The 121,106-nt window shown below is 40.3% G+C and overlaps 6 protein-coding genes, 1 long non-coding RNA gene and 2 pseudogenes across 13 annotated transcripts; 3 read left to right on the forward strand and 6 right to left on the reverse strand.

Moving 5' to 3' along the window:
* The first annotated feature begins 937 nt into the window (after positions 1-937).
* On the forward strand, positions 938-39,935 carry uggt2 (UDP-glucose glycoprotein glucosyltransferase 2). 2 transcript variants are annotated; one of them, XM_078261964.1, is made up of 40 exons: positions 938-1,041; positions 1,650-1,798; positions 2,673-2,755; positions 2,861-2,991; positions 5,870-5,982; positions 6,179-6,356; positions 8,019-8,115; positions 8,197-8,269; positions 8,420-8,520; positions 8,787-8,886; positions 9,314-9,374; positions 9,674-9,765; positions 9,888-10,038; positions 11,953-12,072; positions 12,419-12,504; positions 12,635-12,770; positions 13,047-13,178; positions 13,308-13,472; positions 14,028-14,151; positions 14,239-14,337; positions 14,916-15,010; positions 15,903-16,109; positions 18,004-18,135; positions 18,754-18,884; positions 19,287-19,382; positions 19,596-19,698; positions 20,401-20,480; positions 22,108-22,297; positions 22,427-22,585; positions 22,779-22,864; positions 25,410-25,494; positions 25,674-25,756; positions 32,298-32,402; positions 32,486-32,570; positions 34,815-34,997; positions 35,180-35,340; positions 36,646-36,760; positions 36,850-36,966; positions 38,024-38,189; positions 38,342-39,935. In XM_078261964.1, the coding sequence occupies exons 1-40, from the start codon at positions 1,015-1,017 to the stop codon at positions 38,365-38,367; spliced, it is 4,623 nt and encodes a 1,540-aa protein (XP_078118090.1). In that variant the 5' UTR covers positions 938-1,014; the 3' UTR covers positions 38,368-39,935. The 2 variants fall into 2 exon arrangements, with proteins under 2 accessions (XP_078118090.1, XP_078118091.1); XM_078261965.1 differs by having other exon boundaries at positions 38,345-39,935.
* A 294-nt stretch (positions 39,936-40,229) lies between these two features.
* On the reverse strand, positions 40,230-53,144 carry dnajc3a (DnaJ (Hsp40) homolog, subfamily C, member 3a). The gene is made up of 12 exons (XM_078261966.1): positions 52,938-53,144; positions 51,042-51,152; positions 50,809-50,933; positions 50,463-50,537; positions 48,823-48,975; positions 48,500-48,681; positions 47,377-47,496; positions 47,167-47,272; positions 46,954-47,074; positions 42,334-42,466; positions 41,750-41,898; positions 40,230-40,805 (listed from the first exon to the last, which is right to left on the reverse strand). The coding sequence occupies exons 1-12, from the start codon at positions 53,017-53,019 to the stop codon at positions 40,648-40,650; spliced, it is 1,515 nt and encodes a 504-aa protein (XP_078118092.1). The 5' UTR covers positions 53,020-53,144; the 3' UTR covers positions 40,230-40,647.
* A 911-nt stretch (positions 53,145-54,055) lies between these two features.
* On the reverse strand, positions 54,056-55,581 carry LOC144525285 (claudin-10-like; annotated as a pseudogene). The gene is made up of 4 exons (XR_013502673.1): positions 55,310-55,581; positions 55,041-55,202; positions 54,864-54,945; positions 54,056-54,749 (listed from the first exon to the last, which is right to left on the reverse strand). The product of XR_013502673.1 is annotated as a claudin-10-like (transcript).
* A 7,023-nt stretch (positions 55,582-62,604) lies between these two features.
* Positions 62,605-64,072, forward strand: LOC144525290 (uncharacterized). The gene is made up of 2 exons (XR_013502675.1): positions 62,605-62,714; positions 62,856-64,072. It is a non-coding gene; the product is annotated as an uncharacterized LOC144525290 (long non-coding RNA).
* LOC144525287 (claudin-10-like) lies at positions 63,116-65,283 on the reverse strand (annotated as a pseudogene). The gene is made up of 4 exons (XR_013502674.1): positions 64,930-65,283; positions 64,661-64,822; positions 64,262-64,565; positions 63,116-64,140 (listed from the first exon to the last, which is right to left on the reverse strand). The product of XR_013502674.1 is annotated as a claudin-10-like (transcript).
* A 1,244-nt stretch (positions 65,284-66,527) lies between these two features.
* LOC144525286 (claudin-10-like) lies at positions 66,528-70,168 on the reverse strand. 4 transcript variants are annotated; one of them, XM_078261970.1, is made up of 6 exons: positions 69,007-70,168; positions 68,738-68,836; positions 68,561-68,642; positions 68,339-68,446; positions 68,031-68,217; positions 66,528-66,703 (listed from the first exon to the last, which is right to left on the reverse strand). In XM_078261970.1, the coding sequence occupies exons 1-6, from the start codon at positions 69,236-69,238 to the stop codon at positions 66,614-66,616; spliced, it is 798 nt and encodes a 265-aa protein (XP_078118096.1). In that variant the 5' UTR covers positions 69,239-70,168; the 3' UTR covers positions 66,528-66,613. The 4 variants fall into 4 exon arrangements, with proteins under 4 accessions (XP_078118096.1, XP_078118094.1, XP_078118093.1 ...); XM_078261968.1 differs by having other exon boundaries at positions 68,738-68,899; XM_078261967.1 differs by having other exon boundaries at positions 66,615-66,703; positions 68,012-68,217; positions 68,738-68,899; positions 69,007-69,264.
* Positions 70,169-70,272: 104 nt separating this feature from the next.
* On the reverse strand, positions 70,273-73,631 carry LOC144525288 (claudin-10-like). The gene is made up of 5 exons (XM_078261972.1): positions 73,256-73,631; positions 72,545-72,706; positions 72,366-72,453; positions 72,115-72,222; positions 70,273-72,025 (listed from the first exon to the last, which is right to left on the reverse strand). Exons 1-5 carry the CDS (start codon positions 73,485-73,487, stop codon positions 71,830-71,832), a joined length of 786 nt encoding a protein of 261 aa, XP_078118098.1. The 5' UTR covers positions 73,488-73,631; the 3' UTR covers positions 70,273-71,829.
* Positions 73,632-74,705: 1,074 nt separating this feature from the next.
* LOC144525289 (claudin-10-like) lies at positions 74,706-76,373 on the reverse strand. The gene is made up of 5 exons (XM_078261973.1): positions 76,154-76,373; positions 75,344-75,505; positions 75,178-75,259; positions 74,980-75,084; positions 74,706-74,862 (listed from the first exon to the last, which is right to left on the reverse strand). Exons 1-5 carry the CDS (start codon positions 76,371-76,373, stop codon positions 74,706-74,708), a joined length of 726 nt encoding a protein of 241 aa, XP_078118099.1.
* Positions 76,374-79,796: 3,423 nt separating this feature from the next.
* LOC144525291 (ATP-binding cassette sub-family C member 4-like) lies at positions 79,797-120,553 on the forward strand. Its single transcript, XM_078261974.1, has 31 exons — positions 79,797-79,999; positions 80,686-80,796; positions 83,877-83,997; positions 84,080-84,304; positions 84,382-84,471; positions 84,590-84,753; positions 84,870-84,995; positions 85,190-85,439; positions 85,526-85,633; positions 85,808-85,897; positions 86,647-86,838; positions 86,976-87,070; positions 87,151-87,237; positions 87,374-87,470; positions 88,845-89,087; positions 89,303-89,434; positions 89,576-89,613; positions 89,912-90,006; positions 90,393-90,539; positions 96,132-96,211; positions 101,996-102,146; positions 102,844-102,963; positions 103,115-103,225; positions 103,348-103,448; positions 104,308-104,499; positions 110,166-110,321; positions 113,174-113,263; positions 113,723-113,895; positions 116,208-116,313; positions 118,717-118,851; positions 120,194-120,553. The coding sequence occupies exons 1-31, from the start codon at positions 79,926-79,928 to the stop codon at positions 120,269-120,271; spliced, it is 3,978 nt and encodes a 1,325-aa protein (XP_078118100.1). The 5' UTR covers positions 79,797-79,925; the 3' UTR covers positions 120,272-120,553.
* Positions 120,554-121,106: the final 553 nt, after the last annotated feature.

Here is a 121,106-nt window from a genome sequence, read left to right on the forward strand (position 1 = left end):
TAGAAATTAAGTTGCATATTAAACTTGGCCTAACATGTAGGACGGCCTTCACCTTTTTTTGCATAGAATACTAAGCTATTAAAATAGCCTAATAATTGTTGGCATGATTTTATAAATCATGTTTTAACGTTAAACATACATGTGGCACATTAAATCCTTATCTGTGGATGGATATCTTAGTGACTACCTTACCTAGGCTACAGGCCAGTAAGCCTATCATCAGTGGGGATTTTTATTTGCAAATAGTATGTTTGATTGATGTTAAATAAAAAAATAAAATAAAAATGTGGACGCCCCCCTGCATTGACTCTGAGGACCCCCTAAGGGTCCCTGACCCCCTGTTGAAGATCCCTGGTTTACTGGTCATGGGAAGCACTCATTTTTGTCCCGCTATCTCTCACAAATAGCCTATACCAACTTTATGGAAGTCGGGCAATAAAATGCTACACAACACCTTTAATATTCTGTTGACTGACTGATAGATTGACATAGCCTACACATTTTTTATCAATAACTATGATTCATGTTGCATATTGTTATAAAATAACTCATCATAAACATAATGCAACATTGTAATTATTAAATATTTCTTTGATACTCGTGTAGCCTCCCATACAGCTGCAACTGTTTGGCTACACTGTTTCACACACACATAAGGTTACTCACTCAGTACCATCAGTACACAGTGCTGTAGCTACAACATGCTCCAGTGTTTGATAGGAAAAGTGTTTGAGCGTCAGCCTCTGCCTTTTTAGCTGTCTAGCGCTGTGCCAGATTAAATTACAACTTTACCACCAGGTTTGTTTAAACCTTACACTCACTGTCACTAATTGTGTCCATGCGAACACGTTGACAAATTGTGCCCAAAATTATAATACGCCATGATTTATTTTTCATTTAACGGTTGTTTCAGACACGGATAACGGTCAGCGCCAGTCATCACAATACGCGGCTACCCCGGCAACTTGCTGTTAGCTGCCCGAAATACCTACCCGAAGAAACCCTTTGCTTTGTATGGAAGCGGTCAGCATCACTAACGGGGTGAGGGATATAATATTGGCAACACAGTGACCAATGTAACGTTATTCATAATGTAACGCTACACTGTTAGCTAGCTACATGTTTGTAGCAAGCGACCTTTGTAGACTTCGTTCGTTAAATCAAGCTAGTGTACCGTTTTCATTCTGGGCTGTTTACTTTTATGCTACAGCTAAGTTAACTTCAGTCTGACCCGTTTAAACGTTAGTTATTGTGTCCCTAACGTTAGGCACCATGTGCAATAACTAGTACTTTTAGTGTGTATATTTCTTTCTATTTATGATTGTATTGTTTTATTATTTATTTCTTGTCTTTTTAGATTCATGTTTACTGGGTGAACTTCTGCTAAGAATTTCGTTGTTCATTTTTGTAAAATGACAATAAATCTTCTAATTCTGATTCTGAGGTCTAGCTGACAAACTTCATGTAACGTTAGCTATAGCATCTCCTGCAACGGTGTAACGTTACTCTGAATTTCTGAGGGTTGCACCGGTGTTGTGGTTTAGTAACTTAGCGTTAGAGTAACTAGCTAGCTAACTACGTGGCACTGACTGGCACTTCTCAATAGGCAAATGTACAGTACTGACGGTGTTTGCTCTCTGCCACTGTAGGTTCATGTTACGTCTCGCCGGATAATGAGGAACGTTATTGTGCTGTCACTGCTGCTGCTGAACATACATCATGTCATATCGGCACCCAAAGGCGTCACTGCCAGTCTGAAAGCAAAGTGGAGCATGACGCCTTTCCTCCTTGAGACAAGGTAACCTACTCACCCCCTGGATTTTAATGTTGAGGTCATGAGTCTAAGCCCCCCAAATTCACCCTTGCCACTTGCCACTAAACAGGAAATAGCCTATTCTTTCTTTCTTTTTTTCTTTCTTTCTTTCTTTGTCTTAGAAGTAGTCTAACAACCAAGTGTATGTTTTAATGTTCCCCCGATGTTGTTGTTGTCGATGTTTAAATTCCCACTTAAAATACAGAAAACATGTCCTTATTGTCCTCGATGGTAGCTATGGCCTGGTCAATACAGACATTGTTCAGAGTGTTTGAACATAATAGTTTCTTGTTAGTTGCCTCAAATTGTAGTGGCTGGGAACAACTGAAGACTGTAAAAATGTATATCCATTGGAGGAAAATTATTCTTAAATTGACAGATTTCATCCTTAAGTCATAACAATTCTGTAAATAAGTGCCCTTTAGTGGATCATAACTTTAGTAATCATACATAATGGACTCCATCCATCCATCTTCATCCGCTTATCCGGGGTCGGGTCGCGGGGGTAGCAGCTCCAGCAGGGGACCCCAAACTTCCCTTTCCCGGGCCACATTAACCAGCTCCGACTGGGGGGGATCCCGAGGCGTTCCCAGGCCAGGTTAGAGATATAATCCCTCCACCTAGTCCTGGGTCTCCCCCGAGACCTCCTCCCAGCTGGACGTGCCTGGAACACCTCCCTAGGGAGGCGCCCAGGGGGCATCCTTACTAGATGCCCGAACCACCTCAACTGGACTCATGGATGTTATTACCAGAAAATATAAAATTATTTACTTTAACTGTTGGGCAGTAAGAAAAAGGTTGCTTGGGTCCTGTGGTTACTGACTAATGCTGACTAATACTTTCATTTTCTCTTGTGCAGTGAGTTTATTGGAGAAGATGGGAATGAGAAATTCTGGCAGTTTGTTGACACTGTGAAAGAGCTCACTGTATACAAGCAAGGAGGTATGTTGTTTGAATCCAAAATACATTTGAAATACTTTTACACCTCAACAGGTGTGCTTCTCTTCTAAGAAACCTCATTATTACTAATGTTGATATGTCTCACAGAGTCTGTGCGCTCGTACTACAACTTGATCCTGAAGAAGGCTGGCCAGTTCCTCACAGATCTTCAAGTTAATCTCCTCAAATTTGCTCTGGCCCTACGCTCGTACTCACCAGCTGTTCATGCATCCCAGCAGGTATGTTGTGATCAAAATAGTATAACTATTTCAAAACCCTCTCAAGAGCAACATGGGAATATTACGATATGCAAGAGAGCCAGTCCATTTCCTATTAGAGGTTGTTGTTCACCCTATTCTTGACTCAAGTTGCTCTGCAGTCCTTTCTTACAGTTTTTCTCAATTTCTTTAGGGCAATCTTTAAATGACAGTCATTATTCTCAAACTGTAAAATACTACACAATCAATAAAAACAATTTTCACAACAGTATTTTTATATCTCCGTGGTTTCTCACAGAATTTAAATGTATAAGGTTAATGATCTGTAATTGATCTAGTGACATTGGCTAGTGAGTTGGCGTTGGTTATCAAAATCGATAAGACTGCTTTTTGTACTGTATAACTGATGCATTTATCAACATGCACATTGTGCATATTCTTATATGGAAAATATTGCATATGCTGTCTAAACTTTCAGACATAAATGTTTAATACATGTCAAATCTGGCCCATAATTAACAACAGATCAATCTTTCGAACCATTATGTTCATTCTGATATTTTAGTTCAGCCTATCACATGTTGTCAAATGTAGATTCATTATTATTATTATCAGAATTAAGTGAAACATTTTACATGTATGCCTTCCTTTGCTTGATACAAGCAAAGTGAGTTTAACTTGTTAAGATTTTCCAGGCCAGGATGTCTAGCTACCAGGAGCTTTAAAATAAGATCAAAAGGCTCACTTCAAGGAATTCTTAGTGTGAATTCTTATGATTATTATTATTAGTATTATTATTATTATTATTATTATTATTATTATTAAGGCAAAACCTTGGTACAGATATTTGTAGTCCTCCCCAGAGGGTGAATCCCAATGACTGGCGATCTCCTGACCTTTTCACTAGCATCATTCTCCCAAACTGAGATGGTAAACATTAGGGGTGTGCAAAAAATCGATTCATATTCGAATCGCGATTCAAGCTCTACCGATTCAAAATCGATTCATAGAATTCCAAAAATCGATTTTTATATATATATATATATATATATATATATATATATATATATATATATATATATATATATATATATATATATATGTATATGTGTATATATATATATATATATATATGTGTATATATATGTGTATATGTGTATATATATATATATATATGTATGTATATATATATATATATATATATATATATATATATATGTATATATGTATGTGTAATTTTGTTTAATTGTATGTCTACTACAATCACATGGGAAAAACTAACAACATTTACATACTGTGAATCATTTTTTGAATCAAAACCCGATTTTGAATTGAATCGTGAGCCTAAAAATCTAAATCGAATCGTGACATTTTTCTGAATCGTGCACCCCTAGTAAACATGGCACTGTACACATTACCTGCTAAACATCAGCATTGTCACTGTGAGCATGTTAGCAGGCTAACATTAGCACTTAGCTTAAGGGAACACTGTGCTAATGTACGTACATGGATCCGCAAGCATGGCTGTAGCCTTATAGTCTTGTTTATTAACAACGGGCATTGTGAAAATATCTGTAATCATTGCTGTAGATGTACAATAGCATGCACTTTTCTGTTTTATATTATTTTCAACAACAGTGTGGGGGTGTTAGGTCTTATTTTTGAGACTATAGTTGTGTTAGTTGCATAACTGAATAACATGACATGTCCCTTATAAACATAACCCCAAACAAGATAAAATTGCCAATCAAGACAAAGCAAGTGACATTTATTTGAATTAAGTCAAACTGCCTTGCATAGCCAGCACTAGATAATCCAATCTGTACTCAAAATAAAGATTTACATTTTTTATTTGTACAATGGTTCCTAATTTCTGTGACTTTATGATAGTGAGATTTTCTCTTCACTGTACAATGCAATAACAGTTCAAGTTGTTATTTAACTTTTATATTACAGTTAAGTGCTTACTGTAAGTAGGGGGGATACACTGGTTATATATACTGAGAAGTCTAAATCGACGATGTTTCATTTCCGGGACGGTGCCGCCAGAAATTCTGCCAGATGTCCGTCACCTTGCACTTTCTTTGTGTTGGCATTCTAAACTCCGGTTGATTTATGAGGACTACCGCTCCTCAGATCTCTGCAGGGTAAATTGAGACACCTAGCTCTGTCCTGAGTTTTCTGTTGCACGACTAAAACAACTTTTGAACGTACACGTTCCACCAAGACAAGTTCTTTCCCGAGGTTATTTTGCAGCGGCGCCATTGCTCTGTCCGGAGCTTAGCACCACCCATGACAATTGTGTTTGGTTTAAAGAAATGCCAATACACCAGAGCATGTTTTTCTCCCATCCCGGAATGCTGTGTGGACTAGCCAGACCCTCCTTCGCAGCGCTGTGGAGGAAGGTCTGGCAATGCGAGACTGTCAACTGAGAGACATATAACCCCAGTTTGAATAACATTTTTTTCACATGAAATAAATTCTAAATGGATACTACAGTTAGCTTTGGATTAAATTTGACTTTATTACTGTGCAATGTCAGTGCACTCTGTGTACACAAATCTTTCCAGTTGTTGTGGTTTCAGCAATGATAAGGAGGAATTTCATTTTGGTGACAGTGATACACCGTTGATGAAGTTCTCTAATTTTAAAATGTGTTAAACATTACAATGAATAATGGCCTTTTGCAGCTGAAATGAAGTGTTTTGCTGCACAGTATGACTTGTTGTGGTGATTGCTGCAGAACACTGAGAATAAATCAATCACGTAACTGATTTATCTATAATTAATTTAGTCCCATGTTAAAAAGTGAGGGTTCTTCACTAGATCCTGGCAGTGATAGCGTCATGTTGTGGCCAGTCTTATAGAACATTCCTGCACTCCTCCATGCATTTAACAGATAGCCAGTGATGAGCCTCCGCCTGAGGCTTGCCCTGCCTTTGTCTCCATCCATGGTCAACGGAGCTGCAGTACCAAGGACATCAAGAAGCTCCTGAAGGCAGCTGCAGGCAGGTAACACAGAATAGCACCATCTTGTGTGAATAAACTCAATCTGTAGAGCAGAACGAGATGATAGTTTTACAGTATTTTTTTCATTAAAATGTTGCTTTCGCTGACTGCATTTTGCCTGTAATCAACATAGAAATGTTTTTGATACAAATCATTGTATTTCAGAAATCTCTTTAATAACATATCCAACTGTTTGCAGGCCAAACCCATATTTATTCAAGAATGATCACACATATCCAGGGGTCAATAAAACAGATGTGCCAGTTGTGATCCTCTATGCTGAGATTGGAACCAAGAAGTTCACCTCGTTTCATAAGGTGCTTTCAGAGAAGGCTGGAGAGGGCACACTTATATATGTGCTGCGGCATTTTGTAGCGGTGAGTAGCAATGCTCTTGCAGCCATTTTAAAGTGATGTTCCACTGATTAAATGTTTTAATGAATAACGTGGTTTCCTGTTAGTCTCAGTGAAAAGTTATCACATAATCTAACTTGTGCTTTTATCTTTTGGTTTTTACACCGAAGAACTGTGTTAGGTTTTAGATAAGGCTTGTTGTGATATTCTATATTTTTCTTATTCAACAAATCCCATAAAAAGATCAGAACCAACATTAATCTGTCCTACTGACAAGTATTGCCTGCCAGCTTATTCCTCTGAGCCATGGACCTCCATTGCTTCATCTTTACTTTAGATGATGGCACTATTGCATTGATAAAACCGTGACATATTATTCATTTTAGTAGACTCTAACTGAAAACTCCAAAACTAACCGAGATACAGATGTATTTCATGGAGCAAAAGGTGATTTTCTTTAAGATGTGTGTTGAAGAAAATACGAGTGTGGGTATGAAGGACTTCTGATTGTGCCTGTGAAAGCACGAGGCAGTGCTTTGAATCTGACATGAGTGTCAAGGTTGAATGTCAGTGAATGTGCTGCCATATGTGGCGGCCCATGTGCTTCTTCTTCCCTCTGGTAAAATGTGTAATAGATTATAACTTTCACTGACTGTCTAGTATTGAAAAATCCCTTCTTGTAAACAGGGGATGTACACATTGAACACAGTTTGATGAAATGGTGTAAAGAATGTGGACATCTGAACATTACAGCCACATGTAATGCACTGGGCAGTGAAGTTGGCTGAAAATGTCTGATATGCAAACAACATTCTGACTCAACGAAAAGGTGTTTGATGGGGTTCAGGTCAGGGCTTTCTGCAAGTCAGTCAAGTGTTAACACTTTTCTCAACTGGAAGGAACCTAGCCCAAACAATGAAAAGCAAGCCCGGACCACTCCTCTCCACCAAGTTGTGCAGGTGGTATTGTTCAGACCAACACATTTCCTTCGCTCCAGAGTCCAAAAGTGTGTGTGTTTAACACCACTCTAGCCGACTCTTGGCTTTGCACATGGTGATGTTAGGCATGTGTGCTGTTTGCTGTTCAGCCACGGAGACCCATATCATGAAGTTCCAAAAAAACAGATAATGTGCTGACGTCGCTTCCCGAGGAATTTTGGTACTCAGTAGTGACTGCTGCAACTTGCAAGTGAAGACAATTTCCCAGGCGTCAGCTTTCAGCCTACTGCTGTGCAGCTAAGCTGTTGTTGCTCCCAGGCGGTTCCGTTTCACAATAACAGCACTTACAGCATACTGTGGCAATATCTAGCAGACCAGAAATCTGATTCATTTATTGGAAATATATAACTATCACAGTGCCTTGTTCAACCTCTCTTGTCACCCACTCTACTCCCAATGTCTGTGAATGGAGATTACAATAGAATGTTTGCATGCTTGATTGTATTTGCCTGCTAGCAATAAGTGTTGCTAAGGCAGCTAAACCCACTAATTTCAATGCATGTCCACCCTAATTGGCCAAGTGGCCATATATTGTATATAGGTATTGGCAGCCAGAAAGCATCTCCCATGGGATGGATCTGCAGTCTTGATGATTATTATCACAGTGCTGTTGACAGAAATGTACATGTAAACACAACTCTACACTGTTTTCCATTTAAGCCATTACTCTGCTTCTGACTGCTTGCAGAATCCAAAGCCTCAAAAGATGCTTTTATCTGGCTATGGTGTTGAGCTGGCTATCAAAAGCACAGAATACAAAGCTGTGGATGACACCAAAGTAAAAGGTCAGTTTGTGACTTATTAAACATTCTGTGCTGGACTTTGCTGTGTCCACGGCAATAAAACACAAATCTTGTGCTTTGTAGATTCAAAGGCCGTTATAAACGCTGAGGATGATAATAATGATGAAGTCCAAGGGTTCATTTTTGGAACATTAAAGTAAGTAGATTAAATGTAACGTGTCATTTTTTTTCCATCTATTGTATTTTTTGTTATTGCTGCTGGGCATCCTAGGCATTGTGTGACTTGATAAGTCCTTGGATTGTATTTGTATTTGTATCTTTCTCTTTTTCTTTTACCTCTCTTAAGGAAATTGCACCCTGAACTCCAAGAGCAACTCGTCGAGCTTCGCAAGCATCTCCTGGAGAGTACCGATGACATGGTCCCTCTCAAAGTGTGGGAAATGCAAGGTATTGCTGTTCTATTTCAGCTCATTTCAGAAATTTTTATTTCACTTCAGTTGTTCACTGATTATTAGAAAAGAAAATCAATACAGGAATGTACAATTACTGCAATGTGGATTTTTGTTGTTTTAGCTTTCAAGTAATATACCATTTGTGGAGATGCTGTTATTTTGTATTGTTGTCTTTGACTAACAGTTCATAATCTCCTGTGATTGCCTTACATGTATTTAATTTGTCTAGATAGATAAATGTTGACGATTTGATCTCCACAGATCTTAGTGTCCAGGCAGCTGCCAGAATCATGTCCGTGCCAAAGTTTGATGCCTTGAAGCTCCTGCAAGACCTCAGTCAGAACTTTCCTAGCAAAGCCAGGTCAGAATATTATTTATTATTGTTATTTTCATTTTCTGACTGACTGGCTAACACATTTGAGACCATTTCAAAATCCATATTTTTAGGAGCCCTACTCTGTGTGGCAATGTGTAAATCCAGGCAACAAATGTTAATAAAGTGCAGATGAAATGTCTTTTATAAACCCATTAGTTTGAGCATATTATCCACAATAAATACAACTTTAATACAGAGATCTAATCAGCTTTTTGACGTTTGCTTATTTTGGCTCAGGCAGCTTGTAATATCACCAGAAAGTGCTGAGTAAGAGTCTGTGTTTATAGGGAATTGACTGAATTTACCATCTTGAAAGCCCACAGGTTTTTGGAGATTAAAACTGGCATTTTACTGCCAGCTTGGGATGTGTTAAAAGCTGGTGGTGACTGTACATGTTTTACTGTTCCCACAGATCACTGACAAGAGTGGCCGTAAAGCAGGAAATGAGAAAAGAAATTGTGGAGAACCAAAAGGTGATATAATAAGCAGTGTTTCCACATGATAGTGCAGGAGGCTTTCTTTGATAACATACTTCATTGCACAGGTTTTATTTTAGACAATGAGTTTCTAATCTGTATTTGAAATATGTTCCATAACAACATCAAATGTGACATTTTATTTTCTTCTAGTCTCTGTGCACTCTTTATCCTTTCTACTTAATATTGTAGGCTCTGTTCACATCTTTTCTTGTCGAAAGATCAGACCTTTAAAGGTAGAATCGCTCATTTAGGGGTTTTGGCATTCGGCTAACACTTTGAGCTCGTTCTTTCAGCGTCTCAGTGAGACCATTGGTGTTCACCCAGGAGACGGGGAGCTCTTCATCAACGGACTGCACATTGATCTGGACATTCACAACCCTTTCAGGTACGAGCAGGAAGGAGCAGTGGTCTACCAGTGGCTCTCCACAGGAAGTTTGGTGCACCGCAAACCCACTGCCAAACAGCTAATATGTATGGAAAAACTAGCCTGTGATTTTGTATTTACAGCATTTTAGAAATCCTCAGAGGAGAGGCCAGGGTCTTGGAGGGGCTTCATAACCTAGACATAAAAGGAGAACATCAGGGGAAGCTGCTGAGGTTGCCTGTGAACGCTGTGGATGACAGCTATGCCTTAGATATCAGACATCCAGCAATAATGGTGAGTCCTGTCCAAAAGCATTATTATTCTGGCCCAGATCAACACTGCAGGTGTTTTTCTTCTTTGTGTACCAGGGTTTGAATTAGTGAATCAGTCATCAGGCGATTGCAACAGTTTTGAGCCTGCCAGAATATTCAGGCAATAATTGGGAATTCAGCCAACAAAAGCTATCAAATTAAAAAAAGTTTTCATTTTGGCCCCTTGGGCCATTTTAATATTCTAGGTTCTATAAAAGTGCCAAAGAAATGAAGAATTTAAGCCTTTTCACATTCAACAAGAGGTCTGTCATTTCAGCTTGCCTCTCCCCTCTAGATACAGAATGTATGTGTAGTATGTGTCACACACACACACACACACACACACAGACACACACACAGAGAGAGAGAGATAATTATATTGTGGCAGCAAAGGGGAATGTTTGCACTGTGGGGAGGCTTGTACCGTGAGTTACAAAGAGAAAGACCACTGTTGGTGCCAGACTGGCCAGCAATGATGGATCGTTTTGCAACAATGATTATGGTCATTTATCATAAAAACGTAATATCTAATAGCTTACTGATGATGGGCAGTTGAGCTTTATAACAAGTGTACATATTACATGTTGTGTAGATCAGATCCAGCATGTTTCTGTACACAGAAGTGTGTCATGTTAATGTTCCGTGCAACAGCTTTATTCTTTTACATGCATGTAATTATGTGTTTATTGATTAGGTTACTCTAGTTAAAGCAATACCTTAGTGCTCTTGACAAATAACAAGATACACTTATCACCACACTCATTCATGTCAAGTACAAGGTGTAGTTGCTGTTGGAAATTCAGTGATTCTAGCATTGGATACCCAACATTTGTAAATGAAAGTTTGTAAATTGGAATTGTGGGAGAGGTTGCTGGTGGAGGTTACAGAATGTAAAAGAGTAAGGTATTTATAGTCCCTACTAACACATTTGAGTTCAGATTAAGCAATGTTGAGTGACTTAATATCTACCTTCCCCAGGGCTGCTGTTCTGTTAATTGTACTTAAAGCAACAGTATGTAACTTTTCCCTCTTCGGTCCCCCTACAGGTTGTCTCAACCTAACGTAGAAACCAGCGCAGATATGACGACAGATTTACGACAGGCTTCACGTGTGATTCATGAAACGTTCGTATCACACCAATCAGAGCGTAAGAATGGTCGTACATTGATAAATGCAGCGGCTGGAAACGATCGTAATTTAAATATCACGCCCCAATATATTCTCGGTTTTGAGGCCTCGCCCCTACTTTGAGGCCTCGCCTCGTCCCTATTTACGACATGGAGACACGTAATCCGGCTGAGAAGCGGCACTTTTCAGAGGTGGAGATTGAAACCCTGATATCTCAGGTTCATTTGCACTTATGTTTGTAGATTTGGCAGCCTGAAAACTGTTATTAAAGGCTGTAGAAAGAATGGGGAATGGAAAGAGATCACTGATGCAGTCAACAGTGTTGCCGTGGTAAATGTGTACCAGGCGAATAGAGGTCTTTTAAAAGAGCCAGATCTGCCATTGCTGATAAGTGATCAACTGATGACTTCTTCTTCTCCTGTTAAACTTTTTATATGCTGCACCACAAGTCCACACTGACTCGAAAACTTGCGTACACGAGTTCAGACCAGACGTGAGATTTTATCGCAGCCTACGCTCACGTTCAAATTGATAAATCCCTTGGGCGTAAATCCCTAGGCGTAGGAATCGGCGTATGCCCGTCCTACGCCTGTTTTTGGTCGTACGCACGTTTCATAAATGAGGGCCATTGGAACTACAGCTTGCACGGCTGTAGCTCCAATGAGTCAACCTGTAGGGGGACAGAAGAGGGAAAAGTTACATAGTGTTGCTTTAACTCATGAATATCATAATTTTCACACAAGCCATCTTTTTGTAATGCACTTTACAGTGGATAAATGACATAGAGAATGACCCAGTGTACCGCAGCTGGCCAACAGGTGTACAGGAGCTCCTCAGAGCCACTTTTCCTGGAGTCATCCGGCAGATCCGACGCAATTTCTTCAACCTGGTGAGTCTCCTGAAGGCCAGAAATGATGCAGGGTAGTGGTGATAAAGAGAATGGAATTGAGGAAGGTCGCCATTTCAGTGAAACTCTGAAACTTTGAACTCTCTTTTCTGCTGGACTAGATTAAATAGTTTTGTGTCAGACTGTGGGCTGTTTGCAATCAGAGCGTTTCAGTTAGTACAGTCAGACACACTCTTACAAAAGAGAGCCTCGGTGATCATCAGAATAGCCTGGGACTGGGTGTATTGTTGTATCTGCTAAACTCTGATATAGCCATGATCCGAGTCAGATGATGTGTATTTGTAAATGTATTATGATTCAGATTTGATGATGATGCCTTTGTTGTTAGGTGCTGATCCTAGATCCAATACAGGAAGAAAGTGTTGAGCTGGTGAAACTAGCAGAGCTTTTCTACAAGCACAAGATCCCCCTGAGGTTGGTGCTGTTATTTCTCACGCCTCCACAGCTGTTTATATGGCCCACTCTTGGCATTTATAATCTTAACCAGGTAGTGATTCTCATTTCACTTGCAAATTTAATACTTGTTTTTGCCCCCTTTCTTTAGAATTGGATTTGTGTTTGTTGTCAACACAAAGGATGAGATTGATGGCTTCTCAGATGCAGGGGTTGGATTTTACAGACTGCTGAATTACATTGCAGACGAGTACGATTTATCCCAGGCTCTGATGTCCGTGGTCTCAGTAAGTATGTCACATGTATAAATCTCTGTTGTTTTAGCAAGCACTTCTTGAAGAATAATTAAAGCACACTTCTCGCCAGCTCATCTCTTCATGCCTCTGAAGTCAGTTGTTTTATTGTGCCGTATGTTCCCATGGTTTGAGACATTATTGGACTAGATAAGTCAGTGGGATTTTGCCTCTGGTATTAGCTCTTTCAAATATAGTTGGGAATTATTGACAGTTGCAGAGATCTGAAGACAGTTATCAAATCTGATCTGACTTGCCACTCTCTTGCAGTTGTACAACAAAGTAGATGCCGGGAAGACGCTGTCTGCTGATACAATTTCTGCTTACCTGAAGAGAAAATTCCCTAAAGCCAATGCTGAAAGGATTCTTGGTATAGAATCCGAGTATGACGACAAAAGAAAGGTAAGGAGATAAAATAACTCTCTCCTGTTTCTTTCCGTTTATTGGAAGTAAGAATAATAAATATGCAGTATAAATAAATAAATTAATTAATTAGGAGCAAGGATTCAATCCATGTCTTGTTTGCTCCAGCACGGTGCCCTCTTCTACAAAAAGAGTGGCCTGGGTGCCCTACCACTGGCTTTATTTAATGGAGTCCCTCTGAGCCCTGATGAGATGGACCCAGACGAGCTGGAAACCATCATCCTGCAGCGCATAATGGACACCACCACCGCCTTCCAGAGAGCTGTCTTTATGGTACGACATGTCTGTACTCACACTTCATATTCAACATGCCAAACCTACCTCTTTTTTGGGCCAGGAGTAGAACGTTTAGATTAATATACATATACACATTTATGAGTGAATTGACGTAAAGAAACCCTAGAAAATTGCACCAAAGGCAGTTCATCCATGCTTATAGTATGCATACAAGTTATATTTCGCATACTAACCTGGGGTTACAAAAAGCTTGATATTAGATAGTGGTTTATTATAGCAGCAGAGTATATGAATAAAACAGAGCCAAAACTGTGTGCGTTTCACACAATGGGGTAAATCATTAGAAGCATTATAGCTAATTGATCAATAGCAGCAACATTTTTGCTAGATAGCGGGACATTGCAGTTTGCGGTTTTACAGTTTATAGTGTATGGATATTCCTCCCTGGCCCTCCACATTATTGTATTTTTTAGACACGTTTACACTTCACTGTTATCAGTTCAGAAATATGGCATACGAAAGATCCAGTATTTCCTTATGAATTGGTGTTCTCAGGGACTCACTGTCATCTGTTTTGTCCTATGCCTACAGGGTCAGGTGACTGATGGCTTAGATGTGGTGGACTATCTAATGGAGCAGGCCAGTGTGGTTCCCAGGATGAACCCTCTTATTCTAAGCACTGACCGGAAGTACCTCGATTTCACTGCTCACCCAGGTGACCTGTGCTACTCATCTTAAACTATCCATTATTGATTCACTGTCTATATTCCTCTCTCTTTACTTTTTCTTTCTTGCTTTGCAGTTGTAGATGACTGGGAGGATGCAACTATGTTTTCATACTATGACTCCAGAGACAAAACGGCTGTGATGGCTAAGAGAATGAAGTACTTTACAAATAGTGGTAAGAAGTCACTTATTATTGTATGCCTTGGTTTCCTAATTAACCCAATTTCAGATGAATACACACCATTTCGTTTTCAGCAACACAATGATTTGCAATAGAAATCCCTTATTCAAGCATCCCAATCTTGTGGAACAACTGCATTTACTTCTGTAAAATGAGCAGTATTGGAAAAAAATATGAATCCTGCACTGCTTTACTGATCTATGAAAGTGTGAAATTGACCTTTGTTAAAGCAGACAGGCTGAGCCTCAAGCAAGATAATTGCTGGGTCTGCTGACTGGCTTTCGGCCAACAGTCTAAATGGTCGTCAGAGCTGCATTTCACTGCTCAGGCCTGGAGTGTAGCTGTCTCAGTGAGGCTGAGGAGGCTGATTGCCATCCTCCCTCTGTGGACTAGCTGACCGGCTGACTGCCTGCTTTTCTGACTGACTGAGTGACTAACTATATACCAGTTTATCGTACAAACATCAGGAAATTGCAGTGGATGGCAGGGCAAACTGGTCAGAATGTATTTTAAAATAATGCTTACATTGAAATGCCATGTGATACAGTGTGTATGTTGCTCTTCTACCTTAGATGAGGATGGGATGAGTGCTGTGACCGTGTGGATAGCTGGAGATTTTGAGAAGGTCTCAGGAAGAAAACTGTTGTTCAATGCTCTGAAACATATGGTGCGTATCATCTACTCTCTGTCCTGTTCACTTCTCTTCATTCTTTCAACCCATCATTTACTTTCTATATGGGAAGACTTTGAAAAGAATGATCTACAAATGTATTGATATGTGTCATGTGTTTGTGTGTTGTTGTTGTTTATTATGCGTTAAAAGCATAAATACTGATCTTATTGTAGTAAAATTAATCGAGAATCCCAACACCAGTAGCAATTTTTTTTAATGTATTCTTGACAATATATCACAAGCCTTAAATTCTTAGAAGTAATGAATGTTGACTCAATCAGTAACGTTTTTTCACATTGACCTGTCTTTGACACTAATCCTGCAGCTGTAGCTACAAAACTGTAAATCTATACCTCATTATAAAGCAGAAGAGATGAAGTACATTGAGATACCTTTTTACTGATTATTAGGGCAGGTCCATAGACTAACAATAAGGGCAGGCCTGCATGACCTTAAATTAAGTAAGTTTATTCTGAAAATATAAATGAATTTGCATCTGCTTGTGTGCCCTCCTAAAAATCATCAGTACAGATGCCTCTAAAATGAAATAGTCACTGTTGATGCACTACAGATGAGTAGAGTGTAATACAGCAAGCAGGCATTTTGTATATGAAAAAAAGATTCCTTGCTGGTATAATAAGCAGGATAGGACAAACCTGTTACTTTCAAGCAATCAACACTCTCTTCTCCCAGTGCTCTCTGTCAGTGACACCTGCGGTCTGTGGAAATATGTGAATGTGGGATATTTGTGTGAATTATACCAGTTGTGTGTGTGTGTGTGTGTGTGTGTGTGTGTGCGTGCGTGTGTGTGTGTGTGTGTGCGTGTGTGTGTGTGTGCGTGCGTGTGTGTGTGTGTGTGTGCGTGCGCGTGTGTGTGCGTGTGCAGAAGGCCAGCCCTGGAGTGCGTGTGGGGGTGATAGATAACCCCAGTGGAAAGCCCAGTGAAGATAACACTGTGCTGTACAGGGCTATCTGGGCCTCTCTCCTCACCCAGAAGAATAAGGCTGCAGCAGAGTTTGTGCAAAAACTCCTGAAAGAGGAGAGCAGCCAGCTCCTCCAACAAGGGACCAAGATGAAGGACTTACTAATTCAGGTAAAGAAGGGGATGCAGTTCTGTTTTTCATTTTGTCAGATCAGAGATAATCAGATTCCAAACAATTGATTTACATTTTTTACATTGCCATCACAGTTATTTATAAATGTTAGGGGTGGGTGATATGGATAAAAACTTCTTTCATGGTATGTGACATTCTTTATTACGATATTGATATATATGGTGGTGTAGTTAATTTTCTGTAAATTCGATCAATAAACTATTTAGACATAAAATAACCAGATGGAAATGTCTGTTTTAGGCTAAACCAGTGTAAGATGTACAATACCTGAGGTACTTCATCACATTGCTGCACAATCCTATAAATCCAATGCTGCCATAAAACTGTCCTGCTCATTGATTTGCAACACTGCCTCCCATGGACTAATACAACCAGAGGTATTAAAGGGATAGTTACCTAAATCTAAACAGTATCATAAAATCTCTAATTGCTGATAAATTTATATTGTGTCATGATATAGTGTCATATCATCCAACCCTAAAAGATATGCAGGACTACAGTGCGAGTGTTACTGTGTTAAAAGTAGGAATTTAAGTAGTTTGGGTTTGAATGTTTGATTTGGGGATTTTAGGTTGCTCTCCTTGATTGTGTCAGTGAAGGGTGTATCTGTGAAAAATGGGAGGGATGTTATTTAACATTACACGATGTGATCTAATTGATAACGTTTTTTGGCAAATTTGATGAGCATAATGGCAAAAATGAGAAAAACAAAGGTCGGATACAATCACTTATAAAGATTTGTCTGCTACTGATTCAAGTGCACAGTCAAGGAAAACGGTGATTGATGAGCCCATCTTCTCCTTCCCCTCCTGAACACCAGCTAACAAAATACATTTAGAGCAGGCATGGTGCTCCACAGCCTGTGGATGCCAAGGCAAGCAGTCTAATCACTGTCAGTTCCACTTGATCTGTCACAGGGGCTAGCACAAGGCGGGACCCACACCCTGAATCTTTTAGCTTTAAAATGCTAGTGGATACCTGGTCTCCAGGGCCTGATGAATAGCCCAGCTCGTGCTCACTGTTCACGGTTGTGTGAGCCACATGTGTTCAGCCAAGCCTTACAATCACTCTGCTGCTGTAAGCAGTCTTCAGCCACTAGTGTTCTCCATGCTGTAGTGTGCACAGTATCCACCCACACAGCATTGCACACAAGAAAACAAATTCTCAGGCACTTATCAACAAATCAGCTGACAGGAGAGCTCCCACCAGGAATAACTCATACGGCACAGGTTACATTTGGGACCAATCATAACAAACTGCCCTTCAATTATACCAGTCTTAAACAATGGGGAGAGGATGGGCTGTAAATTGCAATGGAAAGATGGGTAGGAAGTGGCTGTGTGAGTTGAGACCCAGAGTCAAGGGATATAAGTTTATTATTGGCTGCCAGACAGACTTGCTGACTGGATTGTGCTGACATTATTGGTATTTCACCTGTTCTCCTGTGGAGAGATGTCGGAGAAACTAATAACCTGACTCCACAAACCCTCCACACTCCCACATCTAATGTGTTACAGACAGAAATTGCAGAGACTTAATTAAGAGTTTGTTATATTAATTACAAATTGATTAATCTCATTTTCACACATGGATTTCTGACAGCTCGGTCCTCTGGCTGAAATATTTCATGTTTGAAAACTGTAGTGATTGCGCTGATGCAAGGCATCAATGCTGTTGTGAATAATCTTTTTGAATTTGCCTCATTCCTCACGCCAATGAATCACTCAGGTTTTGTTTCGGACAGGCTGTAAAGGGAAAAAGGTCCTTACGCTAGTCTATTGGATCTTGCGGTACATTGCAAATTCAAATGTGAGCCAACAATGCAATCAATTTATCTAACATACTGAACTAACATTTGTTATTCTGCTCTAGGGCATGGACAGAGATTCCTTTGAGAAAAAGTTCAACACACTGGAAGTGGATTTTATTCGTAGTCAGCAGCTGTTTTGTCAAGACGTCCTGAAACTGAGCCCTGGACATCAGGCAGTGATCAGCAACGGCAGAGTGAGTGGACTTCAACCCCAGCTCAGTTAGCATCTTCTCAGTTATTTCAGAATATTAACAACAATTTCTGCATAAAAAGTTGAATAGACCACATTAGTTGTCAGTAAGCTAAAACATTTGTTAAATGTTGCTGCTATTATTTGGTAACAGTGGAGTAGGATCCTCTAAGCCGCTGCACTTGGGAGGATTCTCCCTCTTGTGTTTTCAGAGTGCTTCCTAAGTACTGTCAAATCAGCATGGATGGTTCTCAATGGTCACAGGTGGCACAAACTGCGCTGTGCATGTGTGTGTCTGTGTGAGTGTCTGTATGTGCTGACTGTTTGTATATACGGAGCTGATGATTGATGTCTCAGCAGCAGTGATGCTGACAGCCACGGATGAAGAGGCCGATGAGATGGCAGTAACAATTAATATCATTTCACATCCTTCTGCTGCAGTGGCAAGACTCCCAAAATAGAAAGGAGGAAAACACAGGCGCCGTCAGTCACTGAATACCATGACTTCACATTGCACAAATCACATTACATTTAACAGCCCCTTGGTTCGTAGTAAATAATAACATGCTGAGATAAGAATTGGAAAAGTTGTGTTCTGACTGCATTACTGTCTTCATGTTAGATCCTCGGTCCATTTGATGAGCAGGAAGAATTCACTGTGGAGGATTTCCACTTGCTGGAGAAGATTACACTGAGCAGTTCTGCAGAGAAAGTCAAAGCCAAAGTTAAACTGATGGGGATGAAGCCAAAGCAGTACGTTTTATACTTTTCTGTCTTGGTTTGTGAGAGAAACTGCATCTTTATTTAACTTTGATAAACATTTGAGCCATCCCATCATTAGAGGATAATGGAAATAGTTGTTATAATGTGAAATACCGTTAGCACTTTTCTCTTTGTGCCACTTTAGTCTTGTCTAAAAGGTTCTATAAAGAAACCGTCCTCATATTTCCCTCTGAAAAAATCTTTAATCTTCAGCTATAATAAGTGTTCTGGAATGCATGTTTTCTCACTCTGAAGGTACAGTAGGCTTAATTGATTTATGAGGCTACTTGTTAACGCCTTGACATCACATTATTTGAGCTCTGTTTGACATCTCTCCTAAAACATAGCATTAATAAATGATGGACTGACCCTGCTACACCTCCTTTTCCTTAGCGCCAGTGACTTAGTCATGAAAGTTGATGCCCTCTTAACTGCAGCCCCCAAAGGAGAAGTCAGGAGGGATGTCCATTTTATCAAAGACAGCCACAGGTAGGCAACGTTTTTCCTCTGTTTACTGTCTTATTGCACTGCAGTCTCACAGAAAAGTGTTTGCTCTCCTTTTGTTATAATGGACCTGAAAATTGCAACACCGTCATTTCAAGCAGTGCAGAAAGGCACATGTTTTGATTTCAGTTCTGCTGAATAAGGGTTGTATAACCTTGTGTTGCTGAATCCGCTTTGGTGTGTTGTTCTCCTCCACAGTGTGCTCCATCTCTCCCCACGTGAAAATGAGGTGTTCTATGATGTTGTGGCCATCGTTGACCCCCTCACTAGGGAGGCACAGAAGATGTCCCCTCTACTGATTGTAAGCTGTATTCTTCTTTTGGATTCTTCTTCTCTCGTCTCCATCGATTCTTAATATAGCAGGGACACGTTAAAATCCCTCTCACTGAAAGCAAGGGTCCAGAAACACAAGGCTTGCCGAGGTGCAACATTTCAGATATAGTTTTTCTTTCTTCTATCCTCTATTTTTTTTTAAAAGTCCCATTCTTTATGAGCTAAAATAAGTATGCTTATCTGTATAAGATTGTTTAGAAACAGTTTCCTTAGGGGGCTTAGTTTCACTGAAGCCTGTTAGCTGTCTGCTGCATCTTGCCGGAGGCTCGCTGTGGTGAAAGATTTCTTGGTGAATGGGTGAATATGAAAATATGACTCACCATGCCGTCACAGACAGCCAGTCAGACAGCCACCTTCAGTAGCTGTTGTTTGCAGTATACACCTTTCAGTAGTGCACTGCAGTATGCAGTAGAATTTATGATGCCAGTATTTCAGAATCTTAGCTGACTTTAATGAATAACCACTATTTTTTGGACCACTAGTATATCAAGAAATATCTTATTTAAGGATATATGTGCTTTGACATTTGAGAACCGCTTAAAAAATGAGTGTAGTAAGAGTAGTGGCCTTCAGCCCTTTTGTTCTGCGAAGTGTGTCTTGTACCTCTCTGCTGGGCTGGGCTCTACTTTGCTCCTGTTTTCTATAACTGGGTCTTCTGTGACTCCTGCAGGTGCTCAGTCAAGTGGTCAATGTGAGACTGCAGGTGTTTATGAATTGCAGGGCCAAGTTGTCCGAAATGCCCCTCAAGAGGTAAGCTCCAGCTCCAACAGTAATTACATTTTCCTGTTTGACGTGTTTGTGTATCCTCTGACCACTGCAGATTTAGCATCTCTGCCTCGCTCCTTCCCTTTGTAAGATTACACTGCACAGATGCAATCTGCTTAATAACACCACCTTATTGCTTTGGGCCTCCCCTTGCATCTCTGGGCAAATTGCTTACAGCTTGAATTGTTGCAGTTCAAGATATGCAGTAAAAACAAAAACAAAAACAATTGAAAGGTTTAAATTGCCCACATTAACATTCACACTGCTGAGTGAATGTTAGTCATTATGTAATCTGGGGTGTTTTCTTTTTTAATTTGTTCCATAATGGGTTGAGTAATTTGTAGAGGTAGTATACTGAAATAGCTCTGTCTGTTTTTTTTAAATACCAAATTAAAGAACATTTCCCGTTTACCCGAGGGACAGTTTACTGTGTGACCTTTATTGACTTCTGTCAGAGACCACACAATTCACTCACAAGTCCCCCCCCCCCATCACACTTCCTGTCCTCCTGAGTGACAATTGCCTGTAATTGTCACAAATAGCTGCATAATAATATATTCACATGAGTGATAGATGGGCTGGATGACTGCTGTCAAGCTGTTACTAGCTGCTCCACTTGTCCAGTATATCACAATGCAGAAACATTTAATGTTACTTGTAACATAAATGTTTTGTGTTGCTGTTTCCTTTCTTAAAGTACCGTCCTCGCATTCAACCACTGAAATGTCAGTACCTGGGCAGAGGATAGACTCTTAAAAGCTAAAATTGTGAACAACTGGCAATATAGTAAGTCACTAATGTTGATTAAGATTATAAACTCTAAAAGCCTTCCTCCTTGGGGAATTGATGACCTTTTTAAATGACAAAAATGTAATGTAATGAAATGTACTGCGAGGGTTACTTTGTTAAAATATTGCAGGGGGGTATAAAATAGCAAATTTCTTACCAGTGCTGATGCGTGTTTTGGGCGTTTTGTGATTCATTTGGCAGAATTAATAATCCTATCAATTTCAATAGGGCCTTCACCAACCGAAAAAAAAACATTGGGAAAAATGGGACAATGCAGCTTTGTTCTATTTTTTTGTATCCCATCTCACCCTGGAGTCAGGAGCCCCCCTGTAACTGCTCTGTCCTGGTCCACAGAAACAAGGCTGCTGTGGCGGCAGTTAACTTTTTAACAAATCTCCCTGTAAATAACAAATGTGATGGTCTACTTTTGAAAATAATTTTTGAATGACATTCAAAATAAAATAAATTAGCATTGGTAGTGTTTATCATCTGCCATCTTATCTTCACTCACTGATTCTGACTCCTGCACATATTACTGTTATTGGCAGAGCAGGGACACTGGCAGAAATAGTATTAGATTCCCAGCTGTCACAACAGAGCCCACCTCCCCCGTCCTAGAAAGGAGGCTATTGCACAACATGTCATAATTTTAGTGCTTGCTAAAGAGGACAGTGCGTTTGTTGGATAGAATTGTTGACTCAGTCCGGTGGTAAAACGTCCTGCATGATATCCACCATTTTAGGGCTTTCAATTTTCTACTATATTGTTAGATATGATGTTAATTTCAGTTTTTTTGATCATCTCTGTTTGTCTGTCTTTACAGCTTTTACCGCTTTGTCTTGGAGTCTGATGTGAATTTCTTGGCCAACGACACAGTGTCTCCAGGACCAGTTGCCCGCTTTATGGAGCTCCCAGAATCTCCCCTTCTCACCCTTAATATGATCACACCAGAGAGCTGGATGGTGCAGGCTGTCCGCAGCCCACATGACTTGGATAACATCCACCTGCAGGAGGTATCCTGCTCCTTAGTCATTGCTACCAGCAATCATGCTGACCTCTTTCCCAAATAGAGCCATGGTGCATTTTATTAATCATTCCCCCATTGTTTTTTTTGTCTTCTGTATTGTGTGGTTTCACTCCAGGTGAGCGGGGTTGTGACAGCAGAGTATGAGCTGGAGCACCTCTTGCTGGAGGGCCACTGCTTTGACCTGTCAACCGGCCAGCCTCCCCGTGGACTGCAGTTTACCCTGGGCATGAGTCGGGACCCGCTGATGTATGACACTATTGTCATGGCTAACCTGGTCAGTCGCCTTCTCTACTCAACCCTACCAGAGTTACTAAGACAGTTTTCTTGCACTGTGTTAGATATATAGTATGACATGGATATCATAGTAGTAAACTACTGTAGTAAGTTTGGAACAGAAACTGTGATAACAAGTGTGAATTTAATGCTTACAATAAATACTCAGACTTCTGCTGCTTCAACCACAACAGGGATATTTCCAGCTGAAAGCCAATCCTGGTGCCTGGATCCTGAGGTTACGTAAAGGGAGATCAGAGGATATCTATCAGATTCTCACGTGAGTATTCACCAGTGTCTTCAGGGTATTTTTATTACCATTGTTGTTTTTCCCATGTCATTCCTTACAGACATTAATGTATTTTGAAAAAAAAAAAAAGTTAGGTAATGATGCTAATTAGGCGGCTTCATCAGTAGCTCAGCATGAAGGTTGTTTTCAGCTACCTCTCAATTTCATACCGGTAGCTATGAAACCTATCACTATGGTAACATAGAGAGCTGCTGACACCGTAGCAGCTCAAGGTTTTGATGAGTGCAGGGAATTCTGCTCACTACAGAGGGAAGAGAGACAAGTAGGAGGAGAGGGGTGCTATTAAAGAGAAGACAGAGTGGAGGGATGATTCAGCTGGTCACCTGCCATGCCATCTACCTCAGACAGCAAAATATCCACAGCAGAATGTGTTTTAGTTAGGACGGCGTAGATGTCAAAGGCTGAATATACTAGACAGAGTGCGTTGGCGTTGTCTAATTTCCTCGGACAAATAGAACAGTATTGTGCTTTGGTTGCTTTGATGCATTTTTGAACAAAATACAGTTTTTCTTTTTTCATTCTGCACTTTTACTTTAATTAAAATATACTGTTTTACTTTATTTATTATATTCCTCCTTTGATGTAAAACAAATCAAATTCTCCTTTTTCAAAGGAATTCTTAGCTCATCATATCATTTCTCTGTAACATAACAAATACATCCCAACCATGTATGTGAGTCTGCACGGTCAGCTGTAGTGCATTACACTAGATGTCCCTACAATCACAGATATTGTCCTCTCTGGCTATCCTCACATAATATTTAGGACACATACAGCCCTTGGTTCCTCTGGAATCATATCAGACAACCAAGATTTATTTCCCAATCCTCCAGGTGACGCTAAGGGGTGATGTCATTTTTCACCTTGGCAGTGTCATTATTCTTGTGGTTAGCAGCACTCTGCTCTGGTTAGGTGGCCGATCAGAGTCTAGTGGGAGTGTCTGCGCTCTCCATTCCCAGAGCCTGCGTTTTCCTCTTCCACCCTGTCCTGCCACTGCGTCTCGCCCTGACAGCGATGAATGAGATGGCCAGCTCTCCTCTCCTCAGAGCAGGGATACAGATTGATCTCTGGTGCTTTCTAACACAAGCCCTACAGGCTGAGTTGCATCAGTGACAGCAGAGGGGGCAAAACACAAGCAGCACTTTGGGCCCAATGAGGAGGGAGCATTTATCATAGTGAAAGGGTTAGTTTTTTTTTTAACTTTAGTAAGCACTGGGGTCATAATGGCTTGCTGTGCATCATAGCCTATTGCTCATCTCTTTCTGAAGATTGTTTTCTCTGGGGTTTCACCATGAAACCCTGCAGATCCTGCCTGCCAAAACACATTGTCCACTGGGCAAATCAGTCCTAAAACAATCACAGTGAAAGGCCAGTGTTACGCAATCAATACCGTACAGACTTTCTCATTAAGTCTACCAGTATACATACAGCATGGCTGGGAAGTAGTGGTGGATAAAATAATGGGACGGTGATTCTTAATGATGATGGAGGGTAATGAATATGATCAGAGTGTGACCCTGGCAGCTCTCTCAGAATCCGCTTTTAAGTGGATGCTCTTAATGTCTGTCAGTGGTCTGTCCATTAGCTGCAGTTGTCTCCTTCATGAGAGGAGCCTTTACTGTACATGTTACACTTGCAGTGTTGCCATGGCTAAAACATTTGAACCAACCTCAGTCACTGACACAACAAATGTGTTTCACTCAAGTACACCATTGATCTAAGACCGACTGATTGGTTAAGTAGTTCTGCTAATTGCTGATGTAATTTATAAACATTAAACAAAAAGTGGTAATATAATTATTTGCAGCAACAAACAATGACTAATGTAAATACTGCAGTTAGGTAGTCACATTGAAATGTCTAAATATATCAGCATTGGTTGTTTTTAGAAGCTAATTGTTCTGATCCCTACTACCACTGCTAAATACTGTCTGCCCTTGGCATGTGAAGTCATCACCAAGAATGATTTCCAAAGATTCTTTTTTTCTTTCTTTTATTAATAGAACATATAACTTGTAAATTAAATTAAATTTGATTAACCAATAGAACTTAAAGTTATATGATGTTTAATAGTACAGTCAATTGACCTTTATGCGGACAGTACTGATCGCTATCCATGGCCAATTCATTTGCTTGATTTAATCTACTATTGATTTATTGTTCAAAAGATTTCTAAAGATTCTTCAAGAACTAGAAATTATTTTGTCTCACATAAGTCATGTCTGTGGCTTAGCCTTTATATTTGGATTCAGTATGAAGACTATGGTCTAATCAATACCTCTCTTTGTGTCTATCTTACATATTAATAAGGCTGACTCATCTAGGCAGTACTAAAATGTGTAGAATGCTGAAAATGGTCATGATCAATGAGGAAATAAAGATGATCAGGGTATACTGTATTACATGTTTTGGAGTATAGACTAACTAGCTGCATATCCATTGTCCAGATTTCGCAATCATTGATTTCCACTCTCGTGACAGTAATCACTTTCTTACTCTTTATCCATGATTTCAGGCATGATGGAACCGATTCCCCTGCAGATGCTGGTGATGTCATTGTTGTGCTGAACAGTTTCCACAGTAAGATCATCAAAGTCAGAGTGAGTGTGTTTCTTTGACATTTGTAAATTATATTAGATTTCTCATGGCACCAGACATTATTTAGCTTACAGTAAAATGCGCTTCAGCCGGTCACACATTGAGGCTGCTGGAATAATTTTACACAGTTTATAATGAAATCACTGATACAATCATTGTGTTGTCTCCTTTCTCATTATAGGTGCAGAAAAAGGCAGAGAAGATTAATGAAGATCTTTTAAGTGAAAATAGTGAAAGCAAAGGCTTATGGGACTCCATAGCAAGGTGTGTAATCAATTCTCACATATAGCTAAAACTTTTAAAACCCTCCACCAGCTGATGGGCAGTAACAACTTTGAGCTCATTGATTGGTGGGTTTGCTGATGTGTTTGTCAATTATACATTGTGGTTTCAGGATATCTTATTCCTCCCCTCGACCAAGACTGCAATATTATGCTGTAAGATCTAGTCTTGCAAAAAATATGTGCTTCTGTAGGTATGTGTGTGTGTGTGCGTGTGTGTGCGTGCGTGCGTGTGCGTGTGCACGCATTCATTTGTGTGTTTTCCTCCAACACTTCCTAACTGTGTGTTCCTGTCTTCTCACTTAATGCTTGCTGTGTGAAGTGTTTGGAGCACTTTTGAGAAAAGGTAGGCAGTGCTGCTGCAACCCATTATTTAACACCTAAAACTTCTTCATATTCATTAGCATGCAGTGGTTAATTGTTGGATATGGTAATAATGTACAGTCAGGTCCATAAATATTGGGACATCGACACAATTCTAATCTTTTTGACTCTATACACCACCACAATGGAGTTGAAATGAAACGAACAAGATGTGCTTTAACTGCAGACTTTCAGCTTTAATTTGAGGGTATTTACATCCAAATCAGGTGAACGGTGTAGGAATTACAACAGTTTGTATATGTGCCTCCCACTTTTTAAGGGACCAAAAGTAATGGGACAATTGGCTGCTCAGCTGTTCCATGGCCAGTTGTGTGTTATTCCCTCATTATCCCATTTACAAGGAGCAGATAAAAGGTCCACAGTTCATTTCAAGTGTGCTATTTGCATTTGGAATCTGTTGCTGTCAACTCTCAATATGAGATCCAAAGAGCTGTCACTATCAGTGAAGCAAGCCATCATTAGGCTGAAAAATCTAAACAAACCCATCAGAGAGATAGCAAAAACATTAGGTGTGGCCAAATCAAGAAAACTAATTTAAGAAAACATTCTTAAAAAGAAAGAACGCACCGGTGAGCTCAGCAACACCAAAAGACCCGGAAGACCACGGAAAACAACTGTGGTGTCACTTTGGTATGCTTGTGTCAACGCAGGATACGACTCCCCAGTAATGCCAAGGTGCTGGAAACTAATTGTTGAACCTCACATTTAATAGGAACAGTGAAGACTCAGTCCTGGTCATGTAAGATGGACCAGCTCTGTACTCCTGCTATGATTTTCTTGGGAGTACAGTTAGTCTACATGTAATTTAGGGGCATTGGAAGGTCTATGTGTAAATCGGGGTGTCTGGTAATATTTGGTGTGGCTGGCCATTGCTACAAGCCATTCAGTCCTTGTGTAATTGCAGGAAGAGCTGTGTTCTCGGCAATAGATCAAGTGCGTTCTTTGTGTGCTCACGCTTAGGGATGGGCTGAGGAGCTCGGAGTAGAATCTCATTCAGATTGTTAGGCTGTCTGATCAGGATGCTTTCTGTAGAGGTATACCAGGCTTGTCCAACTGGGAGGACGCCCCAAGGCAGACCCCGAACAAATTGAAGGGATTACAACTCCCTCCTGGCCTTGGCATCTGTTATTAGGAGCTCTAGGACGTTGTTGGGGAGAACGACTTTTGGGCTACCCTATATAACCTGCCTCTGCCATGACTAAGGAAAAATAAAAAGCTGAAAGTGGATAGATGGATGAATAGATTTATAATTAAATTCTAATCTTAAAACCATTTCCCATGGTATACTTGCATTCGAGTAATGAAAATACTTGTAACATCAAAAGGTTAAAAATAAGGTTGAATGAGATGGTTTCAAGAGACATAACTGCTCCTTAAGTACCTGTGATGTATCAGATCTAAAATGTATTTAAATTTGACTGCATTTGGAGAGAGAAGAGAACTTTTATTTTGGCGTGATTCCAACGCATTCTTCTTTCAAAACAAGGGTACATCTCAAGACTTAGAAGCCACTCATCATGTTGAGCAAAAAAGTCTAACCATACAGTACATCTCACACTGTCCTTAAAGGGGCGCTATGCAGTTTTGGCAATTTCTTCGCTGTTTTCTCGCTTTTTGCTCGCTGGTTTCTCTATAGAGCTCCCCCTACAGCTTCGGAATAGATATTTGGCAACAATGTCGTAAAAACTCGTTGGCAACTCTCCCCCATACTCCCCCCTCCCATCTTCTCCCTCTGGTCATGTGCATTTGTTTTCATAGAATGCACGGAGCCATGTCCACCGAGGTAGACAGCTAGTAAGCTAGCTAGTAAGCCAGTAACAGACAGCGATCATAATAAAAACCTTTACAGACAATAGCAAACAGCCTGAGGTCACAATAACAAGAAATACAAAGATTAAACAGAGTTGATCCCATACTTAACAAATGCAACAGCAAGAACGCCAGGTCAGCATCGAATTTGCAGGCTTCTGTTTGTCTCAGTTCTCGCCATTCTGAAAACGCAGGTCCGATGTTTACCGGTGTCTGACTCCTCGCTCGGTCAGTCTCTTTCTCTGTTCCTCCGACAGTGCTTTCCTAGCTTTCTGCTTCTTTTTTGCCAGCTCAGCCATGACGATAGTGTGAAAAACTCCATCGCTACCTTGTTAGCCGGTTCCTGAATGGGCGTATGTGTGCAGTGCCGTGAAGCAATTGAGTGGTGAAAAGGGTTTTTTCCGCTCACATGCGCTAGGGGGGAACGAGACGACCACCATTCAACCCGAAAAAAAGTCATTTAACCATTCCAATGACTCCAAAGCTGTTCAGTTAAGGTAAATTAAGCTAAAAAAAAAAAAAACTGCATAGTTCCACATTAAATATACTCTGTCCAACTTACAGAACCATAACTTTCCCACTCTATCCTAACATCCAGTGAAAGTTGGAAATGATGACTATTAAAAGACAGGCAAAAAGAAAAGACTAAAAACCACCAAATACAATTTAGTCTGAGTAACAGATGACACAAAATGTTGAAAAGATACAGTATTTGCTTGTTTGTTAGCTAAACCCCAGACAAGAACATAATTGTTTTCTCATTGATGGAACAGATGGGTTTTTCACAAGACTCGTAATGATAATTTCAGAAAAATACATTTTAAGATGACTGCACAACATAATCATAGCGCCAGGTTTGCAAAAGTAAAAGGGTCTGAATTATTAACATTGTGTAGACCAGTGATCTTACAAAATATTGTAGGTTCCAGAGTAAAGACGTCTTTATTCCCATTACTTCATTTGTAACTTCAGAATGCTTTGAGGGATTCGTTGTAAAGGCAGGACTGAAGGCCATGTATTGATCTAACATATCTGAAGTATTAGGGAGGCGGGTCCATGCATCAATAAGTATAAATAACAGAGTTGTTACAAATTCTCTCATCTTTAAAGAGAATTTGCTGACACTTTACTTGAAGGTATCTACATAAAAGTGACATGACACTGTCATGACACATGAACCCTAACCGTAACTCGAACCCTAACCCGTCATGACAAAAACCGAATGACACTTAATGACAGAAGCGTTATGTCATAAACGTTTGACTTGTTTATATGTATATGAAAGTGTCATGTCACTCATATGTAGATACCTTCAAGTAAAGTGTAACCGAGAATTTTATCTCTGTAGAGTAATAATGAGACTGAGTCAAAATATATTTTTTAGGTTTCCTTGCTTTCTTTCTAACATCCTCTCCATCCTAGTTTTGTGAATTTTTTTTCTTTTTGTGCTTTGCTTGTGAGAATGCTTTCCATGTTAGAGAAACTGGTTGTGGTTTTGTCTGTCATGGTGTGCCGTGTGGGTAAAGTGTAAGGTATGTAGTTGTGTTGGTGGTTACAGTGTGGGAAAGGAAAAAAGGGTTGAGCTTGTTTTTTTCTGTACATGCAGTGTAGCTGTTTATTGTTGGTGGACATGTTTCCCTTTTGCTTTCTTGGCAAAATATTAAAACTTTGCCTACAAAATAGTAACCAGCAATAACTCAAACCCTGTATGACTTAACAATTCATGACCTGTCTTTATGACTCAACTTTGTTTTTGTTTTTACATCTTTACACTGTAGACTGGATGCCATGACCAGTGCAGTACCCAGACGTTGTGTTCACTCTGGTGGTCTTTTTTTGCTTTGTCATGGTTTTGAATGGTTTGGGATTTGATTTTGAGACTGTCTGTGAGGGACCCACACCCAGGCAAACAGCAAGCAAATAGCCCTATAAATACTGAAAAACATGGAAAACTAAAATGCAAATTAGAGTTATGCTTTACAGTACAATACATTACATCAACTGTCTTTTTGTTCATTGGCACACATCCTGTTTTATGTCTTTGGATGATCTCGACTAGAGATGTTCCGATACCGATACTGCCTAAAACGCTGGTATCGGTATCGGGGAGTACTGGAGTTAATGCTCCGATCCGATACCACGTAATAAAGCCCTGAAGAAAATCTACGTTAAAGTAGTTTATTTATGTTGTTTTTCCGTTATAACTGACTGTCAAACTGCAGAATAAAAGAACGTTCTGTGGCATTCATGTTTCACAAAGAGTTTAACCTGAGCCAGACCGACAACAAAGATAGAAATCATATCACATCCATACAGGGATAGCAGTATACAGCTGTTATACATCATATCATCCATACAGGGATAGTAGTATACAGTTCTTAAAACATAATCAAATATATGACACACTGGTATCGGATCGGTACTCGGTATCAGCCGATAAGCAAGTTCAGGTATCGGAATCGGTATCGGGAAGCAAAAAATGGTATCGGACCATCTCTAATCTCGACACAGATGTTGGAGAATGATTCAGAAGTAGAGTTTGTCCGGTTAGCGTTGTCCACTGCTCAGGATTTACCCAGAGCATTGTGGATCCTTCCAGAGGTCCAGATTATCTTGAGTGAGTAAGCCAAACACGTTCCCCACCTGACTCTCTAAAGATGCTTATCTGGGGGGGGGGGGGCACTGTAGTGCTGTAGTGCTTCATAATGGCTGGCTTAGTCATGCCAGGCAGTCGGGATCCCCAGACCCTACAGATGTGTGGTGACTCAGCTAGAGAGAGCAGTGCTTTGAGAAGGTAAAGAAATGCACAAAATGTTTTCAGAAGGACAGACAACAAATGACCGTGAAATGGGTAAAAAAAACAAAACGTGTGCAGCATCCTTGGCCATCATTGAGTTTGTGTTATATGGATGTGACTTACATGCCAGCCAGTCTCTTGTGCGTGTGTCAAAGTTGGTTTTGGAGGACATGTAGAGACAAACAGTATGCTCCCTCATCTCCCTTCCCACCTCTCTCTCACTCACTGGTGTCTTCCTGTGGCCTCAGGGCTGAGGCTGTGGTTGTGATTGAGTGTGGGAGAGACACTTCTTCCCTCATCAGCAGTCTGTTACAGACAAGGGCACACAGTTTGACTGCAGACACATCTAACCCTCCAGCCCAGGTCCAGATTTCTGTCTGCTTTGCATCATGAGCCACTGCTCTCCAATAGCGGTCAGGGTGTAAAGAGTGTCCTTTAGATGTTAGTGTCGTCTTTGCTGGTATCTTAACAAAACATTTTAATGAATCTAGTTTGGTGACCTAGATTTTCTAATGTGGATTAAATTGTTGCTAACACTTACTTACATAAATCTCATTTTATAGTTTAATTCAGTCTGGAAGTTAATGGACTGATTTGATGGGCGTTGTCTTTTAGCAGGCAAGTTGTGTGAAGTGATGCTTTTGGCTATTTTCCCCCTAAGGATTTTTAAATGTTTTCCTTGCCTGTCTGCCCATTTGAGAAACAGGAGGTAGCAATTTGGCATTTTGGCCTGATTAACGACTTAAACAAAGAAAATAATTATCCAAACATACGCCATGGTCGGAGGAGCACTGTTCTTAAAGGGGATGAGAGAAGCTATTGTGATTGGGCATGATTGGTACCAACCCCTAACACAATTGACTGTATTATATAACAATGCATTTTTGCAACCCCATGCACTCCTGGTGCAGCACATGCATTCAGCTAATGAAAAGTGTATGGCAAAATTGCACACTGTGGATAGTGCATTTGACTGCACTTTGAGCTCTGCAGCTTGAGTCACAAAATGGTGCCTGGTGTGTTTCTGATGATGATTTCACCTCTACTGTTACCAAAAGCATAGATGTCCACGACATAAGGCTCCCACTAAAAACTTAACAGTGCATCTCTGGTTAGCTGTGAAGTGATTTGATACAAATTAATCATTTTAGATTATTTTCTTCATATTATGGGCTCTCTATAAGCTATGTGGGAATTTAAGAATAACTTGTGGTTAAAAATGTTACAGCTGCTTTAACTGTGTCTGTTCCAAGTCATTCATTATTTAAGCTCTCTAGAGGAGTTCCAGCAGGAGAACTGAACTGCTGTTAAAATCACGTCACAATCATGGCTTTCCTTTATCATTGTTTCATTTAAATAAAACACCAGTTTGCTACACAGTATTGCATGGTTTGTTTGAAGATGTTTTCTGCTGGCTGTTATTGTTATTGTTCTAAAACAAAAGCATGGTGGCTACTGGCTTAGTTCCAATTTACTGTCACTATATGAAAAAAACCAAGAGACTCTATATTATGTATTATGGTCTTATTTACAGCATCACCGGTGGTGGCTCCAAGAAAGATGATGGAGAGAAGAAGAAAGAGGATGTTCTAAACATATTTTCTGTGGCCTCAGGCCATCTGTATGAGCGCTTTCTGAGGTGGGTCACTTTCAGTTCACCCACACTCACACACTTACTTTTTTAGGCCCTACATGTTACGTTTCTCTTTCTGTCTATTTCAGAATAATGATGCTGTCTGTCCTTCGGCATACAAAAACACCCGTCAAGTTCTGGTTCCTCAAGAATTACCTCTCCCCGTCTTTCAAGGTACTTCCTTCACTTCATGACTCCATAAAAGCATTATTTTTACCTGCTTGTTCAAAATAACTTGATGCCAGTTCTTCAGAGCTTTATTTATACGAAGCAAAGGAAGTATATGTGGGTTGTTCTCTTCCTTGTAATGGTCTGTGTTTAATCTCATATTTTCTATAGAGGAGAATCTACATTCTGTGACACATGTTGAGTTGCAAAAACAGTTATTTCAGAGATGGGGACTCGAGTCTGAGACTCGAACTCGAGTCGCACTTAAGTCGCACAAACAGCTGACTTCAGACTTGACTCGGACTCGAGCTTCGAGACTCGTCAACAACCTGTTTTCATGCAATTATTGCTTTTTAAATCAAAATGTATTCATGTATTTCTATTTTCTTTTATTGGCGCATATACGGGGAAACGTATGACGAGCTGCATGTCCCCTGCCCTTTGCCATAATGTGCAACGTAACGCATGCGCCTATGTGCGCGCACTCACATCAAAAAATGCATTGCCGATGGCGACACCAAATCCTCCTGGAGTTGTGCCTTTTGTCATTAGTTTTGCTTTCAATAACTTGGTAAACAGAGGCAGTAAGCCAACAGCTACATGCAAGGTGTGTGGCACCAAGATAAATGATGCTGGATCAACAACGTCGGACTTCATCAGGCATCTCAAAACGCACCCAAATAGGTCAGTCACACACACACTAATGTGAAAAGAGACGTTACATTTAACATATATCGTCACAGGTAACAAGCTAACCATCGCAAAGTGTTGTGCTAATGCTGGGAACAGGCAAATTGTATCTTATAATTAGTAGTTGCTGAGGCTCAGACATCCATGGCGCACAGGAGGCGGGACGCACGGATCCGTCTCCCCAGGAACAAACGCTGTGTCGGTGGGCAAACTCATGTGATGCGTAAATGATCCCGTGGATGATTTTTAGGCTATTAAGTGAACAAGGTGTACCTGGTCCACCAAACACTGGGCCGTCTTGACGGTCTTAATTCTGCACATATTTCTGTTACTGTAGTCCTATTTACTATTTCATTATTTCATCCATGCGTGGCGCAGCGGATCCGTGCGCACTGTCACCTGCCGTGGAGACGCTGGCCTCACCAACCTCTCCTCTTCTGAGTCAGGTCTCCCTCGCGCTGGACTCAGTTTCACTGAGCCTACTAACACTTAGAAAATAAATGGCATTACATCAGTGAGTTCAAACTGCTTATTGTGCGTAATTTGGACTGACACTGAGATGCATGTTCTGTAACTGGTGTGGCGCTGCCACTATTCTCTTGATTTCCACTTCGACATTAGACATGTTTTGAGTGAAAGAGACGTTACATTTAGCATATATCACCACAGGTAACAAGCTAACCATCACAAAGTGTTGTGCTAATGCTGGGAACATGCACATTGTATCTTTATAGTTGTATCCATATGATGTGACAGCTTTAGGTTAATATTTCACCAGGTCAGAGGGCTAGAGGGATGTGTTAAATAGACCCCATAAAGTTATCCCACAACTGATTTTAATATTGTACTGTCTGGACGGTAGCTACAGGACATGTTTTGAATTCATAAGATTTAACAGTACAGTGTTAGGGACAGATCAGATGGCCAGAGACTTGAGACTTGACTTGGACTTGCCCCTCAAAGACTTGAGAATTGACTTGGACTTGCAAAAAATGACTTGTGAACATCTCTGAGTTATTTATATAGTATGTCCGGATGTCTTGCACTATGAATTTGAGAAAAACTACTGTTAGCTTCAGCCCTGCATTCTGATTTGGCTTTTTGTTTATGCCAAAAGTGCCAATATCTCCGAAAACTGTATCTCTAATGGAATTACTCTGCCTTATCTGCCTTTTTGTCCTTGTAACACAGCCGCTTATCAATGGCTGGCCCTCAGCAAGACCACACAAACTAACCAGCATTATCCGTTTTCTACTAGTCAGTGTGTTATCTGTCACTTTATGGAATATACATGTTCTACTAATTTGGTTTGTGAGATACTGTAGTTGCCTCAACAGCTATTGATAAGTGTCTGTAATGAAACCTTGTGCCTATGACCACAGTACACCACTGCTAATATCCCACAGTGTAGTACTCTCTCTTCTTATTGATGTATCTGAGGCTCCCCACCTTACTGCTAATAGAACTTTGCATAATTCTTAAATGTTTAGTTACTCCAAAAATGTGCTCTTCTATTTGATTTATTTAACCCCTGGTGTTGTTTTTTTTTGGCGTGGTTAGGAGACCATCTCTCACATGGCAGAGTCGTATGGCTTTCAGTTTGAATTGGTACAGTACAAGTGGCCCCGTTGGCTCCACCAGCAGACTGAGAAGCAGCGCATTATCTGGGGATACAAGATCCTCTTCCTGGATGTTCTCTTCCCTCTGGCCGTGGACAAGATCATCTTTGTGGACGCCGATCAGGTAAGGCGCAAATTGAAGTCACATAGCAAAGAGCTATGTGTAAGTGTGTGTGTCTGAAAGTGAGAGACTCATCTATATATATATATATCAGTCCCAGTGCCGGTGTGAAGATTGGATGGCAACATCGCTGAAGTGGCGTCAGTCCTCTCCGTACTTACCAATGTTGTCGCTCTTTCTCTCAGATAGTTCGGGCTGATCTGAAGGATTTGAGGGATTTCGAACTGGAGGGTGCTCCTTATGGCTACACACCGTTTTGTGATAGCCGCAGAGAGATGGAAGGCTATCGCTTCTGGAAAACCGGCTACTGGGCCTCACATCTAGGACACAGGAGATACCACATCAGGTACACTTACTTAAAAAGCTGTGAGATGGAATATAGTCGCACACACCATTTGAATGCTTGTTAAGTACCTTTGAAATTTTATCTGATGTTCAGCCATATATTCATCTAAAATACCATTATGTTCCCCTTCCATATATCTTCCACTCTATTGTCATGGAAATGAAGGTAACCACTTCTGGCAAGACAGGTGGCAGAATAGTTTACCAATCAGAACATAGTGCTTCTAAAGCCACCATCTTCCATTCACCAAGTGTATTTACTTGGGGACTTTTATGACTTGTTTCTAGACTTTGCAAAGCAGAAAGAAATAAGTTATGAATAAATAGAAAAAGAGACCATACGTACATTTGGCTTGCAGTCGGTAAATAATCTAGAGGAATTATTCATTGTTCTGCAAGAATGTTTTTTTCTTTTTTGTTCTTCCCAAGTTCCAACTATGATATATATATATATATATATATATATATATATATATATATATATATATATATATATATATATATATATATATATATATTTGTGTATTCCGTATTTAGAGGCTGGAAGTACAGCTGTTGTTTTTGTTCTTCTTCCTACAATCTATCTGGATCTAATAAACTGTAAATCCAAGAGAAAGCTAAACCTTTCACGTAGTTTTAAAATCTCAACCTACTCAGGCAATAGAAATTAACCGATGCAACACAACTTAACTCTATAAGGAACACTTTTAACACAATCAAACACAATTTGATTTGTAAGAAAAGTAAAAATATTTTCCCACATTCCTTTTTGAACACTGAAATCAAAGTGTGTGTGTGTATGTGTGTGTGTGTGTGTGTGTGTGTGTGTGTACACACACACACACACACACCATTTTTGAATTTTCTATAAAAGAAGAAATTGAGGCTATACTAAAGTATTGTGTTCATCCAATTTCCATGGTGATTGGACCCCACCCAAAATTCTAGTGATATGATTGAATGCCAGTGTGCTGCTTAGCTCTGTGGGGCAGGACAAAAGCAGCGAGGGGGGGGGAATGATCTGCATCAGTGAGGCCAGGGAAAAACACAAGGTGGTGAATATCCTTTGGCAGACTTACATCAGACATTAATGAGTGATAAGTGAAACTACATAGGCTACACTGTTGGATTTATTAATGTGCCATGTTAGGTACAATTATCTCAATGTGCCTGGGGGTATTTAAATTTATTGAGTCATTATTTAAAAAGAAAATGTAGTCATTCCAATGGGCTCTCCCTTTCAGGAAATGGTTTTCTCACCCACTGCTTTCTGTCATCTCTTTCTCTCCCACTTTATTTCAACCAGTGCTCTGTATGTAGTGGATTTAAAGAAGTTTAGGAAGATTGCAGCTGGGGACAGATTACGAGGCCAGTATCAAGCCCTGAGCCAAGACCCCAACAGTCTGTCCAACCTGGACCAGGTTTGTAACTCACAGATGACATCATTGCACCTACTATACCTTAATGATTGTTATAATGCACCTTAATATTTGTTTTCTGATATCTTTAGGACCTTCCTAACAACATGATCCACCAAGTGGCCATCAAGTCTCTTCCACAGGAGTGGTTGTGGTGTGAGACGTGGTGTGATGACACCTCTAAAGTCACAGCTAAGACTATAGACCTGGTGAGTCCCAGAGTAGTCTATATCATGACGTTCCACTTCCGGGATTGCTCCTTTGCCGTCGGAAATTCCGCCGGATTTCACTCTTTTTAGCCGGATGTCCTTTACGGTCCGTTTTGTTTGTGTTGGAATTTTCTGGTCCATTTATGAGGACTATGGTTAACTGCTCCTCAGATCTCTGCAGGGTAAATCCAGACAGCTAGCTTGACTATCTGTCCAATCTGAGTTTTCTGTTGCACGACTAAAACAACTTTTGAACGTACATGTTTCACCAAAACAAGTTCTTCCTGAGGCTATTTTACAGCGGCACCGGGACTTTTCCCGGTGCTTAGCACCGCCCAAGACGAATGTGATTGGTTCAAAGAAATGCCAAAAAACCACATAGCTTTTTTCTTCTATCCCGGAATGCTGCGTGGACTAGCCAGACCCTCCTCCGCAGCGCTGTGGACGAAGGTGTGGCAAAGCGAGACTAGTCCCAGAGCAAATCGATCTACACTAATTAGTAATGTGGCGAAAGCTAACTGGCATACTGGGAATAACTACATCATTCATCATCAATTTTATCATCATTCTTTTTATTTAGATATTGAAATCAACTGTCATTTCATTCCTTCTTTTGTGTTGAAACATGCTGATTATTGAAAAAGTATTTATATAGCACTTTTTATACAGCATGGTTGCAGCTTTTGTGGTTATAGTAGTGAACTGTAGCTGCTGCAGCACTGAAAGGCAGGAGCATATTCCCAGCCACTAATGTCCATGAGGCACTTGACATTTAGGAGAAAACTGAGCAGCAATCCTGTAGTCTCCTAAACTAATTTAGAGAATTACTGGACGGGCTCCAGTCGACTGGAATAGGAAGCATTGTCTCATTGTGGTTTAGGACGCCACTTGGTAATTCAGACACAAGACATTGGCTAATGTCCTTTTAACAGAATTGGAAATGAAATTAGGTTCAAATGCCTGCCACAGACAGTGCTGGGAATGACAATATGACTTGTTGGGAGAAAGTGGCACTGGTGGCGTGAGTGATGCGTTTTGTCTGCTTTTTCTGCTGCAGTGCAATAACCCAAAGACCAAGGAGCCCAAGCTAACGGCTGCAGCGAGGATTGTGCCTGAGTGGGTTGAATATGACAACGAGATAAAACAGCTACTGAGTCGGGTCCAGGAACAGGAGGGCACAGCAACGCAAAAACAGATTCCCTCTCCCTCACAACATAAAAAAGGTTAGAAAAACACTATTTATAAGACAAATTATCTATTCTACTCTCGAATGATCAACATTTTTTTGGCCAGATTGTTGTCTCTGTCACCACTGTGCTCATTGTCCTTATTTTCTTTTCTTACTTTCCAACCGCCACCCCACCCTCTTGCACAGTAGACAACCAGCGTGATGAACTTTAGTGCCTGCCAGCACCATGCTGAAGAGGAAGAAGGCAGCACCTTTTTCTAACAGGCCACCTGTGAAGCTTGAAGACAGACAATTCCATCTAAACATAGCCATACATCCTCAGCCAGAGAAAGATGTGATATTTTCAGAGATGCCATATCTGCTTCTGGAGTTAATACGTCTTACAAAATGAACACGTGATGTAAGTTTTAACTGCCAACTGTGAACTTGTAGAGTGCTATCAGCACTGCAAACAGGTCTTGGTTAGTATGTTGTTACCGGAGAATGAAGTGAACACAGTAAGAATAATGGGGTGAGGTCAGTCAAAGCACTCCATTATATGTATGTGTGTGTTTGAGAATAATTAGTTGGCGTATATTGCACTGATAATGTATGCAAAGAATCAAACAGAAAAGGCACATCTTTAGGAATCTGATTTTAAAGTGTGTTATTAATATTGATATTAATATTGAAAACTGTTTCAAAAAGCTAATGCATTTAGGTATTGTTAATTTGACATTGACTGAAATGCCCAAACCAAAGTTGTGACTGACATAAAGCTAATCTGTTTTAAAATGCCATACCTTGCTGCAAAGTTGTTACATTAGAACCTGGGGACTGTACAATTATTATTGGATGTCATTTTTTATTTTTGCTGAAGGGAGGGTAGTCTGACTTTTTTGTGAGAGTAGGGGAGGGTCTTTTTTGTATCTTGGTTTTTCTTACTCCAAGTCTATTTTAGTTCAGCCTTCCCTTGAGAAATGTATTATTTACCGTTTAGCCTCCGGCTTTACAGGTGTAACTTTAATAAGATTCTGCACATGATCACCGTCCATGGTGCCGATTCTGTGGCCCCCATAATGCAGATGTATGACTGTCCATCGGTTATACTGATCAGCAGGATCCCTGCTATACTATTTAAGATAACTTACTGTAGTTTTTAAATCTGATCTCATACAGGCTAGAATACAATCTGATGAAATTCATATTTGTTAGGCTATTTGTTGTAATTCAGGGTGGGGTGAAAATATTGTGGTTCAAGCACTTGGTTTGCAAATTTGGTAGCTGAAAAATGGTGGCTGTATTTTCACTTCTTTGTTTGCCATCAATGTTTTCATATCTTGGGGGGAGGGTATAGCATTTGTTTTGCCAATGTCAAGGGGTGGGTACATCGGAAATATAAATAAGCTGGGGAGTTTCTCACCTTTTTATAAAATGCTAAAGATTCAGTTGTGGATCAAAGGATCCTCATTTGCACACTAAAGGTCCTGGTTTATGGGTAGGATAAAGGATTTTAACTTAATGTTTACATCCTACCTACATTCAGCTTCACTGCATTACATTTTAAGAAATTATTTTTCAATGTTTGAATTCCACAATGAACCAGTGTTTTTGTCTCAGGAATAAGATGGGTGTTGCTGCTCAACCGAAGACAATAGTATTTTTCTCTTAAAAGTCAATAAAAAAAAGTGGGTGCAGGAAATCTGCTCTTAGGACACCCATCTTTTACTGTGCTGTGTCAAATAGAAATGTTTGTATTACTGTCTTGTGGAAGAAGAAAAGATCTTTGCTACAAAACTACCATTGAAATTCTGTTGTCCCCTTGTGTTGTCAGTGGATGTGTGATGTGATTCATGCTCTGAAAGGTCTACAGTGAAGGGATTTTCTAACGCTGTAATTTGTCCCTCATCGTAAACCATTACTCCATGTGAAAATGCATTTATGGGGAAAAAAGCATTTAAGATACTTGGAATTAGGAAAAGGTTAGATGTAGTGATGAAGTACCAGTGCTAAGTGCCATTTCTCAAACTAGCTTCAGACCATGAATGTAGCAAAGTAACTCTCCAAACAGCAATACCCTGGTGCCTCAGTTGAATTTAAGGTACATAAATAGGTCTTTATTTACAGTTCAGAAAAACTCCATTCATATAAAAATAGTACTGTACCTATGTGCAAATTTAATCTTACGAATGGATGTGAATTGTAAAGTGTACAAGATGTGGAAAGGATGCAAGTGTCAGAATTAACCACTTACACTTAAAAGATAAAAGCTGCTTCACACATGGGACATATTTGTTAGCATAGCAACAGACCTTCCCCAAATGAAATTCAAAGTTGTATTATTCAACAACAAAGATGCATATTTAATTTAAGGTCACTGAATTCAAGTCACAATTTGCTCCACATTTTGTGAGACTTATGACATTTCTGACATTCCTTATGCCAGTGATCTCCCTTTTAAATAGGGAGGAAAATACGAAAATCCGTTCCAGCTTTGCTGGATATGAGTTTCCTTAGTTGAAGTTGAATTTAAAGTTAAAGGGTCCAGAGCCAAACGGATTGAAACCCTGGAAGCCCTGGTAGCCTCCATGGAAGTGCTGATGATGATGATGACCCTGCTGGCTCTCCGGATCCATGGGGTCGTCTCCTTGGTCGAACTTGGTTCTCATCTCTAAAAAAAAAACAAAAAAAAAAAACACGCCAGTACAGAACAACTTAACTAAATAAAATCTACTCATATATAGCTTTTGAATTAGAAATCACTTCCTCCAGGTATACGTGGTTTATTATTAAAATATATGAATATATCAATTTGACTTTTTAATATTTCAGTAAGGCTAACAAATAATAAAGTTTAAATAACCATTATGTAATAAGCGTAAAATAATCTTCCAACATTTTAGATCAACTGATGACCAATAAGCTCCATACTTTAAATCAAAAGTTTAGTTTAAGCTATTAGGTTGCAGGTGGTTCAATGCGGGTAGAATATAGAAAAGGTTTGCTGAAACGCGTGTGGAAGTCTCCAAGGACATCTAGTGTACTCGGATCACAAGATTTGACCCTTTTTCACCGGGGCTCCTTAACAGACAACTGAATTTGATCAATTTATGGTGGAAAATGTGGGGATTACGAGCATTCTTCAGTTTGGCCTGATTTCAGCGGTTATTGCTGGAATCAGGCAAAAAGGCAAGCTCAAAAAAGTAATGCACCACATGGATAATGTTTCTTTAATCACTGAAATCTGCGATTGCAAATTCCCGGAGGAACTAAGACACGACTGTCAACAGTAATGTTAAGGTGAAACGTAAACAGAACCCACAACGCATGTTTACGTTTTTACTAATTAATCAAGCACTAACTTGCATTGGTAGGGCTGTTGGGGACGCTAAAGTTGAAAAAACAAACCGTGTATATTAAAATATAGTTCTGTAAGATTGTTTGGATAAAACCATTTTACTGAAATAAAGATATTGCCCAGTAAAATAACGAAGGTCTCAAGCTGCTTAAAATACCAAGTAGTAAGCTGTTCACAGCAGCCCCTCAGAGGTCTGGCATTTGCTGGGAGACAACAACAACAACTTTCCACTGACTGCAGACCACAAACCCATTTACCTGGGTCAGTGAGAACCTCTTTAGCCTGAGCAATGTCTATGAACTTCTTCTCAGCCTTCTTCTTTTCCTCCGGATCCTGGAAGTTGTCCGGATGCCACTGTTGGGCCAGTTTCCTGTAGGCTTTGATAATTTCCTTTTTCTGGGCAGTTCTGTGACAATGGGGAGCGCATTATCAGCACATTTATTAAAGATTAAAACAGCTTCCCTTCATTTCTACACAAGGCGGACCTAATAATACTAGTCCATAAGTGTCAGAGTTACCACATTGATGTAAACCATTACTTCTTTTTTTCCCCCTAAGAGTTATTTCATTGCCTTAAAATATAATCAATCTTGTCAAAGTGCTTTTGAACACAAAAATGTTCAAATAAATGATGTGGTTTCCAGTGCAGCACACCTCCTTTGTAGAGCAGTGGTTGATAAACAGTCTAAAAACAGAACCAAATTACTTTCTGATGCATCTTGTAACCCATTTGTCAAGAGAATACCCCAATTCTCCTCAACTTTCCTGATAAAATCCCCTGTCTGGAAGACACCTATAAGAATGGAAAGAAATATCCCAAACTCCAGCGATCCATGCCCACCTCTTCACTCCCAGGATCTTATAATAATCCCTCTTCTGAGACTGTTTGAGAAGTCGCTGAGCTTTCTCCAGTCCTTCTTTTATCTGACGGTCATTCTCGCTGTGTTTCGCAGCAGTCTCATAGTCCTTAATAGCTGGAAGGAAAAAAAGGAGGACACAATCAGTATTGCTTACTAATCCAAAGCCGCTAATGGGAAGTAAAGTACAGTATTTAAAGACAGTCCTTCAACGGAGGGAAGCACAGGACCTTAAGACCTTGTTGTGGCAAGCATCCACCAAAAATGTTTAAGTGTCTTTGAGCAAGGCACCGAATCCTTCTTAGTCACGAGGTATTGTTACCGTATGTGTCTGAGCCTCCAATAAGATGATGAACCAAACAAAAGACAAGAATGTACATGGATCAGCTGAGAATAATTGCATTATTTTTCAATTTGTGCCTTCATTTCCTCAATTTAGCGATCGTGACGGAAACATTGCTGTGGCACAAGTCTATATCCGGTCCGTTATACAAATGATATTGCATTTATGAATTTATGACTTACAGTAACATTGAAACACTTTGATGACTCACTCAAAGCCTGATCTAAAGTGAATTCAACACAGGAGACCTGTGGTTGTGGAGCATCCCATTAAAAAAAAGAAAACTAAAAAGGCTGTCCACGTTACTGAGATTGTAACAGATATAATATTACTGAAATGTTACTACTAATGCCTTATATTACTGCGTTACAGCAAAAAGCAACACATTACTGTAATTGCATTACTTTTGTAACGCGTTACTCCCAACACTGGTCCTCAGTCCTTAGTAATCCCATCTCTGAAAATGCTTGATCTCATGCCGTTCTTATAAACCACTTTATTCATCATCACCTTCAGATCATGTTGCAGCAGCTCCGGGCTGTTTGTGTTCGCACGTGTTTGTGCTTTGAGGCTTGTTTACCCTGTGAGGCGTACTGAGGTGAATTTAACACCCATGGGTTCTGACAGTTTAAAAGCCCACATGAGGACTGGGATTCCCACCTGCTGATGTGTTCATTGCACATTAATGACAAATTACACACCCTCGGCACGTTATTAATCTGGGGCCGAGTTGCCTGAAGTGATGGTGATGATAATTGTGGGTCTAATTTGACTAAGTGTATACTTTTTTTAATTAAATATGACATGTTAGGGACTTGTTTTGTCCTCTCATTTAAAATAAAAGCTAAAACCATATTTTGGGATGTACACCATCATTATGGATAAAGTGAAAGCAGTTTGCCGATTACATGAACTAAATGGAAACTGATGTGGAGCTTTAATCCATCTCCTTTATCTTTTTTTTTTTTTACATTCTTTTATAGCTGCTATTTTCTTTGCGCGCATGTTCACTTTTACATCGAACGCGTTGAGATAAACGTTAAATAAAACATCACTGTGTCACACTAACCTCAAGTGGGTACGAACAAACAGAATTACATTTCAGCTTGTGCCTGTAACGCACCACGTTAGCTTTTGATGATGTAGTAAATTAATGCATCATATATTTCCATCTCTAGAAATCTATCAACTTGGGATTCAAATGTTGCTTTTCCAAACACTTGACAAGTGAGCCCGAGGGCTTCAGTGTCAGAGCTTGCACAAAGTAAAAACACACTGAGGTTCTTTCCTCGCTTGCACCAGTTTGCTCTTCTGGTGATTTGCTCTGCGCCACAATGGTAGGAGAGGCATAGTAGTAGTTTTGCACTTTTGCAACAGGTTAGCGACGCACTATTCCTGTGTTCTAGGTTTGTTATTAGTTGAGGCACATGCAGTGGTGTAGTCTATGTGATACGCAGGTATACGCAGTATACCCACTAAGAAAGCTCCAGGATTTCCATATACCCACTTAAAAATGCCCAATGACACGCTACCACATACTTTCCATTATAATTTTGATATATTTTGAATTGTCATCTGTGTTTTTATTCTTCACATAAGCTAAATAAAGATATTTCCACCGTAAATTGGTGCGTAAAAGTTTATCCGAGTACAGGAAATGAAGTCGTTGATGCTCAAAACTTCCCTGGGGGAGGACACCCAGACCCCCCACTATGATATGCCCCCCCCCCAAAGGCAGATTCTGGCCAATATACAGCACAGTATACCCACTATAATACATTAGACTACACCACTGGGCGCATGCACATAATTGTTCCCAAAATCTCCCAAATGTCTTTTATTCATCTTTGTTGCTTGCCTGTTTCACTTTATTATGCACTGTTTAACTATTAGACATATTTAGTTGCACCGGAAAAAATAAAATCGTTTTGCGGGGATGTTAAGATGGCTGCTTAAGGGCTCCATCTCTTTCTCCCGTCATTGATTTTCATTGCTTTACTAGCTACTATCAAAATAAATGTCTACTTATTATGGCAATAATGAGAGTACAAATACTGTCTGATTCTTACTAGAACTGTATGACAGCCTTTGTTTAGCAGATTAACTGCCTGCACAGCCACATGAAAGTCTCAGGTATTAGGTACAAATGCTTTCCTGTACCAATTTGGATGATTCACGTCGTCAAACTGTGGTCACACACACAACAGATCCACTGTAGTTACATCAATTTCAAACTTCAATTAGCAGAAGGCTATTGTAAAACAACTACAGAAAATATTTACTCTTGTGTGCAACACACTGGTTGGTTAGGAGTCATCACTTGTCACTAGAGTCTTTCACTGTAGAACATGTAGTGCAAATCAATAGGAGTGTTGGAGCCTGACGCACTGGAAACAGTTCACAAAATTGTGAAAATTGTGAAGATAGACATTGAGTGTGTTCACATGGAAATGAGTATCCTGGTTATGGGGCTTATCCCGGTTTTGATTATATCTGGGATATGATGTTTACATGCAACACAGAGAAACCGGGTTATTCATATCCCAGTATACTGTGCATGATAAATTATGATAACTAGTATTCTGGTAGTCTCGCATTGCCAGACCGTCCTCCACAGTGCTGCAGCGGAGGGTCTGGCTAGTCCACACAATATTCCGGGATGGGAGAGAAATATGCTCTGGTTTATTGGCATTTCTTTAAACCAGTCACAGTCGTCTTGGGTGGGGCTAAGCGCCGGACACAATGACGGTGCCTCTGCAAAATAGCCTCAGGAAGGAACTTCTTTTGGTGGAACGTGCACGTTCAAAAGTTTACATTTACTAGATGTGTCAGGGTGTATGTATGTGTGTATATATATATATATATATATATATATATATATATATATATATATATATATATATATATATATATATATATATATATATATATATATATATATATATATATATATATATATTTTGGCTGGTATCAGACTGAAAGTCATTAGTGAGGAGCAGCTGGAGTGAAAATGATTCTATGGGAACCAGGGTTTGGACATTGCATAAAAGACACTGAGATGGGTGGGAAGGCACATTACATTTCAAACTTAATTGACAGATAAACACAAAATATAGGCATGGATTATGACAACAATATCCATAGTAGAACATCAGGCGACATGTGAAATGATCCCGAGGACACAAACTATTTCTGGCGATTTCACCATCTGCCATCACTGGACTTTTTACGTGCGTGCGTGTGTGTTTTGGCACTGCTACTGAAGAATGGCTTTAGGCTTGATAAACAAGACATTTTGCAAAGTTTAAGCCAACAGTGCAAGGCAGCTCTACGTCTTACAGATTATACCTGCTCCTAACACACTGGGCTTCACATCTAATTTTAATTATACTGTCTGAAAAAAAAATAACCGATGACGTTTGTCCTTTCTGGGTTTTAGACATACATTGTAGACATTTTATGTGGATGTCTACATTAAAATCCCATTAATTTTCTGTAGACACCCAAATTACAACAAATAAAATGATCAGATGGGAAGATGCTTAAATGATGCGTCATTGATATTTTAACTTAATCTCCCTGTGTACTTTTTAGTAGTGTTACAAGGACCCCCTGTGTTAGACTCCTGCCATGACAGCAGTGTGCATTGTGTAGTAGAGTTAGGATTATTACAACATACACTTGGTTGCCATTTTGTTACACCCAGCTAAAACCTTCATAAAAAGGTAGGATTTACTGCAGGACTGTTGCATTTAGACTGCATTCATTTTAGCTAGGTGTACCTAATAAACTGGAAACCGAGTGTAGATTTCAGTAACTTCATTTAAATGGCTGTGTTCTCGTAACCAAAACGTCAGTAACAAAAACAGGTAAAATGCTGTGAGAAGAGTAGAGCTATTTAGAAGAAAGAATCAAATGTGGTGTTAATAAATCTATATAAACAACTGCCATTTTCACAACACCTGTGTCAAAATGTCAGTCCATCTTCAAGACATTGTTAATAGACTTTTCTCAACGGAAATTAATAAATTCCTAGTGAAGATTGGTTGACTCTACAGCATTTAGTGTGATCGCGGATCTGAGTGTGGAAATCTAACAGATCCATTAAATAGATAGATCTTAAAGGACAATTCCGGCGCAAAATGAACCTAGGGGTTAATAACATATGTGTACCGAGTCGACCGTTCTCTGGGATCTGTTTTCATGCTAATCGAATGTGTCTCTAGCTTTAACTACATACAGCTACATCTGACAGGCTTACCTTCCTCATACTCTTCCTCTTGGACGTAGGCCTCAGCTCTGTCCTTCAGCACGTTAACGTTCTCCGGGTCCGACTGGAGGACTTCACCACACACTGAGATAGCTCTGCTAGCCTGCTGGCCCTGCTCATGACACAAGGAAAGCATGTTAGGTAAATGTATCGTTTAATTAAGTAAAAGAGCGAGCATCTCATGGGAGCAGTAAGGGGTCTTACCTGTGCCAACGCATGGCACATACGCTCCTTGGCAAGGAGAGCGAAATGGCGCACGTTGGGCTCGGTCTTCATCACTGCCTCATATTTGCTCACTGCGTCTTCATACCTAAAAGAGCAGGAGGCAGGTGGGTGTTTGAACAACGCAGAATGCAACACACCCACCCACCCACCAACACCCACACCCACCCACCAACACCCACACCCACACACCTCTGCTCTTGGATGAGTTCCTCTGCAGACTGGATCTGTTTGTTGAGCTTCTTGACCTGCTTGTAATGGCTGTAACACTGTTTGTGATCAGGATCCAGCTTCAGGCACTCACGCACCTCACTGCAGATCAGACGAGAGGAAGAAGGTCAGAACAGGCTAATTTTTTACCAGATGGACGTGCTATACTGCCAATTTACTGGGAGGTGGACAAAAATAAGAGGAACACTTTAAAATAGCACAACAGATTTTAACTATGTGGTCATCTTTACGCTATAGTTTGCATTGTTGTTAAACACATATCCCACTATGTGTCGTACAGTATAAGTAAGTGTTGCTGTGGGTCTACTTGTACTTGTGGTGATCATTGCTCCTCATGTGCTTATGTAGTTTTTTCTGTATTAAGCATGTGTCTTCTAGACTTTTGTTGGCCTTTATTGCTTGCCACATTACATCCATTATTTTTTACAGTGTTACTGATTGGCTTTGTTAGCTACATATGCAAGTAATAATAAGATGAATACCAATTAACAGTATGTGCCAGCTATTACAAATCTAAAAATAATATTTTTTATGTGACTTTAAGGCAAAATGAGACAACTTACAGAGGTACAAAATGGCAAGCTAGGTACTGTTTGTGCATTTATGTATGTTTGTGCAAATATTCATAATAATAAAGTGGAAATGTCGAGTCATGATTGAACGATATTTACACTTTGAGGTGTCATTATCGTAAAAATGACCATCAAGGTCAGAGAAAATCTCAACAATAAACAAACTTTATGAGCCATTTACTGCACGACAACTGCATTGTATTGTGAGATAACTTATTTTTACCACCTACTTATCACATAAAAACAAATGCAAGAAATACTTATTCATAAATATCACTTTGCTAATAACCCTGTACAGCACAAAAGTATCTTTAGACAGATAATGTCAATGTACAAAAATAATTTTGATGTAATCTATTGGAGATATGATTGTGCCATATTTGATTCTGAGAGAAACACCTTAGTAATTAGGAAGTTGTCTCATAGTGACAATTCTGGTACCTGGTCACAATGTCTGATACTGATACTGTGTGGTAGCTTCCTCAAGAAAGCAGTCTGCAAGTGGGTCTTACGTGAGGGACATCTCATGGTCTCCAAGATTATAGTAGATGGTGCTGAGTTTGTAGAAAGCCTGGGTATTGTCACTCTTTAACTTGGATGCAGCTTTGAGGTCACTGATGGCCTTTCCCATCTCCCCCATTTGAATAAAACACTCTGCTCGAATCTCACGAGAGGTCACGTCCCAAACGCAGGTCTGTAACAGGCGGACAATATCTCTTACAAACTGCAGTACTAGTTACTATACAAATGCTCTGTAGACTCTGCGGTAAAGATAACATGGGCAACGTCATGCTTGCAGGAAAATTAGGCAATGCTGACAAGGTAGGTATCTTACCTCAATGACAGTGTCAAGCTGGACAGCAGCTGTCACATAATCCTGGCTGTCGAAGCTGCTGCGTGCCTGAGCCACCAGCCGCTGAATTTCATCCGACTTTGTCAGCAGACTCTGGGCTTCCCTCTCCTCTTTGTCGCTAGGGTTGGACTTCAGCTGGAACATTGCAAGGCAAGACATTACTTTGCATGCTTATGGTCATGATAAAAGCAATCTAACTGGAAAAAAGTTAGAGTGACTTAGGAAAATTGTTTTGAGTCCTTCACCAACACATTCCAATATGAGCTCTCATAATTCTGAAGAGATTCTTGTGTCGACTTTGTCTCTTCAAAGCGTTGCCTATCACAGCATTTGCAGTGCTTACCATTCCCTAAACCCATTACAATATAATCATCCTCATCATAGAGGTCATCATATTCACAAGAGCAATCTCAGCTAACAACACATCCTTTACAAATAGACCTGGGTACCCTTAAAGTGTTTCCTGCCAGCTCAGCTTAGGATAAAGCATAATGCATAAATGTGATGCATTAAGCTTGGCCAACATTGTGGACTGCTGAAGCAGCAGCACAGCATGAACCTCTGACAAGGTCCCTTGACATTATACCAGCAAAATGTTGCCTATTTAAAACTGTATAAGCCCAGATGCTTGTTGGCCTCTGCAGAGTAAGGAGGGCTCCTTGCCTGCATGAAGAAGGAGGCATCACACTTGATTGCAAGTATTATATAATTTCTATTACATAAACACTCCCATAAAGTGACAAAGGAATACAAGACTAACTATAATAAAGCTCATCAAAAGTTGACTGGCTTACTTTGTGTTTAATATAAGGAAATGTAATGGCAAGGAACAAAACAGGCTTATGAGGCTTCAGGCCTGCCACATGCCCTCGACACAGTGTGACACTGATATTCACATCATATTCCCACTTAAAATAGGGACTAAATTGTTGCCTGCATGATTACCTCACCTGAGAATACAGGAGCTTTAAATGGAATCTAAGAATTAATAGTAGCTATTACAAGGGCATTTATGTCTTCGGGGAGTGTTGCGAAACTTCTCTTTAAAAATGGTAATTGGTAATTCTAACGGAAAATCCATTAGCAAGCTTCAGTCCTAATCCTTAACGAGCACCTTAAAATGATCCCTGAAGGCCGTAATGACAGTACACTGCCAATTTAATTATTATCTACATCTTTTAAGATGGCTTATGGATGCATGGTATACCTGTTCACTAAGGTCTTATGTGGCCTATGGCATTCATTTTTAACTTCTGTGCTACTTGGTTTCAAAGACTTCTGTTAGTCCATTCACCCCATAACAAAACCTCTCATGTTGTCAACCTCATAGTATAACTGTACAGTATAGCAAAATAAATAATACAAATAAAGTGTGCACACTGCATAGAAAAACAAAACTATCCTTCACCACGATAAAGCTGTTAATAAGTTAAATTATTGCCCTTATGTCATGTTATATTGAAAATACACTAAGCCTAGTTTTCATGCTTGAGTTAAGTTTCACTAAAAAACCAGGCTACAGATCAACACTGACAACTCCTGGTGTTCTCTGCTTATTGAACAAAACAGTGACTTCTCTGTCTTGTTACCGTGGAGTTTAAACTGGATGTTACTATACTTACCACTTTCTTAAAGTCACTCTCTGCTTCATCTAGTCTCCCCTGCTTCAGAAGGAGATTTCCTCTCTGAAGGCGTGCCTGTATGGACAGACAACTTGTTTTACATATGACTGCAGACTACTACTTATCAACACAGCTGACATAACTGACCAGTTTCCCAACATAGTTGTACCTGGGGCTGATATAAAACTACAAATATACCAGTTTCTTCCAATTATTTATGCACAATAGGTGTGTTTCTCACACTGTTCTGTCAGACCTACAATGTAAGCCTGCAGTATGACAAACTGTGTGCAACTATGTGAATACAAATGATTTCAGACAAACTGATGTAAAAGCAGAAACTCACAGATGTGAAGTCTGGTTTTAGTTCAATAACTTTGCTCAAATCTGGCAGTGCAGACTTTGACTTCCCCATTGCCAAAAAGACTGTAGCTCTCCTGTAGTAGGCCATGTAGTTCTTGGGATCTCCATCTGACAAAAGGACAAAGTAAACATGATTATATTAGTCTGGGATTATTTCCTGGTGTAAAAATTAAGTTGAAAAATACATATAAAACTTGGCATGCTTCTGTCACTTACCCACAGCAGCATGGAAATGAGAGAGGGCATCGGCTAGCTGGCCAGCAGCAAGCAGTTTCTTCCCCATCTCCATATGATTGTCCACACTCCCGTCCCTGCCACATTTCACTCCTGAAAAACATGCACAATAATGATATTCTGCACCACAATACGGAGTATATTGCCACAAACTACAGTAACGTTACAGTTCTCCATTATTAATGTATTCACATTAATTGCCGATAAATGACAAGCGGTAGCATAATCAAGTCAGTAACGTCAATGGCGGTTTTTGGCACGGGCAAACTTCAATCTTCAATCCTCGAAGCGGTTTTCTACTGTATTATCTATCATTTCACCGTGTGGGGAATTGGCAAATTGGCACCCCTGCTTGCTGAGAAGGTACCGTGCACACACTGCACAGAGAAGCTGTGTGAGAAGGGGAAAGGGGAGGGGGGAGCAGGGGACAGTTCACCTCTGGGTCGAACAGGTTGCTGGGCATAGGCGCCGATACCGTTGGTGCTCCGCTAATACTGAGCACACACAAAGCTGGCATCTCCAATCCTATCCTGAGTTGAAAGATAGCCTACTTTACGGCTTTATTATCGAGTTGATAGGCGTGTGTGTTCGTGTCGGTCGTCTGAAATGCAAACATTTTTTGACTACACCTTTTTTAAAGGGCGTGCGCCCGTGAGCACCCACGGAGGAAAACAAATCGGCGCCTATGTTGCTTGGTCTCCCAAATGGAACGGTCCGGACAAGGGGGGTACGGGGGATGATAAGGATCTATCGGAGATCTACCCCAACTTTTGGACCGCTCTCAGGATTGCACTTCCTCTGCCAGTCACTGTGGCTCAAGCAGAGAGGAGCTTTTCAAAGCTAAAGTTGATCAAGTCATACCTGAGGTCAACCATGTCCCAAGAACGGCTCACTGGCCTTTCCCTTCAGTATCAATCATTCAAGGGGAGCAGATTTCATATGATAACATAATTGATGATTTTGTATCAAGGAAGACCAGAAAGGTCAGGTTTTAGTTTTAGTTTGTGTTTTCTGTTCTTAGTGCTATAGTGTAACAATTAGATTATCTTTAGTGCATTTTCACATTTATGTGATGAAGGATTTGTGCTATTTAGAATATGTATTCTATATTTTATATTATTGTTGCTCTCTGCTCTTGTTAAATTTTTTATATATCTGATTGTAAAAATATATATATATATATATATATATATATATATATATATATATATATATATATATACATATATATATATTTTTGGCACATTTATATATAGATTATTATAACAACATAAGTGAAATAGAAAATTATATTTCTCAATTGCACAAATCTTTCATTAGAACATTTGAAAAACACACTTAATAGAATCCAGTTATTTAACTATTGCAATTACAACAGGAAACACACTTTTTAAGTTGCACAATCTCCACCTCCAACATTTTCAAAAGACAATGAACACAACTCTGCACAAAATATGGCAAAGTAATCAGAACTTAAAATAAATATACACTATAATATAGTCATTTTGCAAAATTCTACAATTTTGTGTGTTTTTTTTGCTCGAAGGGGGTCTCGCCCTGGGTGTAATTCAATGTAGACATTAACGTTAGCTATCATACGTTTGAACGTATGATAGCTACCGTTAAAACTAAACTAAACTAACTGGTTACTTTAACTAATACGCTAACATCGATTTGCTTCGATATACATTAACATAAATGATTAACGTTAACGTTAGCAAACAGCTATTGGTTACCACTGACATTAGCTAGCCATACAACGTTACTTTGACTACAGGCAGGCTGTCTGAACCGTGATCAAAGTTCTATGCTAGACGTTCAGTAGCTACTTGCTATCGTTAGCTTGCCAAGAAAAGTAAAGTATAGTCAAGTTCTTACCTTCATATCTCATATCAATTAAAACAAGAACATATGGGATGCAAGTCAGTATTTTGCTAGCGACATGGTCGATGGAAACCATGGTGAGATTTGCATCAGACAGGTCCAATCTCGTTACGTCTCGGCCGATGTTATTCTAACTATGTTTCGCCTAATTCTCAACAGTCCCATGTGTTCAGTAGCATTGCTTCTCTTTCCCCAGTCACAGCGGAGCAGGGAACCCAAGCGACCGGTCGTGGGTGACTGTGATTGGCTGGATTCTTTGGAAAACACCGCCCACCTCTCTTGGTTCAACAGAGAATAGCCACGGCAGCACAAGACCTGTCATCTGTGTACACACATGTGTGTGTGTGTGTGTGTGTGTGTGTGTGTGTGTGTGTGTGTGTGTGTGTGTGTGTGTGTGTGCGTGTGCGTGCTCGTGCTCGTGTGCGTGCGCGTTTGTGTTGGAGAAAGTATTTAAATCCTCTAGTCATGTACAACATTGCCACAAAACAATAATCTATAAAAGATATGATTATAGTGTAAAATGTATACTGTGAAGTGCTGATAGTGGTAAATTAGGGAGCAGACATTTAGCAATGGTGGAAGAAATACTCGGATGATTTATGATTTATGATCTATGTAAATATTCTCTATTACAAGTAAAAGTCCTGCATTCAAAATGTTACGTACATAAGTGTAAGCATTTACTCAAACTATCAAAAGTACTGTAAAAGTACTCCTTATGCAGAACTGAACGTTATTATTGATGCATTAACATACAAGCAGAATTATTATGCTGTAGTTAGTCGAGGTGGAGCTCATTTTACCTGCTTTATACTTTTATCTATAACCATGCACATATATTAACTTATCAAGTTTTGTATGTGCAATCGTAATCTGCAAAGTAACTGGTAATTTAAAATGTCAGATAAATGTAAGGTAGACTACTTTTTTTTAATTATTATTTAATGAAGTAGAAGTAAATAAAATATTATAAAATGGAAAAAATAAGTAAACAAGTAAAGTGCAAGTAATTCAAAACTGTGTACAGTACAGTGCTTGATTAAATGTACTTACTTTCCACCAATGCCATAAGCAGCATTTTAATCCTGATGATGATCCGGGGGGAAACTAGGTGTAATTTATATAACCTTTCAACATTTTGTTTAATTGCTAATTTCAAAAACATCTGACAACATCAATCAACAGCAGTGTTAGGCTATAGTAAAACAACCTTCAGTCAGGTTTAAACAAGCAATCTAGAGAAGCGTAGCATACATGTTACAGTAAGTCAACATTAAGTCCTGGTATTATTAGGTACTTCTTTGTTCATGTTTCAAATATACATAGTTTTATCTACATTACTCTACAAATATTCATGGCTACAACAACAGCCAAACATCATGATAATTAATACACATGTTTTGGGACACTTGAATAGAGCCATTGTTAATGCTAAATGTCTGCTGTGGAAATAAGACCCATTCTAAAGGCTAATATTAAAGCTCAAGTATGGGCTTAGATTATAAAATATCTTGGAAAATGAAGAGACGCTTATTTCATGAAGGACAGAAAGACAGAATATTTTCCACCTTTGAAAACAGTTCATACATATGCATTTATAGCTGACGAATTGGTGGTGGTTGTGATCTGAGAGATGCTGCTGCCTCTGCTGCCACTGGTGGTCCTTGGTTTTCTGCTCATACAGTGGCAGCATTTTACCTTGAGTGGAACCCATCCCTCCCTGCAAAGATACTGTAAATGAGGCCTCCAGCAACAAGTAAGCTGGAGCCTCCCCAGCCGATAAAGACACCAACACCTATTTCAAACCTGGCAATAAATACAAGAATAATATGTACATGTACAATTCTTCCATCATATGAATGTTGATTCATGAAATAAGGTGAGTTTGTAGTGTATTTTATCCATGTCACTTGTACATACTTCTGCGCTTTGTAGTTAGGGTCCTGGAATTCTGCTCTAAGTTTGTTTCCATAATAGGAGAAAGCAACCGTAGAACACATTCCTGAAACAATAGACACATATTTATTTAAAGATGAATCATGTAGTGTATTGCAATGTTACTTCTTTCAAATAAGTCTGTGTAACTCTCAATCTTACCTCCGATAAGGTAGTTCATTCCCCCAGCAAAGGTTAGTCTTGCATTAACAATCTCTGATCCCCCAATCTTAGTACACTTCATTCCCACTAAGACCAGAACTGATCCAAAGAAAGCCAAGATAATAGAGATGATGATGAGAGTACGGCACATGCGAATGTCCCCTGTCCAAGAACAGCAAAACAATGTTATGCATATATTGGGTTAAAAAAGACTGCAGATCTCCTTTTTATTCATCATCATGCCTTGTGCTAAAATACATTTTACTTACAATTCAGTGCAAGCAGTGATGGAATGTCCTTGCAGTCAGTTACTCCAGTTGAATCAGATATACAATCCTTCCATAGGTTGGAGAAGTAGTTTGAAGTACCCAAGACTACGCTGTCTATCTCAGACCATGTCCAGATATCTATGGGCAATGTGGAACACACCAGAATCCATCCAGATACACAGACAACAAAGCAGCTGATCTCCACGTACATCACCACAGTCCTGTAACTCATGCTTGCGTGGAAGTTGAGCCTCTAGACAGAGAAAGGCAAATCCAAACAATGGCACAACAGCTTCTGAACACAAACTGTGGGGCACCTGTGTCGTGTGTCCAGCTATGCCAAAAACACAGACACAAGAGGCAGAGCAGTTTGTATACATTACAAACCATCACGTTTTATCTTGAATTGACACTCCACTGATTTATGACGGTCAATTTGGTAATGTGTTTGTATAACACACATGGAAACTACTTTGTACAAATTGTACCGCGGACCGCCACGGTAACATTTCTGTCACCATGGTATCAGAAATAGGGCAGACGCACAACAGGGTTTCTGCTATGTACACCGCGCAGTAACTCCAAACACTACATATCACTGACATAAAAAACATTCTCACCACATCCGTATTCACCTTAACTTCCTCATACAGTATACACGTGGACTTAATTTTTTCATCATTAAGTCAACATGATCTGACCATGTTAGCCTATCATTAAAAACAATGCCCGAATACTTGTATGTGTTCACTCTTTCTATTACTGAACCTTTGATGTCCACTGCCTCAATTGTCATCTTATTTCCCCTTTAATCAATTACTAATTCTTTAATTTTCTTAACGTTGAGTTCTAGGAAATGAGTGTCGCAATAATCAACAAAAGCTTTTATCTCATTTTGATAGTGACTATAGTCATCATTTTCAATTAACCCAATGAGCGTTGTGTCGTCAGCAAATTTAACAACTTGACAGCTTGCCTGTTGTGGACAGTAGTTTGCAGTATAAATGGTAAAAAGAAAGGGTGATGAAACAGTTCCCTGAGGTGAACCTGTGTTTGTCATGATCTTGTCTGACTTTACTTTTGAGTTTAGCTTAACAAATTGAGACCTGTTCTCTAAGAAATTCTTTAGAATGAAAGAGATAAATACACCTGGAACCTTCATCATCAAAAGCTTATTTACAATGATGTGTGGTTGTATCGTATTGAACGCTGAGCTAAAATCATAGTACAAAATTCTCACATACCGTCCCCCTGCATCCAGGTGAGCATAGACACTGTCCAGTTACAGACAATGGTATCCTCTGCCCCTCTCCCTTTCTGATAAGCAAATTGGCAGGGGTCAAGATAATGCTCTACATGAGGCTTCAGACTATTTAACACAATTTTCTCACACACCTTCATAGCTATTGAGGTTATAGCCACTGGTCTTAGATCATTCATACACTCAACGGTTTTCTTTTTTGGTTCTGGTATAATACAAGATTGTTTCCATAATAACAACAAGGCGAGTATTACTTGTCACTCAATCTTAGGCAAAGTGACAAACAGCGACGAAAGCCGCGACATGAATTCCACACTCACGTGGGTCCCGTGAAATATGACAGCTACAGTTTATTGGAAAATAGCATTGTGGACACTACATTTGATGAATTTACTGTTTATCAGACCCCAGTGAGACAAGAAGCTAATGTTAGCGAACGCTGCGCTGCTGTATTAACGTTACTGTTTTAAAACCGTTTTCCAAGTTAGTGGGGGTGCATACCGCTCAAAACCAACATGAACAACGTAGCTAGTAATGTTCACTCACCATTTTGTTTTCTTGTTAAACTATGTGTAATATGAGCGGTGACGTTAAATCACCCTATCGTACCGTCTATTTGCTGGATGGTTTCAGGGTAACGGTGGGTAGCTGACATTAGCAGATAACTTAGATAAGCCCCCCCACTGCTGCTGAAAAAGATTCTAGAGGAAACACTGCATAGTGTCAGTTTTATGTACCAAATTGCTCTTACTACTGGGTTAAACTCAAACAAGGTGAATAAGGGATTTGCACACACAGGAAACACTTGAATTGAAATATTTCTAAATGATGACACTATTTTGTTATACATCGATGATGTTGACAGAAGAATAATACACTTATAGGTATTTGTGTAAATGGTTTGAACTGAGAATATGCTGGTGCAAAATGCCAAGGACTGTCATGATGTAATACACTATATCTATTAAAACCCACAAACCCCCTTTTCACCCCCCATTCCTGCACCCCTGTCCGGCCTGGTGACGTATAAATAAATAAATTAAATGAACAATAAAGAAGACAAAGATCATGTAACAGAGGAGTTACTTAAAACTCCCCTTCTCAAAGCAAACTCTGTCTGGCATATTAATTAATGAATTTATGTATTTATTCATTTATTTATTATTGAATAAACCAGCATTCCATAGATCTGAGGATGAGGCACCGAATGACTACACTCAGTGTTGTAAGTGAGATCTTAGCATGCTAACGTGTTGCAACAAATTGTAATCAGAGATGCATCAATTTAGAACGGTGAACATACAGTTTCCCTCAAACTACTTAGTAGGTGTCCGTTAATGGGTTTTAATGGTCATTTTCCCCAATGATGGTGCATTTCCTTCCAACAAGGGCAAATGCAAAACCAAACAAACCCAGACAGACAACTGCAATCATCAATCTTCTGCATGCTTAGATGTAGCCTGCAAACATAAAATGTCAACTTGTATTCAATGTTGCTGTGGCTCCATTCTGGGTTTTTTTGTATTTTAAAATTGTAATCGTGTTAATAATCCCCATTTTTACTAAAAGTGTTGTTAATCTGATTACGTTTTTTTCCTGTACTTTTAATGGAATACAGTTACCGTTTTTGTATCCTCATTACGTCATGCCGTTCCTTGTATGTAAATATTACATTCAAAGTTATTCCCTGAGGGGCGCCTAGGTAGCTCACCTGGTTGAGCAGGCGACCCATGTTCAGAGGCTCAGTCCTTGCCGCATCAGCCGCAGGTTTGATTCCGACCTGCAGCCCTTTGTTGCATGTCATACCCCTCTCTTACATGTCTTCAGCTGCCCTATTAAATAAAGGCCCAAAACGCCCAGAAAAATAATCTACAAATGATCAAGTAATGATGAGTAAACACAAGACAGTGTATTTTATGACCTGTTTTACCAAAAAAAACATGACAACAGCATGGCAACCACAACAACAACAACAACAACAACAACAACAACAAAATCTTTTATAATTGTACAAGGTCTACTGAAGCGGTGAAGGGTTTTTTCATACTATCTACAGTATGCGATATGCCAATTGATAGTTAATCTACGGTGGCCCTGAAGTGCAAATCACAACAGCAAATAGAAAAACACAACGGCAAATAGGAAAACAGAACAGCAAATATGAAAACACGACAGCAAATAGGAAAACACAACAGCAAATAGGAAAACACTTCAGACAGTCCGTCTGTCCAATCAGGAGGGTCTGTCCTCTGCTAGATAGGCCCTACCTTTTCTGATAGAAGTTAATGCTGTTGTGTTTTCATATTTGCTGTCGTGTTTTCCTATATGCTGTCGTGTTTTCCTATTTGCCGTTGTGTTTTCCTATTTGCTGTCGTGTTTTCATATTTGCTGTCGTGTTTTCCTATTTGCTGTTGTGTTTTCCGATTTGCTGTTGTGTTTTATGATTTGTTGAAGTGTTTTCATATTTGCTGTCGTGTTTTCCTATTTGCCGTCGTGTTTTCCTATTTGCCATTGTGTTTTATGATTTGTTGAAGTGTTTTCATATTTGCTGTCGTGTTTTCCTATTTGCTGTCCATCCATCCATCCATCTTCATCCGCTTATCCGGGGTCGGGTCGCGGGGGTAGCAGCTCCAGCAGGGGACCCCAAACTTCCCTTTCCTGGGCCACATTAACCAGCTCCGACTGGGGGATCCCGAGGCGTTCCCAGGCCAGGTTAGAGATATAATCCCTCCACCTAGTCCTGGGTCTCCCCCGAGGCCTCCTCCCAGCTGGACGTGCCTGGAACACGTCCCTAGGGAGGCGCCCAGGGGGCATCCTTACCAGATGCCCGAACCACCTCAACTGGCTCCTTTCGACGCAAAGGAGCAGCGGCTCTACTCCGAGCTCCTCACGGATAACTGAGCTTCTCACCCTATCTCTAAGGGAGACGCCAGCTACCCTCCTGAGGGTCCATTGTCCCCTCACTCGCGAACAAGACCCCAAGGTACTTGAACTCCTTCACTTGGGGTAAGGACTCATTCCCTACCTGGAGAAGGCACTCCATCGGTTTCCTGCTGAGAACCATGGCCTCCGATTTAGAGGTGCTGATCCTCATCCCAGCCGCTTCACACTCGGCTGCGAACCGATCCAGTGAGTGCTGAAGGTCACAGGCCGATGATGCCATCAGGACCACATCATCTGCAAAAAACAGCGACGAGATCCCCAGCCCACCGAACTGCAACCCCTCTCCACCCCGACTACGCCTCGATATCCTGTCCATAAATACTACAAACAGGATTGGTGACAAAGCGCAGCCCTGGCGGAGGCCAACTCTCACCTGAAACGAGTCTGACTTACTGCCGAGAACCCGTTCACAGCTCTCGCTTTGGTCGTACAGAGATTGGATGGCCCTGAGAAGGGACCCCCTCACCCCGTACTCCCGCAGCACCTCCCACAGTATCTCCCGGGGCACCCGGTCATACGCCTTCTCCAGATCCACAAAACACATGTAGACTGGTTGGGCATACTCCCAGGCTCCCTCCAGGATCCTTGCGAGAGTAAAGATCTGGTCCGTTGTTCCACGACCAGGACGGAATCCGCATTGTTCTTCTTCAACCTGAGATTCGACTATCGACCGAACCCTCCTTTCCAGCACCTTGGAGTAGACTTTACCGGGAGGCTGAGAACTGTGATACCCCTGTAATTGGCACACACCCTCTGGTCCCCCCTTTTTAAAAAAGGGGAACCACCACCCCGGTCTGCCACTCCTTAGGCACCGTCCCAGACTTCCACGCAATGTTGAAGAGGCGTGTCAACCAAGACAACCCCTCCACACCCAGAGCTTTAAGCATTTCTGGACGGATCTCATCAATTCCTGGGGCTTTGCCACTGTGGAGTTGTTTAACTACCTCAGCAACCTCCACCAGGGAAATTGATGCCAATCCCCCCTCATCCTCCAGCTCTGCCTCTACCATAGAGGGCGTATTAGTCGGATTTAGGAGTTCCTCAAAGTGCTCCTTCCACCGCCCTATTACCTCCTCAGTTGAGGTCAACAGCGTCCCATCCTTACTGTACAAAGCTTGGATGGTTCCCCCGCTCCCTCCTGAGGTGGCGAACGGTTTTCCAGAAGTACCTTGGTGCCGACCGAAAGTCCTTCTCCATGTCTTCTCCAAACTTCTCCCACACACGCTGCTTTGCCTCTTTCACGGCAGAGGCTGCAGCCCTTCGGGCCCTTCGTGGGTACCTTGCAACTGCCTCCGGAGTCGTCTGGGATAACATATCCCGGAAAGACTCCTTCTTCAGTCGGACGGCTTCCCTGACCACCGGTGTCCACCACGGTGTTCGTGGGTTACCGCCCCTTGAGGCACCTAAGACCCTAAGACCACAGCTCCTCACCGCAGCTTCAGCAATGGAAACTTTGAACATTGTCCACTCGGGTTCAATGCCCCCAGCCTCCACAGGGATGCACGAAAAGCTCCACCGGAGGTGTGAGTTGAAAGTCTGTCGGACAGGGGCCTCCTCCAGACGTTCCCAATTTACCCGCACTACCCGTTTGGGCTTACCAGGTCTGTCCAGAGTCTTCCCCCACCCCCTGACCCAACTCACCACCAGATGGTGATCGGTTGACAGCTCCGCCCCTCTCTTCACCCGAGTGCCCAAAACATATGGCCTCAGATCAGGTGAAACGATTATAAAATCGATCATTGACCTTTGGCCTAGGGTGCTCTGGTACCAAGTACACTTATGAGCATCCCTATGTTCGAACATGGTGTTCGTTATAGACAATCCATGACTAGCACAGAAGTCCAACAACAAACAACCACTCTGGTTTAGATCAGGGAGGCCGTTCCTCCCAATCACGCCTCTCCATGTGTCTCCATCATTACCCACGTGCGCGTTGAAGTCCCCCAGCAGAACTATGGAGTCCCCGACTGGAGCCCCATGCAGGACTCCACTCAAGGTCTCCAAGAAGGCCGAATACTCCGAACTCTTGTTTGGTGCATATGCACAAACAACAGTCAGAGTTTTCCCCCCCACAACCCGCAGGCGTAGGGAGGCGACCGGGTTAAACTCCAACGTAGTGGCGCTCAGCCGGGGGCTTGTGAGTATCCCCAAACCCGCCCGGCGCCTCACACCCTGGGCAACTCCGGAGAAGAAAAGAGTCCAACCCCTATCCAGGAGTATGGTTCCAGAACCAAGACTGTGCGTAGAGGTAAGCCCCACCAGATCTAACCGGTAGCGCTCCACCTCCCGCACAAGTTCCGGCTCCTTCCCCCACAGAGAGGTGACATTCCACGTCCCCAGAGCCAGCCTCTGCTGCCCGGGTCTGGTCCGTCGAGGCCCCTGACCTTCACTGCCACCCATGTGGCAGCGCACCCGACCCCAGCGGTTCCTCCCACAGGTGGTGGGCCCATGGGATGGAGAGATGTCCGCCACGTAGCTTTTTCGGGCTGTGCCCGGCCGGGCTCCGTGGCAAACTCCGGGCAGGGTCACTTCATCCCTTCCTCGATGTTTCATAGGATTTTTGAACCATTCTTTGTCTGGCCCCTCACCTGAGACCACTTTGCCTTGGGAGACCCTACCAGGAGCACAAAGCTCCAGACAACACAGCCCTCAGGTTCATAGGGACACACAAACCTCTCCACCACGATAAGGTGATGGTTCCCGAAGAACTATTTGCTGTCGTGTTTTCCTATTTGCCGTTGTGTTTTCCTATTTGCTGTTGTGTTTTATGATTTGTTGAAGTGTTTTCATATTTGCTGTCGTGTTTTCCTATTTTGCTGTTGTGTTTTCGTATTTGCTGTCGTGTTTTCCTATTTGCCGTTGTGTTTTCCTATTTGCCGTTGTGTTTTATGATTTGCTGTTGCGTTTTTCTTTTTGCTGTTGTGAGCTACTTTGTCTTGCTGTGTTGGTTAAAACAAAACTACATATGAAAAACAGAGCTTTGAGCTACTACACAAATGCATCTGTTTTCTGAATTTTTCTGTAATGTCTTGCCTTGCAATGTTCCAGCTGAAGTCCAACCCTAGTGACAAAGAGGAGAGGGAAGCCCAGAGTCTGCTGACAAAGTCGGATAAAATTCAGCGGCTGGTGGCTCAGGCACGCAGCAGCTTTGACAGCCAGGATTATGTGACAGCTGCTGTCCAGCTTGACACTGTCATTGAGGTAAGATACCTACCTTGTCAGCATTGCCTAATTTTCCTGCAAGCATGACGTTGCCCATGTTATCTTTACCGCAGAGTCTACAGAGCATTTGTATGGTAACTAGTACTGCAGTTTGTAAGAGATATTGTCCGCCTGTTACAGACCTGCGTTTGGGACGTGACCTCTCGTGAGATTCGAGCAGAGTGTTTTATTCAAATGGGGGAGATGGGAAAGGCCATCAGTGACCTCAAAGCTGCATCCAAGTTAAAGAGTGACAATACCCAGGCTTTCTACAAACTCAGCACCATCTACTATAATCTTGGAGACCATGAGATGTCCCTCACGTAAGACCCACTTGCAGACGGCTTTCTTGAGGAAGCTACCACACAGTATCAGTATCAGACATTGTGACCAGATTCAGGTTCAGGTTCAGGTTACTTTATTGGTACCCGTCGGTAAACGAGGTTTCAGTCTAAGAGGCAGGACATCCTTAAAACTTTGTAGACTACCACATAACATGCAACATACAAAACATTAAAACATGGCCAGGTACCAGATTTGTCACTATGAGACAACTTCCTAATTACTAAAGTGTTTCTTTCAGAATCAAATATGGCACAATCATATCTCCAATAGATTACATCAAAATTATTTTTGTACATTGACATTATCAGCTGTACAGGGCTATTAGCAAAGTGCTATTCATGAATAAGTATGTCTAGCATTTGTTAAGTAGGTGGTAAAAATAAATTATCTCTCAATACAATGCAGTTGTCGTGTAGTAAATAGCTCATAAAGTTTGTTTATTGTTGAGATTTTCTCTGACCTTGATGGTCATTTTGTGATCATGACACCTTAAAGTGTAAATATTGTTCAACCATGACTCAACATTTCCACTTTATTATTATGAATTTGATACATGTTACAGTAAGTCAACATTAAGTCCTGGTATTATTAGTTACTTCTTTTTTCATGTTTCAAATATACATAGTTTTATCTACATTACTATTAAAAACATATTCATGGCTACAACAACAGCCAAACATCATGATAATTAATACACATGTTTTGGGACACTTGAATAGAGCCATTGTTAATGCTAAATGTCTGCTGTGGAAATAAGACCCATTCTAAAGGCTAATATTAAAGCTCAAGTATGGGCTTAGATTATAAAATATCTTGGAAAATGAAGAGACGCTTATTTCATGAAGGACAGAAAGACAGAATATTTTCCACCTTTGAAAACAGGTCATACATATGCATTTATAGCTGAGGAATTGGTGGTGGTTGTGATCCGAGAGATGCTGCTGCCTCTGCTGCCACTGGTGGTCCTTGGTTTTCTGCTCTCACTAATCTCTGTATGAGCCAACAACTGAATGCTCTTTATTGTCGGAACAACTCTGGGCTCTAGGCATCAGGGAACTGGTATTCAGGGAATCTTTTTGAGCTGTGAGGTTCAGATTCAACAAATGGATGGTTATTTATGTCTGTAAAACAAAATAAAATAAAAGAATAGAACAGAAATGCTGGAGAGAAACAAAATCAGTCATATAGTAGCAGCATTTTACCTTGAGTGGAACCCATCCCTCCCTGCAAAGATACTGTAAATGAGGCCTCCAGCAACAAGTAAGCTGGAGCCTCCCCAGCCGATAAAGACACCAACACCTATTTCAAACCTGGCAATAAATACAAGAATAATATGTACATGTACAATTCTTCCTTCATATGAATGTTGATTCATGAAATAAGGTGAGTTTGTAGTGTATTTTATCCATGTCACATGTACATACTTCTGAGCTTTGAAGTTAGGGTCCTGGAATTCTGTTCTAAGTTTGTTTCCATAATAGGAGAAAGCAATCATAGAACACATTCCTGAAACAATAGACACATATTTATTTAAAGATGAATCATGTAGTGTATTGCAATGTGACTTCTTTCAAATAAGTCTGTGTAACTCTCAATCTTACCTCCGATAAGGTAGTTCATTCCCCCAGCAAAGGTTAGTCTTGCATTAACAATCTCTGATCCCCCAATCTTAGTACACTTCATTCCCACTAAGACCAGAACTGATCCAAAGAAAGCCAAGATAATAGAGATGATGATGAGAGCACGGCACATGTGAATGTTCCCTGTCCAAGAACAGCAAAACAATGTTATGCATACATTGGGGTAAAAAAGACTGCGGGTCTCCTTTTTATTCATCATCATGCCTTGTGCTAAAATACATTTTACTTACAATTCAGTGCAAGCAGTGATGGAATGTCCTTGCAGTCAGTTACTCCAGTTGAATCAGATATACAATCCTTCCACAGATTGGAGAAGTAGTTTGAAGTACCCAAGACTACGCTGTCTAACTCAGACCATGTCCAGATATCTATGGGCATTGTGGAACACACCAGCATCCATCCAGATACACAGACAACAAAGCAGCTGATCTCCACGTACATCACCACAGTCCTGTAACTCATGCTTGCGTGGAAGTTGAGCCTCTACACAGAGAAAGGCAAATCCAAACAATGGCACAACAGCTTCTGAACACAAACTGCGGTGCACCTGCGTCGTGTGTCCAGTTATGCCAAAAACACACACTTAAGCACACACAAGAGGCCAAGCAGTTTGTATACATCACAAACCATCATGTTTTGTCTTGAATTGAAACTCCACTGTTGACGGTCGATTTGGTAATGTGTTTGTATAATACTAGGACTGTCAAACGACCTTAGCCTGCAAACATAAAATGTCAATTTGTATTCAATGTTGCTGTGGCTCCATTCTGGGTTTTTTTGTATTTTAAAATTGTAATCGTGCTAATAATCCCTAGTTTTACTAAAAGTGTTGTTAATCTGATTACGTTTTTTTCCTGTACTTTTAATGGAATACAGTTACCGTTTTTGTATCCTCATTACGTCATGCCGTTCCTTGTATGTAAATATTACATTCAAAGTTATTCCCTGAGGGGCGCCTAGGTAGCTCACCTGGTTGAGCAGGCGACCCATGTTCAGAGGCTCAGTCCTTGCCGCATCAGCCGCGGGTTTGTTTCCGACCTGCAGCTCTTTGTTGCATGTCATACCCCTCTCTCTCCTCTTACATGTCTTCAACTGCCCTATTAAATAAAGGACCAAAATGCCCAAAAAAATAATCTAGTAATGATGAGTAAACACAAGACAGTGTATTTTATGACCTGTTTTACCAAAAAAACATGACAAGAGCATGGAAAAAACAACAATAACAACAACAACAACAAAAACTTTTATAATTGTACATGGTCCACTGAAGGGTTTTTTCATACTATCTACAGTATGCGATATGCCAATTGATAGTTAATCAGACTCGGAGCTACTTTGTCTTGCTGTGTTTGTTCGTTTTTGTTACAAAACTACATATGAAAAACAGAGCTTTGAGCTACTACACAAATGCATCTGTTTTCTGAATTTTTCTGTAATGTCTTGTCTTGCAATGTTCCAGCTGAAGTCCAACCCTAGCGACAAAGAGGAGAGGGAAGCCCAGAGTCTGCTGACAAAGTCGGATGAAATTCAGCGGCTGGTGGCTCAGGCACGCAGCAGCTTCGACAGCCAGGATTATGTGACAGCTGCTGTCCAGCTTGACACTGTCATTGAGGTAAGATACCTACCTTGTCAGCATTGCCTAATTTTCCTGCAAGCATGACGTTGCCCATGTTATCTTTACCGCAGAGTCTACAGAGCATTTCAATCAGGAGAGACTTTGTGGCAGATATGCAAACATTTATTTGTAAGTTACAATGTAGGTACATAAACTTTGGAGTTTAGACTCCATCATAAAAAGGTATATATATATTTTAGAGGTTTAGAAAAACCCAAACATATCCTCCGATGGAGTCTAGACACTGGTGGTGGCGACTAAAAACCTGAAGACCGGACGAAAAAGCCAAAAGGGAGCCGTCAGCCGGAAGAAGACCGAGACCACCGTGGTTGAAGATGCCTGGAGGTAGAAGGGGAGGAGGCGGGTCGCACTCTCGTCTGACAAGACAACTGACAGAAGCAGGGGAGAGAACAGATTTAAAACATGGTTGTCATGCTGTGATTGGCTTGAACATACGTGCCCGATTCTAATTGGTTTACATGAACGTAATTCCCACAAACCAGCTGATCAGTTTAAGAGAAGGGTGTTAACGTAATGAAGTCTCCCTGACAGAATTTACGCTGAGCTACATTTGTATAGTAACTAGTACTGCAGTTTGTAAGAGATATTGTCCGCCTGTTACAGACCTGCATTTGGGACGTGACCTCTCGTGAGATTCGAGCAGAGTGTTTTATTCAAATGGGGGAGATGGGAAAGGCCATCAGTGACCTCAAAGCTGCATCCAAGTTAAAGAGTGACAATACCCAGGCTTTCTACAAACTCAGCACCATCTACTATAATCTTGGAGACCATGAGATGTCCCTCATGTAAGACCCACTTGCAGACGGCTTTCTTGAGGAAGCTACCACACAGTATCAGTATCAGACATTGTGACCAGATTCAGGTTCAGGTTCAGGTTACTTTATTGGTGCCCGTCGGTAAACAAGGTTTCAGTCTAAGAGGCAGGACATCCTTAAAACTTTGTAGACTACCACATAACATGCAACATACAAAACATTAAAACATGGCCAGGTACCAGATTTGTCACTATGAGACAACTTCCTAATTACTAAGGTGTTTCTTTCAGCATCAAATATGGCACAATCATATCTCCAATAGATTACATCAAAATCAGTTTTGTACATTGACATTATCAGCTGTACAGGGCTATTAGCAAAGTGCTATTCATGAATAAGTATGTCTAGCATTTGTTAAGTAGATGGTAAAAATAAATTATCTCACAATACAATGCAGTTGTCGTGTAGTAAATAGCTCATAAAGTTTGTTTATTGTTGAGATTTTCTCTGACCTTGATGGTCATTTTGTGATCATGACACCTCAAAGTGTAAATATTGTTCAACCATGACTCAACATTTCCACTTTGTTATTATGAATTTGATACATGTTACAGTAAGTCAACATCAAGTCCTGGTATTATTAGTTACTTCTTTGTTCATGTTTCAAATATACATAGTTTTATCTACATTACTATTAAAAAATATTCATGGCTACAACAACAGCCAAACATCATGATAATTAATACACATGTTTTGGGACACTTGAATAGAGCCATTGTTAATGCTAAATGTCTGCTGTGGAAATAAGACCCATTCTAAAGGCTAATATTAAAGCTCAAGTATGGGCTTAGATTATAAAATATCTTGGAAAATGAAGAGACGCTTATTTCATGAAGGACAGAAAGACAGAATATTTTCCACCTTTGAAAACAGTTCATACATATGCATTTATAGCTGAGGAATTGGTGGTGGTTGTGATCCGAGAGATGCTGCTGCCTCTGCTGCCACTGGTGGTCCTTGGTTTTCTGCTCTCACTAATCTCTGTATGACCCAACAACTGAATGCTCTTTTTTTTCGGAACAACTCTGTAGGCATCAGGGAACTGGTATTCAGGGAATCTTTTTGAGCTGTGAGGTTCAGATTCAACAAATGGATGGTTATTTATGTCTGTAAAACAAAATAAAATAAAAGAATAGAACAGAAATGCTGGAGAGAAACAAAATCAGTCATACAGTGGCAGCATTTTACCTTGAGTGGAACCCATCCCTCCCTGCAAAGATACTGTAAATGAGGCCTCCAGCAACAAGTAAGCTGGAGCCTCCCCAGCCGATAAAGACACCAACACCTATTTCAAACCTGGCAATAAATACAAGAATAATATGTACATGTACAATTCTTCCTTCATATGAATGTTGATTCATGAAATAAGGTGAGTTTGTAGTGTATTTTATCCATGTCACTTGTACATACTTCTCCGCTTTGTAGTTAGGGTCCTGGAATTCTGCTCTAAGTTTGTTTCCATAATAGGAGAAAGCAACCGTAGAACACATTCCTGAAACAATAGACACATATTTATTTAAAGATGAATCATGTAGTGTATTGCAATGTGACTTCTTTCAAATAAGTCTGTGTAACTCTCAATCTTACCTCCGATAAGGTAGTTCATTCCCCCAGCAAAGGTTAGTCTTGCATTAACAATCTCTGATCCCCCAATCTTAGTACACTTCATTCCCACTAAGACCAGAACTGATCCAAAGAAAGCCAAGATAATACAGATGATGATGAGAGCACGGCACATGTGAATGTCCCCTGTCCAAGAACAGCAAAACAATGGTATGCATACATTGGGGTAAAATAGACTCCGGGTCTCCTTTTTATTCATCATCATGCCTTGTGCTAAAATACATTTTACTTACAATTCAGTGCAAGCAGTGATGGAATGTTCTTGCAGTCAGTTACTCCAGTTGAATCAGTTACACAATCCTTCCACAGGTTGGAGAAGTAGTGTGAAGTAGTCAAGACTCTACTCTCTATCTCAGACCATGTCCAGATATCTATGGGCATTGTGGAACACACCAGGATCCATCCAGATACACAGACAACAAAGCAGCTGATCTCCACGTACATCACCACAGTCCTGTAACTCATGCTTGCGTGGAAGTTGAGATTCTAGACAGAGAAAGGCAAATCCAAACAATGGCACAACAGCTTCTGAACACAAACTGCAGGGCACCTGTGTCGTGTGTCCAGTTATGCCAAAAACAAACACTTAAGCACACACAAGAGGCCAAGCAGTTTGTATACATCACAAACCATCATGTTTTGCCTTGAATTGACACTCCACTGTTTTATGATGGTCAATTTGGTAATGTGTTTGTATAATACACATGGAAACTACTTTGTACAACCATGGGGTCAGTTTTATGTACCATATTGCTCTTACTACTGGGTTAAATTCTAAAAGGGTGAACAAGGGATGTGCACACACAGGAAATACTTGAATTGAAATATTTCTAAATGATGGCACTATTTTGTTACACATCGATGATGTTGACAGAAGAATAATACACTTATAGGTATACCAAAAAAAAACTCCCTGGAACTAGTCAGCTGCGGGAGAAACTGCCTGAGGCCCACTAAATGTCCTTTATAGCTTTGCAAGTTTCGAGAACAAAGGATAAACATTGACATATTTAGAGGTAAATAAGTTGTTCTTTCAAGACTTGCATTAGGCCATAGCATAAGTAGCTATGAGCTTCAATTTGAATTTTTAAAAAAGAAAAGAAAAAAATAACTGACCAACTAGTGCTAACATTGAGGGACAGTCTTTGCAATCAGAGACGTTAATAAAATCAATGACACAGATCTTCCACAGATTGGAATAGTGACAACTTTTCCATCAAGTGTAGATATCTTCTAGTCTGCAAAGTGGCAGACACCAGCACCCACCCTGAAGTGGTAAAAATAAAGGCCAAGATCTCCAGAAACATTCTGCTCATGCTACAGAGAGGACTCCTGCACACTACTGTGTGACGGCCAATTAAGTTGGTAAGACCTGACATGTATTAATGGTTGGATGAATAACTGGATAGACACAATAAGGTATACAGTGTATTACATTATATATCAAATAGATATTCCAGTGACAAAGTTAACAAATGATGAGTAATCACAAGACAGTGTATGTTATGTGTTTTTTTATTCTTTGTTGAGGGGAGGGTCACCCAATATTTTTTTGTCTGGGGGGGTCACCCAACTTTTGTATTCATGAAAAGAGCAAAATTTCAAAGTGGCTTGTTTGGTGCATATTTATCCATGTAGCTCTCAGTCTCGGCCCCCTAGCAGATGGGTCTGACCGCATACGCGGAGATGGCTGGGGGGGGCACTGCCCCCCTGGTGGCTCAAACGGGTAATTGCATTGTTTAAAAAAGTGGAATAATTACGTCTGGCATGACCAGATATTTTATAAATATTTTAAATAACACAAAACAACTAAATGGTGGTAGGTAATACATCAGATTTCATATACTGCTTTAGTAAAAAAAATATTACCTGGCTGACGATGGGAGCAGCAGGACGCAAAAAACGAAAATGACTGTTGCACTAGTCTGGACATCTTGCCGTGCCAAACTTGCAATAAAGGTTTCCTAAATGCCATGTATATAAATGTGATGTCAGCTTACTAATTGATTGCAGGTTTTGTGTAGATTTGGACTTTTATACGTTTATTCCACTTTGTTTAAACGGCGAAGTGGAGAGGCCTCGTTCACCTGTTTGGAGCTGGCTGGTGAATGTGACACTCGTATAGGCCTTGCTGGATACACCGTGACTCTGTTAATGGATCTACTGATCGCTGTGGATTACTTTTTGTTCGTGTAATTGGATTACGGCAAAATACGGATCTTTTTTCTCAACGTGTCTTAACGTTTTATGGTGTGACTGCGCTTGGTTTCTGCGTTTGGAGAGGCATCTCAACAGAATGTAGGTCGAACACTGAGTGTTCACTTTTACATTTTAGTTGAATTTAAGTGTCGGGGCATTCCACCACCGTCTGTCTATTGCGTTCCAAAACAGCCGTGCCGCGATTGGATTTCATAAGGGCGAGTTGTTAAATTGTTACAATGTAATTTAAAATCTGCTTTAAAAATAAACATATATGTTTTGGAATATAATGTTCAGGTTCGACACCTTTACCTATGTGCTAAAATATACAATGACTGAGGAAGCCTAGTGACAAGTCCATAGCAACCAGTGTTGAATTGTTATTTCCCAGTGTCCTTTGCTGAATGGTCTCAATATTTTATTGTTTTATTTCATGTGAATACTAGTTTACTAGAGGAGTAACTTAGTATTTGAAGTATTGCAGTAATGCAGGAAGTGTGCATTTAGTTTCCATGTTTATTGTGTTTGTACAACCATGTTAGTGAGTAAATCTACTGAAATGGCCACCACACCATAATAGAGGAGTATGATGTGTAAGATGATAATGCAGAGGTTAACATGTGTACATCATGGCTATAAAAAAATCAAATGGCATCTGTACTTCTTTGTTAAATGCAAACTTTCATGCAAGGGGAGGGTCATGTCTCTTTTTGGCTTAGAGGCCACAACATTCCTCTGGTGGCCCCTTAATTAAATAATTAACAGTCCATAATCAGACTTGGAGCTACTTTGTCTTGTTGTGTTTTTCTATTTTTTGTTAAAACAAAACTACATATGAAAAAAAGAGCTTTGAGCTACTACACAAATGCATCTCTTTCTGAAATCTTCGTGGGTGTTGTCTGAGAAAGCTTTGAGATTTTGGAGCTGGTGTAAGGCCCTGAGCCCATATAAGATCCATTCTGCCTGGAGGGTTTGTAGTATCCGGTGTACAGGGTTCTTCCTCTGGAGCGAGGGGCCATGTACGTGCCTCCTCCGTAGGCATAATCCAATTCACTGTAATACCAAAACATTGTCGAAGTTAATAATGTGGCATGAACTCAACAGTCACTGGAAAAAGGCTAAAGATGGATGAATTTAAATACCTTTCAGGGCAAAGTACTCGGTAGACTGTAACACTGTATAACACAGCCCCTAAAAGGATCAAAAAACATCCCACCAATCCTAGAAATATGGGATTTCCTAGGTCATACCTGGAGTAAGTTAAAATGTAAGAAAAAAAGTCATGATACATTGTACATACTGTAAATACTGTACATCAGATGTTTATATTTTACTATGGAATCAAGTTGGACTTTTCTGCAATTAACCAATATGGTAATGTAGATCAGTGTACCGCATGTCTCCTGATCCAACACTGCCAGCGAAGGCTTTTCTGTTAATCCTGTTGATGAATAAGCAGTAGGCAGAAAAATCTGACACACCTGCATGCAGAAGTTTTGTTGATATTCAGAAATAATGAGGGCAAAACATTTCTGTCATTTACAGGGACAAACGTGCGTGTTTTGTACTCACCTCCAAGAATATGACATACTGCTCCGGCAAAAAGCAGTTTGGCCTTGGTATTATCAGCTCCACCAATGTAAGTGCAGTCCATCCCAACAAAGCAAAGTATTACACCAATGAATCCAAGACCTATCCCGCATATCAGCAATCCTCGTACTCCCTGTATAAAAGCTGTGAGAAACAAAAAGGAAAAGTTAAGGCAAGAAAAAAATGAAAAAGTGTTCAATTTCAGAACCGAAAAGAAGCTGATTTGTGTTTGAAAAAGAATCTCTTTGGAGAACATCCCAAGCTCTTTATATTCAAGAGTTAGTAGACACATAGAGAAGAACCATAAAGCCAGCTGCCTGACTCAGTTATGTTAATATACATTACAGTAGCAATAGCGAAGGTTTCGACACATTAGCAACCAAACCTACTGGTCATACCAGACCAAGTAAAGCTGTAGTGGCAAAATAACTAAGTGGCATTTTATTACTTATAAATTCAACTTTTCATTTCTAAGTCAAGAATTATGTTATTTCTTTTTTTCAAAGGTCACACAGTCTGCCATAGCACTGGTGTAAACTCAGTGCCACTGTGAACACGTATCCATAACTGTGCTATGTTCTGCCTGTTGAATTACAGGTCTGCAAATTGTTCTATTCATTCAAAGTAAAAGACTGACAGAGATAGTATTAGAAACATTACTACTGAGGTACATGCAAAATGTGAAGCACTTACGTGTGAGATTCCAGAGCGCAGGGAAGTCTCTACAGGTGATGACAGCCGTGGAATCTGTGTAACAATCCTTCCACAGGCTAGATGAATACCAGGCCACTTTGATGACAAATGAGCCTCCTTGTCCTCCTATTGGAGAGATCTTCCAAAAGTCCATTCCAATGGTGCACAGCACAAACAGCCATCCCAGTGATGAAACCAAGAAGCCAAATATTTGGATCATACGTTTCCTCATTTCTGAAATCACTAAATTAAACCAGGTAGTGTCCACTCAGTTGGGTAGAAGCACAAAACACATTAAAAGTCTACTCGGTGGCAAACAGGATCATGAGTTATTTCCTGTGTCAGGACAGAATGACATTGTGCCTGTGCCATGTGCCATTAGTGTTGATGAGGGCTATGTACAATTGTGTGAGATGTTTACTGTAAACTTTCTGGAGTGTGCCACCCACTTGAAAGCATTCAAACCAATTCTAGCTACTTTTTCAAGTTTACATCTTTTTGCAGCCCTTGGTATGTATCAATAATACATTTAATATGAATTTACATTGTAAAAGCCAACGCTTGTAACCACCTTGAAATGTTGTATTACTTTTGTCCATCACACTAACATAATATTAGGATAAAATGGGTTAATGTCACTAATCTTCTTAAAAAACATAACACAAAGTGCAAAACTGCTGCCCTCTTCAGATCTGCTGCAATCACTGACGAGCAGATGTGACAAACAAAAAACACTTTATAGTCAGCTGAAACTATTTTTAACCATTATTTATTTCTACTCATATTGTACACTCTTCTAAATAATAGAGCCTTCTCATCATTCACCACACATGTCAATCAGACAATGATAAGATGCAGTCCTTTTCTAATCTTCTTGAAGTTTGCCTACTACAAAATCATAATTAATGGTTATGCCATGGAAAACAAAAGAATATGTGTTTGAAAGTTTGAAATATTGTCATCACAGATTAACAACATGTACAAGTTAGTTACAGTTAAAGATTCAATCAACAAAGGAAATGTTTTACAAAATATTACATACTTAACTTCCACATACATTAAAAGAAAAAGGAAAATTATGTAAAAATTAGATCAGAAAGGCCCATTTTGGACAAAATGTTTTTGATTGAGCAGTTTAATCATAATACATACATAATCTGAGCATTCAGTGCACAGTAATATGCAGAACTGCCAAATACAGAAGTTGTCTGCTGTATAGAAAATAGAAATTCCCCAACATTAGAGAGTAAACTGCATCACACAACTTTAAATTCAAATCCCTGGAAAAAACAAAACATTTAAATATTCCAAACTAAATTCTTGGTGAGCCACGGATTAATATCAGGAAATGCTGCTCCTGTTAGACAAAACCACCAACTTTCATACAGTGTGCTGTATCTTTTAAGACTCACCAGTGGCTTTGGCTAATTGTGTTTTATATTCACATACCTCACACATACACATTCTTATCAAAGTGCTGAATCCTGGAGGAGTTGCTGCAGTCAGGAGGGGGCCTCTGGTTTACAGACTGTGCCTGCCCTCTTGGGCGGGAGGAGATATGAGAATGTGAGACAGCACCTTTGTAGATATAGTTTGCTCGACTGTGGCTGTAAAGAAACAGAACACAGACTCATCCTCATTAATCAAACACATGGCTCAACATAATTGATTCATAAATGTATCCTCTGTATAATGTAAACATAGTATGTGTTACTCAAACCAACCTTTTGGTAAAAGAACCTGTAATGGAGAAGCAGAGCACGCTGCCTCCGAGGATACAGAGGATAGAACCTGCCCAGCCGATAAAAAGCGCAGCTCCCAGTTCATACCTACAGACAACGACCAATAACCAACTTAACGATATTTTTCTTAATTGGTTGAATTACATTCAAACACTGGCTGTACAGTCAGATGGTTCTTACTTCTGGTCATAAAACATTGGGTCAAAAAACTCTGTTGTTATCCGGTGTGCATAGAGAGAGCATGATGAAAGTGAGCAGAGGCCTGAGAACAACAAGAAAAATAGGGAATCGTATTAGATCACACAGATATTTACAGATATCATACAAACAATTTCACTATACTTACCACTAAGAAGGAAAATTACACCTGCAAAGCAGGCAATACTGGCTTTGTTTTTGTCAGTTCCTCCAAGTTTGGTGCATTTCATTCCAACAAGGGCAAATATAGAACCAAAAAACCCCAGACAGACGGCTGCAATCATCAATCCCCTGCAGGCTTGGATGTAGCCTGCAAACATAGATAGAGGTCAACTTATATACAATCAAAAGTGTGTTACTTTGAGTGGTTCCATTCTATGGTTTTGCATTCCCTGTACTCACATCTGCACATCGCAAGGTCATTGGGCCAGTGACTACTTTACACATTAAGCAACAAATACAATTTGTCATGAATAACCCTAATTGTTTTCAGCCACTTTTTTGGTAGTGCGGTGAGTGACTTGGTATGAAACGTCCTATTCAGATGTGATTTTGAGGCAAATATTACCTTGGAAGTTAACCTCTGAAACTAGTCAGCCGTGGGAGAAACCGCCTGAGGTTCCCAGTAAATTTCCTTTATAGCTTTCAAGCTCAGAGAACAAAGGCTAAACATTGACATATTTGGAGGTAAATGAGTTGGTTCTTTAAGACCTGCAGTAGGCGTTAGGATTTCTATTAATCCTGAGTATCATCTTGAAAAAAAAAAAAACTTAGACAGAGAAAGAGCTAAGGTTGAGCACTTATACAGCAATTGGAAACTGAGGATGAATCAACACTAGAAAAATTACAACAAGCCTTTAAGGCATTACACACACTCTTTAACGGAAAAACAAATGGAAAACTCCATAAATCCAAGAACCAAACCAAGAATTCAATGAGAAGTGAAAAACAAGCTGACCATTCAGTGCCAACAACGAGGGAAAGTCTTTGCAGTTAGAGACTCCAGTTGAATCAATGACGCAGGTCTTCCAAAGATTGGAATAGAACGTAGCTGTGGTGATGACTGTTCCATCATTTGAAGATACCTCCCAGTATTCCATCGGCAAGGTGGAAGACACCAGCACCCATCCCGAAGTGCTTAATAAAAAGGCCAAGATCTCCTGAGACATGCTGCTCATTCTGCAAAGAGGACTCCTCCACACTGTGTGATGGCCAATTAAGTTTGTGAGACCTGGAATTGATAATGGTTCCCTGGCTAGTAAGGCTTGTTGAAAATGTAGCTATGTTCTGCACTATGTACTAAGTTCAATGGATAGGCTGCAATTGATAGTTAATGTGTTGTGGACTGTTTTATTCTGTAGGGAGGAGTTTGGCCCTAAATATCAACAAGGGGCCAATGGTCTATTATAGCTCCTTCCAACCCCTCATCCAGTACACGTCACTGTGACTCACAGTCATAGATCGTGGGGATTGAAAGTTATGGATGTATAAAGTATCATGATGACGTCAGTAACGGCATTCAAAATTAAAGCAAATGTAGGCATGCAAGATGAATTCTTTGCTATGTGTGTGTACATATTTTGAATGGGCCTATCACTGTGATGGGCATGAAGTCCAATACTCAAATTACTAAGTAAAAGTAATGATACTATTATGGAAAAATACTTTGTTAAAAACAGAATGTTTGCAGTAAAATGTTTACTGAAGTAAAAGTAAATGCACTTAGGTATCAAACACATAGTATTCATTCTGAGGTGTGTTACATTATTAATGTATTAACCTGTAAAATGTTGTCTGCGGTCAAACCATTCCTACTTCACGGTAAGGTTAAACTAACTAATGCATCATACATTATTTTATGGATGTACAGTATGAGCCAATGATACATTGTAAGGTGTTCCTGTTAATTTGTCCATTCACACCACAAATTACGTGTAAGGGGAACCAGCACCTGACAGCCTCAACAAAAACAACAACATTAAGCTTCACAAAAGTCTCTATTATTTTACATATTCTTCGTTTTATTATCACATAATCATCATCTTCATCTGACATCATCTGTCTAGAGAAACCACAAACACATCTAAGATAGGAAACAGTGCAGTGAATATGTCACCTTCTACCTTTCACCTTGCACTAACAAGAGTGCAGTAACTTCCTCAAAGACCTAACATAGCAAGATTTAGATAACTTATTAACAGCTTGTCACTTACTTTGATCTAACAGCATGCGAAGGAAACAAATGTGCTGTTACATTGCAGAGAAATGTGTTGATACGTTTAGAAAAGGACAACTAAAAATATAAGTGAGATGTCACATATAAAAAGCAAACAATAAGGGAAAACTCACCCAAATAAATATTTCATTAAGCTTTTCCAATGTGAAATAGTGCCCCATCTGGTGGATATACATACTAATGTTTCTGCAAACACACTTCTGCCACCAACAGATGGGAGTCTCAAACCACTCTACAATTGTTAGTTAAAAAGGAAATGATATATATATATATATATATATATATATATATATATATATATATATATATATATATATATATATATATATATATATATATATATATAACTACATATACCTGAATTGGGTAAATGTATAGAGAAATTAAATGAATTGGATTGGATTGTCAACACATGGATAAAAAAGAGTAACACTGGAAAACGTTGTGCATCTCCAATAATCTCTAATTATGGACAATAAGAGCAACATTTCTTCAATATCAAGTAAATGATGCAATACAATACATAAAATATGGGTGAAAAGGGTTGACAAAATGTTATGCTTTGAATTGAATGGTGTCTGATTGTTGGTGTTTTACAAGGTAACAAGTTATTTGTGATTATAGCAGCAATGGCCATAGTAAAAGATAATAATAATATTTCATTATGGAAACAGGTATAACTTAAGAGTTTTTATTTAAAAAGAAAACTAGATAGGCATATGAGTGAAAAGTAAGACAATCTGAAACCCAAGATGAAAATGTTGGTCATTTTTAAAACAAAGATAATCTGATTCTTTCACTGACAAATTGACAGAACGCTGTCAGACTGTATCCTCTATGAGAGATACTTTATGACGAACCTAAAATAAAGATTTGTTTGCAAAACACATCACTGAACAATTACGTCTTTCATAACATTTTACTTCCCAGTAACCTTCAATAGCAATTTCAAAGACTACTTTATGTAATAAACAAATTGCAAAAGTGGTAATGGCTCTATGGGAACAAATGTTTGAGTATCTACTGCACCTTAAAATATATGTAAAAATATGCACTGAATGTATTCTGCTAAGTTTGAGTTTTGATAGAAGTTTGACAACATCTTAAAAGTTATTGATACATGCTTGTAAAACCAATGTGATACATCTGTTTCTGTGGTGAAGAATATTTAGGTTACGTATTTCCAAAGCGACTTCTTGAATTCCAAAAAGTGCAGGTTTATTTGCAGGATGTCAAACAGGTATAAATCAGAAAAATACAAAACTTGCAGCGTGTTTATGTATTTGGTTGTGTTGTGTGTATTTGCAGCACGTTTGCTGAATGCTGCGCATGTGTTGTCAAATTAATGAAGTTGTTTTTCTTTTTGCATCGCTTCTTTTTTCGGGGTTTGCGTGCTTTTCTTTTTGCATTGTTTTTTATTTGCAGCGCGTTTGCTGAATGCTACACATGTGTTGTCAAATTAATGAAGTTGTTTTCTTAATTTGCTTGTGTTTTCTTAAGTTACAGGGCGTTTGCCCCTGTCGGCCACCGTAGAAAACCCCCATAACTTTGTTCTGTTTAATGATGTCAGTGATTACAACATCATTACCATAAATACACCATGCTGATGGGAGGCTCCTCCCCAAATATTTCTGCATGGTCGATCAAATAAAGGAACAAAGAAAAGTATGAAGAAACAAACAATTAACTGTTCAAACCTGCAACTTAATAAATCTAACTAAAGACTAAACAGTGGTTGTGTGTGAAATGAATACCATATACAATAACTAGAGCAATGGTTAAAATAAATATGGACAAATGTACATAAGCACAATAAACAAGTAGTGAGTGCATCACCCACTTTGTCACATGATGTAAATGTAACTTAGTACATTTACACAAGTACTGTAAAGCACAATTTAGGGAAATATGTGCACAGTCTGTCTTTATTTTTACATACTGCACACAGCACAAATCTTCCCATTACCAAGTATTTTTGTTGTTATTTTCTGTAAAAACAAGTGGGAAAAGTATCCTGTTTAAATGTGAATCAATAGGTAAAAACAATTATTATATAATGTATTCTAATTATAGGCTATATATATATATATATATACCTATAAGGTCATATTCTGCATGGGTAGTTTGGCTGCTGATACAATGTGGATGATATTACTTTTACTGTAGTACATTTGTGTAGCCTACATAATTGTTCTTTAGGTAAGAACAAACAGAGTTCATGAACGTAAATTTGGGAAGTGATTGAGTCCACCGTCAGCCAATCCCCAGGCGGTGGGCGGGGTTAAGCAGCGCCGCGCTCACCTGACAGCACGGCTGAGCGTCCTGTAGTAATCCTGTCCTCAATGTCTGTACAGTAGGTGTGATATTGACAGACATTGGACTTTACAGCAGCTGTGCTCTCAGAGTTTTCCTCCATTGAGTCTTTTGTCGATAGCTCTCTGTCACATAGACTGCAGAGAAAGTCCTCAGGTTGCTTTTACTGTTTGGGTGGGGCATGGAACCACTGTGGAAGGAGGCGAAGGATAATCCGTCGGCTTCAGCTAATCTTCTCTCCAAGATTTTCTTCTGGTAAGAAAAGCGGCCCGTAGTGACAGCCGTGTTTGACATTAATTGAATGGAGAGCTCTCCTGTGTGACAGTTTGTGGCCACTCAAAAGACAGTGTGTCCCCCTGGATGTGATAGCAGGTAGCTGCTGAGCATCCGCCCATGCTTAAACATAAACAACACTGTTCCCACACGGAGGAGAGAGCTCAGGCTCCTCGGTAGCTAAACGTTTATTCCTGAAGTCTGAAATCCCAACAGGCAGACTCATCCAGAGGAATTGTAGAGTAGCATGGAGCATGAAAAAGTGGGCTATTATTGTTTATAGTGAAGTAAAAGTACTATAATAACTTAATTCGTGTGGCTGCCACACACTGTGGCACTTTTTTTGGCAGTTACAAAGACAAAGTGCTAAAGTAAAAAACAAGACTGTAATAGGCCTAAACTTATAAATTATAAAGTAAACAAGTTTTGGAAGTGTGCTACAGTAGAATAAATAAAGACCATTTCACTTTAAGTATACATTAACAAAACATGGTACATACATGGACTACTTCTATAATGTACAGTAGCATTAATGTCTTCTGGTGAAAGCCTTGTATCTCCTTTATTTTTACACTTTCTCATTAAGCCAAACTAGGTTTTCATAGTTTCTTTGAACACTAATAATTATTTTCAACTATTGAACATACTTTGATGTACTTTCTCTCTAGTTGGCTGAATCCCTTGTTCAGTATCGGGTACAAGAGGAAGTTGGAGGAAGATGACATGTATAAAGTTCTCCCAGAAGATGCATCAGATAGACTCGGAGAGGAGCTACAATGGTAAGACATTGAATAAAGTCTTTTATCAATTTAGTTCAATGCTCATTTCCCTCTGTCATTGTGTTGGTGGAATTCAGAGCATTTTACAGTAAATTGTGTTAAACAGTGTTTGTTACAGGGGGAAGGGTCAACTATAAATATAACAGTGAGAAAAAAATAATTTGTCTATACAAACACAGGTATAAAATACAAGAAAAAAGGTAAATGAAAAGGAGGAATCAATGTTCATTTCCCTCTATCATTGTGTTGGTAAACACTTATTTACTGGGATTCTCCCAAGTAGCTAATACTATAAATAGGCTTAGATTCTAGGAAACAGGGTAGAATGCCAGTAATACCTCTTTAGCTTGATTGATTAGATTTTGATTTTAGATTCCGTTGTTGGGGTTTTAGACTGTTTCTTACACTGCACTGTAACTTTTATTCTTGTATTTTCATACCTGTCTTATTCTGTTATAGCTATTTTTATATTCTCTCTAAATGTTTTCAATTGTTTTTAACTGCTCTTTAATGTTTCTATGTAAAGCACTATAAACTGCCTTGTTGCTGACATGTGCTATACAAATAAAACTGCCTTGCCTTAAGAGGAAAGACACAAACCATCTTCTGGTCACAACTCCTAGCATCAGTTTCCATGATAGCAATTTTGAAAAGTGTCCACTCTCTATCCAATAGTTTTTGAGGCACAGGAATCCAATTCCCCGTCATATATCAGTTGACACCTCAGTTTCTCTTGATTAGCATCCAGAATATGTGGCTTCTGGACTGATGAAACACAGCTGATCTTCAACCATTACCATGAGGTGGTCTGGTACCATGCACACCTGTGAACCTCCTTATGTTAATTCATGCTATTTCTTATTGGCTGCCCATTGACTAGCACGGCTGTCCACTGCTCAGATTTAGATCAGATTCTTATTCTTGACATCATTGCAACTTCAAGGTGTATAGTCATTGACATTGAAATCCCCCTGAATGGAAATAGTAAATGGTAGATTTGGGCATTGTCCAAAACCCAATCCACCACTTCAGCAAAAGCATACTATTCAAAACTACTATATTTAAACAACAATCAGAGCTTTATTCACATACTAAGCCACAGACATATTGGAATTACCCCCTTCTCCACTCTTTAGTGTGTTTAGTAGCCAACCAGAGACTCAAGGATGTCCTCACCACTGCCTGGCACCTATCAGCCTGGACATCTTCTTAATAGGGGACAGACTACCCACTTTGAGGGGGTTTGGTGTCAGACTTTACTTTGTGCTTGGAGGAGAGCCCACCTATATACAGTATAGACAGTATTTCTCAAACTGTCACATGAGAGCTTACTGAATCATAATCGGCATTACAGTACTTACTGGAGTCATTTCCAGCTATGTGTTTTGGGGTCAAAATGTCAGCACCGCCCCCGCACAAGGCCAGGGTGGGAGAGAGCCAGATAGAGGTGGCCTGTCACATCCAGTTGAGGGATGATCAATGGCCAAAATAGAAGAGTATAGTGCAAGTTCTTCACAGCTAAGGCTATTGATGGATGATGACACATACCAATAGTTAGATACTGCAGCTGCAGTAATAAGGGGTTTGTATTAAATTGTGGCAGTGAAGAGCTAAGCAACAAAGCAAAGCTCTTTCTTTATAATTCAGATCCAATTAGAATTCAATCCAATGCAAAGGCCCAATATAGAGTCTTGTTATTATTTTCTCGTTACGATGCAGTGCTACAAATAATTGACTACAGTACCTCAGTAAATATTCTATTATAAGAGAAAAAAAGGTCCAAGGTACTCTTCTTGCAAACAATTTAAAAAGCCTTTATTTAAATGCCTATTTCATGTCGTAATCTTAGTACATAAAAAATAGAACAGGCCAGCAACCCACATGCATCAGCACAAACGGCCTTCATTGGGGTGTAGCCCTCAACACACAGTTTCCCCTTTAGTAGACACCATAGGTGCATCTCAGTTCCCATATTTGATAGCTCCTCGCACCTCTGCTGAATCAGAAGTTGTTCTGTCCTTCTTTCATGAAGGCCATCTCAAAGTTCTTATTCCTGCCCTAAGTACAAGGAGTAAGCATCGAGGAGGGATCAGCGAGGAGCTACAGTATGAGCAAGGATACACCAGAGCAGCCTTCCCAGAAGCGGTGCAGCTAATAGGGTTGCTAACTTCACCCATACAGCTGACAAATTCATGTGACGCTTCAGAGGAAAGGACTTCTCATCCCACTAAAACACATTTCCTCGTTTCCTCTCTCCTCCCATAATTTCCTTGTGTCTCTCCCGTGCTTCCTCGGTGGGATGGACTAAGACGCGAGGAAGGGAGGCAAGTGGAGGAGCTGCAATTTAAGAGAACTGAGATGTACATTGGATTTATTAACACCTGACAATTGTAAACACCTGAGCAAACAGCCAGTGAGATTAAAGGTTACAAATGTAAAGTATAACCACCAGATGGCTCTACAAAATATATACAAGGAAGAGAAAAAAATAAAAGTAAAATAAGAAAAAACATGGATGTGCAAAACAGAAAAAAAGGAAAACAAAAATAAATATGACTAAATGACTTTTGCAATAGCATCAGAGCATTTAAATGAGACAACTACAAAACAGGACTGTAATCAATGTTTTCATTGAGTCCTGGATAAGTTGTGGACTGGCTTTTTACATTTTTGCAAAAGGAGTGCCTTGAAACCTTTTTTTTCTTTTCTTTTTTTCCCTCTTTTGAACATTTGTGTTCCCCTTCCAAACAGCACCTTCATGATGTATTTGAACTTCTAAACACTCCAGACTTTTTTTTCTTCTAAAATATTCTATCATGTAGAAACGTTTATGTAGACAGCTACACACTAAAATCTGTAGAAATGTAAGATGCACACTTTGTCAGTTAACATCCACACAAGCGAGACATTATTATAATAATAATGAATGATTTTGATTGAAATGTGGAACTGAATTTCTTGTGATTTCTTTCGAGAAACATTCTGTAGTGCAACAGTTCATTATTCTGAGTACTGTAACTGTGCATTATTATACATTATTGACTGGGAGTAACCATTGCTTTTCTTTTCACTTTTCAAAGGTACTGGAACAGAGAGGTTCAACAGGCGGCAAAAGATATGTACCCACCCAGACTTGCCAAAGTTCTTGTTCAGTGCTATTGGAGATCATACGCACTCATTGGAATATACATCTTTATAGAGGTACAGTGCAATCTCACAGTGAAACCAAAAGTCTACAGAGAACAATGCTGTATTAACAATTAATATTTTCATTTTCTATCAGGAAGTTATCAAAGTCATTCAGCCGTTGCTACTTGGGAAGATAATTGAGTACTTTGAGAGTTATGACCCCACCAACAAAGCTGCAGTCTATGAGGCCTACAGCTATGCTGCAGGCTTCTCCTTGTTAACCGTCGTTCTGGCTGTCCATCATCATCTCTATTTCTACCACGTCCAGCGGGCAGGCATGAAGATTCGTGTGGCCATGTGCCACATGATTTATCAGAAGGTCAGTCATTATGACACATATATGTATACATGTCTGTATGTATGTATGACTTAATTTAACACCTTTGTTCTGCGAAGGCTCTTTGTCTTAACAGCAAAGCATTTGCCAAAACTACCACAGGACAAATTGTGAACCTCTTATCCAATGATGTCAACAAATTTGATGAGGTAATCATATGAAAGTATTTTATGTTTATCTTTAAATTCATATTTCACATGTGACTTACTCATTCAATAATACAGACCATACCTCAGTAATTCTTTCCTCTTCATCGTTTTATAACAGGTAACCTTATATTTGCACTTTTTGTGGATTGGTCCTCTACAAGCAGCAACTGTATTATTTTTATTGATGTATGCGATTGGCCCATCATGCCTTGCGGGAATGGCTGTCTTCTTCATCCTGATGCCAGTACAGACTATGTTTGGACAGTTGTTCTCGAGTCTCAGGTTTGTAGTCATTCGCCAGATTGATCAAATATAGAAAATTATTTTCTTTACTTTAAGTTTATGCTGTGTGTTGCACTGGTGCCAGGCCATTGCTGTAATTTGTGTCTGTTGTTTAGGGCTGAAACAGCAGTCTTAACAGATGACAGGATACGCACAATGAATGAAGTAATTTCTGGGATCCGCGTTATAAAGATGTATGGGTGGGAAAAGCCTTTTGGTGCATTGGTGGATGAGGTCAGAAGGTACACCAATAACTAACCTACCTTTCCTTTTACCAAATTCCGTTGAAATCTATTAACATGTTTGTGTCATGTCCTCTTAATTAACAAGCATGTAAAAAACAAATACTCCTGTTTGCTGCAATACATTTGAGAATAATGTACCTGTACATGTAGGCCTGCAGTGTTTACTGACAACATGTCTTGTTATTGCACAGAATGGAAATCTCCAAGATCATGAAAAGCTCCTTCCTGCGTGGCCTGAACATGGCATCTTTCTTTGTGGCCAACAAGATCATCGTTTTCATCACCGTCTGTGTCTACGTGCTGACAGGAAACCAGTTGTCTGCTAGCAGAGTGTTTATGGCTGTTTCCCTCTACGGAGCGGTCAGACTCACCATCACACTCTTCTTTCCCTTTGCCATAGAGAAGGTCTCTGAGTCTCTCATCAGCATTAGAAGGATTCAAGTAAATACACCACAGGCAGGCCATATTTGTGTGTGTTGATTACTGTCTATGGAAACTGAAAATCTGAATGTAATTCTCCTTCTAAGAATTTTCTTTTGCTGGATGAAGTTGCTCCTCAGCATTTGGGGCTTCCTGTGGCAGAGAAGAAGGACTGTATGGTGAAAATTCAGGATTTAATATGCTACTGGGATAAGGTGAGAATTATTTGTGGGCATTGTGTCTCTCCTTATAGATAGTGTTGCTATAGAGAATGTCAAGCCTCTGGGACAAACTTTTGATTTTGAGCTATGTAAGTATAGCGGACATGAACAGACTTTTTGAATAGTTACTCCATGACAGGGTTTCAGTTCATTTACTTTGTCTTACAGATGATACAGGTTCCAACTTTACAGAACGTGTCTTTTACAGTGAGGCCAGAGCAGCTCCTGGCAGTAATCGGACCTGTTGGGGCTGGAAAGGTCAGGTCTATTTTGTAGTCCTGGGTTTATAGTCATGCACACACATGATGATAAACTTGAGAAATGTTAAGTAACTAAAAAAATGTTAATAATATAATATTATCAATTGTATTAGCAGTAAAGAGTTAAGTCAGTGCTGAGTTTTTAGTTTTGAATGCCATATAAAAAGTCACTGGTTTTAATACCAAGATTGCTTAATTTTACCATTGATTATTGTATTACACTGTTATTGTAAGATAGTAGAGCTAGCATTTCTCATTAAAGCCATTCTTTTGGTTAGCTGAAATGCCATTAATTATTGTCTTTTGGAAAATATACTTATTCACTTTCTTACCAAGAATTAGATGAGAAGATAAATATCTCTCTCATGGTTGTGTGGTAGGTAGACAATTAGCTTAATCTATTTTAGCTTAGCATAAAGACTGGAAGCAGGGGGAAACAGCTAGCCTGGCTCTCATAAGTTCAGAAATACACCTTACCAGCGCCTGTAAAGCTTCCTAATTAACATGTTGTAAGTTGTTTGTTTAATTTATTCACAAACAGAAACAACAGAGTGTGTTTTACTGGGAGTTATGTGCTAGCCTGTAAATATCTCTTTGTGAACAACTTTATGCTAGCTAATTAGGCTACCTCCAGTTCCAGGGGTATTGATCTTCTCATCTTACTTGGCAAAAAGTGATTTTAAGCCTCCAACAATGCCAAAATTATTCTTGAAATCTTGTTTTTTGTCCTGTGTTTGTGCATGCCAGTCCTCGCTCCTCAGTGCCATCCTGGGAGAACTGAGTCAGGAAAGTGGTGTGGTCAAGGTCAAAGGAGAGCTGACATATACTTCTCAGCTGCCCTGGATTTTACCTGGTACGATTCGGAGCAACATCCTTTTTGGCAAAGAGCTCAACCCCCAGAAGTATGATAGAGTTCTGAGAGCCTGCGCCCTCAAGAGAGTGAGAATCACTGTTGATTATTACATGCCCCGCTGCATTTTCATTTTCTGTAGTCTATGTATTAGGAAAGTTTAGCTTGTAGTGAGTCCAGTGTAAATGTGAATGACTGGTAAGGGTTGGATTTGGACCCTATTCAGGACATGGACCTATTGCCAGGTGGTGACTTGGCGATAGTTGGGGACAGAGGGGCCAACCTCAGTGGAGGACAGAAGGCAAGGGTCAGCTTAGCAAGGTGCGCTAGATAACTACAGCAATGCACATTTATTTCGGTGTCAGTGACCGAGATAACATCCATATTTGTGCATCTTTTAGAGCAGTGTATCAGGATGCAGATATCTACTTGCTGGATGACCCTCTCAGTGCTGTGGATGCCGAGGTGGGAAGGCACCTCTTTGAAGAGTAAGTTTTGTTACTAACATCTCCCCATTTTTGTCAATGGAGAACTCCAGTGGAAAGTACATACAGTTAATCAGGTGTTAAAATCAGGTGGTGAAAATATGTTAGTAGTTTTTGTTGTAAAAAGTGTTTCCTTCAGGTGCATTTGTGGACTTTTGAAGAAGAAGCCTCGTATCCTGGTTACTCATCAAATCCAATATCTGAAGGCTGCAGATCAAATTGTTGTCTTAAAGCAGGTGTGTGTTTGTCTTTGTGTGTTTCTAAGAGTTTACATGTAAAGAAAAGTGCTCAGGTGGTAATTAAACAGTAGTGCATCAAATAAGCCAACCAAAGAGTTGTTACTGTTTATGGTGCTCCATGTACTCTGAATATTTGCTATTTAAATAGTTTTAATCATGATCATATTATATGGTGTAAAAATGACATTCACTGTCTTATAGTATCACTTAGGCCTATGTCTAATTGCATTGTTTCTCAGCTCACTAACTTTTCAGTGACACTACACCCAAAATGTATCTTTTTAGTATCAAACAGTCACCCTCTGTAGACTTCAAGGTTGCTTTAAAAACATTGTAGTTACCTGAGGACATCATCTTGGATTCATAGCGATTAAAGTGGATTCCAACAATGACACAGCCAAAAGAAAACAGTACCTGTCTCCTGTTCCGTTAAAAAAACAGTACCTGTCTCCTGTCCTCTGTTTTCTATAGGACATGCAGAGTCATGCTTACCAGCAGTAAATTACCTATGACCATGGCAATGACAGAGCAGTCCCCAACCAGATTAGCGTTGAAGCCTCACTAACTGATTTGTGGCTAATTGGTGGCAGAATAACTACAGAACAAGCTGACAATTGGGTGGTATTGCTAATGCATACAGTGCTTACACTCTCGGCTCATTATCATCTCATTGGAACAGAGTGTCTAGCTGCTTGGTTCAAGTCCAAAAGTTACTGACATTTTAGCCCTGGTTTGGTCTTTTTGACTCTTGAGGAAAACATTGGCATGTTTGGCTCTCTAGATGTTTGCATATCTGCACCTGCTGGTCGCCACAGAAATATTCTCTGTGGATTTGTCACTACAAGCAATCCCTTCCAAACTTCACATTTTGTGATGATATAAAATAGAATATCATTATTGATTAGCAACTTTTGCCACGGCTTCATTCGGTAACAAAAAAATAAATATGCATATATTGTGCAGTGGTAGAGTGGGTAAAACAATGGGAAGTGCAGGACTTTATAATATCCATTAATATGACACTTATTTATTACTTTTACTTAAATATTTTTTATATATGAACTGTAACTATTGTTGTCAGAATACATCCAACATGGTGCGGAAGACATTCAAGAACATTCTGTCAAAAACCTCAATTAGAATGTGATTCTATTACTTATATATAACACATTTGAGGAATTTGTGTGTGTGTTCCTTTTTGTAAGAGTTTAAAAGTTATATTCATAGGCAAACAAACTTACATAAATGTTCTTTGTATTAGTAATATTAACAGGGGCTCATATAGCATGTCACTTACAGATGCTGAAATTTCCAGGACTATGTGTGTGACTTCTTGTGCTCTTAACTGCATCTCTTTGCTGTCATTGCCAGGGTCAGATGATGGCACGGGGGACCTACAGTGAGTTACAGAGCTCTGGACTTGACTTCACCACCCTGCTTAAGAAGGAGGAAGAGGAGGAGGAGGGCCAGGAGGGGGAGAGGCAGGGCGCGACCCCCATCCCTTGGACTGTCTCCCGCTTCCCCCATACACTCTCTGACAACTCAATGTCCTCTATGTCCTCCCTCTCCTCCTCTCTGTACTCTTTGACTGATGGAGCAGAGCCACTAACAATGGTAGGTATATTTGAAACATCAAATTACTACAACTTGGCTATAATTGGAAAACATGGTTTTCATCAAGCTTTAAGCATATGTGTGTGGGGAAAGGCTTGTGTGCATTCTACCAGCCACTAGAGGGCAGAAGCTACTCACATTTTCCCTGCTGCTCATTTCTGCCTGATCTGAAGTTTTGCTGGATGGCTGGCATTGACACTAGTGTCTATTTGTAGGCAGTGCAACCAACGGAGGAGGAAAGCCGCTCAGAAGGAAACGTCGGCCTGCGTATGTATGTGAAGTATTTCAGGGCAGGCGCTAACTTCCTGGTCCTCTTGGTCCTCATTTTACTCAATGCCCTAGCACATGTGAGTCACCTTCTTTAATTAATTTGGTGTGTGTTTTCTATCAATTTTGGAACAATACAAAATATTTATCTCAAGTGAATTTGAGACAAAATTGAATGATGTAATGAATTGAAATTTGTGTTTGTGTGTTTGCTTGTTTAGATCACCTTTGTTCTACAAGACTGGTGGCTTGCTCGCTGGTAAGATTTTGTTTCTCTTACATCCTGCAAAAAGCATGAATGCTTTCAAAAATTGAGAATAGCAGGTGTTGTAAGCCAAACTGACTGATTTTCTGAGGCTGGAAATGGTCGATGATTTAATAGAAGACAACTGAACCAAACTGTTTTTTTTGGCATTATCTGTCACTTGTTGAAACTGACCTTGTGCTTCAGGACAGGAAGATTGTGTTCTGTGTAGTGCCTTCATGTTCCAGCGTTCTTTCTTTGTTGTGTTTATTTGTCCTTGTGGATTTTTGGTTCTTTTGTCGCTGACTTGCAGGGCCTCTGAACAGAAGCACATCAATGTGACAGAGCACCTCAATGGCAGCTTCCCTCGGCAGCTGGACCTTGACCTGTACCTAGGTGTTTACGCAGGTGAAGCTCACAAAGCGCACATTGCTTTTTTGTGTGCTGTTGAGGCTCTGAATACGCCAGCCATTCAATGAACAGATCCACAGTTCTCTGGCTGTGGCCCAAGGCCTTCAAGGCCCAGTGTACTGTATGTGTACATGGGCCTCAGCTGTACAGGGAGATAGCAGTGCCTTTCTTGTTCTTTGCTGTTGGATTGCTCTGATTGTCTCCCTGTGACTCCCAGCCACTTCCCTCTTTCAGACTTTTGTATTCACAGTGATAGATCAGCATTCAAGACAAAAAAGCATCATTGAAGGAAAAACACAAGTAGAATATAGCTGCTTTTTTTGTGCCATTCAGCATGCTTAATACTGGTGCTGATGGATTTTTTTTCTCTCTGCTTTGGTCAGGTTTAACAGCCACTTCAGTAGTGTTTGGCTTCCTTCGCAGCTTGGTCTTCTTTAATGTCCTGGTGAGCGCGGCCCAAACCCTACACAACAGCATGTTTGATGCCATCCTCCGGACCCCTGTACACTTTTTTGATATCAATCCAATTGGTAAGTGGCTCACCTCCTTCTCAAGTTCTCATTTAGATAACTACTAACATATTCATAACATGACCAATGTGGTAAAGGAATGATGTGTGGGGATTATGAGATGTTAACGTCCAGTGGAACCTGCTGTAGAAGCTCCAGTGGTGAGATACAATATCTCACCACTAGAGAGCAGACTGTTACTTACTTAGTCATGTTTCGAGCCACTTTACAAACAGCCATATGCTTGCCTTTAAACTCCATAGTCAGTTATAAGTTATATATATATATATAATAATTTATAATAACTTATATTTTCAAATGCTATCTTTTTCATATGAAACTATAAATAATTGTATTCAAGGATTTCATATTATAATGATATTATTGAAATGTTTATGTAATTTCTCAATAAATATAATTAATAACTGATAAATATGAATCAGAAGATCTAATATGTACTGCAATATAAAAACTGTACTTTCAGTCATACAAGCTCAAAGATGTTTTTTTGTTTGTGGGACGTATGGGGTTTAATATCTGATTGTGAATAAACTGGCATCACAAAAGTCGCTGCTGGGATTTAAAGCCTGTGTAACCAAGAGGCTGATTCAGTCAAAAAGCCTTGTGATATGGCATAATATGTAGCCATAATGTATTTAAAAATGTGTAAAGAGAGTCCTATCTTTTTTATTGTGAGTTTGAACAAAAAGCAAACAATCATATTGAATACATATTGTTTGCACTAGATCTTGGACAGTGTTGTGTTTGGACTATAGAGCTTTGTAAATACAAATGTATTTATCTTGTGCGCTGTATCAGAAATCTTCGATTATTTCATTAGCTTTATAGGCTGTGGCTGCTGGGTCAATGGAGTGGGCAGATGGACACGATTTTAAAAAGTGTGCAAACACTCCAAATACGTCTGACTTTACTCAGGGAGGGCTGCTAGTTTTTTCTTCAGGCGTGTTTTGCGCCGCCTTTTATTATTAGTATTTTAGTATTTCAAGATTTGTTTAAATCATTTGAAAAATGTTTTGCTCTTCTTGTTATTGTATCTCTATGACTTTGTGGTATTCATTAAAAAACCTCTTTTAATTAGGTGAAATAATGTCACTAAAATGTTTCATTTATATCCAAAGTCAACTGTCGAGTGGCCCACTTTGATAACTTTAATTGTTCATCTGTCAGCAGATAATTACTCAGCCTAATTTCTTCAAAGTGACATGCATGTACAGCACATTCAGCTCGGGTGGGAATTCTCAACAAGAAGGAAACTTGTATCTGTATAATGAGTCATAATAAGCTAATAACACAAGTCTAAATATGATTTGAGGGTGTTCAACAGCTTGCGGTTTCGTCTGGTATTAGAAGTGGGTGCAGCGACAAAGCTTTCCTTTACAAAGCTGTGTTTGGAGCAAACACCACAGGTCTTAATCTTTGGCTTTTGTTTCTAGTGCTGCTGTTGTGTTACGTATTGGACTACCTGACGGCTTATCTGGGTGTGCCTTGCTTGGTAATCTACACAGGGGAGGAGGACAAACACTTTGAATAATGTAATAATCTGTTTAATAGCGCAGCAAAGGAGAGGCTTAACAGACACTGCTATCTGATTGCTGTTGTGCTGCTATCAGTAACCATTGTATGACCAGTCCAGTCATTGCAGCTTGGCCTCTAGGATGGCAAACAGCAGTGTATGGCTGGTTTTATAGACAACTGTCCCAGATAGTGAGTTTTTTTTGTCCTTAGTTCAGTCAACAGTAGATTAAGCATGACCATGACATTTTTTAACAATTTAAATAAGTTTCACTCATTTACATTTTTTTTTTAATTTTCTTCTCCTGGTCTGTATTTTTTGATTCATTCACTTGAGTGAAACCGAACAGAAAAGACCAGGAAAAAAACCGCTGTCAGCTCTGCCGTTTTTCTCTTACTCTTATTTCTTTCTTAATGTTTTGCTTCTTTTTTTCCCCCCTTTATACAATAACTGCCACTTTCACCACAACTGCTTCCACACATCCACTACTCTCATGCAATAAGTGTGAGTAATTTGTAACTGTGTGCTGATGTGTTGTTAAGGATTTGACAACTGTTTACATGTGTAAGTGATAGGTGCACTGCTGCTGAACAGGCCAAGTGTTTGATAGCTGTCCACGGAGTTAAAGGTTACCATTTCAAGCATCACTGCACAAAGGTCCTATTTGCTATTCTGTGAATGTGGTTTATAACAATCGAGTACAGCAGTGGTGAATTATGTTTGATGGGGAGGCATTGTAGCTCCTCTGTATCAGTCACAGAATGTGCCATTTGTATCATGTGTCTGTGTTATCTTTTGCGCTGTGTGGAAATAGTTGATTTCCAAGTTGGGGCTTGTGGTGATGAAAACCTTTTATATTTTGTAACAATACTATTTGATAAGAAGAAATCTAGATGATGTTGATAACACTACAGACTGCTATTTCCTCTACTATATTAATTTATATAACTTAATATATTCATGTTGCTCAATTTTAGCAATATGGACAGTCTTATTACAGCTGTTCATCCAAATGTGATCCAGTTAGAGCAGCACAGACAGTGGTGGATGTGTTGAGCTGATGTTGATCCCTGTAATTTAGTGTCATTGAGTGGGCTAATCCCCTCAGAGACTGCAGGCCAGGGCTTCAGCTCATCAGCACAGTCAAGAAGTGGAGTTTCGGTCAGCACACACATGCACACACACTTCTACCGTCCCCCTTTCACATCGGCATAGTGGGCCATCTCAGTGCTAGGTGTCACTCAGTTGCTGTTGACACAGGGGAACATTGGATCTTCTGTAGTCAGTGATGTGAGATTCTAATTGTGTCTACAGAGGCAATGTTTTGAATGTCTGTATTTCAGGTCTGGAATGCAAGAGTGTTAAGAGCAAAGTGGAGGAAATACTGCAGAGAGGATGATGATATCGAGGTGTGTAAATTGAATGTGGAGATGGAGCCGTGTGTGTGTGTGCAGTATGGCTGATATGGCTCCCCCTCGCTCGGCACTTCCACTATTTAATTGCATGAAAGGGAAGCAGAGGAGATTGCAGGAGCCTGTCAGTGTGAGCGAAGAGAATGGATTTAGAATGTATTAGTATTGGCAGCAAGGCGCCAGCGGTGGGAGGCTGCCCCAGGCCCCAAGGCCCTTCATGGAAGTGCAGGTGAGCTGTGCCACCTCCAGCCTTGGCAGCCCCCTCCCCAGTATTCCTTCATTATCTCACTTCCCTGACTGAAAGGCCCCTCCAACTGCACTGGGGCCCACACATGGAGCAGCTCTGAGTCGTCCCCTTATCTTGATGTTTACAGGGAACAGCGATTTGCCACACGCCCTGCTCTAGCCGGACCCCACTGTTCCACTTCTTTAAGTGTGATTGGGGGCCTTGCTCACCTAATATCTCCACCTAAGGGGCCACCTTAGTTGGAAGGGCTTGATATTTCCTGAGCCTAAAAAATAGTGCAAATCACCCCTGGAGTCTTAAACCATGAGAAATTGTTTGATACTAATGCTGCTGATATCCTGAAACGTCTATACCCCTCTCTACACAATAGGTGATATTGTTGACAACCACCCATAGTGATTGATGCCATTGTCCCATGCCGATCTTACCTCATAGGCATTTCCATGCAGTGAATGTCTTTGTGTAACTGCACCACTGTAATGTATCCCCTCTATAGTCTGCGCAGGATGGAGAAGGGTCTTTACTTCATCCCCTCTGAAACTCTCTGTTGACTGAGCTGCTTGTCAAACAGCTGATAGCTGGCTGATGTTCTCTGCTCTAACACCCTCTAACCATGGTATGATGTAACCCAGAGAAACCTACCCTATTCTCATTGGCATTGTTTGTCAGATATGCATGGATTTAGGTCATCTATGGCTTAGACAGTAAAATTACATAAAATATTATTGGATCTTCCGCAAACACAGTTTGACAAGCACTCCCCCCATTCCCAGACTAAAGCAGCTATATTCTACACTAGTATAGTAGCAGCTCTACCCCCTTGCATGAACCCTCCCCTCAGGATGTCTGTATGCTAAAGGGGCACTCACACTGTGAATAAGATTAGTCTGCCTCCAAGTGTACAACATGCTTACGCCACTTGACTTTGAATCAGTACTGATTTGGAGCATTGCTGGATTGTTGCGGGGAATAATGCTCTGGCTGGGTTTATGCAATGGCTGTTATGGGGAGCCCGGCCTCGTCTGCATGCATGTTTTAGGCAGGAGCGGCATTTTGGATAAAGCTGTAAGCTGCTTATGGCCGTGGAGAGAGGTGATTACAGGGCCCACCTCCATAGGACTGACTGGGAGGCAACTTTTAGGTCAGTGCCATGGCTCCTCCACGCCTCCGAGTGCCATACCGCCACATTCTGCTAATGTGCCGCTCAGCCGTTTCCTCTCTGTCCCGTACCAAGTCCCACCCTTATTCATGGCCTATTCTGTGAGCTCAAATAAACTCATCTGCATGCTTGCGAGGTTGGTTTCACTTTATCAGTGGTTGTACCCTAAATACTGTATGTGTGTGCTGCTTTATTTACATTGTCCTCTGACATATTATTTTTCGCTTAGTGTCACCGTGAGAGACAATGGGTTGCTTAAGTACAGTATTAAACATTATGACACCAATTTGGAGACGCTTTGACAGGGAATACACTATAGACTACACACAAAAGATCTACAGTACAGCTTGTTTGTGTCTTTTGACTTGAGCCCTGTTCATGTAGTGGCAATGCTGGCACTGCTCTGGTACTTTTTTTGTCTGCCTCTGAGAATCAGAGGGTTTCATTCAAGGACAGAAATAGAGAAAGCCTTTCTGTCTTGTCTGCCTTTAGGTGGTGAAGTGTGGGAATTTGCTATCACTGACCCTGTAGTAAACACTGTGTGAAAGCAGCTGGAGTATAATCTTATGTGTTGTGGGATCAGAATAGGGGAGCAAAGTTACTAAAGAATCACAAAAAAGGGCTGCCACATCACCTGTGCAGAGCATCAGCCAAAATAATGAACACCTGAGCAGATTGGAGGCAACTCAATTAACGTCACTGACACTGCCAGTCAGAGCATAAAGGTAGGTACGCAGCTTCTGTTGCCCTTTTGTTTGGAAACAAAAGGTTCCCTTGTGTATTCAGACAAGAGTAGGGCAGTCTTTATGAAATGCTAGACAAATAATGATTCATTGTTTAATCTAGATAGGCTTGTGTTTTGCATCAGACAGTGTATAAGTTCTTTTCTATTAAATTGGAGCGGACTTTGGTAACAGTTGCTCAATAGTCTAGTGAGACTGAAGGAAATTGAAACAAACTAAATATTGTTTTTATGGGTTCAGAATGATTAGCTAATGGATAAAGAATATGTATATGCATTTGACTTAGATGTGTTTTTCCACATCCAATTAATACTCCAAATGTTCTCTCACACTATACAATTACACATTACATAATCTTGTTTCCCCTATTTTTACTATATTACTTCTGATCGGACAAATGATACACTTGACACCTTTCTAACCAATAAGACCACATGTTGCTTTCAATTGTGTGATTCTATCTTACATATATATACTCTAATGTCATCTAATCTGTGCTTTTGTGTTGTGTTTCCCAGGAAGAATCCTCAACAGGTTTTCGAAGGACATTGGTTACCTGGACTCTCTGCTCCCATGGACGTTTGTGGACTTTATCCAGGTGAGTCTCACCTCGGCAGGTTTGGTTGCTGGCGCTGCAGCATGGGAAGGCCATTTCATGCCTGGCTAAACCTGCTTTGTGGTCCGGGTCCCCTAATCTGGAAACAATTACTGTAGGATTACCCGCCAGCGCGGCCCAGCGCCTGCACAGATTTAATAAAAGTGTGCACATAGGCTGAGGGCGTGGCTCCCTCTGTGTGACACAACAGAAGCGGCATCTTCAGAGAATGTGTTTGGAGACTAAACAAGTGATTGGGAGAGAGAAAGGTACCAAAGAGGAAATAAAGGTCACAGGATGATGGGGATGATTTGGAGGAAAACAGTGGGGAGGCAAGGAGGGGGTGACGAGGACAATTCGTTGAGTGGCAAAGAGAAGAAGTGTGAGCAGCAGGCGTACGATGTATTGCAGGAGTGGAGCTGGAAGCGTGGTAGAGGGGAAAAGGGGACAGGTCAGTTGGAACAGATCCAGAGCGGGACTTGCCCCTCTTAAGGCGATTCACCTAATGCTCTACAGTCTTAGGCCTGGTAGCCAAGGGCCACCCTGGTGCATAACCAGGTTAGGTTACCAAATGCCACCGTGCCACCATGACAGCCATCTCCCACGAAAGCCTGCGGAGATGAGCCAGCTCATGCACCTAGCACCACAAAGAAGGGAATGTTCGCTGCACAATTCGAGGTAGAGGAGCAGGCGTGGCTCTTTGGTTAGGGCCAAAGAATAGAACAAAGGCACGCTGAAAACGAATCCCCCCTCCACAATGCCTGAGTGATGTTTGTGGCAGATACCCATCTCACAGTAGACAAAAGCCATCTTAAATGCTGAAAGCACAAAGGATCATATGCACAAAGCCTTTTTGTCTGCCATAGTTTCCCTCATTTTGATAATAAGGTGAATAATGGCTGGAGTAAAATAATAAGTTTGTAGAAGGCACATAGGTCCAACTGAAACCGGTGAAAGTAGAGGTCATGACTAAAAACAGTCTTGTATTGCACATATGTACTCAGAGTATGACTTATCTATTCCACCATATTAGTTATTACCTGACTTATCATGGAATACAAGAAACAATACTATTTGAACCATGTGTCTGTATTGTAGTGAAAAATACCTTTTAATAACTCAAGAGCAAACTGTCAAAATAAGACTATATCATAGACTGGCTATATGATGTGCACATGGTTTCATTTGCTCCAGCAGAAAGTGGGAAGTGATTGTGATAGTGGACAAAGGTGGCAACCTTTGGACAGAACACTTTTGTTTGTGGGGCTTTCTGCTCTTGTTTGCAGGTGTCTTTCATGAAGCAGTCTTTAATGCTTTCAGGAAGAACGTTTTTCACTCTTTTTATCAAAGTATTAGCCGCGCAGAAAAGCTGCGGATCCTGACTATTGTTGCTCATTCGTGGAGGGACATTTCCCCATAGTCATTGTTTAAATGGTTGTCAGTGGGGAATAAAGTGAAACTTCATAAACAATGCCCTAACTGGTTTATCTCTCTCTATGGGGAGAGGCCGCTTCTGTGCGGGGATTTGCACCAGAGCCTCCGCCTTTATGGTGGAGTAAGCACTTCACAGCCCCTCAGCACTGCTCCCATACCCGCCTAACAAGGGGATTCCCTCAAGCTGGGGAAACCTGGTTACACCCCAGACCCCTATTTTTCTTCACAGGTCTCATCAAGTAGTAATTTAGTGTATTTGGGAAAAAGGCTCTTTCTCCTCTCTCTTTATGGTCAGGGGACAAAGACAGAAATGTCAATTAAAAACACCTCAGGCTTCGGGGACTGTCTGCTTTTGTGTAGACTTGACCTTTAAATCCTGGGTTGCCTCTATTTTCACAGAGGGGGCAGAGGAGGAGGGCAAGACAATAAGGGGTGAGTACAGGGGTCTTTCAGTGGAGGATTTTGTGTGAAGGCTCTTGACCAAATCACACCACTAACTGTCGGGTCCATAGCTACATTCATAGGTCTTCTTAACCATCCACGCAAATTCAGTTTGTCAGCATGTGCATGCTAAGACACCAGCTGACAGGTGCTTTCATTTAAGTGTGACTTAGCCTGATCTCACCAATTTTAATGGCATATAAACATGCATAAACACTGGCTCATGAATCATAAATTATAGCAGTAAAACCTGGAGGGAGAGTAAATAGTTTGGAGTGTGTGTGAGAAAAGGGTGCATGTGTGTGGTATGCAGACAGAATCCCAGCACAGAATACACACACAAACACACAGCAAAGATGGCTATTGTCTAAAAACACTGGCGGGTGGATCGTTTTGTGAGTCTGTATATTGTGGCACATTGTGTGTCAGGCCTCTCAGTGGCTTTGTGGTATATACGAAATGCTGACGTAACCGTGAGTGCTATAGGATGGGATTTCACCGGCTTTCTCTCCTTCTTTACCACACTGGTGACAGAAGAAGTGAAGAATGCACTGGCTCCAGGCGTTACTCAGGTTATACTGAGAAACACAAGAGATGGTCCTGTGTGGAAATATTAAGGCTGCGCCATAAATCCCCCTTGAGCATTGTTTTATGACAGTGCCATTGTCTTCCTGCACAAGATGAAAAAAAATACTAGTGACACCTAAAGATTTGTCAAATTAATGTAAAAATAAACCAGAAAACAGCATTGTGTGTGTGTGTGTGCTTATGGGTATGCCTAACTGGCCACTTAGCAATACCACACATGGTCATTCGATGGCGAGCATCGGCCAGCAAAAGCTTTCATTCCAGTGTGTGTATGTGTGGTCTCCCATGATGCTGCGGGGCACCTTAGCTGCTCTGACTCAGACATACAGGCCAGGCCCTGGGTCCTTTGAGTCTGGGAACTTACATAACAAAGTGTCAATATGACGAAAGATAATGCATTCTGTGCTTTCTGTGAGTGACTTTTGTATTTGTGAATTGCTGTTTTCTTACACATTTGAAAATGTTTTTGTGTTGTTTTCAAGTGAAAGTAAAAGGAGCAATGACTGAGTGAATGAATTTGCTGGACACAAGTGATTTATAGTAGAGAGAGAGAGAAAGAGAGACCGCATTTCAAAGCCTTTCTCTTATTTCCAAAATGGGCTTGGAAATCTGCAGCTTGACTGAGCCCAAATAAGTGACTTCTTTTACCTTTTCACGACACACAAAGGCCTAATCCTAGGACTACTTGAGCCACCAATGTAGACAGTGACTGAGACCACCATAGTATGTGTCAGACCCTCCTCACCACACACAAAACACATTGACTGCAGCTTTATGAAGTGAAAATGGCCCAGAAAGGGAAAATGTGAAAGAGGTGTCCACAGTCATTTCTCCCAAAGAAAGGCCATAGCATCTGGGCATTTAATGCTAAAATAAAGCCCAAAGACCGAGTAGAATGGATTGGGTCACTTCTATTGTTCCAGAGCCCGAGTGAAACAGCCCTGTTTTGTTTCAGTACCACTGACCCTTGCAACTTATTGTGCCCCTCTGTCATGGAAAAGTGTGGAGTGAAAAAAAATTCCAGCGATGACAGAGGACTTCTTTTGAGGAATTTTCTTTGCCATGCTTTCCCCTCATTTCCTGTTTTGTTTGCACTTCTTTTTTCCCAGTGGCAAATATTGCACACTGTCAGTAAATAAAGGGAGGATGAAAAGGGGGTTGTAAAAAGCATACTGATTCCTTATGTCCGGAGGGATGTTTATTTAAAGCCAAGTGTTTATTTTCTGCTGCGGAACAACAGTCGCTATCATTGCTGAGCACAAATACAGCAATTAACTTCAATTTTCTACATTTATTTAGACATCAAAGAGCTGATAGAATCATTGAGAAAATAAAGCAATGAGGGTCAGCAGAGATCTCAATGGTCTTTGGACACAGCAGTGCGCCCAGTTTGCCTGAATGACTGAATCACATGCGTGCGGTAGCTTTCTTTTCTTGCTAAAGAGCAATTAGCGGTAATTCTTTATTTAAACTGTTTGTTTACAAAACCTTTCATCCTTTTATCCACTTTTATGTGCAGCGGGATGTGGCTTTGGGAGTTTTCTGTTCCTGTGTGGTTTCATAGGAGATATGGATGTGGTCCGAGGGGGTGAGGTGTGTGCTTGTAGGATCACTTATCTGAGTCATCTGTGTGTAGTGTGGGTGGGGGGCCACGGTGTTCCCGATGCTGACATGATAAGCGCCAGACCACGCAAATGGATCACATCAAACATTGCCTTGGCGATAGCGGGCCCTGGGGAGCAGGAGGAGGCAAGACTCCTATCTAATGGTTCCTGTTCCTCTGTCACTTCTGATGACCCCACTGTCAGATAAGCCTGTCCTGGACCTTCGTGGACCCTGACTGAAATGGGCCCAATTAGAATTTAAATGAACCAATCGGCAAACATGAATGAGCGTTGTCGCTGTGTCACCAATCAGCAGCAGGAAGGTGAAAGCAAAACAGTATATTTGATAGGACATTTGTTCAGTTAATGTTTGATCCCCTCAGGGGAAGGCTGGATAACATGCAGTAATGGCTCGTGTGCCACCATCTCACTTTGCAGTCTGGTAGCCTTCCATCAAGGCTAAGATTGAAACTTATGTACTGTGAAATTCTTGGGATCAGTTGTGCTCAGTAGCTTCCACTCACTGTTTGATTGCGTGGGCTCCACTACAGCAATGGTTAGACTAGTAATACCCTCTTATCTGAACTGCAAATGGAATTGTGTAGCTTTTCATCATGAAACTACACTGAAAGTGATCATGCTTAAATGTGTGCTTAAGTGGCAGATAACATCCGTAATTAAGGTGCTAAATTAAATTTTCATCTCTCTGGGCTAGTCTGAGACCACTGAAGGTAACAGTACGATCTTAATCTCCACGTCATAGGATTCATTTCTTAGGATGTGTCTAATTTCAGGGTTTGAGGTTTCAGTTTTATCATCTATCAATCAAATATGAAATATGTAACACAGTATACCTTTCAGAAGAAGAAACGGTATACAGTGGTGGAAGAAGTATTCACATTATTTACTTAAGTGAAAGTATCAATATCACACAGTCAACACACTCCATTAAAAGTTAACTTAGGGGTCATGAGATGATAACATGTGTAGGAAAGAAGAAAAAACTAAGATTAAAAGTAGAAAAAATAAAAATCAAAGGTAGTGAAGAAGTATAAAATTGCATAACATGAACACATAATAACCACCACAGATGTGAAATGGTGAAAGCATTTTATTTAACCACAATGATACTTTACTAGATTCTAAACACTGGTGGGTGCTTTGGTGTTGTCAGACTCATTGCCTCCAATCCTGTTTAGGCAGCTCTGGTATCTTGGTCTAGATGTGTCACAGAGCCATTAACACGGGTGATGAGTCACTGTGTTGTTGAGGGTTGTGTGGTTTGAGTGTGATGTATCAGAAACCCACAGTGTGGTTCCCAGAGCCCTCTGCCAGTCACTGTGGCCATGCCTGTTGGCTGGCTGCTCTGCCAGGGAAGCTTACAGGCCAGAAGTGTTGAAGGGAAAGCCCAAGGGAGCCAGGGATATGAGCTGCAGTGGCCAAGTGGTAAATTCTCACCTGCTACTAAGTGAGAATTAGCGCTGTGGTCGTTTTCCTTTCACACTGTGAGTCACATAACCTAAGTCCCACAACCTGCTGTTACCTTTCTGTATATCTGTAATGGTCTCACACAAATACAACTGAAATAGTTCCTCTTGTTTAGCCTCAAGAAATAGGCCTCACTGCCCTGGTGGTAGCCCACACAGCAGCAGTGGAGCTTTTGTCTCTGTTGCTGTTTGCTTAATATTGTGCCCCTTTTCTATTTCTCTTTCTGTCCCAGGTATTTCTCCAAGTCATCGGAGTGATTGCAGTAGCTGCCGTCATCATCCCCTGGATCCTTATTCCTGTTGCTCCACTTTTTGCTGTCTTCCTGTTTCTGCGATGCTACTTCCTGCAGACCTCCAGAGACATAAAGCGCCTAGAGTCTACCAGTAATTTTTTATTTTATTTGGGTGGGGGGTGGGCATGTCCATTTGTGGTAAGAGACAAAAGCAGACCACAGGAATGCTAATAGACCATTGAAGAAAGCCATGGTCATTAGCATAAAGGCTAAAGGTGGCGGTGGCCTATGGCTCGGCCACACGCAGTTTCCTCAAGAGACGGGAGTTCATGACATCACATACAAAGGGGAAAAATGCCAAGTGGGCATGACTAGGCTATTGAAGGCTTTAGTTCATCTTTTTTATTCTGGGCTGAGAGCCCAAATGTACATTGGACAACAGGTTCCATCATCTTAAAGAACAAAGGTTCTATTAAAAAGGCCAGAGGAAACATTTAGGTTTTGTCTCTGGTTTTGTAAGCCTAACAAATAGAAACAAAAGACCACTCAATTGCAACCTTTCCCTAAATCATTGGTCTATACTAAACTATTTGTCATCAGAAGCATCAGGTTGATTATGACTCACTTAAAAACACAGTGTATTTAAATACATAAAAGCAGTCTAAAACAGTGTTCTACATAAAAGCAAATTTGTTTGGGTTAAAACTCTTCAACATTGTCCTAAGTATACTATAAGGAATGCATTTGTGTTGAAAAATGTCATTGTTGAATGTATGGATAGCTGATTTTACAGATGCATGTTTGCTAACAGTTGTGGTGCATATACTGTATATATTTTTTTCTTTTAGCTCGGAGTCCCGTTTTCTCCCACCTTTCTTCCTCTCTCCAAGGCTTGAGCACCATCCGTGCCTTCAAGGTTCAGCAGAGGTTTCAGCAAATGTTTGATGGATATCAAGATCTTCACTCAGGTAAGCATTAAAAATATATATTTCAGTTAAGGATATTAACTTTTTATCACGCCCTTTCAAAGCCATTTAGACTAATGTTATTTTGTTAGTACCAGCAATATTTAGACAGTAGAGATTACATGTATTATCTTATCTGTGTGTTTGTTAACAGAGGCTTGGTTCTTATTCCTGACTACTTCTCGCTGGTTTGCTGTACGCCTTGATGGAATTTGCTCAATTTTTGTCACCATCACTGCTTTTGGTTGCCTTTACCTGGGGGATGGTACTGTATGGGATTTGGATAAAACATTTGACATTATTGACATCAAAGACTTTATTAGTGAAACCATGGCGATAAACTCATGACTGTCTGACCGTATGTTTACTTTTTTTCTGATATTACAGGACTGGAACCAGGTGCAGTGGGTCTGGCTTTATCTTATTCAATGACACTAACAGGCATGTTCCAGTGGGGAGTCAGACAGAGTGCAGAGATTGAGAACATGGTGAGAACATTTACATTTGAACACTTACTAAACCTATTCATGAAAGAGGCTTTTATTTACCAAAAATGAAGCAAACAATTTACAAAATATTTAACTAAATTCTGGGCACATAAAATAGGTCAACTAACAGAACTTAACTCAGCATTAACACACTAATATAGTATATTAAAAAAAATCTCTAAACTAGAAATCCCATCCCCCCATGATGTGGCGGGAACTTGGTACAATCTGATTAGCCACTTCCTGTATTTAATAGCCAAAATCTATGTGTCATTATTTATCTGTTTGCTGATATATGTGCGTAAGGTCAACAAACTCAATGAGAAGAAAATGAACTATTATGTGTCAACTTAGAACACTAAGGTGTGTGCAAGAGGATTACTGATATTTAATCAGTTGTGAGGCAGCATGTGCGGCCGTCACCGAGGGTCTAATGAAAGACACTATTGAGTTGCATTGTGGGAAATGTAGGATCCAGTTTTTTTTGACTCATTCTTTAGACTAAAAGTCAACATTTCCGCGTCTGCTGCTTCGTTTTTACGTGTTGTCTGTGGTCCCCCAACTTTATGCAAGTGCAATACTAAACTATTAGAGTACTCTTTTAAAACATGAATTGACTGCTAATTCACTGGTTAGATTATTGTTTGCGATGGTCAAATTAGAAATACTAGTAGGACATGTGACATGTCATGTTTGCTGTTTTATGTTCAACATAACTTTATGTTTACTAAAGCTGAAGTCATGCCATTTTCAATTATTTCAAGTGATAAGAGCAAAATGTATGAATCAGAAATCTGTCTTCACAACATATTGTGTACTTCTACATGTTCTGTGAAAAACATTGCCTTATCTTTTGTAGATGACATCTGTGGAGAGAGTGGTTGAGTATGCCGAGCTGGAGAGTGAAGCACCCTGGGAGACGGACAAACAGCCTCCGCATGATTGGCCCAAGGCAGGCTCCATCACCTTTGACAGAGTCAACTTCTCTTACAGTGCCAGTGAGCGCTTGGTCCTAAAGAATCTGACTGTCGTCTTCACATCCAGAGAAAAGGTTCTTGTCTTTATTCCCACCTGTGCATGCTTACTGGTGTGCACAGCCTGTGACTTAGGTTGATATGCAGCTAGTGTAGAAGGCGTGATGTGATTCTTTTTTATGTGGCATTATTTTCAAATCAATTATTAAAGGGACACCATATTGTACTGCTGAATCTTCAGGACTATACCATTTGTGATTCATGGAATACATATCATGTAATTAAGACTGTTCAAGTGGATCCAATTGTTCCCAATTTGCATTTTGAGCTACCTGACGGTGACAACTATTCATTTACTATAAGAGAGAGGAGAGGCCTAGGGAGAGTGGCGAGGGAGGAGAGAGAGGGAAGCAGAGGAAGATGGTTGAGAATGATTGAAATTGTGTTTAATGCAGGGGGTGTATTTTGCATGGCTATGGTTGGCCAGGGCGGCTGATTTCACAATGGATGGGTTGATAAGTGTGGAGGCCCTGGCTCTGACAGCCCATGGGAGGGATCTCTGCCACATGCCATGGGGGGGAAAGGCTTTGTGCATCCTGACAGTTCCCCTGACACCCTTTCACAAGGAAACCAACCACCTACAGTACACAATCCTTTCACTCTGGCCTTCACTACAGTCACATACTGTACATAATCATATAACCACTCACAACTCCAACTACAACAATAACACCCATTGTTTAGAGAGAAATAGCTTAGTAAGAGCATATTACTCGTCTCCGAGACGAAATCGATGATGCACAGTCCTCACTTTTACATTTCATTATGCTAAAAACCAACTGCAATATGATTTCTAAAATGAACTTTGACAATCTTTTGTCTGAAATAAGATGGAAAGGTAACGTGACAGCTTTTTTTAAAAAGAAAGCCAAGGAATGTCTGACTGATCAATGCTGAACGCTGTTTCAAATGCATTCAAGAAAAACAGACATTTTTGGTCATTAGTTTCAATAGCTTAAAATAACCTTTTGTTTACATTTACTGCCAATCAGGTAGTAGTGTGGTGTTCTTATCTATGCACAGAAGGTGGATGGACAGGTAAATCTCTGGGTTTGCATCTACTACTGATGTACTAGCAGTCAATATCCTTTTATATTCACCCATTTACGGGAGCCGGCACCAATATTGTGCATGCTCACTCACTGACATGGCTACAGAGACACTAAATGGAATGGAGCCATCATGTTATTTATTTACAATTTTTCTGAATTGACAGGTCAAGATGTCTGCTGTGAAATGGGTCTATCGCTCATATGAGTATGGATCATTACTGTTGAAGAACAAGGCAGCATAATGGAAAGGGATCATGAAATGAAAGTCTTTGTTTATCTGGTTTGGGTGTGGAGACTGCACAGAATGTATGAAAAGATGTTATGCACATATACTGTAGACACACAAATACGAGTTGCATATTATTGAAAAAGGGATAAGCATAAGGTCCTCAACCTGCTCAATCTGCTGATGCAGGGCATACTGCTGTCAGCATTAAGTACTTTCAAATTAATTCCATTAGCAACATTTGGCATTTTTTTCATAGCAATCTCCTCAAAAGTCTGCAAATGTCTTCCCAGGACTCTCAGCATCCTTTTCTCCTTGGCAACGATCATGCTCCTTCCTGCCCTCTGCCCTTGCTCCCACATGAGCAACTGGTTAGTGACTTTTGTTTCTGTCATAAATGAACAGCCTCTTGACCACTTTTCATTTGAATATTTAAAGTTGGAGTTGTGGCCAGGCCTGGGCAGGTGGCTCTTCCTGTGGGGTCCATCCCTGTGACATGAGGACCAAATGCAAGCCCAGTTTAAATTCATGGTATGGTACAAGGCCCTTTCCTCCTCCAGCCTTGGGCATCAGGTTATGGAGAGCAAAGTGATTACTTGCTGTTGAGAATATTTTTTTGTATAGCACTTTTCAAAACAAAGATACAAAGAGCTTTGCAGTCAGGAATAAAACCCTCCGCAGACTGAATACAAGTAATCGTTTAGACAGTGAACCTGCTTGTTGACTAATACAGATTGAGGTGACTTCTGCCAGGAAAGGATGACCCAATTGTGTGGAGCTCCTATTCAAAAGCTCCATCTGTGAGTCAGTGCTTGCAACAATGTTTTCTACTACTTCTGCTTTGAAAACATTCAAAGTGTGAAAATCTTTGTTCATAATAAACATCTAAACTTTTTCACCTTTGCTACCACCTGGGTGGCATGCCTATGTCTGGGTCCTGAGAGTTTTGTGTCTAGGATGTTTTGGCACTGTGGTGAAGCCAATGCATGCGTCCACAGTACACTATTTTTTATAGGGAGGGTGCTTATTCTGTCAGCACTTCAAATGTCTGTTGTCTGTGCACTCTTTGCTGTATCTTCTGCAAAAGAGGGGTCTGGTATAATTCTACTGTCATAGTAAATGTGTTGGTGATATCCTCTTGACATAAGGTCACAAAGAGGTTAAGGAAAGATATTTTTTCCTCTTCTGAAATATTTCCTACCTGGACCAGGTAAAGGCATCTAGTGGTACGTTCCTGCGTTCGTCATGTAATAATCACCTGTGTTTATTGAGGCCCTTTTAGTGGGACCATTTCAGCCCACTGCATAGCTCTCTCTGTTTGTGATGAATTTAGACAGCTTTACTGTGCTTTTGCCTTGGCTCAGAGTTATTGTGTGTTTCAGTACACCCAAGTGTTGTGGTTACAGAGGGAGATCTAAGTTGTGCCACAAACCCTACACCACATTGTGTACGTCTAATAACAAGTTCATTCATTTAGATCCTGGATCGGTGAGCCGGTCCTTCTAACCCTCCAGCTAAATGGGTACAGAGGGAGAAAACATTTTGGTAAACCCCTGGCTAAACAAAAGGTTGCCCATTGGCTATGGAATGGCATATAACAAGTGTTGGCAGGCAGCAGTGTGTGGCATCAGCAGCCCAGTTCAGTGGAATAAGTAATGATTTGCCTTGTGATGCAATTGTTTTCACCATTTCCATTTGGTTCTTGGTTTCATTTGGGTCTTTGCCATGGGGTATGCTCAGCATTCAAAAACACTGAGCAGTTTGATCTAGACTGGTGATGTTCTGTTTGGGTCCTCTTTAGGTCTGTGCGTTTAACACAGCTGTGCCTGGAATGATTTGGGAATGCATGGGCCTTACAGTGAAGGCACTGGCTAGACCTGCAAGTATTAATGGCAGGGTGACCCTGCTTTTCCACTAGACACAGAGGATGACGTTTAGTAGTTCATCTAGTACCATTTTCAGGTCAAATATGTCCAATACTTAGTTTATGACCAAATACCTGCAACACTAATGATATTCCCATCAGCCTCAGATGTACTTTGTGTTTAGCGCAAATGAGCAAATATTAGCATGCTAACATGCTAAAATAAGACAGTTTATGATGGTAAACATTATAACCTCTAAAAATCAGACCTGTACATGTTTAATTGTAGTATTGTAATTAAAGTATTAGTGAGACATTCAATACAATCTAGGGAGACCAGTTTGAGTAACAGATCTGTGAATTTGAAGGCTTCTCAGGTGCCCAAAACAACACAGGGGTTTATAATACTCAAAGCATTATACAACTGGGAAGTTAAACTGTAGCTGTAGCTACTGTCAGTCTGAAAGCAGCCTTTGTACTCTTACATCCTGATTGGGTGGCTTGTACAGTACATTAAATACACAGATACAAAAAGATGGGTAGTTAAAGCTTTATTGCGAAACTGTTTTTATATTAATGAACGTCTGTTACATTCAAGCCATTGCCAAATGAGTTGATACAAAGCTAATTAAGACTATCAGTTTAACAAAACACTCTCTGTATTTCTCTGGATGGCTGTATTTAGAAATTGTTGTTGTCTGGTGACTTTCGCGCGCAGAAACTCGAGTGAAGATAATTACCTTTTCTGAAGAGTCCATGTTTTTTAAATCCTACATGTCCTCCTTGGCTACTAGCAACTGCGTGGAGGAGGGGTGGGGGCGCGTGCGCGATTACGGAAGGCTTGTGTCATGTGGATGCAACAACAGTGGTGTTGTCATTACTTAGAATTAGACATGTATAAAGTACTAGAGACCCATACTTGAGTAAAAGTACAAGTTCTCTATCAAAAAAGTGACTTTAGTAGAAGTTGAAGTGCACTTTAAGCACCACACTTAAGTAGAAGTACTAAAGTATTCAACATTTTTTGTACTTGGGTATTGTAAGTAGTTTATTTGAAAATGTACTACTCAAGTACTGAAAGTAAAAGTACAAGTATTGTGTTATGTAGTTATTAAAGAAAGCAGTCAAAAGTTTGAATATCATATTGTTTATTATTTCAAATCTTTAGCCTAAAGGACACTCACAATTCCTTTGGCTGTAGCCAAAAGAATTAACAAATATTAAATATATTATATTAAAAATAACAAATACTGAAATAAAATGTACAATTATCACACTGTGCAAGTAAAATGAACATCCTCTCCAGCACCGTAACGATTAAAGCCCCAAAAAACGTATCACACACTAGCTAGTAACATGTGTGATGTACAGTGGAAAGTTAGCAAGCTAGCAAAATACAGATAACTAGCAGCTTCACATCACAGGGTAAAACGGTTAACATTCAGTATTCATTTCAGACTGAAACAACTCAGGAATAGCTTAATCTGCTGCAACAATAGCTAAATAGAGTACAAACTTACATCGTCTCTGACTTCTGAACAGGCAACCGCCGTAATGAAAAGAAACATAAGCGATCTCTGGGATTTCTTACGTAACTTACGTGATAGCGTACGTAACTAACGTAGCCATAACTACACACACTGTGACCTACACAGTCTCCGTAGCGTGAGGAATTCACAACAGTAACGAGTAACGATGCAGCACATAAAAAATGTATTGGAGTAAAAGTATTAAACTCATCGAAAATATGTACTCAAGTAAAAGTGGAAGTAGGAGAAAAAAAGAATACTCCAGTAGAGTACAGATACAGCCTTTTAGTACTTAAGTACAGTAGTGAAGTAGTTCTACTTTGTTACTATACATCTCTGCTTAGAATTCCTCATGGGGGCGACAGAAACTATGCACTATAGCTTTAAGCATACAGTATAACACTTATACTTGTTTAACGGCTTCATGTGTTATCATAGAACTGAAGTTATAATGAGTAACTACAAATTTCCAACCTACAGATGTTGGCATATGCAATGCGTGGAACTGTTGGACTATGAAATGAGCACTTTTATAGAATATAGCACACTTTAAAATAACTGCCATGAATCATAAACAAGCAAAAGGTCCAACACAAAATTATACAGGTGATGGCATCAAGATGGGTTCCACCGATGCCATGTGAATAAGCTTATATAATGATACATCCAAGATACGAGAACATGTTTAATTTGAAATGTGACTAATAAATGTTAAACAGAGGCTTTAAACATTAAAATGTTTAAACATTCTTTAAAAATCTGGTATTTTTTCCACTATCTGCCAAAATCATGTGATTACTGTCAAAAAAAGAGATTTGTTATACCTGCTTGTTGTAGAATATAATGTTTGCCATCAATCTCTTTTATTGCCACACGATACGAGTGGTTCCATTGTACTTATGTTCCCTTGATGACATGACACAATAAGCACAAAAATGATTAATAGCCTGAGGGAGCATGACAATATATTGTCTTTACACATCTAAAAATAGTTCTCATTTCTCCACTGTAGGTTGGCATTGTTGGACGCACTGGTGCTGGTAAAAGCTCCCTGATCTCTGCCTTGTTCCGGCTGGCAGAACCTGAGGGACAAATAATGATTGATGGTTTTCTGACTTCTGAGATCGGTCTGCACACCCTGCGTCAGAAAATGTCCATCATCCCACAGGTGACTTTTTAAATTGCCCTCAGTCTCAGCTGTTGTCTTTGCACTTAAAACTGCACACAGTAACCGATGTGTAAATCTAATAAAATATTAGGCATCATCATCACTTAGAACAGCACGCAACGTTCAGCATGATATTACAGGATGTTGTGTTTAATGTTGTTGTCCTTTTCTAAAACGGCTGCACTTTTGCTTTGACTTCTTCTGTACTTCTTTTAATTTCTCAATATTGAGAAATGGCAGATGAACACTGATAACAGACACCTTGGTACTTTAAAAAAAAATAAAAATAAAATACTAGCTTTTAAAAAGCTAAAACAAGTGAGGAAATTTACAGTCTCTCAGGGGATTTCTGAAAGTGAGACAAACAGATGCCTTGAGACAGTTTAACTTTATTTCCGCTTGTTGAAACTGATACGGCATTAAGAAAATGCCAGCCTGCGGGTGAGTGTCAGCAGAGTGGAGGGAGGGGAGAAGACTCCCACGGCCTGTACTGTGAAGAGAGCAGTTCCCCATCCCTGACAGAGGATTAGCCCTCTACCCCCCAAACATGGGAAAGCTGCTTAGAAGAAGTCTTCCCCCATCCTCACAGTCAGAGTCCCCTTGTACACCGTCACTTAGCCCAAGTCTCAAACATTTCTAGGGTGTAGCCAAGATGCCCAAAAACCGTTTCATTAATGCTTTTCTGTGGATTTGATAGGTTTCTGGCATTGCTACTACTTCAGATAAAGTTGTACTCCCTCATCCAAACTAGTTTAAGATATGATGTGTGTTTGATGTGATTTTGTTTACTCTTTCTCTCCTAGAGGGAGAGACTTGCACAAAGTGGCAGGTTACGACTCAGAACTTTAACTGCACGCCCATCTGTGTCACATACTGGATGGCATTTTTATGATGTGAAGTCTTACCAGTAGAGTTTCTCTGTGTCATGCTCTTAGTTTTACAAACTTATATAGAGTGAATTATCTTGGATTTACTCAAATCCATCTGAAAGCCTTTTTATTCTCCTGCTAGACGTAAGAGATGAAGTGATAAAGTCAGCCTTTCACATGGAAAAATTGCTAGTTGCCTTTCCTTTTCATGTGGAATTTTGAGTGTGATATGTATACTATACATTGCCAGTGAGGAGTTTCATTATTTGCCACCCCCCGATTTGATTATGATAAGCTTGTATTAGCATATGGCATTAAAAAAGGATCCATTTCAGTTTCTATTGAATTCTCAGGAATTACTTAGTAAAAAAATGAATTCTGTGGCAAACAGAGGGCTTAGAATTGGTGGAGCACATAATCGGTCTATGGAAAGCTGTGCTTGAAAGCAGTTTTTCCGACCTAACATTGAATCCTCAATTAAAGTGTGTCACAAAACTAGTTTGAATTGGGACTTCAGCTGGCTTAATGACAAGGCGGGATTGTTGGTGACAGAAGGAAAAGCTCATTGGAAATAAAGAGATGGAACATTTTCTAAGGAACAGGTAGCAGGGATGAAGTCCTGAAATGCTTAATTTCTTCTGGATGAAAATTGAGCAGTTAGTCCTGAGCCTTCTGACCTACATGGAGGTTTGTTGAGACAGAATTTTGTATTTCAGGAGTGTGTGCTGTGTGCGTGTACACTGCATACATCTCTGTGCTTACATACCTGAGTGCATGTTGTTTCAGCACTGGCTGTGAAGCTGACCTGTAAGAGAGCAAAGATGAAGGCGTGGATAGTGAGTCACATACAAGAAGTAATGTAACCTTAACGCAGGACACTCAGCCTTTTAGGCCCATTGTGTACTTTACTCTTGCTCCTGGTCTAATCTTATAGTTGCCAGGTGAACAATTACTATCTCGGTTTGGATTAGATTCATATCTTGAGTAAACTAGATTTATCAAATTGCTTGGACTGTGATGAGGATACAGTTGAAGTCTATCAGTTTTTGTTTTGGGCAGTTGCTTGCTGCTCTGCATCACCTCTATTGCTGTGATAGTTTTTTTTCAAATGGCCATTATAACCATTTAGTGTCATACATTCAGTGTTATGTTTCAAAGGAAAGCACAGCTGTATTTGTTCACCGATATAGAAAAAAAGCCATATAAAATGCTTATCTAGAGCAGCTCTGTATGGTCTCTGTATGACAACCTGGGAGAGTCCTAGCAAGTGTTCAGTAAATCACTTCAACATTGGAGCAGAATTTATGAATATATATCTGACCTGACACGACGAGATGGCAGCTTGCTCCTGTTTATCAGGTTTACCACAAACTGAGTGGCATGTTGGAACAGTGCCTGTGGACTTGTTGGCTTGTACATCGGCACTATAATAAAGAGCTTTATTTACTCTCTTAAAGATGGCTGTGCGGCTGAACCTTGATCCAGGTGTGTGGCTCACCATAAATACATATCTCTTGGACATCCTAGCTGTCTGAGATCTGAGGTTGTCCTTTTCATGAGGGTAGTCAACTGATGCGATAACCCCTCATGACAGATGCTTGTGCATTTGACAGAGTAAAGCTGTTACTTACATTTTGAGATTATCATTTCTAATACAACTACTGTATAAAAAGTCTTGGATGGTAACAGTGACTAGATGTTTTTGTGCCATATTATATATTCAGACTATGTCGCACAGTTATTATCCACCTTTACCAGTGCACAAGCTCTGGTTTTCCAAGTAAAAAGATCAACTTATTGAAGCATAGTTGGCCAGAGCATTGAATAGAGATCCTGAGTGGAGCAAGCCCTTTGTGAACATCTTCCCCTCAAACATTGCCTAGCGGCGCTTTATAAAGCTTGTCTTAACCCTTTCATACATCTTCCCCTTGTCATTATCTTAACTGGCCACGGCCTTCTCTTTCTATATCCATCTATCCACAGGACCCAGTTCTCTTCACTGGCACCATGAGGAAGAATCTGGACCCTTTCAGGCAGCACACAGATGAGGACCTGTGGAATGCACTCCAAGAGGTACTCCAGCGTGGCTCTGAATGATTCCCCTTCGCCGGCCCAGGGGGGGATCCCTCTGTCCCCCTGTACAATGCTGCCATTCAGCCTCCCTGCTCGCCACAAGTCATGGGGGGAAATCCCATTAGGGCCATGGGGCCCAGCTCAATGTGCGGCTTGTAACTGGGAACCATTGAAAGTGCTGGGGGAGATGTGTTTGGGCAGTCAGGCCAACCAGGATGAAGGCTCCCCCCACAGCGAAGGGCTTCAGCTCCTGGTCCTGCCTCTGAATGGGTTTGGTGGCCTGGATTAAAGCTAGAGGCTGGCCACAAGAGAGCACTGGCCAAGGTCATCAGTGGACCTGGCCCTGCATTGTGCCAGGCGGTTAATGGGTGTGTTTGGATAGCTCTTTAAAGGCATCCCTGCAGGAAGCCTTTATGAAGGGGTAATGAAGGGTTGGGGCTCTGCTCTCCCTCTCTGCAGGTGCACATGAAGGCCGTGGTGGAGGACCTGCCCAATAAGCTGGAGACTATGCTGACTGAGTCCGGCTCTAACTTCAGCGTGGGCCAGAGGCAGCTGGTGTGTCTGGCTAGGGCCATCCTCCGGAAAAACCGCATCCTCATCATTGATGAGGCCACAGCCAATGTGGACCCAAGGTCAGGGGACACTCAAGTCTACAAGTAAAACATTTTACAACAATGTTTGAACAGTCCTTTCCACATGTAGTGCATTTACTGTAAACAAGTGCTCCTTTTAGATGGGTATCTTTAAGCTAGGTTTAATGAAACTGTAGCACCACAATTGTTATACAAACTGAAATCATTCCTTAAACAATACTTCTGTTCAAGCAACTTTGCAAATAAATCAATAGCACATGTGTGTAACTGAAGCCTTAAAGCTACATTGTGTAAACATTTCTCCCATCTAGCGGTGAAATTGTATATGACAACCAACTGAATATTACGTTCTGGCCCCTCCCATTCCAAGCGCGTTCTAACTCCTACGGTGGCCGTTTTATTCCAAGAAGTACGACTTCTTCCGTGAGTGTTCCTTCCAGTGTAATAATAGTTTGACGTTATTTATCGTTATTCTGTATATTGTACGAGATTAATAGTGTAAGGCAATGTTTACAGCGTAGGAGAGAAGCAAAGGAGGTTTGTGTTTTTAATATATTTCTCTGAGCAGTATGAACAATGTCAATGAAACCGGCACAAGCACTTTAAATAAATCCTCGGAGCGGTTTTCTACTGTATTATCTATCATTTCACCGTGTGGGGAATTGGCAAATTGGCACCCCTGCTTGCTGAGAAGGTGCCGTGCACACTGCACAGAGAAGCTGTGTGAGAAGGGGAAAGGGGAGGGGGGAGCAGGGGACAGTTCACCTCTGGGTCGAACAGGTTGCTGGGCATAGGCGCCGATACTGTTGGTGCTCCGCTAATACTGAGCACCCACGAAGGTGATCGCGGTTATGTGTCAGTTAAACTTTTCATCTCCAATCCTATCCTGAGTTGAAAGATAGCCTACTTTACGGCTTTATTATCGAGTTGATAGGCGTGTGTGTTCGTGTCGGCCGCCTGAAATGCAACATTTTTTGACGAACGGGGGTCTCGCCCTGGGTGTAATTCAATGTAGAACCGCCACTGGTTGTTCTAGCTGTAGCTAGTCTGTGTACGTGAGTTGTCTGCCAGGGAAATTACGACACATGATTACGTTTATGTTACAATGTAGACAATCCTGTTTCATCATTGACGTGAGGAAAAGTATCCTAGACGTCGTTCTAGCGTTATGCACTACCATGCTATAGTTAGCCAACAACTATAAAACTTCAAATTTACACAAATAGGCAGAATTACCTGTCGAGAAGAAAGCAGGCAACTTCGGTGTCCCCTTTTAAAATCTTTGCTCCTTATGAGCTCTTTCCATCTTGGAAAAGCCACTCCAATATTAACTTTGATCTTGTTGCTTTGCCTGTCACGTTGACGTTTTAATTCTCTTTTTAACTTCCTTGGCGACTCTGTTACATGTCCTGGAGAATAGGCGCAATCCTCCGTTTTCAACAGGCTTTCAAATTTGCCGGCAGTCGCAAGTAATCTTCTCCCCCTTTATGGCACTGAGTGTAAAAGCGCGAAATGTACTTTAAAGATGGAGGCGCAACATGGCGGCTGTCATTCGAGTGACTCGCTCGTATGTATTCTGAATGATTCTGAATGGCAGATTCTACGCGTATGAGAATACTTAGATTAGTTGGTGGAAGTAATTACAAATGAATGAGCACATATTTGTGAAAGAACAAAGGTTTTTTTGCTAAGAATCAACTCAAAAAATTACACAATGGAGCTTTTAAGCAACACTAGAGAACTTTTTGTAACTTAAAATAATGTTTCCAAAATCATTTCAGTGGTTTGTCAACTCGTAACAGGGTGAACGGCACTTCTGCATTCGCTTTGCGGCTCTCTACCGGCTATAACCACACTATGCAAGTTTGCCAGATCGGGTAGTGGATCTGTAGTTCAAATGAGACATAATGGGACAATTCCGCTTCCAACCCGTAGGGGAACCGAAGCGGGAACAGTTCTCTAGTGTTGCTTTAATGAAAAGATGCACAGATTTAACACGTATCATCTACAATGCACACTGTTGGGGGGTGCATTAAAGCAGACCTATTGAAGTCTGCTTATCATTAGTCTACTATACACAGGAGTGGATTGATCAGAGCCTCACATATATCATGTCAACAACTATTAACATCAAATATTTAACAATTACGCTTTTAGTATGACTTTTAAAAGGCAAATAATACCTGTCTTTGTTATCTTAAAGAGCTCTGCTATCCTTTTTTTATGCCTTCTACTGCACATACCTTCCTGCTGATGAGCCATTGTTCAGTGTTAAGTAAAAATCCCTGCCCAAGGGTTTAAAGGAAGAGGGTTTTTTGTGCTGAGGTGTTGTGTTCCCTGCTTCTTTTTAGAACTGACAGCCTCATCCAGCAGACTATCCGGGACAAGTTTCAAGAGTGTACCGTCCTCACCATTGCTCACAGGCTCAACACTATCATTGACTGTGACAGAATACTGGTAAGTAATAACGCAGTAAATTTCCATTGCCCAGCACTTTAGTCAGTATTTTAAATGAGACCATTATCCTTCTGCTATCAGTTATTAGTTACAGACAGAAGAATGGGGTTAAACTACAAATAACCAGCTAGAAGTTTGGTGCTTTTAGTCTTAACATTTTGTGATATCCCTTCACAAGCTTGTTCTTTCTTATCAACTATAATAAATACGTAATAAGAACAGAATATGTAGTATACCGTGAAGTAACCCTGTCAGAGAAATGTATCTAGTTCTCTTAACAATTACATAGTAGATGGTGTGATTAATCAAATTTCTTTACTTCATGCAGCATGGAGGGAAGACCTGGACTGGTGTTCTCTGAAGTTTCTTCAGAGTGCCTGACCTCATGACAGAGTTGGTTCAGCCAGGCATTAACGGCATACAGTAACCTGAGCCCTGAGACCAATGGTCCTTTTAATGTTAACGTACTTCCGCAATCCCTCAGGACAAGAGTCTTTTTGATGATAAACTCTGTGCAATGTCAGCAGACTCTTATCTGACAAACTCACACACAAAGGGCCCTATTTTAACGATCTAAGCGCACGGCGTGAAGTGCCTGGCGCAGATGCGTTTAGGGCGTGTCCAAATCCACTTTTGCTAGATTGACGGCGGAAAAAAGGGTCTGTGCGCCGGGCGCATGGTTCAAAAGCTTACTTAATCATAGGCGTTTGGGCGTAACATGCAATAAACCAATCAGAGTGTCATCTCCCATTACCTTTAAATGTCAGGCGCGTACCATGGCGCAATGCTATTATGATGGCCGATTTGCTGAGCAGGAAAGAGAGAAGAAACTGATCTGCTCGTGCGTGAAGTGAAAGCGTATGAGCAGATCATATGATAATACTATTTCACATTGTAATATTTTTATTTTTAATCTTTTGCATGTTTGTGTGCTGCTGCGCATCCCTGTGTGTGCGCTAAGGCTCGCGCTGTTCATGAGTCTAGGCCCATTTTACTAATGCGCTGTTAAAATAACAATGGAATGCTGCACTATTGACTTTAGACCAGGTTTTTGTTGGTCAATGGCGTGATCACTTCCCGCTGCCTCAAGATAGCAATACGCCAAGAATTCACCTGAACACACCTCACTGTAGGACCAGCACGCCTATGGGCGCTGGACGGTCTTAAAATAGCAAAGACACTTGCGCCGGGCTTTGCGCTGGGCTTTGCGCTGGGCTTTGCGCCGCGCTGCGCCGGGTGCAAGATAGGGCCCAGATCAATATATTGAGTACTTAAATATAAATGTTCGCTTCCCACAACCCGCAGAAACATGCGCCTCATATTCCCTACTGCTGCCGTGCGTCAAACACACCTGAGGTTCAGAGCTTACAAACACCTCTTTCATTCTTTGCAATGAGCCTGCTAAACAATCTTTACAGAGTTTTAATTCACTTGCTTGATTTTGCAACAGCTGGCCTGATTTCTCCCTCACAGCATTCTTTCTCATTGAGCCTGCGCCCGGGCCACTTGATCTTTGGCCCTTTCCTGCTACTGCCTGCAGAGGTGCCAATTAGTGCCATTTGTGGCAGCATTTGTTAAGCGTCTATGGAGGACATGGCACGACCTGGTGGCTGCTCGATCACTGAGAGGGTTGCTGAGAAAAGCCAAATATCACACAGTGGGGACTATTTCACACCTACACTTGTGTTAAATGCCCCCAGATTGTTGCACACTCAAGGGGAACTAGATTTTGGTCCACCTGAATTGTCTCTTCGAAATCTTAAGCTGTGCCATATTTAGACCATACAAACTCTATCTCCAAGTATCCTGTCGATTATGAAAGCAACAGCAGAAGTCTCCCTTTCATACTAAACCATCCCTGAAACTGGGCTTTAGCCATAACAAACTGCTCATTATAGCTGCAAGGGGATTGAGCTTGTTAAAATTTGTCTGTGATATAATTGTTGTCTTTTCCAAACTACTTGAATTGGCACTGTTGTTTGTGTGGTTTCTATGGCATGTGATGACACAGAAATGATGGTAATTTTCTAGAGTGTCTTAAAGGTGTGATTGTTGGATTTGACTGAGGACCACCCCTGAGCCGCTGAAATGCCAGGATAAATACATGGATAAATCACTGATCTTCAGTCTGTCAGAGTCAGCGCGCTAGACTTTCACACTGCTAACAGGCTACGCTCATTGTCCGTGGCCCTGTCAAGCACAAACAAACACCAGTGTTTGCTGTTGCATGAGTCACATAAAATGGATGGTTCCTATGTGCAGAGAACTACTGTTTCTCTATTCATATTGCACTGTCTGCATGCATCACTCAGCAGCGAAACAGCTGAAATGTCAGTTTTCCCTAAAGTAAAGTATACAGGCGCACACACACACACACACCCAGCATTGTATGTGTGATTGCAGGTTTTGGATGCTGGCAGAATCCAGGAGTATGACGAGCCATATGTGCTGCTCCAGAACCAGGAAGGGCTCTTTTACCAGATGGTCCAACAGACAGGCAGAGCCGAGGCCACCTCACTGCTGCACACAGCCAAACAGGTAAGCACACCCATCTTTGTCCCAGTACGGGGCTGTCACTAAATAGAGTCCAGCCGTGGCACACTAATCCTAGACTCTCCCTTTAACTCCAGACTTCATTGCTCACCCCTAAAATAATACAGTTAAGCAAAAGAAGATGTGCATTACCCTGACAATGCAAAGACACTTGATTACCATTTTAATTTAAAGTGCTTACTTGGAGCATTGCAACACCATAACATTAATTTCAAGAGAGAAATTGTCCCCTTTGTAGATTTACATCCTCTGATTTTATCAAAGAAACTCTCCATATAATCTTTTTCTCATAATGTAATTTTGAGATCATTTTAGAGATGATTCTAGAAAAGCAGCTTTCTTTGCGCTATATCTATTTGGAAATATTGGGTTTAACTTCATCGCGATTTGGGATAAACTTTCTATGGGGATTACTGTAATAGAGAATGTCCATATTTTTTCCGTGTGAAATTCATTTGTGATGTATTTCCCCTTCAGACACTGAACAGATAAGAGCCGGCTATTCATTGTTCAATTCCATTTTATGTGCATCTGTCTGGGACTACAGATACCATATTGCAACTTCAAACAGGTCTTTGTGAAATAAGAAAAAGTAGGCATCATTCCATTTTCTCTCTGTCCCTCGCACAAATTTATCAGCGGAACTGTATCTTCTCAGCCAGAGGAGTGAAATGAGTAAAATACTGATTTCAAAGACTCAGCACACTGTGGTATTATTTGGTATCGTCTTACCCTGCACACTGGCGGATTGGTAGTGACATTGTTCAAGCCCTTACATTTTCCTTTCTTTATTGTAGGATGCTTTCCTTAGATCAGATTACTGCAGCATCCATAACTGTCTAGCACCACTTATTAAATACTGAGATGGTCCACATGTTGTGTGTCAAGTTTCTATAGTTGTCAGTCAAGGTTTAAATACATTCAATAATCTGATATCAACCTCTGGTTCCTTTGTCCATGTTGAAAGAGAATCCCAGAGTAGACGGTATATCTCTGGCTGAGGCCAACCTGTTTTCACCTGTTTTGCCTCTTTCTCAAACTTACTGTTATTGAAATTGTTAGTCTGTCAAGCCTCTTTGTGTTAAGAAATCAAGTATTTTGTAGAAAAATAAACTCAAATGAAACAAGTAATTTCAATGATTATCTCTGATATTTTTCCTGTGAATTTCACAGAGCTAAATAAGCCACTTTTGCATGCTTCAGTGGGTGACGAATCCCTTCACCCAGCTCTGACTGGATCTGTCATGAATCACACCTTAACAGATCTTTGCTTAGATTGGACTGTGTGCTTGTGTTCTGTGACACTGCTTCCCTGATGCACTTCCAGGTTTACATGAACAAAAAGCGAGTGACAGACGTGCGCTGCGCCAAGGACATCTGTGCCATCTTTGAGACGTCTCTTTGACAGGAGAGTCGCTGTGGCCCTCACGCTCATCATCACTGACCAAATCTATCACCAGATATACTTAGATTCCTTCCTGTTTATTAAAATGTATTTCGACTCCCAGCAGGCCGAGTGTAGTATTTGATTGGTGTAGTCCTTTGGTGTGGAACAGAGGCAAGTATCTGAGGCAGGGTGTACCTTTATTGACATTATATTACTGCATGGCTGTTTATTGATTACACCCTGCTATGTTTATGTATGCATGTTCTGGCCTCTTGGGTAGCTTCAATTTGGCACTAGTGCAGATATTGGATGTGTTTATCCTGGTGCAATTAATTATTGGTGGCTTAAACTATTCCTTTAAGGCAAACATTGTTTGGTTTCATTATTTGGAAAATGCTTGAAAAGACAAGGAGAACCACAGGAGACAGCGAGCGATGTTTTCAGTAATTATTGTGCCTTAATCAGACTATTGATGTTTTTTGTAATTGCACGTGTTTTAATTAAGTAGTCTTCCAGCACTTTGACGATAGTGGTTTTATGTCTACCTCAGCTCTTGTCTGGAAATAACAGTAAAGTTGAAATGTAACATGTCATGTACTGGCAATGATAATGACTAACACCAAGAAACATTTATTGCCTCTGAAAAATGTTCTCCAGTAATATCAACTTTCTCTCTTTACTTTTTGATAAATGGGCTGTTGTGGCTTTAAAAGCATAGCACTGACATGAAATGTGGTATGACTATTTATAGCTATGTATTTATTTACATTGTCTAAATCTTTGCATAAGGTAATATTTCAGGGGGATGCACTTTGTAGTTTAGTCATAAATAAGTGATACAAATGATCACTTA

The sequence above is a fragment of the Sander vitreus genome, chromosome 11 (genome assembly GCF_031162955.1).
Source record: "Sander vitreus isolate 19-12246 chromosome 11, sanVit1, whole genome shotgun sequence".
In the NCBI taxonomy this organism is placed as follows: Eukaryota; Metazoa; Chordata; class Actinopteri; order Perciformes; family Percidae; genus Sander; species Sander vitreus.

What these genes read in the sequence shown, in the direction of transcription:
- uggt2 (XM_078261964.1), top strand. Translation starts at nt 1,015, where the DNA reads ATGGAAGCGGTCAGCATCACTAACGGG. An exon ending in GACGCAATTTCTTCAACCTG is followed by an intron (nt 12,073 to 12,418) that starts GTGAGTCTCCTG and finishes CTTTGTTGTTAG; the next exon opens with GTGCTGATCCTAGATCCAAT. An exon ending in GTAAGATCATCAAAGTCAGA is followed by an intron (nt 25,495 to 25,673) that starts GTGAGTGTGTTT and finishes TTCTCATTATAG; the next exon opens with GTGCAGAAAAAGGCAGAGAA.
- dnajc3a (XM_078261966.1), bottom strand. Translation starts at nt 53,019, where the DNA reads ATGGTTTCCATCGACCATGTCGCTAGCAAAATACTGACTTGCATCCCA. An exon ending in TCATTTCCATGCTGCTGTGG is followed by an intron (nt 50,934 to 51,041) that starts GTAAGTGACAGA and finishes TCCTTTTGTCAG; the next exon opens with ATGGAGATCCCAAGAACTAC. An exon ending in TAAAACCAGACTTCACATCT is followed by an intron (nt 50,538 to 50,808) that starts GTGAGTTTCTGC and finishes CTGTCCATACAG; the next exon opens with GCACGCCTTCAGAGAGGAAA.
- LOC144525286 (XM_078261968.1), bottom strand. Translation starts at nt 69,238, where the DNA reads ATGAGTTACAGGACTGTGGTGATGTACGTGGAGATCAGCTGCTTTGTT. An exon ending in ATCACTGCTTGCACTGAATT is followed by an intron (nt 68,900 to 69,006) that starts GTAAGTAAAATG and finishes GTTCTTGGACAG; the next exon opens with GGGACATTCACATGTGCCGT. An exon ending in CCTAACTACAAAGCGGAGAA is followed by an intron (nt 68,447 to 68,560) that starts GTATGTACAAGT and finishes ATTTATTGCCAG; the next exon opens with GTTTGAAATAGGTGTTGGTG.
- LOC144525288 (XM_078261972.1), bottom strand. Translation starts at nt 73,487, where the DNA reads ATGAGGAAACGTATGATCCAAATATTTGGCTTCTTGGTTTCATCACTG. An exon ending in AGTATGTCATATTCTTGGAG is followed by an intron (nt 72,454 to 72,544) that starts GTGAGTACAAAA and finishes TTCTGCATGCAG; the next exon opens with GTGTGTCAGATTTTTCTGCC. An exon ending in CGAGTACTTTGCCCTGAAAG is followed by an intron (nt 72,026 to 72,114) that starts GTATTTAAATTC and finishes TTGGTATTACAG; the next exon opens with TGAATTGGATTATGCCTACG.
- LOC144525289 (XM_078261973.1), bottom strand. Translation starts at nt 76,373, where the DNA reads ATGAGCAGCATGTCTCAGGAGATCTTGGCCTTTTTATTAAGCACTTCG. An exon ending in CTCGTTGTTGGCACTGAATG is followed by an intron (nt 75,506 to 76,153) that starts GTCAGCTTGTTT and finishes CTATGTTTGCAG; the next exon opens with GCTACATCCAAGCCTGCAGG. An exon ending in ACAGGTTCTTTTACCAAAAG is followed by an intron (nt 74,863 to 74,979) that starts GTTGGTTTGAGT and finishes GTTTCTTTACAG; the next exon opens with CCACAGTCGAGCAAACTATA.
- LOC144525291 (XM_078261974.1), top strand. Translation starts at nt 79,926, where the DNA reads ATGGAACCACTGTGGAAGGAGGCGAAGGATAATCCGTCGGCTTCAGCT. An exon ending in GTGCAGAGATTGAGAACATG is followed by an intron (nt 103,449 to 104,307) that starts GTGAGAACATTT and finishes TATCTTTTGTAG; the next exon opens with ATGACATCTGTGGAGAGAGT. An exon ending in ACAGCCAATGTGGACCCAAG is followed by an intron (nt 113,896 to 116,207) that starts GTCAGGGGACAC and finishes GCTTCTTTTTAG; the next exon opens with AACTGACAGCCTCATCCAGC.